The 137,568-nt window shown below is 52.0% G+C and overlaps 7 protein-coding genes and 4 long non-coding RNA genes across 31 annotated transcripts; 4 read left to right on the forward strand and 7 right to left on the reverse strand.

Annotated features, from left to right (window-relative positions):
- Positions 1-612: 612 nt before the first annotated feature.
- Positions 613-28,424, reverse strand: DCAKD (dephospho-CoA kinase domain containing). Of its 8 annotated transcripts, none has more exons than XM_082706443.1 (6): positions 21,074-21,147; positions 8,832-9,059; positions 8,251-8,454; positions 4,805-4,892; positions 1,594-1,823; positions 613-835 (listed from the first exon to the last, which is right to left on the reverse strand). In XM_082706443.1, the coding sequence occupies exons 2-6, from the start codon at positions 8,941-8,943 to the stop codon at positions 828-830; spliced, it is 642 nt and encodes a 213-aa protein (XP_082562569.1). In that variant the 5' UTR covers positions 8,944-9,059; positions 21,074-21,147; the 3' UTR covers positions 613-827. The 8 variants fall into 8 exon arrangements, with proteins under 8 accessions (XP_082562569.1, XP_082562565.1, XP_082562563.1 ...); XM_082706439.1 differs by lacking the exon at positions 21,074-21,147 and adding exons at positions 14,627-14,848; positions 19,833-19,949 and having other exon boundaries at positions 613-1,823; XM_082706437.1 differs by lacking the exon at positions 21,074-21,147 and adding an exon at positions 28,204-28,424 and having other exon boundaries at positions 613-1,823.
- A 177-nt stretch (positions 28,425-28,601) lies between these two features.
- NMT1 (N-myristoyltransferase 1) lies at positions 28,602-59,956 on the forward strand. Its single transcript, XM_082706376.1, has 12 exons — positions 28,602-28,779; positions 40,807-40,915; positions 42,211-42,355; positions 47,166-47,284; positions 48,283-48,374; positions 49,341-49,457; positions 50,175-50,345; positions 51,323-51,431; positions 53,876-54,046; positions 54,616-54,783; positions 55,808-55,945; positions 56,566-59,956. The coding sequence occupies exons 1-12, from the start codon at positions 28,649-28,651 to the stop codon at positions 56,584-56,586; spliced, it is 1,491 nt and encodes a 496-aa protein (XP_082562502.1). The 5' UTR covers positions 28,602-28,648; the 3' UTR covers positions 56,587-59,956.
- LOC309851321 lies at positions 37,760-40,798 on the reverse strand. Its single transcript, XR_014304720.1, has 2 exons — positions 40,600-40,798; positions 37,760-40,520 (listed from the first exon to the last, which is right to left on the reverse strand). It is a non-coding gene; the product is annotated as an uncharacterized lncRNA (long non-coding RNA).
- Positions 59,957-62,053: 2,097 nt separating the features above from the next.
- On the reverse strand, positions 62,054-80,910 carry PLCD3 (phospholipase C delta 3). Of its 5 annotated transcripts, none has more exons than XM_082706348.1 (15): positions 80,249-80,910; positions 70,520-70,681; positions 70,190-70,418; positions 69,792-69,921; positions 68,633-68,861; positions 67,972-68,173; positions 67,678-67,822; positions 66,716-66,868; positions 65,509-65,646; positions 65,230-65,380; positions 64,265-64,381; positions 63,465-63,631; positions 63,100-63,235; positions 62,871-63,020; positions 62,054-62,688 (listed from the first exon to the last, which is right to left on the reverse strand). In XM_082706348.1, exons 1-15 carry the CDS (start codon positions 80,385-80,387, stop codon positions 62,600-62,602), a joined length of 2,337 nt encoding a protein of 778 aa, XP_082562474.1. In that variant the 5' UTR covers positions 80,388-80,910; the 3' UTR covers positions 62,054-62,599. The 5 variants fall into 5 exon arrangements, 4 of the variants coding, with proteins under 4 accessions (XP_082562474.1, XP_082562473.1, XP_082562472.1 ...); XM_082706347.1 differs by having other exon boundaries at positions 65,230-65,371; positions 65,536-65,646; positions 80,249-80,536; XM_082706346.1 differs by having other exon boundaries at positions 65,536-65,646; positions 80,249-80,536.
- On the reverse strand, positions 71,846-78,351 carry LOC309851320. The gene is made up of 3 exons (XR_014304719.1): positions 77,164-78,351; positions 76,516-76,582; positions 71,846-74,027 (listed from the first exon to the last, which is right to left on the reverse strand). It is a non-coding gene; the product is annotated as an uncharacterized lncRNA (long non-coding RNA).
- Positions 80,911-82,130: 1,220 nt separating the features above from the next.
- ACBD4 (acyl-CoA binding domain containing 4) lies at positions 82,131-90,716 on the forward strand. 9 transcript variants are annotated; one of them, XM_082706401.1, is made up of 10 exons: positions 82,131-82,207; positions 82,590-82,719; positions 82,986-83,106; positions 83,177-83,261; positions 83,552-83,672; positions 83,923-84,009; positions 84,326-84,396; positions 84,486-84,564; positions 85,141-85,271; positions 90,565-90,716. In XM_082706401.1, exons 2-10 carry the CDS (start codon positions 82,632-82,634, stop codon positions 90,610-90,612), a joined length of 831 nt encoding a protein of 276 aa, XP_082562527.1. In that variant the 5' UTR covers positions 82,131-82,207; positions 82,590-82,631; the 3' UTR covers positions 90,613-90,716. The 9 variants fall into 9 exon arrangements, with proteins under 9 accessions (XP_082562527.1, XP_082562529.1, XP_082562522.1 ...); XM_082706403.1 differs by having other exon boundaries at positions 84,489-84,564; XM_082706396.1 differs by lacking the exon at positions 90,565-90,716 and adding an exon at positions 87,895-88,627.
- Positions 85,878-90,476, reverse strand: LOC309852199 (uncharacterized protein; the record flags this gene model as incomplete). The annotated part of the gene is made up of 3 exons (XM_082708496.1): positions 85,878-88,093; positions 88,588-89,541; positions 90,465-90,476. The coding sequence occupies 2 exons, from the start codon at positions 90,474-90,476 to the stop codon at positions 88,627-88,629; spliced, it is 927 nt and encodes a 308-aa protein (XP_082564622.1). The 3' UTR covers positions 85,878-88,093; positions 88,588-88,626.
- An 834-nt stretch (positions 90,717-91,550) lies between the features above and the next one.
- HEXIM1 (HEXIM P-TEFb complex subunit 1) lies at positions 91,551-94,772 on the forward strand. The gene has a single exon (XM_082706414.1). It carries the CDS (start codon positions 93,309-93,311, stop codon positions 94,386-94,388), a length of 1,080 nt encoding a protein of 359 aa, XP_082562540.1. The 5' UTR covers positions 91,551-93,308; the 3' UTR covers positions 94,389-94,772.
- Positions 94,773-95,807: 1,035 nt separating this feature from the next.
- Positions 95,808-103,937, reverse strand: LOC309851317. Its single transcript, XR_014304716.1, has 3 exons — positions 103,451-103,937; positions 98,540-98,671; positions 95,808-96,962 (listed from the first exon to the last, which is right to left on the reverse strand). It is a non-coding gene; the product is annotated as an uncharacterized lncRNA (long non-coding RNA).
- Positions 103,938-104,144: 207 nt separating this feature from the next.
- Positions 104,145-108,550, forward strand: HEXIM2 (HEXIM P-TEFb complex subunit 2). Of its 2 annotated transcripts, none has more exons than XM_082706428.1 (4): positions 104,145-104,278; positions 104,997-105,110; positions 106,700-106,785; positions 107,526-108,550. In XM_082706428.1, the coding sequence occupies exons 3-4, from the start codon at positions 106,783-106,785 to the stop codon at positions 108,318-108,320; spliced, it is 798 nt and encodes a 265-aa protein (XP_082562554.1). In that variant the 5' UTR covers positions 104,145-104,278; positions 104,997-105,110; positions 106,700-106,782; the 3' UTR covers positions 108,321-108,550. The 2 variants fall into 2 exon arrangements, with proteins under 2 accessions (XP_082562554.1, XP_082562555.1); XM_082706429.1 differs by having other exon boundaries at positions 106,700-106,778.
- LOC309851324 lies at positions 108,131-109,679 on the reverse strand. The gene is made up of 2 exons (XR_014304723.1): positions 108,920-109,679; positions 108,131-108,711 (listed from the first exon to the last, which is right to left on the reverse strand). It is a non-coding gene; the product is annotated as an uncharacterized lncRNA (long non-coding RNA).
- Positions 109,680-137,568: the final 27,889 nt, after the last annotated feature.

A 137,568-nucleotide genomic window follows, 5' to 3' on the forward strand; every position in this document is an offset into this window, starting at 1 on the left:
GTGAAGAGTCATTTTCTCACCGACCGGGGGTGGCAGAGCACTGTAAGGGGTTGTACCTTTCCTCCTTTTCCTCCTCTAGCCAGGTCCCAGACACCTGGGGAGGCAGCTGCCTTCTGCTTTCCCCTCCTGCCCCAGACCCCACCCTGCAGCCAGACACCTCCTAGCTGAGCCTTTCTCTGCCCCTGGGGGGTGTGCAATGCATTCACGAGCTGGTCTCTGAGGCCTGAGCAGCTCTCGGAAAGGGAGCACTGAATATGGCCACCAGAGCCTTGTTGCACCTGTCACGTTCAGTTCTGACCTTAATAGGCTGCTGGGATCAGCACCTCAGCAGGTCTGCCAACGGTGGCAAGAGAGAGCTGAAGCCTACGCTGGTCCAATTGCTTGGGGGAAGGAAGATGGAGTGAGCAAACCTCTACCCACCTCCCACACGGTACCCCTGGGCCTAGCTGGAATCCTCCTAGGGCCTCAGACGTCGGAGGGCTGCTGAATCTTCTGGGGCAGTAGGGACCCACGCCTCATGTGGGAGGAGGCCAAGTATAACAATGGCATCAGCCAAGTCTGGGAACCTTCTTCAGTCCACGGTGCTAGGGGAAAATCGGCAGTACGGGGCAGTTCAGATCAACACGCTCTATTTTATTAAGCACCAATGGCGAGTCAGGATCTGTACCAGGAGCACGGAGATGAACAAGACACAGACGTGGCCCTCAAACAGCTGACAGTCTAGTAGGAGGGACCAATAAAGTAAAACACAGTGGGCGGCCGGGGGGGTGGGCTATCCCACAGCACCTGACACAGCCTGGGGCTCCAGATGGTGCTTGAGCTGGGAGTTATCCAGCTATAGAAAAACAAAAGGTATTCTAGGTGAGGGCACAGCACAGCGAAGGCACAGAGGCAGGAAACAGCCTCGTGCGTGTGGACTACTGAGAGTTTAGCGCAAGGAGAACAAGGCGTGGGAGGCCAACAGGTGGCAGCTGGGGAGCTGGAGAAATGCCAAGGTGGGCCGGGGGGGTCATCCCCCAAGAGGCTCTGCCACAGCATTACCAGCAAAGGAGCCCTCACTGCATCCGGGCCAAGGGCTCCACACTAGGGGAGAATCCTGTTGGACCACAGTTATGTCCCAGGTCCAGGACTCAGGTTTTGGTCATGACAGGGCATGTGCCTGGAGAGGGGTGCTCATGGCCACAGAGACAGTGTTCCTTGCCTGCGCCCCCAAGAATTTCACAACAGCTTCCCACCGTTGCTTTCATGCCCCATGGCAGACACTATTCCGTGGGGGGCTCCAGAGGGAGGGGCCCTTAGGAAGGTGGGAAGGGGTATCCCCCGACAGGGCTGTTTCTCTGCCTCAGGTCGGATGTACTCCAAAGAACGGGGGCCCTGTGCCAGGCTCTGCCCAGATTCAGAGTGTGTGTGTGTGTGTGTGTGTGTGTGTGTGTGTGTGTTGACGGGCTTGAGAGGAAACAAGATGCATTTGCCACCTGCTCCGGACTCTGAGAGATCAAAGCTTGGGGCTTCCGACATCAGGAGGGCCTGGCTAGGGGGAAGGCAGGAGGTAGTGGGTGAGCAGGTAGAGGAGGCTGGCAAGGCCCACGAGACCTGTCAGGACTCCGAGCCTCAGTGGCAGGTACTCCAAGGAGCGCTCCAGCTCCGCGTGCAGGAGGACGACCTGGCGTTTGGTGACGCTCCACTCCCCCGAGTTGTCTAGGACATGGCGGGCCATGCGGACCTTATCCTTCAGGGGCAGCTGGGCCTCGATCCGGGCCTCCGCGTCCTCCCGGCTCAGGCTATTCCGATGCATCAGCCGCGCCAGCTGCGTGTCCCGGTCACTGAGGGCAGGGGTGGGAGGGCTGCTCAGGCACTGTAGGCCCCAGCCTCCCTCCCACTGGCAAGCCATGGTGGGCGGGGGTGGGGTGGGGGGTGGGGGGTGGGCAGCCCCTCCCCTGCAATCTCTTTCAGGGGCCTCATCGCATTTGCAGCAGCGCTGATGGGCTCTGATGGGCTCCGGGTGGATGGGTGTCAACAGGAGGGGGAAGGGCTGCAGCGGCTCTCTCCCCCATCTGGGGGCTCTCTGCCTTGCCACTAGGCCTGCGATTTCCCAGTTATAAGCTGGGAAGATCTGGTCGTCTGGCGACAGCTACATCCTGAGTCCCTGGATGGCTGACCTTTACTGGCAGGCCTGTGCCTGCCAGCCGGTCGCTTCCTGTAGTTCCCCTGGGGCTTGGGCCTGCTGCATCCAACACAGCTTCCTGAGCTACCACAGGGACCCCTCTCCTTGCCTCCTCACCCCCTCCCCTGGACACCGAGAGCCAAGAGAGTGCCTGCCAGGCTTGATGCCACTGACCCAGGGAGACCAGCCAGCCCCAAAGTGCTTCCCCGTGTAGCAAGGACTTGAGAGCTGGATCTGATCCTTGGGACAGGAAGAAGCATCACAGACAAAGCTAAACACCGCCCAGTCCCCCGACTCCAAAGGAAATTCGGAGAGTATGTCTTTTGCCCACTCTGACATTACCAGCTAGGCCCTTCCTCAGGAAACTTCCTGTCTTGCCTGTGGCTACACAGGACCTGCCAGACTGTCCTTTGAAAGGGAGTCATCTCTAAGCTCCCTCTAGCTCCATGGCTACCTGAGCCCTCAGGGGTAACAAGAGAGAGCAGGCTCCGCTGTCTGGGGGCTGTCTGCTGAGCCGCTAGGCCTGAGCTCTCCCCGAGGTAAGATGAGAGAATCTGACCACTACTGTTTGGTCTCCTTTTAGGTGTGGCCTAGACCAGAGGGCCTCCAGGGATGTGAAGACACACCTTCCAAGGACAGACACAACCTGACACTGGTCAATTCTAATGCCGTTCAGACCAGAATGCTCCAGAAAATCATTTCTGGCTGGCCGATCCGTGAAGACTTTGAAGGAGAATGGTATCTATACTAGCCTTAAAAAGTAAATTGGACTTCTGATTTCCTTTGTTACAGGGACAGTGTCCTGTCAAGATCATGGGGCCGGTTCCTGCCTGGCTAAAAACAAGGGCTGCCTCTTAGGGACGCTGTGAGCCTGCGGCTGGGGAAATCTGGGTGAACAGAGGTGGCTTAGAGCCACCTGGAAGGACACAGCCTTCAGAACGTGTGGCCTAGACTGGAGGGCTTTCTGGAACGTGAAGGCAGAGGTCCCTCACAGCCCTTCCTGAGGCTCAGAGAGAGGCCCATATGCCCAGTTCAAGGACTGAAACTATTTGTGGGAAGAGGATTTTTACCCAAACCCTTACTCTGCGACTGGCCAGTTTCTCAAAAATGTGAACAATCCCATTTGGGTACAATCCCATTTTAGTATTACATAGACTTGGTAAATGCCCCCTATTATTTCAGACGCGCCGGGGATACTTGGATAGTTGAAGGAATCCATGAGGGGTCTTTGGTTTTGTACCATGTAGATCCCCGTAATGAAAAGCAAATAATCACTCATTCCCAGGTCTCTGGCTTCTCTCTCGAGCCTGAAAGTGGGGCGTGAATAGCACCTGGGATTCCAGCAAAGGCGCCTCCGGCTGGTGAGTGGCCCCGGCAGGATCTCCGGCCCTATCCAGGGAACACAACGCATCCACCGGGAGCCACAGCTCCCTCTGCTCTTAGTGAACAGACCGAACCAGAAGGAAAGTGCGGCAAGGCAGGTGGGCGTGGGGTCATCTGGCGACTGCGGATAGAACCAGTGTTCTCACCTCTGCTGGAAGATTCCCCGGCCCCCCTCCCTTTTTTTAATCCTCTGATGCAAAGTTCCAGTTGTATTAAGACTCCAAGGCAAATTCTTCATGGAGTGTGCTTGGCCTTCGCTGACAGCCTCTCACAGACAGGGAATAAAGAAGCCGGAGAGGCTGTGGGTTTCCACGGGAGACACGGGCTGGGGGCTGAGGGTGGGGAGGGGCCGTGAGGATGCCTGAGACCGGGCCCTCTGTGGCAGCCCGCGGTGGGCAGCTGTGGGGGCGGGCAGGGCGAAGCTCAGGGCGTGAGCACTCCGGGCCTTGCTCCGGAGGCGCTGGGAGCCTCCCACGCACCCGTCTCTGGAGAGCCGCCCTGGGCCCAAAATACCCACAGAGCCGAGTGCCCACCTCTGTGTGTGCGGTACTCGTGGGTGGCATCCAGGAAGTTTCTGGGAGGCGGACACATCCTACAGCCTCATCTACACTCACCCCCACTGGGACTGTGACTCATTTTCGCTGGCGGTTTGATCTGGCTCTGTTTGCCAAACCCGGATTCTGGTTTGCGTCGTGTCCTGAGGGATTCTGAGAACAAAGCCCCCTCCTTAGTGGGACTCTGGACAGTTCGCCCCTGGCACACGTCTGTTCATAGGGGCTGCCGGGGGCGGGAGGGGCGGGACCCTGGACACCCCCCGCCCAAGTAACTCCCCCCTCGAGTTTCTCTTCTGTAATTCAGAAGGATCAGCTCCTGCCCTAAATACCTCATGCTGAAAGGTAAACTGAGTGAAGGAGTAAATGTAGGAGCTGTCCGGAAAGGTGAGGAGGGAAAAGGGCTCCAGGGATTAAGAACATGGCAGCTCAGGGCACCTGGGCTGAAGTGCCCCCGAGAGCCAGCAGGGGGAGCCCCTCCCAAGCAACTAGAGACGCCTGGGGGCCTTCGCTTGGCACTTACTTGGGGAAATAGCTAGGTCAGATACAGAAGTCGTTCCTATAGGTTCTGGGCACAGCCACCCAAATCCCCAGGGCCTCCTGGCGGCCCTGTGGGGTAAGGGCAAAGGGATGGTAGGTAGATGCTTTACTCCAGGGGCCCACCTCTCCAGCCTTGGTCAGGCCAGGCCATGTGACACACACTCACCAGTACACCACCACGGTGTGCTTCATGTACTTGAGCAGCTTCTTGGTCTCAAACAGCAGGGGGATGTCCAGAATCACATAGCGGTATCCTGGGGAGAAGCCAGGAAGCCCACAGTTCAATTCTGCAAGCAAACACTAAGGATGGTGTGTCAGGCTAGGGGATGGAGTAGAAGCCACTGGCCCCTACCATCGAGAGCTCCCTAGCAAAGGGGGAGACCCTACAAGGGTAGGCATAACCTGAACGCTTGCCAGTGCCAATGCCAAGCAGAACAGAATGCTGCAGAGGTCGATCCTGCCTAAGAGGATCAGGAAAGACCTTGCAGGAGGGATGGCATTGTTACTGGCCTTGAAATGCAGGTAGGGCTTCTGATACTTGAACTTGAGTGTTTGGAGGTGAGGGTTCCAGGAATGGGGGACAGCAAAGCATCAGGGGCAGCGATGTTCTACTGCTCTGGCCGTGGACGCCTTGCACCATGGGAGGCAAAGCTGGTGAAGAGAGCAGGGCAGGCACTAAGGGTTGAGTTCACCTTGATTTTGAACCTAAAGGGTTGTTACTTATGAGCAAAGAAATAACACAGAATTGGAGGAGACCGGAGAATTTCCGGGAGGAACTGGGCCCTTTCTGCCCCTCCTTCACTCATCTTTGCTTAAAAAAAACAAACAAACAAAAAAACACCCACAAAAAAACAGAAGTGTGACTCCCTGTTGAAGAAGAGTCCTGCATGGCTATCTCTACCAACACTTCATGAGAGATTCATACCAGGGGCAACGGCAGCAGCCCCAGGAAGGAAGAGGTGACTTCTCCACGTTGGAGGCGGGCCTCCAGCCAAGGACTGCACGGATTGGTCTTGTTGTGGTGGGTGATTATGCCTGGCCCTCCGGATACAAGCCAAGGCCAGTCAAGGGCGGTACCCTCACCCATGGTGACAGGACATGTACCTGGGCTGCCCATCCCCCAAACACCACGGTCTCCACACCCCTCATTCTCTTTGGGCCAGTGTGTGTGTAAAAAGCTGGCAGGGGTCCAGGAGCCGTGAGGGAAAGGGCTGGGCACTGCCTCTGCCCAGAGATGCCTGCCTGGCTTGGATGGTATCCCCCCACCCCCCACAAACACTTCCAACCACAGAGCCAGACACACACACGAGACAGGGTGGACGACCCAATCCAATGGGGCTCCTGGTCCCCAGGATCTGCTGCTTGGGAAGCCCAAGAAAAACCTTGAGTTGAACAAGGCGGTTAGGAGAATGGGCTCTGATGACACACCTGGGTTTGCAGCACGCCCCCCCCCCCGCCCTTTCCCACCATATGATTTTGGGCCCCTGAACAAACCTCATCTGTGTGAAGGTTACCTCCCTCCCAGGAAGGCGGTAAGGATCAAATGAGCGAAGGCTTGGAAACCACTCAGCACCTCACCCAAGTGCTCCATAAATGATGATTATTATTACTTCCATTCCCTGGAAGAAGGGGGGGCCCACAGTTCCCGCTCCCCCACTCCCCTCCCAGCTCAGAGCAGAAGCCAAGACCAGACCCTCTCTAGGCCTCTTATCTCCCGTTCCTGCTCTGCCCCCACCCGTCCCTGTCCCCACACTGTCCTTTCTCCTCGGCCCCTCTCGGGAGCTTGTGGCCAGCTCTTTGGTTCACCGGCAAAGGGCTATTCAGCTGTCGCATCCCTCCTGCTTGATAAGCTCTGCAAACTATCCTGACTCTATGAAGACATCCGTCTGCCTACACAGAGACCTCCCCAGCAGCTGGTGATCTTATCTGACGTTTGATTATACCAACTTTGACAGTTGTATTTGTTATACTCATCAGGGAAAAACTGGGACTGTGGAAGCCACAGCTGTCGTCCCCATTTTTCACCTTATCGAGCTGAAAAGAGCTTTCTGGCTTTTATTTGAGTGGTGGTGGTTGGGGAGAGGGGAGGCGGGGTGGATGACACAGCAGGAGAACTCTGGAGCGGGTGACATTATCCGCTGCTTGATTTCAGAAGGGGAGAGCCGCCGCGCCGCCTCCAAACCCTACAGATGTACTTGCAACTGGCCGGGGAGCGAACGTGGAAAGGGCATCGTGGAGAGACAGAAGGCTTTGCTCCTGGGTAGGGGCCGGGAGGGGTCCTCGTGCAGACACAAGACGCGGGACAAAGGCAAAAAGAGTCCAGAGACTCTCCTTGAGGAAGGAGAGAGGGAGGGAGGTGTGCAGCAAGGTTCTGAGATGCAAAGCAAGCCAGTTCAGCAGGGAGGATGCCTTGAGCCCTCTCTGGCCTCGGCCAGAGCAGGGGAAAGGGGATGGGGCTGGGGGAGGTTGACACCGTGGACGTCTGTCAAGTCCTCTCTTTCCTTCTGAAGGGAGGTGCAGGCCAGAGGAAGATGGGGTGGGGAGAGGTTCCCCACTCCACATGAGAACTCTGAGAATAAGGTCAGGATCACAGCCATGAGAAAACCTAGAAGGCTCCCCCATACCCTCCAGGAACAAAGTCTCAGCACTGTGACTGGTGATGGGGAGAGAAGCAGCCAGGCTTTCCATTCCGACACCCGGGCTGGTGGCCATTTATGCCAGAGACTGGCAGGTGGATCTGCAGGGACCCCAGGCCAGCCTCCCACCTGATCTGAAGCCACTGTCCTCTGCTCCTTCTCCACTGCTGGTGACTGACCCCACCCTGTACCTGATCAGGTCACCCTGGCCCAAAACCCTCCTAAGAACAGGGCTGGCACTGGAGCTAGAGCTTAGGAAAGGCTGCCAAGCTCCCGAAGATTCTTGCCAGCTGAGCACAGACCCTGGCTTTTCACTGTCCCTTCTTTCAGCCCCAGCACACGCCAAGCTAACTCTCTCCACTGAGCCCTCATCCCAAAGGACTAGCCTCTGTGTAGGACCCTCCCACCCCCCATCACCCTGTATCTGCCCTGGCCATTTGGGGCCCTCTCCAGGGTCCAGTCTGCAAGCTTACTTTCCCAGGCAGCCTGACAAGCACCAAATCTGACTCCGACCACGGTTCATACCATGTGGCGATCGATGGTTACTGATGTGGACCCAGTCCCCCCGAATAGCTTCTCGAGGTTGGCATTATTAACCTCACTGTGCAGGGGAGGGGCTGGTTCATTTGACAAAGTCACGCAGCTAGAAGCTATGAGGCCAGGATTGAAACTCAGGTCTCCAGACTCCAACATTTGTCAGCTGTTATTACTCCCAACCCTGCTAGAAAAATCAACTTAACTTCCTGGGGATCGCAGCTCAAAAGCCTCAAGTGTCTCTTCTCACTCAATTGTCAACCTCTTTAAATGCTGAGGAACATGTGTGCCTTTCCTCGGGGGCTGCGTGGGGCTCTGCGTGGAGGGTGCAAAGACCAGCCAGCTCCCGTTCTCCCTGGCCAACCTCTCCACAGAGGACGAGGGCCCTGGCCCCAGAAGAAGAGGGCTCTGCCTCACCCCTGTCCCACACCCTGGGTCTTACCTCGGAGGAAATACTTGAAGGTCTCCTTCATCATTTCCTTGCGGATCTCGGGGTGCGTGATGGTGTTGAGCAGATGCCGCCGGTCGGGCTGGTTAAAGATCAGGTCCCCCAGGACTTTGCGATTGATGTCACCGTTCTCCAGCAAGACCTCGGTGCCAAAGGCTTCCATGATGCGCCGGTGGGCTGGGTATCCTGGCTGGACCACTGTGCGTGAGGTGGGGGCTGGGTCACTCTCTAGAGCCTCCAGGCCAGCCAGAGGTTCCCAAATGACTAGAGGCCAAAGGATGGGGGAACCCACGGGTGCTTCTTATATTCGGAGCAAAAACCAAAAGAGAGGAGGGAAAGGAGTTGCAAAGGAGAGCAGAGTGCATGGAACCCCTCGAGTGGGTCACAGGGTGAGGTGATGGAGAGGGACGAGGACATGGGGGGGCAGGGAATAGGACATCAGACCACGGCCGACGGGAAAGCTTTGCCATCCTCCAAGGCCTTGAAAGGACTTAGAAAAAAGGGAGACACGATGGCAGAAAGGGGTATAGGGGAGCTGCTGTGCAGGGTCCTGCTGACTGCCCCTCTCAACTCACCATGGCGGGCGATGACATCAACATCAATCACCGCACAACCCAGCTGCTGGAACACCTGGATCACAGAGCTCTTGCCCGAGGCAATGCCTCCCGTGAGGCCCACCAGGAACATCTTCCCAGGAGACAGGAGGCCCGTGAGAATGCCGAACCAGGAGTCAAGGAATCACCGGAGTAGGGCACGCTTGGCTGGTTGGGATGCCCCGTCCCAGGAATGCCAGAATGACCTGCCTGGGGACAACAGTGGGCCTGATGAGTGTTGAGCCTGAAGACCCAGCCCGGGGGATTGATGGGGCGGGTAGGCAAAGGAGTGGAAGGGAGATGTGGCCTGCCCAGGCAGAGTGTTGTTCTGAGCTTGGGCAACTCTGGATCCATCCTAAGAGAGAAAACTCTTTCAGGACAGGCCTACAGTAGTCTTTAGAAAGCATTCATAAACAAGACAAACCAACATGGTGCAAATTTAGCAACCAAAATGCTGAGTAAGCAGAAGAATGTCAGGTGCTGTTAAGCAGAGTGCTTTCTGGAAGCAGCAGTACCCTGCTGCAGGCAAATTTTGCTTCGGAAGGGGACACCTGTCCCTCTGTGGGGAATCCAAGGCACTTTCCAGATGCCCACAGAGCGCCCCTTCTGGCCTTCACTTTATAGTCTGGGACCCTGAGGCTCCCGGGGAAGATGGTCCTGCCTGCCCGCCCCCCAGCACCAGCACTCTCTGGGTGTCCGAGAAGAAATCTCCCTCCTCAACCGGAAGTGGTTCAGATGGGGAGCTTGGAGGAAGTGATGGCTCGGGGGCCGGGAGGCCTGAGGGTCAGAGGAGTGCGGAACTTGCCCAGGAGGACTGCGAGGGAAGGATGACAGCCTGCGGGAGGGAACCCTGAGCTAGCTCGGGGGCCTCTTCGGAGCCCATTTCTCCATGTACTTAGGATGCCGTGAGACCCTGGACAAGTCACCTGTCTCTTGGAACCTCAGTGTTCTCATCCATAAAACGGGGGTGATAGAACCTATCTCCTAAGGCTGTTTGCAGACCAAATGAGAAAATGCACTGGAAGCCCTGGGGACACTGTCATTTCCACGGGGAATGTCCAGGGGAGGAAGTGAGGACAGAGACGTAGGGATAGAAGGCGGACGCCCAAGTCACCGCGAGGCACAGAGACTAAAACAGACATTCGTGAAGTGACGTCCCCGTTCTTATAGCCTCAGACTATCTCACAAAAGACTTTTTAAAAGTAACGTTGTATTTTCTGGAGTAAACAGGGTTCAGGGTTACCATGTCTCGGACTTTGCTCCCAGGCTGGAAGAAATAAAATTGAAGGCCAGTCTCCCCTATCCCTCCGTCAGCATCAAATCACTTTTCCAGGACCTTGAAATCTGTCATGGGACTTTATTTTTTTTATTATTAATTTTTTTTTAACGGCAGATTTACTGTCCTAATTACACTTTGCTTGAGCTTATACCGAAATGAGTTTGCCTCCCCTGAGGACGCACCAAGTGACAAGGGGGAGGCGTCAGCTCGGGTGTGGGTGGTGAAGAAAAAACACCAACCCAGAAGTTTGCCCAGGCTCGCTCTCCCAGGGCAGCCAGCAGAGGAGAGACGAGAATGCCCACGAGAGTTGTCATCCAAATGGAGAGGCCTAACTCAGTCATTGAACCATTTGCGAAGCATTTCTCCTTAACCTCTGTGACCAGGAGCGGCCCCCAGGTGGTCTCCCCCAAGCTGTCACAGAGAGGACTTACGGATAGGGTTCTGTTGTCAAAAAATTTTTTTTCTTTTGTTCACTCAGCTGAAGCTTTGAAATAGAAAAATCCAGCAACTGCTTTGTAATCCCAGCTCTGTCCTGTTGTCCCTAAAGCTGTCAGCTTGCCTCTCCTCTGCAGAAGACCAGTCTGGAAGAATGCGAGCGGAACTTGAGAAGACACAGCGGCAGAGGGAAGAGGCAAGGGCCAATTCGCCACTGGGCCCTGGCCCCTCCCTGCTGAAAGCAAGCCACTGTCACCTGGACACCCAACTTGGCCAGACTTGGCTGAGGGGGCCCAGCAGAGCCTGTGACCTCAGCTCCTGTCCCTTCACAGGACCAGGACCCCTCCCGAGACATGCTGAATCGGAAAGTCTAGTGATGAGACAGCTCTGCTGTGTCCCAGGCTTGCAATCGACTCTGTCTCTTTGTTTACAGTGAGATGACGGACCAGAGAGAGGAAGGCACTTATCCAGGGCCACAGCTCTGATCGGAGCCTGAGATGAATTCAGGGCTCCCACCTCTGAGTCTAAACTCCTGCCTTAACAGATTCAGGAAATGAAAAATTAATTTATCTTTAAGAGAAAATAAGGACGATGACTATGGCTATAGGCAAATAAATTCAGAGCCCAAGAAAAATGATTTCTAGATGATCATACTGGTGTTTTCCCTCTGCAGAACAGGGGGTGAGGTCTTACAGCAGCCACTGGAGCATGGATGTCAACTCCAGGCTCCGCTCTGTCCCAGCCTCTTGGGGTAACTTAATGAGTAGCTTCCCTTCTCTGCGCTTTCTACGACCATCTGTGGAAACAGACCAACAGCTGCTTGGCCTCTGTCAGGAAGGCCAAGGGGATGGAGGAGCACATGCCCTGGGAGGCCGTGGGCCCCCCGGCTGAGAGGGGCTGGACAAAAACCAGCTGTTCCCATCCAACAAGCCTTGCCCAACTCATTCCTCCGCTCACCGTGGGCAGAGCGCCTCTGTGCCTCGCAGTTCTGCATCGGGGACCTCTTGGGTAGCCAGAGGAAAACTTTTAGGTCTTGCCCCCCGGGAAAACTGGAGGAAGAGACAGTAACAAATGAAAGCAGCCAAGAAGAGAGCAGCAACAGGGGAGCCAGAGTAATCACATAGTACTCACCCGGGGCCTGGGTGTGTGTGTGTGTGTGTGTGTGTGTTTGTGCATGTGCAGACCCACTCACAGGCCTGCTCACAGACCTGCCCAGGGAGGGAGCTGCAGTGAGCGAGAGAAGAGCCCACGGACCCTCACGGCTTAGCAAGAAGGAAAAGAAGGCTGAGGAACCCGTCCCCAGTTCCTCCCCAGGGAGACCCACGGAGAAGCGCCCCCCTCTGGTAACCTGTCCCCGACCCCACTCCTGCTCTGGCACAGAAGTCCTTGTTCAGAATCTCCTCATTTCCCCTCATTCCACCGCCACGTACACGCAAGCAATGGGAACGACACGGCAACTCCACAGCCTGGCCCTGATCTGAATTCCCTACAAAACTTCAGAGAAGTTCCACCCTATAGTCCCAGCCAGCACAGTATGAGAACCACTGTTACAATGGAAGGTTAGGGGCACCTGGGTGGGTGGCTCAGTCGTCTGCCTCCGGCTCAGGTCGTGATCCCAGGGTCCTGGGATCGAGCCCCTCATCAGGCTCCCTGCTTGGCGGGAAGCCTGCTTCTCGCTCTCCCTCTGCCTGCTGCTCCCCCTACTTGTGCTCGCTCTGTGTCAAATAAATACAAGCTTTTTAAAAATAATAAAAAAATAAAATGGAAGGTTATAGACCGTAAGTCAGGAAGCCTGGGTCCCAGTCTCTCTGCATTCTGTGTGACAGTGGGAGCCTCCTCATCAGCCTGGCCCAGGATGGAGAGCACTCCATAAATGACAAAAAGCTGATCCCCCAAATGCCTGCCCCTTCCCCTCATCTGGCCCTCAGTCTCCACACCTGTGAGCAAGGGCCTGATGCTAACTGGGGCTTTCTTCCTCCCTTTTGTGGTGTGGCACTTCCCAGAGCTGTCAGGAGATGTTCGTCTGGGGGACCAATGAGTGATGAGGCCGCTGGTGGCCCGGGAATCCTCCTCCCCAATACCAGAGCTGTTCCCAGAGCCACTTGGCCGGAGGAGGAAGGAGACACCAAGTCCCATGGTAACAGAGAAAGCAAGTGCCCCGCACAAGAGAAATGGGAGCTGGATTCCAGGAAAGGATCCCAGGCCTGGCTGCATCGGCCAAGGCGGACCTCCAAGCCCAGGGGAGCCACATCCAAGTCCTTTCTTCCTCATTCTCCCTGTCTGGGGGAAAGACAGCAGGGTGTAAAGAAAAGGCTTGGTTGGGGCACCTGGGTCGCTCAGTGGGTTAAAGCCTCTGCCTTTGGCTCAGGTCATGATCTCAGGGTCCTGGGATTGAGCCCTGCATTGGGCTCTCTGCTCAGCAGGGAACCTGCTTCCTCCTCTCTCTGCCTGCTTCTCTGCCTATTTGTGATCTCTGTCAAATAAATAAATAAAATCTTAAAAAAAAAAAAATAGGGGGTCGGGACTTGAGTCACAGAGGTGGGGTCTGTAGTCTGTGAATTGAGGAGCGAATTTCGCTGTGTTCTGTAAATGGCGCGGGGTGGGGGGGTCCCATCTTGGGAGTTGCCCTAAACCGCCTTTCATTTTTCACCTCTTGGGCCCCAACAGCCCAGAGAAGACAAAGAAAAAGCATTCAAGGAAGACTAGTCTTGGGACGCCTGGCTGGATCGGTCAGTGGAATGTGCGACTCGGTCTCGGGGTTGTGAGTCTGAGCCCCATGGTGGGTGTAGAGATTACATAAATAAAATCTTTCAGGGCGCCTGGGTGGCTCAGAGGGTTAAGCCTCTGCCTTTGGCTCAGGTCATGATCTCAGGGTTCTGGGATCAAGCCCTGCGTCGCTCTCTGCTCAGCAGGGAGCTTGCTTCCCCCTCCCTCTCTGCCTGTCTCTTTGCCTACTTGTGATTTCTCTCTGTCAAATAAATTCTTCTTAAAAAAAAGTCTCTCTTGAAATCTTCTCTGCTGGTGTCTCACACGGAAAAATGAGAGTAGGCTGCTTCATGGGTCTCCAGACACAAAACCCTGTGGCACCTTGCTGTCTGTCCTAGTCCCGACTCCACTAGGCCCACCCTCCAAACCTAAGTCCCATCCCCTGCACCTGGACCTCTGCAGTGACCCCCTCCAACTCCTGTCTGGCTTCTCTCAAGATGCCCAAGGTCATGGCTTCAAGTGGACCTCCGACCCCGTCACTGTCCTGCTTAAAACCTTGCCTTCTTCCCTCTCCTCCTATCCTCCTAGACTCTCACAGAAGCCTCTGGGCCCCCATGTAACCTGCCCACCTTCGACCTCTCTGCCCACCCCCCCCAACCCCTCAGTCAAGGAACCTGATCCATGCCTTGCACTCCTGCTTTCTGTCCCTGAATATTCAGTCTCTGTTCCCCTGCCACCCCGGCTCAGGCTCACTTCCCGGCTAACTCCCCTGGGTTTATTCTGCATTCATTTCTTCGGCCAATCAGGAACCAGGCCCTGCTCAAGACAAGAGGGCCTGCCCCCTCTAAGCAAAGCCTCCTAGTCTACTGTGGGAGGTTGGTGGGACGGTAGGGGGGGTGGCCAAGGGCAGAAACAATATACTTAAAATATGTATGATGTTGGTGGGGAGCATATCAAGAGCAACGAGGGTCATTTTTTTTTTTTTTTTTTTTTTTTAGATTTCATTTAATTATTAGAGAGAGAGAGAGAGCATGCACACCAGTGGGTGGGAAGGGGCAGTGGGAGAGGCAGAGAATGTCCAGCAGGCTCCGTGCTAAGCACAGAGCCCAACTCGGGGCTTGATCTCAGGACCCTGAGATCATGACCTGAGCTGAAACCAAGAGTCAGACATTTAACCGACTGGGCCACTGAGGCGCCCTGGGGCCGGTCATCGTCTTAAATCAGGACCCAGGAGGTCTAAGTGAGGACCTGAAAGCAGCAAGAAGGCACATCACATCACAGCTCCACTCAGAGCAGCCTTGTCCATCCCCTCACTCAAATCAGGCCCCTGACCTCTCTGTGCCATTCTTTTCCTTACCTGTACCCATCATGGTTGTGTGATTGTTTTCATCATGTTAAATACGATAAGCTCCACTAGGGCCATGAGCCATGCCCTTTCCAACGCTTTGTCTCCGGCATCTAACATAGCATCCAGTATCCGTCACGTACCAGGTGAGTGATACAGGTCAAGTTACTTAGACTTCCGTTGACTCAGTTTCTTCATCCGTGAAATGGAGCTAATGGCACCTACCCTGAGTCGCTGTGAAGAGTAGAAGACTTCATACATATCGAGTGTTTCATTCTAAGTGCCTGGCATACACTTCTGCCTAGCACTCACCAATGTTCCCTATTAGTTCTGAGAAAGTATTTGAAAGCTTTTTGTAGGATGAACTGAATAAGCCCATACAAAAGAAGGGGACAGAAAAACCTTGGGGTCACATCTCCTGTCAGTGGCAAGGGGGAGGCTGGAACCAACTTCCCAGCCTGCTCCCCTTTCCATGGGAACATGTTACCTGAGGACAGTATATCCCTCTGGGTTGGGGGCGGGGAGGAAACAAACAAAACACCCCCTGGGTTAAACAGAATAAGAAATTGATACCTGAATGGACACTCTTTCCTCCCTGGGGAGAGCTCTCAGGACTTACCATGGAAGCAGGTTCTGTTGCTTTGCATCTCCCAATCCACAGCCCCTACCTGCCTGTGCCAGGGGCCAGGACCTGGCTCCCTCATTAGCTTGCAGCCTCCTTTCCTCCTCCTCCTGCAGCCTCCCAGGATTTCTCACTGGACATGCCTGATCTGCCAGACGCTTCTCCTTCGAACTGCTTTCCAGAGGGGATGTATCCATTTTGCTCCAATGATCAATATAATCATTCATGAAAACGAGTCATTCCCTGCCTTGGGACCCAATTATTTTCTCGTGGAACCAGTGGCTGCAAAAATATACTGTTTTCCAGTTAACTAATAAGTGCTATTTTTATCTATGGTTTCCCCCCTCCTAATCTTTCATTACTGGGGAGAGGCTGCGGTTTAAACCTCAGTCCAAGTTCTCGTCTGCTAGGCCTATTAAGTCACTACCTCCTCCAAGCTGCCAATTACCTGGAGGGAGCCACAAGAGAAGGTATTGGCCGTCTCCCTTCTCCTCTGCCAACAGCAAGGGAAGGGGAGGGAACAAGTCACTCTTCTCAAGCACTCTCCAAGCATAACCCATCAGTTCGGGAGTGTTTACGGGTCGCCAGGGAGGCTGTTTGCACTGGACTACTATGCCGGTGCTCAGGCTAGAAGGATCACAGGGATTGCTAGCTCTCAGAGGCTTCAGAGTTACAGAGGGCTCAGCTGGGACCTCAGCTCTGTCCTTAACCAGCTGTGTGGCCTTGCGCGACTTTAGCATTGTGGCTTCGTTCCTTGCATACAAAATGTGATTAATAATGACAACTTATGGGTTTTGTCAGGATTGAATGAGGTGACACGAATCACAGTCACCTCCTCTTCCCCCACGCAGTGTTTGACACGTCACAGTCATTGCAAGCTACTTCACTTGCCCAAAGGGCATCTTCACCCTCTCAGTTGCTCAAGCCAAAAACTTTGGTGTCCTCCTGGCTGCTCGCTCACAATCTTCATCCCACCCACTAGCGCCCCCTGCTGGCTGTGCTCCCAGCTACCTTCACAGCCCAGGGAGATCCGGCTCAGTCCTTCCACCACCAGTCTTGCTCCTGGATTTGCAGTAGCATCTGAGCTTTCTTGCTGTCACTCTTGATCCCCAACTGTCTGCTCGTGATATAGCAGCCAGTGCGAGCCTTTAAAAATGCAAATCAGGGCGCCTGGGTGGCTCAGTGGGTTAAGCCGCTGCCTTCGGCTCGGGTCATGATCTCAGGGTCCTGGGATCAAGTCCCACATCAGGCTCTCTGCTCAGCAGGGAGCCTGCTTCCTCCTCTGTCTGCCTGCCTCTCTGCCTACTTGTGATCTCTGTCAAATAAATAAATAAAATCTTTTAAAAAAATGCAAGTCCAATCATTTCACGCCTCTGCTCAAAACCCTCCAATGGTTCCTCTCTCATGTAGAGCACAAGCCAAGTCCTTACAGGGTCCTACAGGGGCTCCACAATGGGATGCAGGCAACTCTGCTCCCAGCACCTCCTACCACTCTCCCCCTTAATCTCAGCCCTCCAGGCACACTGGTCGCCTTGCTGCTCCTTGACTATGTCAAGTGTACTCCTACCTTGGGTCTGTGGGTATGCTGGTCCTTCCACACGGAAAGCTCTTCCCCCATAGGGCTGCATGGCTTACACCCTCCTCCGTCCGACCATCACCCTATTAGAGGCTGTCCCGAATGTATAAGATAGCACCCTCATTTCACTCTCTAGTCTCCTCATGGTTCCACTTTTCTTCATAGCACTTACCAACTTATCACTACATGACACATTACGTATCCACGTGTCCATCTACTGTAATATGCCTCGCCCCAGAATCTGGGCACTACTGTATCCAAGGGACTGAAAACAGGGCCTGACAAGTAGAAGGCCCTCAAAAACATCCGTTGAATGAATACACAAAGTATGCAGAAAAATGTCCAGCTCATAGGTAAGCAGGAACTTCATATTAACTATTTTAGTTTTTATTATTTTTAAAGATTTTATTTAAGAGAGAGAGGGAATGTGCAAAAGGGGATGGGAGGGAGTAGACTTCCTGCTGAGCACAGAGCTTGATGAAGGGCTTAACAGCAGGGAGCTCAACAGGGGCTCAATCCCAGGACCCTGAGATCACGACCTGAAGTCAGACGTTCAGCCAACTGAGCCACCCAGGCGACCCTCAAAATTAACTATTTTAAAATAACAGCATATCTGCTTCAGAAAACCTACCATGAGAACCACAAAACCTTTTCCATGTCACTTCCCCCTCCTACCTTTCTGGGATGACAGTATCTTGGACTCACAGATGAGGAAACTGAGAGGCAGAGAGTGGCTAGGAAAGCGAGGTTTCCAGGACGGGGGACACTAGAGTATAAGAAATAGCTGCTGGGGTGGCTCGGCCGGTTAAGTGGCCAGCTGACTCTGGGTTTTGGCTGGGGTCATGGGCGCAGGGTTGAAGGATGGAGCCGTGTGTGTGTGTGTGTGTGTGTGTGTGTGTGTGTGTGTGTGTGCATGCGCGCACGCGCATGTTGGGGGGGGTTGTGCTTGCAGCTCAGTGCACTCTACAGAGTCGGCTTGGGGCTCTTTCCTTCTTCCCCTCCATCCCCCACTGCACCCCCCCCCTCACACAAGCACTTGCACACTCTCTCTCTCTAAAATAAATAAAATCTTAAAAAAAAAAAAAAGAGTGGGGGTGCCTGGGTGGCTCAGTGGGTTAATTAATTAAGTGTCTGTCTTCAGCTCAGTTTGTGATCCCAGGTGGGATCGAGTTCCACATTGGGCTTCTTGCTCCACGGGGAGCCTGCTTCTCCCTCAGCCTCTGGTTCTCATGAATAAATAAATAAAATCTTTAAAAAAAAAAAAAAAAAGAGTAGTCACCCACGATCTGAGCATCGTCCATGTGCCAGGGATGTCCCTCATCCCATCTGATCAGTAAAACTACCCAGTGAAGTCAGTTCTTTGGTTTATGCCCATTCAAAAGGTGAGGAAATTAAAGCTAAAAGAAGTCAGATATTCGTAGGGCGCCTGGGTGGCTCAGTCGTTAAGTGCCTGCATTCGGCTCAGGTTGTGATCCTGGGGTCCTGGGATGGAGCCCTCCATCGGGCTCCCTGCTCACCGGGAAACCTGCTTCTTCTTCTCCCACTCACCCTGCTTGTGTTCCCTCTCTCGCTGTCTCTCTGGCAAATAAATAAATAAAATCTCAAAAAGAAAAAAAAAGAAGATATTTGTGCATGGTAGATCCAGGACGCCTGGGAAATGCTTAAAGATCTTCCAAGGGGCACAGAGGCACAGTGTAGGAGGAATACATTTCCCACTCAATGCCCACAGCCTCTACCAATGGGAACAGGCCAGCTTTGGAACATGCCTCCATCCTCTCCTTTCCCAGGTCTCCCTTTACCCTGCCCCATCTCCCAGGTTTCAAAGAAAGGCACAACTACCCACCCAGGCCAAACTCTTACTAAGGTGTACTGTCCCTAGTGCAAAATTCCCCTGGCACCACCAAGGGGCACTTGGAACCATCAGTGTTCATGCTGACGATGTGCCTGCCTACAGTGACTGCGTAACCAATGCTTCTGCTGAGTCAGGTGGCGTCCAAATCTTTGAATAAGGTTCAAGTGGGACCTGAAAGAACTGTGTACTAGAAGGTCCATTAATAATTGATTTCAGGGACGCCTGGGTTGGCTCAGTCATTAGGCATCTGCCTTGGGCTCAGGTCATGATCCCAGGATCCAGGGATCAAGCCCCACATCGGGCTCCTTCCTCAGCGGGGAGCCTGCTTCTCCTTCTCCCACTCCCCCTGCTTCTGTTCCCTCTCTTGCTGTGTCTCTGTCAAAAAAAATAAATAAATAGGGTCTTTAAAAATAAATAAATAATTGATTTTAATGACAGATTACTGTGGAGTTTTTGGGCCCATAACTCAGAGGATGTTCAAGGAACCGAGTAATGTTACCACAACAAAATGCCTTCAAGTCCTACGTACTTATATGAACCAACTTTTTCAGCGCTACTCGTCACAAATTAAAGCTCTGCTCATTCTAGCAAACATACATGAACTTTAAATTCACACATGCACTGTTAAAAGTTCCACTTAACTTATTAGGAAAAGCATTTCAAATTAAACTTACGTTTAACAATTGATCAAAAACAGGTGTTTTGATCAACTATATATTTTACAATGATAAAAACTCAATCCAGGAGAAATTATTTAATATTATGACCACAAGACAATTTTCACAATGTTTTAGTTTTAATTTTTTTGTTGTTTGTTGCAGATAAGTAGGACAACAAATGAAAGGCTTTCGAGCATAAAATGTATTACTAGAAAAAAATTCTGGGGAGGAAATTAGGTAGAAATAGAAGTTGGAGGAACAATAGCAATGCAAAATTTCAAAGGTTAAACTGGTTTGTAATTTTTTTAAAGGATAAGAGAAATCAAATCACTATGGTATTGAAATTCCATTGCAGATTTACATGCCTGATATAAGAGTTTCATTTTTAAAGTGTCTAATATTTACAATTACCTGAAATCATAACCTTTGCAAATATCAGAGAAAATTTTTAACTATCTAAAAACATGCCCGTGGATAGTTTTGAAAACAAACCAAAGTTCACTGCTTACCTGCCTTCAGTTACCAGCCCTAAGGCAAGGCACCAAGAAAGGATCTGAACTCTTTAAATGTATTACTCAGAAGGACAGATTCAGACCTTGCACAAGACCGAAGAGGATCCGGTGGGAATTTATGGCCCTTCAAAGACAAAACCACCCCAACCGGCCTGTCTACTTTCTATTCATCAGTCAAGAGCTCTAGTATTGCCCAAGACCTAGGTCCTCATCCAGCCAAATCCATCTGATTTATTCTGGTAAATATTAGCCACCACTCTCCCCGCTCCCCGCCCCCGCCAACACTCCCCATCCCCGAAAGCCTATATTCAAAGCCTTCAATTTCCCCATCTTTAAAATTAGGACTTAATGTCAATGTTCACTCAGGTGATAATTTTCCCATAATTAAGGGAGAAATAAAACTTCATAGGCAAACTCAATGACAGAGGTGTCAATGTCTCCATTTGGGAACCTGGGGAAGGAAGAAAAGTTGGGGCCAGGACGCCTCTTTACTAGAGAGTGAGTGGGAATCTCAATGCTGTCACCCAGGCCTGGTGGGAGGTGGGAGGGGGGGCGGTCTTCCCTAAAACGCGATAACCAGTCCAGCCTCCTGGGAAAAAGGAAAGTGGAGGCCAAGCCCTGTCTGAAAGACGGAGATGATCACTCAGCCAAACAGCAGTACCCTTTTAATCTACCCTACGAGATGGGTAACAAATGAGCAAACTGGGAGCTGGAAAGGTACGCAGCTTCATAAAACTGGGAAGGGCAGACGCTGCATACAAAAATAAAACAGACCTGACCACAAAATTCTGAAGCATAGCGGCTTTGGACTGAACCTGCGTTTGAACCCACAATTTCTGCCGCAATTCTAGCCGTAAACTTTGTCCATTTCCACAGCTGTAAAACAGGGGAAACAACACCTTGCGTAGCAGGGCTGCTGTCAAGGCAATGAGCCAGGGACGCCAAAGCGTTCGACGCAGGGGCTGCTACATAGTATCTGCTCAACAGACTGTAGCTGAGCTTTGTAAAACAAGGCGCGCACTGCCCGTACCACTGCGCAGAGCCACCGGTGCGCCTCGGACGGGCTTCGGAGCGCCCCAGAGCCAGGCCCAACGCCGCGACGCGGGGCCCCGGGGGTGGACCCAGCCCTCTGAGACCGAGCAGTCTCGGGGCGCCAACCTCCCGGGCGCCACCGTCCGTTCCACTCCCCCCACCGTGCGCCGGGCCGTTTCCACGCGCCCGCGCGGCGCGCTACGTACCCGACGCCTCTGACCCTGTCTGGGCCGCCGCCGCTCGCCCAATCTCTGCGGCGCTTACTGGGTGGCTCCCGGCGGGCGGGCGGGGCCTCGGGAGCGCGCGCACGTGGACCGGACGTCCGGCCGGCGGGAAGCGTGGGCGGGAAGCCGCGCGGTCCCCTGCGCTGGGCGAGGTGGTCATCGCGGGTGGTTCACCCTTCCGAGCCAGAGCCCTCCCCGCCGAGGGAAAAAAGACAAACAAACAAAAAACCCCGGAAAGTCCTAGCTTCAAACCTCAGGCTTCGGCCACCTCCAGCTGTGCGGCCCCTGGCAATGGCAGGTAACGCCAGCCTCCAGCCCAACAGGTCCTAAGAGCACTGTGTAGGCATCAGCTCCTTTAATTTTCACAGCTGGATACTGACACCGTCCGCGTTTCACACGAGAGGCAACTGATTCTCGGAAATTAATCCGTTTGCTCTCTTACAGTGTCAGTTGGCTGTAGAGCTCATTCTGTCTGGGCAAGCCCAGCAAGTCACTTAGCCTCTCACCCCGTCTCCGCTATTAAAAGTGGGGATAAATGGCCACTAGGCTGTTTGTTGAAAGCATGAGAAATACATAACACCTAACAGTGCCACATATATAGCAGGTGGTCCTTACCCTGCTTCCTTGCCCTCTCCCTAAATACCTCTGCTTTCTGCTTCCTTTTTATTTTTTTTTTTTTTAAGATTTTATTTATTTGACGGAGATCACAAGTAGAGGCTGGCAGAGAGAGAGAGAGAAGGAAGCAGGCTCCCTGCTGAGCAGAGAGCCCCATGGGCTCCATCCCAGAACCCTGAGATCGTGACCTGAGCCGAAAGCAGAGGCTTAACCCACTGAGCCACCCAGGTGCCATTAAGGTAGGAATCTTGTCTGTCTTCACCAGGAATATCCCCAGTGCCTGGAACAGTGCCTAGCACAGTAGGAATCAGATACATTGAAGAAGTAATTCAACATCTTTCTCTGACCACTCCAGTCCCTGAAACCTTTCCTCTTCATGTCAACACCACTGGCTGCCATCACCCAATAAATAGGCTTGCATTTCATCATCAAAGGGCCCATTTGATCCAAACACCAATCCAGCATTTGAATCTCCTCTACATCTGGCATCTAAGCTTGGCCATGCCCAGTGTCAGGGAACAGTTTTACTTTACTATTTTTTAAAAAATATTTTATTTATTTATTTGACAGAGAAACACAGTGAGAGAGGGAACATAAGCAGGGGGAGTGGGAGAGGGAGAAGCAGGCTTCCCCCAGAGCAGAGAGCCTGATGCAGGGCTCAGTCCCAGGACCCTGGGATCATGACCTGAGCCAAAGGCAGAGGCTTAACCACTGAACCACCCAAGTGCCCTGGGAACTGTTTTTCAAGAGAGCTTCATGCTGTCCAAATTTGAAGTCCAGTCCTGACAGTAAGAAAGTTTTTCCTTAGATAATACAATATCTCCCCTACTTCTAACCTGTGGGATCATGCAGACCAATTCCAATTCTCATTCCATAAGGCCAGATCTAACAGTCCTGTTTCCTTTTTGCATCAAACAATTTACAGATAACCTAGCTTTGTGGTTCTGAACCTTGTCCCTACTCCTGTCCACATCAGAGGGATATACAACTCCCAACCGTGGCTGCCATGGCAATGACAGGGATAGGAATACATCTTCCCCTCTCTCAAATTAGCAACCTCTTCTTGGGGCATATTGTTAGGAAACCCCTGTAGATGATCCTGCTTTTCCCAGACACCATCTTACGGTATTGGGAGCACTAGTGTACAGGCCGGGGCCTTGTCTTTTTTTTTTTTTTTCCTGGGGCCTTGTCTTTTAAGTAGGCATCCTTGTGGTCCAATGGCCCTATAGGAGCTGCAACTCTGCTCTGCATCTCTGCTGGGATGATCCCAGAGGAAAGGCTGAAGGATGCCACAGGGCCCTCAATCCAAGTACATCCTTGGAACTGAAGTTCTGCCTTGGTGGTTTGGAGCTGATGCCATTAAGGGCTTTCTCGATTCCAACACATATTCTTTTATTCAGGATAGCAATAATAAACTGGCTCTAGCTGCTTACATGGTCTCACTTCATCCTGACAGTGACCTGCATCTCAGTCACCTCTGTGTCCTCGTCATTAAGCACGATACATGGAATATGGTGCGGCTTCAAGTTGTTTAATGAACCACCCTCTGAGTCCGAGAGGGATGACTCTTTTGACTCCTTGGTCTTTGACTCTTGGTTCTTAAAATTAAACTAACTTTCCGTATGTTTATTTTAAATAAATATTAATATGCAATTAAATTTATACCGTACCTTACAAATACCATTAATATTTATCCTTTATTAAACAGCTTCAGAGGAAAAAAAAAAACAACCTCCCATAGGTTGTCACCAGGTGAAAGATAAAGTCCAAACTTTTTACCCTGAAACTTAAGGCCTTCTGTGACCTGGCCCCGATCACCCCTCTAGACATATGTCTCACCATATGTCTCACCATATGTTCTCCCTTGGGGAAGGCCAAGAAAAAAAGTGATATAGTTATTTGCACCAGACTTAGTGTTAAAACACCAGGTTCAAGTCTAAATTCAGACTAAGTAGCACTGAAACTTCAGACTCATCACTGAACTTCTTGTTTTCTCATGGTAAAATGGGAGTAACACCTGCCCTGTTCATTGCACAGTGTCATGCGAGACAGTTGATGGTGGGGATCAAAGAAACAGTATGCTAGCACATTCTGTGAGCAATAAACACTATACAAACACAATGGGTCACCATACTGCCTGTTCCTGCCTCTGCCCTTTCCCTGTAATGTTTCCACACCTGAAGCCTTTAACCCTTCCTTCTCACCATTCATTCACACATTAAGTAATCCAACAAATATTGAGGGCCCACTCTGTGCTGGCCCAAAGGATACAGGAAAATCCAACAAATTCCCTGCCTTCATGGAACACAGGAGAAAATGGTTGCAAACTGTACAACCGCACAAACAAAAAAGTAAAACCACACCTGTGAGCCAGCTCAGGGGTAGGTCCACATGGCCCCCAGAAATTATAACCGAGGATCTGGCAATTAAGTTGCCTCCAAGGCCAAGTTCAAAGTCTGCTTTTCTCCTTTCTAACAATGGTGACCCAAAGATCTGCACCCCCCCCGCCCCACCCCAAACTTCAGTTAACTTATCTCTCCAGATCATTTAATCATACCCAATCAGGCCTTGTTATTTTTTCAAATTGCACCTGGCTTTCCCAACTTCACTGAGCAGGGAATGGCTGGCACACTTTAAATCCCACAGATTTAAGCCACAGAAGGCTGGACCCACTGCATTCCAGACCCATGTGTCAGGAACTATCATAGGAAGGAAGGGTACCCTTCCTGAAAGTGAGTTCCAGGGGAGACAGGAAGCTGCCCAAGATCACCCCTTATTCACAACTGAGCACACTAGCCCTGTTCCTCAGAGAAAAACTCTCTTCCTTAGGACAGCTAGGCTGCTGCCCTAGTATGATCTTTTAATGACAAAATTTCATCCTCATTTCAGAGGCAACGTGGGGGGGTTGGGGGGTAGGGAAGGAAAAAAATGATCGGGAGGGAGACAAACCATAAGAGACTCTTAATCTCACAAAACAAACTGAGGGTTGCTGGGTGGAGGCGGGGAGGGAGAGGGTGGTTGGGTTATGGACATTGGGGAGGGTATGTGCTATGGTGAGTGCTGTGAAGTGTGTAAGCCTGATGATTCACAGATCTGTACCTCTGGGGCAAATAATACGTTATATGTTAATTAAAAATTAAAAAAATTAAAAAATTTCATCCTCTCTCTCTCCAGCTAAAAATCTTTCAGCAGCTTTCAAGAGTCCTCAGGATAAAGTCCGACCCCCTCAGCATGGCCTCCACATCCCTTCCTGGTCTGACTCCTGACTGCCTCTCGTCTCGGTCTCCAAAATGCTCCTATAATTCTTGCTGTGGGACCTCAAGAGCACCCACTCTCAGGCAGCTGGACTCACCTCTACCCCCTGCCCCATTTGTCTGGCTCCCCTTTGAAAACTCAGCTCAGCCATCTTTTCTTCCAGAACCTCTTTCCCCAGGCTAAGGGTGCCCCCAGGCTGAGCTGCATTTGATGTTCCCACTCTTTCACACACTGTACCGTAACAGTTGGTCTCTGTAGCTACCAACGTGTGGAGTGAACGACTGTGTTGTTCTATCCCTCATTCTCTAGTTCCTGCTGTGGAGCCTGGCGTATGGTGAGTGCCCCCAAGGTGTTGGAAAAATGAACCACAACCTGGTTCATGCTTTCCTAGGCCCATTAGAAAAAATAGATCTCTGATAAGTTGGGAATACAGCAAGGGCCTTGATCTGTGATGGACATCGTGAGGAAGTTTTCCTTTGATCATCACAGGGAATGCTGACTTCCTTGGAAGAGATATAATGATTTAGTAGATACTGACTGTCTCAGACACTTCACTAAGTGTTTTGCCTGCATCGTCTCATAAGTGAGGACATTGAGGCTCAGAGAGGTAAAGTGACTTGCCTAAGGTCACTCATCAGACAGCAGTAGAGTCACAGACCTGTACCCCTGGGGCTAATAATACATTTTATGTTAATAAAAAATAATTTTTTTTTTTTTTTTTAGAACTTAGAACCCAGAGAGTTAGACTCTGAAGTATGTTCTCTTATCACTATAGTCTTCTGTCTCCAGTAACAACTGTGAAGGGATAGCAGAGGTATCCACAGTAGGAGTAAACTCTAGAATCTGCAGGGTTTCACAGGCCCATGCCTCAGCCACCCTTTGGGCTCTGCTGTACCTCCCTGCCTTTGTAGAGTGTTTCTGCCAGAATGGGTAGGGTAGAAAGAGCCAGCAGGGCTAGGTGGGAAAATCCTGCTATTTTAATGTGATGAGGCACTCAGGAAGCTGAGAAAGTTTACCTTGGAAAAAAGAATTTCAGGGAACCAGATATTAATGGAAGAATATGTAATAATTATGTAGAGAGACACAGGATCATAAGCTTCCATTTAACTCCAGAAGGCTGAACTTGGCCAACTTCTATCAATAAAAACTATCTGAAAGTAGAAGGCTCTCTGTTAAAGAGGGCGGAGGGGGTAACAGGGAGGAACAAATATGAGAACTCTGGAATTCCAAGACACTATCCACAAACCCAATTTAGGAAACTGTCCCAACGTGATAATAAACTCAAAAGTAAACTTACATTCCAAAATCACACGTGGCAATATTCAAGTTTTCAGTAGTCATTTTAAAAAAAGGAACACATACACTCAATTTCTTTTAAAAATATAACACATTTTATTACAGAGAAATAACAGATTCTACAAAATCTAAGTGAGCATTCTAATTTGAAAGATCCTAGCAGAGGGGGAATAACTGCCTTTCAGGTACCTTTGAACTCTGAAATTCTCAGAGGTGCTGGATTCTAGAACTTTGGACTGGGACTTACATTCTGAGCTTGGACATGACAGTCACATTGCCCGTCTACCTCCCAGAAAGGCTCTCCACTGAGCAAAAACTGCTCAGTTTGGAGTAAAATACAAGGCAGTGTCTTTCTTAAGCTCTGAACCCCAGGACGGCAGGTTTTCACAATGGACCCTGTAATGACTCTGCCCTGGGCATGTTTCATTAGCTTTTATTCAACCTCTGCTTATCTGTGAGAAAAGAAAATACAGGGTTGGGAATTAGAATACCAGATGCGGGGTTCTGGTTCTGCTACTAAGTATCATTGTGAGATGGTGGTGATTGTTTTGTGGCAAGCTCAATTTTCTCAAGTCCCCTTCCCTACCTACTTTATAAGGTCACATGACCTACAAGCCAAACATTTAGAAATCAAATCCATCTAACACATACATATACGGCTTTATCATCATCATCTCTGGCGTCTTCCTCTGGCCTGCAGCTGCATAGAATAAATCATACGGACAGCAGTCTTGGTCCTAGAGAGATGAGTGTGGCTGACAGCACTCAGTCTGAGTGGATGTCCTTCCCTTTTAAAGTCCGATATAAATGAGTGGGGATTATCTGCTGTTTGGGATCACATTTTTTTTTTTTTAAAGATTTTATTTATTTATTTGACAGAGATCACAAGTAGGCAGAGAAACAGGCAGAGAGAGAGCCCGATGTGGGCTCGATCCCAGGACCCTGAGATCACTACCTGAGCGGAAGGCAGAGGCTTTAACCCACTGAGCCGCCCAGGGGCCCCTGGGATCACATTTACTTCTGTGCCTGCCACTGAGAAAAACGAAGAACTAACAATATTTAGCTCTATTTTGTTTTGTCTCCCTGAGTCATATGAGTGTTTCTTCCCACTTTCTCCCTCTTTCCACGTTGAGAGTTTCCCAATGGCAAAGATCATTCCTTTTTCTGGCCATGGAGCTCTCTGAGGATAAGAACATGTCCTTCCCGTACAACCCACAATCCAACCTGAATGGGAAATCCCTAGAAATGGGAACCATGTCTTCAGGGGTTGGCCTCAAGCCTCAGATGCAATTATTCAAAAACACTGGGGTGAGACCCAAGGGACTGAAGCATTGAGTCAATGCTAAAACTAGATTGAGAGGTCACCATTACTTTCTAATAACTTATTTTCAAGCAGACAATGGAACTTTTGTAGTGATAGAGAATTCAGAGGGCCGAACGGCCGACAGATCCAAATTTGTACACTGATTTTGGCACTTACTTGCTTTGTGACTGAGCGGTTTACCAAGCAATCTGGGCCAAATTTCTTCGTCTGTGCCGAAGGGGGATAATACAACAACACATCTTCTCGGTTTGTTGAGAGGATTAAATGAGATATACGAAAAGCCTTACCCCAGACTCTGGCATATAAGTGCTCATTAAAAAGTGCATGTGGAGAATCCTAGGAACGGTATGAGCTTCGTGGAGAGCAGTTGCTGGAGGCCAAGAAGCGGCAAAGCCGAACTAAGCAGTCAGGTCTCCTAGCTCAGGATCAGTGCTCCACACACCGCATCCCCCGTCTCTCAAAAGGCCTCGAACTCCCGACGACCGGGGCCGCCTGGAGTCCCGAGGGAGGAAAGGGGGCCAGGAACCAATCTGGCTTCTTACAACCAAGGCTCTGCAAGAAGGCCCGACGCATTCGGGCTCCCGATGGGAAGCACCCGCAGGCCTCAGGCCTCATTACTTACCCGGTGATGGTAACGGTCCTTAACGGCAGCCAATAACGGCTCACCCATGGCCCAGGCACTGGCAAGGGCAGGCTGAGGTCAAACCTTGGATTTTGGCGCCTCATCCCAAAACCCTAAGCAAGCATCGAACTACAATTCCCAGTATGCCACGCGCCGCCCGGTCGCGGAGCTTCGGTCCCACCAACTTTGGGTCCCTTCTTCCCTCGAAACGCGGCTGAACGCCCAGGACTTCCGGGTAGTGCCGGTCTCCCGCCCAGGACAGCCTCCCTTTATGATTTCTGGGTATTGTAGTCCACTTTGTTCCGGTTTCGCGAGAATGAGCTGTTCCTAGTTACGGCTCCCTTCGACACAAAAACTACAAAACCCAGAATATATCGCAAGTCCCTCACGTCCAATAGGAACCCCCTATGTAGCGAGGCGCGGAGGCCGGTTCTCGCAACTCAAGATGGCGGACGAGAGTGAGACAGCAGTGAAGCCGCCGGCACCTCCGCTGCCGCAAATGATGGAAGGGAACGGAAACGGCCATGAGCATTGCAGCGATTGCGAGAACGAGGAGGACAACAGCTACAGCCGGGGGTAACGATATCCTCGGAGTCCAATTCCCGTCCAGTCTCCCACAACCTGGGTCTCTGGGGTGCGGGGAAGTCACCGGGAGCTTAGGGTAACCCCACCCCCATATTCTAATTGGCTGAGACATTGGTATCCTGCCTGGCGATTGGTTGTTGTCTTTGTCATTTACCAGGGTGGGTGCTCAGTATATTAAGGGCCGGAGACATTGAATACTTTTATTATATAAAAGTTCTTCTGTGTAATGTTCCACTCGTGTGCTTCACCCGCCTTCAGGGAAAAGAGCAGATTGGACGATGGTTTTCGATGGCACAACACGGGTCAATCTAACAGTACAGTTCAAAGGGAACGTTACTTATAGATGTGTGTGAACAACGTGATTAGCAATAAACGAATAATAAAATATTTCGCTGCAGCTCACCTTCAATGAGGAAATATATCAGGTTGTACAAACCATAATTATGTTGTAAAGTGTCACTAACAGGAGAATCTCAAAATACAAACTTACCTTATAAACCCTAGAGTGTAATTACTGTATGACAATGGTTTGGTGTATATGGTGCCCATTGTTCCAGATAATCTATAAGTTTCCTGAACAGTATGTAATTAGGTTTTCCAGGATCTTTGTTCTGTTAACTTTGTGAAATAACCTCAAAGCTTCAAGAAATTGACTGCTGGTGCAGCTTGGACAGGGATTAGAAGTGGGTTTAATATTGCAGTTCCTGTACTTCAAGAGTCTTGCCTACTAGTAACTGTTGCTTGGACAGAAGAAATTCATCAGGCATTTCAGAGTTGAGTTCTGTTTCCAGATCAGTGTTCATTCTTGTAAGCCACACCCTATCATTCTTCTTTCTTCATATTGTTACAGTGGCCGGTGCTGAAGCTTGTCCCTATGTTTTTTAACGGAAAGTTATGAAAGACTTTTTGGACATATAACTTTGGGTGAACCTGTGGTAGTCTGATTTTGTGCCTCTGTGTGCGTGTGTGTGTGTGATAGTCCTATTTTCATAGTCATGAAGTCATTTGGAATATTAGCGGTAGGCCTGTAGGTAAAGGTAAAAGGTTGAAATCTTTGGATAAACTTTAAAAAATTCCACCATCTTGTAGAGATGGAAGAACAAAGGATTAATTGTTTATAATCTGTTTGTGATGAATCCTTAGGTTAAAAGATGAAGCTTTTATGTTCTTTGAGCAGCTTAAAAAAATTACAAGAAAAATGTAGAGGAAAAGGAAGTTTGTCAGATCTGGTTTTATAAGAGTTTTTTTTTTTTTTTTTTTTTTTTTTGCTATAACTGACAACAGATCTCATGTAACAAAAGCCTTGAAGTTTGAGATTCCTAAAAAAGGAAGAGCTTTTAAAGAGGAAGTAGGAACAGGAAGAGGGGAAAGTGCAGCCCTCCTGAGTAGAAATCCTAATAATAGATGAGAGCTGTTGAATTCAGAAGTCCTTTCAGAAGTGAAAGTAAAGCTTTTTCTTTGCTCTGTGTGTAGTTGCTTTTATTTTTCTCTACTAAACTGTTACCTTGACCAGCATCTATAGCTCTTTAATTGGTTTTATTCCCTATGATCTGTGAATCAGTTTGCAAAACTATTTGGCAGAAAGTTCTGTTTTATTTATAGTACAACAAAGTGGTAACCTTAAAAAAAACTTTGACGGTGTTTTGTTGTTGTTGTACATGGTTATATATGGTCTGAGTGAACAAATTTATCAGCATACCAAATCTAGAGGTTTGTGTGTGCTCACTTCGGCAGCACATATACCAAATCTAGAGGTCTGTGTAAATTAGTTTGGAGGTGACAGGTGAAAACAGAAGACCTAGCTTGGAGGACAGGCTAATTCTGGCACTCAGAATCTGAAGTAGAGTTAATATTTTCTCATTAATTGTTGGAGGAAATGATTTTGGGAAGCAGTGTGGAGCCTAAAGAGCATGGATTTGGGGTTCATTCATACCTGGGTTCAAAGCTTGATTCTGACACATAATTGTCCTGTAACCTTGGGAAAGTTACTTAACCTCCAGTTGTAGGGATTAAATAAGATAACATGGGAAATACAGCCTGTCCTCTCCCTCCTGTTTTTCCTTCAAATCTTCCTGTCCTTTCCCCAGCTTGTGCTTTTATCACATATCTCGTTTGTTGTAGCTTTTATCAAATAACGTGTGTCCATTCCCTGCCTCACCTGATTGTAAGGTGCCTGAGTAGAGGGACCATGGCTTTGAGATGCCTGGCATTTAATGGGCGTTTGTGAGTATTTGATGGATGAACAAATGGCAAATGTTAAAATTCAGAGTTCAGTGTTGGCGGAGTTTCTCCTTGCTGAGGCAAAGAGTGTTAGATTTTTCTTACACACACACTTTCTTACACCAACTCAGTCTCATTGTGAGCCTTACTACAGTTTCTTGTGAAATACCTCCAAAAACTGGGGATCCTCCAGGTTTCACAAGGCCTTTCACTGAGGCCTTCCTTTCAGGATGGGCTCACAGTACTTTACACTAATGAAACAACCATAATTAAATAAACTTTGAAGAGTATAGATTTCACGTATACATTGAAACACACATGCACATGCATACGTGCAATGTAGGTGTATGTTTTATTTTGGGTGTTCGTATTTTTTAATGTATGCATCTCTACAGTTTTTCTATATACTATTTTTTTAATCTACTCAACAAAGGCAGGTCGCATCAGTTTTTCCCCCAGTTACTTGCCTGACATATAAGTTACAGTTAATAAATTAGGTTTAATTTATTTGAGAGGGAGAGTGAGTGGGCATGGTTGTGCAGAAGAATTAGGGGAGAAGCAGAGAGAGAATCCCAAGACTCCCTGGTGAGCGCAGAGCCTCATGTGGAGCTGTGTTCCAGGACCCATGAGATCATGACCTGAGCAGAAACCTACTGAGCCACCCAGATGCCCCCAGACTAAGATCATCTTAATGCTGAATTTCCCTGCAGTTCACCATCCATCCGTATCCTTTAATTTGCTTCTTTGTTTTTAGTGAAAGGCTTTCCAAGAATCATTACTAAAGAATAAATTATTTACTAGCTGCCAGTAGATTTTAGTTTTGGGTTAACAGACAAGGTTTATTTGGATGATTGGAACAGGAAAGGGCTTTTATATTATTTGGTTCCTAGGATTCTTTTAGAATTTATTTTTCAATGTCATTGATACCACTGAGATGCTGGTAAGCCATCCCTTTGATAAGGATGTCTCTTTCCCATCCGGATTTCTTACTTCATGGGGACAGGTTAAGACGAGTTCTTATAAGTTTTCCTCGCCAGTCCTGAGCTGTTATCTCTCATGAAAAAAACTTAAGAGAAAACAGCGATCTCTTTGAAAGGAAGTGCCATAAAGCCAGTCTTACTTGCTTTTTGTTTTATCCATCAGATTCTCCGAGAGTGGTTTTTTCCATATTTATATTCGGTGGCTTATAGCTGCATCTAGCTCTTGGAAAGAAGAAATCTTTTTTGCCCCTTTTTCTTAATTTCTCCCTTCAGCTTTTGGTTTTTCAAAACTAGATCAAAGCAGAAATGAAAAGAGAAACCTCATCACTGATATCAAATAAGTATTCTAATTTTATTTCCCAATTAAGTGGCAATTAAAAAAGAAACTAATCAAGAGCCACTTCAAAGAGAAGAGACTGGAAAGCAGAAGAAATGAAAAGCAAATGAGAGCCTATTTCAGGGAGATGCTGCTCCTGGCACACCAGTTTTGCTGATTTTTCACATTGTTTAAACTGATGTGCTCACTCTCAAATCTCCCAGCTTCACTAAGTCTGCACTTAACCCTTGGTCTGCGGAGGCCATAGAGTTGGGGACCACAGATTGAATGACTTTATTTATTTATTTTTTAAAAGATTTTATTTATTTATTTGACAGATCACAGGTAGGCAGAGAGAGAGGGGAAGGCAGGCTCCCCGCTGAGCAGAGAGCCTGATGCGGGGCTCAATTCCAGGACCCCGGGATCATGACCTTAGCCGAAGGCAGAGGCTCAACCCACTGAGCCACCCAGGCGCCCCTTGAATGACTTCAGGAAGAGCTTCTTCAGCTCTTCTCTGTAACCTTGTTTGAAATCTGTACCCTGCACGCCTCTCCTCTGACTCCTCAAGGATGGTGCTCTTGGGACTATTGCTCTATTAGGAGCACCAAAACAACCAACCAAACAAACCAGACTTAAACTGAAATTCTTGGACAGGGTCGGTACTTGCTTAGAAAGTTTTTTCTACTGCTTCTCCTGCTGCGACTTTGAGAGGCAGCTGAGGAGGTCACACTCTTGTCAGGCATTTGATAAATGTTGTCTGTTGTTACTATCACTATGCGCTGGCCACTGTGCTAAGCCCTTTCCGTGGATTATCTCCTAGACCTCACTGATGAAGACTGATTGAGCTTTGGTAGTGAAGTTTGGGATTTGCGTCTCCACCTCTTCCTTGGGGCACCCTGGAGGATCCATTCCAAATTTACTGCATGTTTTTTCCCTACTGCCTTGATTTCTTGCTTCCCAACCCTGCAGCAGTGTGAGTCCTGCCTTTGGATCCATTCAGTAACCCATGAACTTTCCCAGACTAGGGAGCCAGTTGGTGATGGAGATGGCTGGCCCCTTTAAACTCTTCTCAGTGGACAGATATCTTTTGCAGAGGTTCTGGTGTGTGAAATTTCTGCTAGCAGTGAGTCATTCATTGCTCAGAAAATTACTGAAAATGGTCTCTGAACAGCATCCGATTTGACCTTGGAGTTGCCAGGTTGCAGTGTGACTCGCCAAAGCAACCCAGAGGATGTGGAATTTACATTTCTGTCTCAGTCCCATTCTAAACGGTTTAGTGTATCAGAGCCTTTGTGATCTCCCCCCTTTTTAAAAAAAAAAAAAACCCAGTTATTCTCCATGGCAGGAACTGGCTTGTTCACCCTCAGAATTCTGGCCAACTGTCCCAGGAAGGGCAGAGGATGGCAGTAAAACAATTTTTGTAATCGCTTCCCACAACTTGCTGTTCTTTTCAGTCTTACATGCCTATCCTCTGTATGGCTGTGGCTGCAGGGTCACTTACAGCAATGCCCCAAACTCTGCACTCCCACTCATCAGTGAGACTGAGTCAGACCATGTGGTTTCCACCCCGGCACCCTCATATGCCTCTCATTCACCTCTTTGGGCCTTCTGAGTACCAGGAGGATTGTTGGTGAACTTCTCACACCTCATAAGTAAATGGATTTGCAGAAGGATTTCCTGATATGCTAAAGCAGAATCAAAAGGATGTTAGAGCCTAGGATTTGTTTAATTGGTTTCTCTGGAAATTTTGAGTTTTAGCCAAAAGAATTAATTTCCAGTTTTTGGGGGCGGGAAATAAGTGACCAAAAGTTGTGAGTTTTATTTTCGGAACTCTCTTTTTTTTTTTTTTTTAATTTCTTTCCTTCGGTCTCATAATCAAAACTAAACCCACGGTCTGCGTTTAAGACTTTGGAACAATTTAAAATAGTTTCAGTGGAGCTTTTTTGTTTTCACTTTTTTCTTTTTAAAAGATTTTATTTATTTACTTATTTGTTTGTTTGTCAGAGAGATAGAGAGAGCAAGAGAGGGAACACAAGCATGGGGAGTGGGAGAGGGAGAATCAGGCTTCCTGCTGAGCGGGGAGCGGGATGTGAGACTATCCCAGGACCCTGGGATCATGACCTGAGCCGAAGGCAGACGCTTCACGACTGAGCCACCCATGCGCCCCTCCACACTTTTCATAGACAATTAACACAGCTGTCATGTGGAAATGTAACTGGAGATGTTTTGCTGACCCTCTTTGGGGCTGTAGCTTGTCAGGGTCTTATTTTAGTCTTTACGCTGGGAAAGCGTCAGTCAAGCACGTTATTTGTTGAACTCTTAACTGTGCACTGGGCGCAGCTGGGGGTGCTGTAGGAAACATCTGTATCAGATGTCCTTATGCTCAGGAAATTTTTTATCTTACTGGGAAGGTAGGAAGCAAACCATTATTCTATGTAAAATATTCAGTCGTTTGGGAGATCATAATCTTAGCCAGATACCAGGGAGAGCTAGTGTAGCCAGAGGCAGCTTCCTGGATAAAGTGTGGCTCAGGTGCTCCTGGCCTTTCATACGTGCTCCTCTGAGACACAGCAGTTTGTTTTAGGGCCTTGTATGATGAAACTGTCTTTGGGCTTTGGAGGAGACTCGGAAAATTCCCACAGAAACAAGACCGTGATGTTCAGGAAGGAACGGTCCACGTTGTTAGAGATTAGTGGCTTGTCCCTGGTCACCAGTTGGTTAGTTGGTGACCAGTTTACCTCACGTGTCTGGGCCTTGGTTTCTGCTTCTGTGAACAGCAAGATAAGCTGGGTGGCCCTGACAGGCGTTCCAGGCCTGGTGGCTGAGCTCGTACTCCCCCACAGTACAGCCTTCTGTTCTCCAGTCATGTCCCTTTGAGTGGATTTTGTTACTTGGTGGGGTGGAGGGGAGGCCTGTGTTATGGACCCTTACTGCTTGTCGTGTTTTCTGGAAGTTCTGTGCTGGTGCTGCTCGTCTGTCAGCATGCCCTTCCCTCCCGCCCACTCACACATCCTGGTACTGCATTCTGTTTCTAGAAATCAGCACTGAGGCTCATTTTCTATCTCCTCCCCAGAGCCCTGACTTTATAGCAGAGCACCCATGGGATTTTTGTGTTTGAACTTAGAATATCTTGGCCTTCATTAAAAAAATGACATTTCAGGCACCGGGGTGCCTCAGTTGGTTAAGCAACTGCCTTCAGCTCAGGTCATGATCTTGGAGTCCCAGGATTGAGTCCCACATTGGGCTCCCTGCTCAGCAGGGGGTCTGCTTCTCTCTCTGACCTTCTCCCTTCTCATGCTCTCTTTCTCTCTTTTTTTTTTTTTTGAAGAAATTTTAAGATTTTATTTTTTTATTTGAGAGAGAGAGATCACAAGTAGGTAGAGAGGCAGGCAGAGAGAGAGGTGGAAGCAGGCTCCCTGCTGAGCAGAGAGCCTGATGCAGGACTCCATCCCAGAACCCTGAGATCATGACCTGAGCCGAAGGCAGAGGCTTTAACCCACTGAGCCACCCAGGTGCCCCTCTCTCTCTTTCTCTTTCTCTCACATAAATAAATAAATTTTTTTTAAATGACATTTCTTGGCACTCCTGGCTGGTTCAGTCAGTAGAGCATAAGACTCTGGATCTTCGGATCATGAGTTCCAGCCCCCATTGAGCATAGAGCCTACTTAAATAAAAAAAAATTTTTTTTAATGACATTTGTTATTTCTTGTCTTCCCTGTTCCTGACTCTGTCTTTCTGCTAATTTGTTCCATATTCGCCAGGTTAGTCATTAATGACTTGAGTTGATTAGCTTCAGAGTGTAGACTTCAAAATTCTTATGTGAACTCCTATGTCCATTTCCATTGTAGGGACCCCTTTTTCCCCAGGAAGGCAAATTCCGCTAATTCTTCGCTCATATTTTGGAAGCAAATGAGTCAAAGTCACACTTCGATTTTCTGTATTCCATGGTTGTGGCCCATCTCTTTGGCGTGTGTTAAGGTGACTGGCAGGCTTAGAGTGCTCTCTAAGAGATGGCTATTTGAGTTCGCAGAATCCCTGCGCACACTGGGATACCCACCTGCTGGGTGTGGACTTCAGGTCCCTTTAAAATGATGTGAATTCTTAGAGAAGGACTAGCCTGCTTCAGTGGGGTCCTCTGGTGTGGTTCTCCCCAAATCCAAGTTGAAACTCTTCTTTGAAATTGCTTCCTGGGAGGCTTTTTTTTTTTTTTTTAATTTGACAGACAGAGATCACAAGTAGGCAGAGAGAGAGGGGAGGAAGCAGGCTCCCCACTGAGCAGGGAGCCTGATGCGGGGCTCGATCCCAGGACCCTGAGATCAGAACCCAAGCCAAAGGCATAGGCTTTAACCCACTGAGCCACCCAGGCACCCCTCTGGGAGGCTTCTTGAAGACTTACTCTCAAGGCTTGGTTTCTTTTGAATAATTAAAATTACCATAATCACCTTGAAAACTAAACCCTGGTGAGCTCTTCGGAAATCTCTTCTTGGGGCACCTGGGTGGCTCCATCCGTTAAGCATCCACCTTCGGCTCAGGTCAGGATCTCAGATTATGATCCCAAGGACCCAGGAGACCTGGAGTCATTCCTGCATCTGGCTCCCTGCTCAGCAGGGAGTCTGCTTCTCCCTCTGTTCTTTACTCCAATTGCGTGTGCTCACTCGCTCTCTCTCACTCAAATAAATAAAATTTTTGGAAAAAAAGAAATCTCTTCTGCGTCCATCGTCCCCCTGTCTGGGTTGCTGCCTGTGAGACCAGGGTGAGCTCATACTGCGTTCTGTGGGTGTAGCTCTGTACTGGCAGCTCGGTGAGAACCGCTCCTCTTTAACTTCCCTTTGTTCTTCATCTGTCCCTGTGCTTGATGTACAAGTCGAAACAGGACTGTTGCTCAGTAGCTGCGTGTGCAAATTCAAGGCAGTACAAGGAAAGTGAAATTCGCTCTCTGGGTTTAGTGTGGGTCTTGCAGTTTGTCAGGCATGTATATTGATGATGCATAAAAGAGAACAAGAAATTCAGTCGAAGATCCTTCCACACAAGGGGTGTCCATGAGGCGATGGCTGCTTTTAAGTGTCTCCACTGAGTAGCAGTGCAAAAGCAGGAAGGTCGTTTCTTAGCGATTTACTTGGAAAGATTTCTGAAGTTGGGAAAAGTAATTTCTTCTATTTCCCTTATGTGAAAATGTGTTTAGTAAGCATCTGAAAGGTTGATACGCAGCAACTCTGCCTTGAACTTGTTTAACTGTAGAGCTATTTAAAAATATATTTTTATGGTACTTCATAGACAAGGTCGAGGTAACTCATTCAGTAAGCTGAAATGGACTTCTAACATTATATCAACAGTGGGACACTGCTTTGTTTCCTAACATCAACCAGTTTTTAAATTTTATAAGCTCCATATACTCTTGAGACTGAAATGAGACTGTGCCTGGAATTTAAAAAACACATAGAGTTGTTTTTCAGGGTTTTTTTTTAAGATTTTATTTATTTATTTGACACAGAGAGAGAGATCACAAGTAGGCAGAGAGGCAGGCAGAGAGAGAGGAGGAAGCAGGCTCCCCACTGAGCACAGAGCCCAATGCGGGGCTCAATCCCAGGACCCTGAGATCATGACCTGAGCCAAAGGCAGAGGCTTAGCCCACAAAGCCACCCTGGTGACCCCCCACATAGAGTTTTTATAGGCTATAAATAGGCCTGTAGGTGATAACAACATTGAATTACTTAAGTGGAAAAGTTTTCTTTAGGCCATAAAAGACTTCCTGGTTCCTATACTTTGCCATGGCCTTGGGGGTTTTGCAGAGCATCTGGTTTTAAGGGGTTCACCTTATTCCCTCTCTGAATGCTACTGGTTTTCCTTCCATGGTATGCCTTCTGTGTCCCATTAGGATAATACCTATGAGGTATACTTAGACTAAAGTAACCTCCAGCCTTTACCAGCTTCTCCGACTTCATAGTCTCCCTGTGTCAGGGAGGCCTGGCAGACGGGTGCAGGCAGTTACGCCATAGCGGGGCGAGAGAAGAGTCAGTGAACTAGCTGGGGACTGAGGATTATGGGCCTAGGGAAGAGTTGGGCTCAATACCCTCTTGGTTAAGAGGCAGCTGTCACTGTGGGCTTTCTTGCATGGGAGGGACATGCTTTCTAGTATGGAAAGCTTATCCACAGAGCTGAGTCCTACAGCCAACTAGAGTTTACAGTGATGCAGAAAGGTGACCACATCAGGGAAATCCAGTACAGGCTGGAGGTAACTTTTTTTTTTTTTAAAGGTTTTATTTATTTATTTGACAGGCAGAGATCACAAGCAGGCAGAGAGGCAGGCAGAGAGAGAGGAGGAAGCAGGCCCCCTGCTGAGCAGAGAGCCTGGATGCTTCGATTTATCCCAGGACCCCAGGATTATGGCCTGAGCCGAAGGCAGAGGCTTTAACCCACTGAGCCACCCAAGCGCCCCTGGAGGTAACTTTTTAGTCCAAGTGTAAGGTCATGATGTCTGGACGCCAGCGCTCCTCCCAGGCCTGGGAATAGGTACATCTCCCACAGGAGGTGGCTGCTCATGGCTGCAGATTGTTTTCTCCCTATACAGTACCGCTTGTTATGAGAGGATAATTAATATTCATAATCACCCCAAGATATTTTAAGACCAGGTACACTTTCTGAATTAGAAAATAAAGCTTAAATGGAATTTATCATAATGGTGCAGAAAATTTATTTCCTACTATTTTAACACTTTGGAAATTGGCTATCTAGAATATATAGCCAAAGCCCTGCACTTAGCTCATCCTGCAGATGAGCATTCCCTGGATTCTCGGGCGGGACTACTGACTTTCCCTTTTCAGTGGAAGATTTCCAGGGAGGGTGGCAGAGTAACATTAGACATTAGTCTCAGCTGACAATGCCAAAATCAGTGCAGACATGGCAGAAACCAACTGCAGTCGACCCTTAAACAGCAGGGGTTTGAACTGCATGGGTCTACTTAAATGTGAGCTTTTTTTTTTTTTTTTTTTTTAAGATTTTATTTACTCATTTGACAGAGAGACATCACAAGTGGGCAGAGAGGTGAGGCAGGCAGAGAGATGGGGGGAACCAGGCTCCCTGCTGATCAGAGAGCCTGATGTGGGGCTCGATCCCAGGAACCTGAGAATCATGTGCTGAGCCAAAGGCAGAGGCTTAACCCACTGAGCCACCCAGGCGCCCCTACATGTGAACTTTGAACAGTACAGCACTATAAAATGTATTTTGCTTCGGCTTTCCTTGATAATATTTTCTTGTCTCTAACTTACTTTATTTGAAGAATACAGTGTATAATATACACTACTAGAAAATCTGTGCTAATTGGCTTAGGTTATTGGTAAGGCCTCATCAACAGTAGGGTATTAATAGCTAATTTGGGGAGAGTCAGAAGTTGTGTACAGATTTTCAACTGTCGGGAGTTGGTGCCCCTAACCCCTGTGTTGTTCAAGGGTCAGCTGTCCAACCATAGTTAAGAAAGCTGAGCTGCAAGGTGAGCTTAAAGCTCATCAGTAAAATAAAACCCAATACAAAGGTAAAATAAAAGGAAGGAAACCCAGAAATCAGTAAGCATTGGGAGAAGATATTAGGGAGCAAATGAATGGAAAATGGGAAAGAAACACAGTATAATGTGATTTGTGTCTCCGTAAAGATGAGAGGCCTCAGAAAACAATAATGAAACGCTGTAGGAGATGTTTAAATGCGGCTACGAGACTGTTGACTATTGCATTCATGGGCTGTGTCATGGACAGAGGGGTGTCCCCTTGACTGGCTCACAGACAGGCAGGCTTCAGGTAGTCGCTTTGTGGCAGGACTGGCTGGGTGCCTCACTGCTCTTTTCCCCAGATCCCAGGTGCCAGGCTTTGCCCATGGTCATCCCCCAGTCTGCACCGACTGATAGTTACCCCAGGCCCTGCGGGCCTGATTCAGGCAGTGCTCACGACGGTTGCGCCAGCCTGGACACGGACCTTGGCAACGTGGAACTGCCTTTTTCCTCCTCCTTTCCTCCCTTTGCAGTGCTGCCTTGAGCTTTCGATCCAGCTGGAGAAATCTCACTCAGCCTGATGCACCGGGTGGGTGGGAGTGGGGGTGAGGAAGGGTTTCCAAAAAGACTGCTTTGGACTGTCATCGTTTTCAGATCCAGTGCTCCCAGGACGCGTTGGTGGTATGAATTGCCACCGTTAACAATTACCATTTGCCTTTGGGGCCGGCACTCTAGCAATCTGAAGAAAAGAGACATAAAATAAAAACCAGAATGGAAAAGGTCCATCCAGACATTTCTCGCACAGCCCTCCCCCTAACCCTATTCCCACCCCCCAGAGCTGGTGGGCGTGCGGCGAGCTGCTGGTGTCCTCCAAATGCCCCTCTGGGACTGGATTCTCTGGTCAGCTCCTGAAGCGAGCAGGCCTGATGAAGGAAGGTCTGGCTCCACAGAAAGCTCTTTGTCGGTGTAGCTCAAAACAGATGATTTTTTAAAAACCCTGCATCAGTATTTACTTTGTCTTACAGTGGTTTGAGTCCAGCCAATGACACTGGAGCCAAAAAGAAGAAAAAGAAACAGAAGAAGAAGAAAGAGAAAGGCAGTGAGACAGACTCAGCCCAGGATCAGCCCGTGAAGGTAACAAGGAGGCTCTGTTTCCGTGTGACCGAGAGTCGCTTTTTCAGAGGAGGGAGTTGCGGGTCAGTGCAGAGAGCAATTCAGGCTGATCATCTCCACTGGTATTGCTTCAAGACGGAGGGGGTGGAGCCCTCTGCCGTCCTCTGCTGCCTCTGACCGAGGGGATGAAACTGCTCTGGGTCCCTTAGGAGCCACAGCAGGTTCTACACTGTCTGCAGAGCATGTTTCCCCATTGGTGCATGTAGGCGAGGGGCTGTGTTAGGTGCCCGGCAGCCACCCCGCAGGGACAGGCTCTCCACCTGGAGCGGCGGTTCTCAGCCCTTTCTGTCCTGAGTCCCCACCACTCCTGGGAAGAGAAGAGGCCTGCTTTTTTTTTTCTTTTTATGATTTTATTCATCCATATGACAGACAGAGATCACAAGTAGGCAGAGAGGCAGGCAGAGAGAGAAAGAGAGGAGGAAGCAGGCTCCCCGCCGAGCAGAGAGCCCGACGCGGGGCTCGATCCCGGGACCCTGAGACCGTGACCCCAGCTGAAGGCAGATGCTTAACCCACTGAGCCACCCAGGCATCCCTAAGACAGATTTTGTTTCTTTCTTTTTTTTTTTTTTTTAATTCATTTATTTACTTATTTGACAGAGAGAGAGAGATCACAAGTAGGCAGAGAGGCAGGCAGAGAAGGAGGAGGAAGCAGGCTCTCCACTGAGCAGAGAGCCCGATGAGGGGCTTGATCCTGGGACCCTGGGATCATGACCTGAGCCGAAGGCAGAGGCTTTAACCCACTGAGCCACCCAGGCGCCCCCGCCAAGACATAGTTTTTAAGGAAGAACGAACAGCATATAGAATAATAACATCTGACCCAATTCTGTTTTTTTGACAATTGTGTGTGTATGCTTGGAGCTTGTATGGAAAAAAGCCTGAAATTATATTTATCTCTTTTCACCCTACCCCCTAAATTAAGACTGTTGATGATAAGGATTATATTTAAGAGGTGGGATTGTTGGCTGTTTACTTTCTATATATAGTATATATTTCTGCATTGTTTGAAATTTTACACTGAACTTGTATTCCTTTGGCCACCAAACAAAGAGGCTAAGAAGGATAAGCACCCACCGTCCGGAGAGCGCATCACCAACCACTCTCTCCCTGGTTGTCATATGACATCTGACCTCTGGGATTGGGATGGAGGAACCACACCCCTTCCTTGAGTTATACCCCTTAACTCTTGCACTTGTGATTAATCAAAAGTACTTGTTAACATAATGAGCCTTTTCTCTCCCCAACTTGGTCTCATCCAGATGAACTCTTTGCCAGCCGAGAGGATCCAGGAAATACAGAAGGCCATTGAACTCTTCTCAGTGGGTCAGGGGCCTGCCAAAACCATGGAGGAGGCTAGCAAGCGAAGCTACCAGTTCTGGGACACGCAGCCCGTCCCCAAACTGGGTATGTATGTGGTTTCTTCCCCAGGCGATGGGGAGGGATGTGTCTTACCCCTGTGTTGGGTGCCACACTGAGTTTGTGGGGGGAGGATGGAAGAGTCTTGGAGTTCCTTGGTGGTTATTTTTAGAGGGTAGTCTTTAAAATGCAGTGTAGGAAACACTAATGCTCAGAGACCTTACTGTTTCACAGGAGTACGTATCGAGAACAAGTACGGATTCCTTTAGTCCATTATCATCTACTATAAATCTACAAAGAAACTGTATTGCCACAGGCTGAGTGGGGTTGTGCGCCCACAGGTCTGTCTTCCCATAGAGATTTTGTAGAGAGACCCTCTTGCTTGTCGGGCAGATATCTGGCCCTGGGGTGGGCCGAGTCCCCAGTCCCTTGCCTTTGTCTCTCAGCCAGTGCATGCTTCCCAACTGTGCGTCACCTGACAGTTTGCTCAACAGTGATGGCTCTACCCCAGGAATGCCCTCTGCAGGTTTGGTTGGCACCCTTTAAAAAAGCTCTACTGAGCTCATAAAGGGGTGGGACAGGCAGAAAAGCTAAAAGGATTCTAGAGAGACCGACACAGTAGAGTTAGAGACACCTTCTGAGACTGAGCCACAGCTAACGTTGATGGCTAACTTCAGACCTAACTGTTGAGAAGTTTCAGGAGCAGTTGCACCACAATTCTGGGCCTATTGATGGCCCAATGCCCATTTTCTCTGTGACTGAGAAAGTAAGTGTGTTGAGAAGACATGCGTTCAGATACCAAATGTAAGTGGCCTTCAGGTTGTGTGTGTGACTGCTCTCTTCCAGAACGTTTGATGGGGAAGAGGGGGTGAGGGCAGGGCAGAGCCAAAGACTGGAGAGGGGAAAGGAGCGGCTGTGCCCACAGAGATGATCTGTTCCAGAGGTGGTCAGTGCTACTCAGTGTGGTCCTCAGACCAGCAGGGTGCGCATTGCCTAAGAGTTGTGGACATGCGGACTCTCAGGCCCCCTGTCAGACCTGTGGCATCGGAATCTGAGGGCATTTGTGTCCACACCGCAGGTTTCAGGCACTGCTATAGAGCAGATGCGGTTCTTGGACAGCTTAGTCACCATCCAGAAGCAAGCTGAGGTGCGCCCCCACGGGGAGTGGAAAGCAGAGCACTGCCTGGGGGGTAAGGGGTGGTGATTTGGCAGCAGGCACTATTCCAGAACCCTGTCCCGACCCATCTGCCTTGTCTGTCAGGCTGCCCAGGTCAGCCAGGTCCCAGGCCCACTGGTGGAGCCTTCCAGCAAGGCTGTGGGTCACAGTTAATGCTGTTAGTAGGGCATTACCAGGAGCGGGTCCCCGTGACCCCTCCCCACCAAGGAGCAGGAAGAACGTCAAGAGCGACACCCCCCCACCTCTGAGTGAAATGCTTGATGGGGCATTTTGTGGTGGCCGCCAGGCATCTTGGCCCAGTTTTCAGATAGGTGTTGGGAGTTTTGGTCCAATTTTATTTTTCATTAAGAATTTGTAAATGGGGGACCCCTGGGTGTCTCAGTTGTTAGCATCTGCCTTCAGCTTGGGTCATAATCCCAGGGTCCTGGGATTGAGCTCCGTATTGGGCTCCCTCTCCCACTCCCCCTGCTTGTGTTCCCTCTCTCACTGCCTCTCTTTGTCATAAATAAATTAAAATCTTAAAAAAAAAAAAAAGGATAAAAAGAAAAAGAATTTGCAAATGGGTAACTTAGCTTCATTCTTCACAGCGATGAATTGGGGTCCATGGGCTTCTTGCTGTTCCTCATCAGTCCAGTTACTCTATGTTACCTGCCTCTGTTTCTCCTCCCATAAATGTAGGGTTTCCAGTTTCACTGTCAGAAAGTTTGTGACAAAGCCACACGGTTGCTACAGGAGCCCTGACGCCCTCAGGAAGGTGGAATGAGCTCAGCTGTTATTTCTTCTGGATGTGCCTCCCGGGCTGTGTGTGACGTGGGGCCCGGGGGAAGAGCTGTTGCTCTTAGCACCTGACCAGTCTGCCTTTCAGGTCCATGGTCAGACCTAAAAGAAGGCTTCCTTTGTTTTCGTGAGGCGACCCGCAGGGAGTACCACATCAGAAGCTTCGGTTGGCCTGCGTGGCTGAGGTGCCAGCCTAGTTTTCCTCGGGGTAGTGTGTCTTACAGCTTCTTCTTGCCGTGATCTTCCCCACCAGTGGTCGAGAAGCCTTTCAAGTGTACTGTTTACTGCTCACCTTGTCGGGAGAGGTGTGATTAGATTGTATACCGCTAACTGGGATTTTGTACTTTACAGTCCTAAATTCGCCATGGAGGAGGCTTTTGAACAGCAGCTGTTTTAGGCTGTGTGACCGTGACGGTTCTGTGTTCCCAAATGCACACGCAGTTCTGTTCTCAAATAAACTTTGAATCCCCTCTGTGGATTGGAATTTCGCCATTCTTAGACTCGTTTGTACAAGTAACTACCCAAGGGAGAACTCAGACTTGTACGTGGTTTGGGCTGTGAGAGAGAAGCCTCCCCACTCTCACCCTCTTCCTTGCCCTGTCCGTTTGGTTTCCAGTCTCCCAAATCTCATGTTCTTTGCTTCCAAGTCGCTCATGGTTGCTGTGGTACGTGGTTTTGGGTCTTTGATGTTGAAAGGCAGAGAGAATTTGGGGGGGAGAATGTACAGAAAGGAACCCTCTGAAAGTACAAAGTTTTCTTTTTAAAGTTCCCAGCATCCTTACTTGGTTACTGGGTGGGGTGGCCTAGTGACCTTTGGCTGTATGTACCCTGACCATTCTCTGGCAGTTTCCCACCCCTGCACAGCAGGGGGCGCTCGAGAGCCCCGAGAAGGTGGAAGACCCGCTTCTCCCCGAAGGTGGCAGCTGCCGGCAGGACTGTGCAGGAGCCTAGGGCTGCTCCCCAGCTCCATTGGCACCCCAGAGTCCTGGAACTCTACCTTGTCAGCTATGGCTTGCAGATACCAAAGAGCCTTGAGATGACCTAGGAAAGCTGGCTTATCATGGTCAGGGACCCTCTTCCTGCTGCAGGGGAGGTGCCTGCTCACCTGTCTGTCAGGGCCTGTGGTGACCAGGGCTTGTGCCATCCCATCACATGAGCTCCTGCCCCAGGACTGCTGTGCCCTGGGATTCCACGAACACGTGGTGAAGGAGTGAATGGAAATGCTCATTGCACAGGCCCTGGTAACCAGCCTAGGGAGAAAGATTTGGCCTTGCGATGATTGTAGTACAGTGGGGAAGACTACGAATATCTTGTCCATGGAAATCATTTTAGGAAAAAATAAGAAAGAGGTTTTGAAGTTAAATGTATTTTGAAAAAAGGTATAAATTCAGTACACGGCAGGGACCAACCAGCACCTCCACAGGACTGGCAGAGAGGTCCTTGGGACCTGCTGAGGAGGTAGACCTCTCGGCTTTGTGAGCACCGAACATTTCACATGGCAGTGGACTGGAAGTAGATTGACTTATGTTAAATTAATTCATTGGGGCTATTTTATGAATAAATCAAAAGGCCAGTTTCTAAATTAGGGAAGAAAAATACAACCTCTTTCCCAAGCAAATCTCCCGGGAAGCCAGATGGTAAATAGGAGGTGGCCGGTTGCTTCCTTGCCTGCACTTTCCAGTTTGTGACCCCTAACACATTGGTAATGACTTACTAAATACTTCCCCAGAAGGTGGTCCATCTTGTGGGGACCGGGACCTTGTCTTTTCCCTGCTGTGCACTTGTGCTCAATGTCTGACGTGGGTCGGTGCTCGGTACATGTGCTGAGTGAGGGAGAATGAGACGGTCAGTCCTAATGGCCTTGTCCTCACCTCACAGCCTGAGGTGGTCTCTCCTACTACACCTGCTCCACGGGTCCATTACCGCTGCCTTCAGCACGTTGGAATGACATATTTGGGCCAGGGCTCTGCAAGTCAGTGAAGGCCTGAATTGAGTGCCGAGTGTGTACAGAGCCGGATGCTGGGAGCAAGCAGTGTCCTGAGTTGGTCCCTTTTGAAGATTCCGTTTTCAGAATGTACTAAACATTGCATTCTTCCAAGTGTGAATATGAATGAGTTCTGAATGTGGAAACCAAATCATTCCAAGGGCCAAAAATAAGTGGTCAAGTTTGTTCAGGTGTATCTCATGCGTGGGCATCAGAGCCGAATCATCTGAGCCCACCCCTCCCTGCCCCCAGCACTGTCCCCACACTGCACAGAGGAAGGGCGGCATCCAGGGCGGGGGCGTGGCAGAGGGTAACTTCCCGGCAGCATTGTGTAGATTCATTGATTCAGCCTAAAGACACTTGTAGGGCTCTGTAAACACTGAGGGCCCAAGCTGGCAGCAGCAGTTAACTGGCCCACATTGCTGAAGGCCAAGGCTGGCAGGGCCGAGATTGAGCCTGGCGCCTCTCTGCCATCGTCTGGTTCAGCAGTGGGCCCCGTACATTGTTGTTGCTGTTGACACAAAAGCAGCCTTGTTGCAACTCCTTATAAATCCATCCAGGTTGATGGGCCTGGGCCAGGACCATGATGGTCCTTTTTATACCAGCCGGAAGGCAGGAAGCCAAATGAGTCAAGATAAATGTTTGCCATTTAGTAACCAAAGGGAGATGTAAAAGAATTTCCAAAAAAACCAACCACCTTGGATCTCAGTGATTGTTCTGAGGCTTTGCTATGAGTTGGCTCTCCGTTGGGGACTAAGGGTAGCTGGAGAGACGGTCTGCAATTGCCAAGCACAAAGTGTTCTTCTAGATGGAGGGCTCCTAGGGACAGGAGGAATTTGCTGGGGTCGATGTTTGAGCTGAGTTCCCCACCCCCCACCCCAAGACAGAGGGTGAGGCTCACAGCTGTGCTCTTCTTCCAGGAGAAGTGGTGAACACCCATGGGCCTGTGGAGCCTGACAAAGACAACATCCGCCAGGAGCCCTACACCCTGCCCCAGGGCTTCACCTGGGATGCCCTGGACCTGGGGGACCGTGGTGTGGTGAGTAGGCCTGGGCAGGCTGCTCTGTGGATTGGGCGCCATTTTCCGTGAGCCCTGCTGTCATGTGGAGACAGCTGCTCCTCAGGCCTTCCTCAGGGACTTTCTTAAGAGCCGATCCAAGTAGGTTGGAGAGGACATGCGCGTGTGTACCTGCATGTGTGTGTGCACATATGCACATACACGCACACACACCCACCCCACCTTGGCCCCCATCTTGCCTCTGAGGCCTGTCCAAGACGTCATATTTTTTTTTAGTATTTTATTTTTTAAGTAATCTCTACGCCCAGTGTGGGGCTCAGACTCGCAAACCCAAGCCCAAGAGTCACCTACTTCACCAGCTGGGCACTCACCCCCAAGATGCCGCATTAAATAGTCTCTGGCTTCTCAGGTGGTTGGAGCGTTAAGCTGTGTAGCTCCCCAAGGCGCTACCTTTCTGGCGGGCAGTTGTTTTCCGGTTCATCTGTGTATTCATTCTCCATCTTACAACGGAGTGGCTGGGTAGCGGGATGCCATTCTTACTCTGTCGCTGTATGTACTAAAGTCTGCCGCTCTGGCTCTCGGGGGCTCGGTTCCCTAGTTCAGCCAGGGTGCTTGTTCCAAAAGAGTCCCTGCCATGCCAGGAGCAAAACAGATTTATGAGGGGCGCCTGGGTGGCTCAGTGGGTTAAACCTCTGCCTTCGGCTCAGGTCATGATCCCACCGTCCTGGGATCGAGCCCAGCATCGGGCTCTCTGCTCAGCGGGAAGCCTGCTTCCCCCTCTCTGCCTGCTGTTCTGCCTACTTGTGATCTCTCTCTGTGTGTCAAATAAATAAATAAAATCCTTTAAAAAAAAGTCCTTAAAAAAACAAACAGATGTATGAGATGAAACTTGGTTTTTTGTAGTTTGCCTTGTCCTTCTGGAAAGCTTAGAGCCCCAGGGAGTTAGGGTTGCCTCCCCCCACTCCACAGCCCCCCACAATGGCAGGGTGGCTCTGAGGTGGCCACTTGTCTCTCCACAGCTGAAAGAGCTCTATGGCCTCCTGAATGAGAACTACGTGGAAGACGACGACAATATGTTCCGATTCGACTACTCCCCGGACTTTCTGCTGTGGTGAGCCATGAGGCCTTCTTGGCAGCTCGGGCGGGGCGCGTGGCAGGACCCCATGGCGGGCCTACTTTCCCTGTTAAGAACCAGCCTCTGAATGGCAAATGAGGGTGTCCATTTTGAGTTCCCACATCTGAAGGAAAGTTGTTTCTAGTGGAGCTAGGTATCGAAACCTTATTTAAGGCAGAATGACTGGATGAAGGAGGATTTAGTGGCATTTTTTTTCCCAGAAGAAGAGTATTACATGGTGACTTGGTATAAGAAGGGAAGGAGGAATGAGATTTCAAAAGAAAAAAGAGGGAGTGCCTGGGTGGCTCAGTGGGTTAAAGCCTCTGCCTTTAGCTCAGGTCGTGATCCCAGGGTTCTGGGATCGAGCCCTGCATCAGGCTCTTTGCTCCACAGGGAGCCTGCTTCCTCCTCTCTCTCTGCCTGCCTCTCTGCCTACTTGTGATCTCTTTGTCAAATAAATAAATAGATAAAGTCTTTAAAAAAAAAAAAAGTCATTTTCTCTCCAGTTCCTGAGCATGCTTGATTATCTGAAAATGGCCCTGCTGGACTGGAGAGGGACTGCCTGAAAGGGAAGACTGGGCAGGCAGAAAGAGGGGCTGATGGTGCCTGGAGGGAAGGTGGAAACCAGAGCTCAGGGGCCTCCATGATCGACTCACAACCATGGGACTCTCCAACTCTGAGCCGGTCATCTGGCTTAAGCGAGCAAAGTGAGCGAGCACAAAGAAATTCGATCGGGTGCAAAGTCCTCAGTATGACAGCCTTGGATTGGGTGGGTGAGTGGGCCAGGTGGGCTGAGCCGCAGGAAGGGGCCCATGTGTGTCCAGGAGGGCTTGGCCCTAGAGAGAATTAGCTGTTAACCCCAGAGAGGTAGAGTAGGAGGTGAGAACAGACTCCTCTGTGGAGCGCAAACCATCTGGCCAGCACACTGGTCTCCTGCAGCCACAGCCTCTGTCTCTCTTCTAGGGCTCTCCGGCCGCCTGGCTGGCTCCCCCAGTGGCACTGCGGGGTTCGAGTGGTCTCAAGTCGGAAACTGGTTGGGTTCATCAGTGCCATTCCAGCAAACATCCACATCTATGACACGTAAGCACCAGCGCCAACTGCCTACCACGTTGCCGCCATCCTGCTTGGTCTGGGAGCGGGGTAGAAAAGATATGCATACCTTCCACGGAAGAAAGGGTGAAGGGAAGGAACTCAGGTCCTGGGAATAGAAATTCATAACAGGAACTGTCTGTCTGTTGCACTGAGTTGCTGCTGGTTCTCTTGTTGGTGATCTGGGCTGGATGGGGTCCACGGTGAGGTCCGGGGAGCTATCTGCACGGGGCCTGTTGGCGCTTATAACGCCTGTCACACATTGGCGCACTTTAGCGACTTCAGAAGTGGGCCCCAGCCAGTGTGACTCAACATCCAATTGTGGGGGCTCTGAGCTCTGCTCTCCATTTTCCCTGGAAACATCAGAACCAACCACCACAGTCCTCTGGGCTTCAAGATCGAGATTCCTGTGGGTGTCAGAACCCTTGACATTCCAAGCTAGCCCTTGACTTAACTCTGAGGTGCCCTGCCAGCTATAGGGGGGACTTCCGCATCCTGCTCGTGGGGTTTCACCAAGCAGGTCCTGGTGGTGCCTCCAAATAAAGAAGTTGGCTTGAGTCCCACCTCCCTCTGACAGTGGGGTCTGGCTGAAAGGAGTGGCTTCCTTGCTTGGTGTTGCAGAGCAGGGGGGCAGCGGGCTCCCGGATCTTGAAGGGATTACCTTCCTCATTAAAAGCCGATCCCTGGGGGGTTTTCCTTTCTCTCCAGAGAGAAGAAGATGGTGGAGATCAATTTCCTGTGTGTCCACAAGAAGCTGCGCTCCAAGAGGGTGGCTCCAGTCCTGATCCGGGAGATAACCCGGCGGGTTCACCTCGAGGGCATTTTCCAAGCTGTTTACACTGCCGGGGTGGTATTACCAAAGCCTGTCGGCACGTGCAGGTAAAAGTCTCCCGCCAGGCACTCCCTGGTCTTGGCTTTGCCCGCTCTCGCTGAGGAGCTTGCATCTCTGGCCCGGGAGCATCCTGCTTCTCTCCTGTCTGATAAGGGGGTTGGTGTCTGCCCACGGGAGCCAGGTGCAGGGCACAGAAGAGTGAAGGGGGAGTTTGTAGGAACAGACTGGAGAGTGGGTGCCCTGACCAGAGGGGTTCACCATTCTCCAGTCCTGCTGATTCCTGCCTTTTGGAAGAGGGGGTCATTCTGTTGGGGTTTTGAAGTTTTTACGGACCAGCCCAAAGCTGAGTTTTGATAGTAAATGTCCAGGAGTTTTAAGTGGTTGGCTTCATTTTGTTTTGAATATTCTGTGGGCCAAAGAGAGCATGTCTGATCCCAGCAGGACCCAAGGACAGCCTCTGCCCCAGAAAGTTGTTTTAAGCAATTGAACAGTCTCTGCTTCAAGAACTTCAGAATTGAGGGCGCCTGGGTGGCTCAGTGGGTTAAGCCGCTGCATTCGGCTCAGGTCAAGATCTCAGGATCCTGGGATCGAGTCCCACATTGGGCTCTCTGCTCAGCAGGGAGCCTGCTTTCTCCTCTCTCTCTGCCTGCCTCTCTGCCTACTTGTGATCTCTCTCTGTCAAATAAATAAATAAAATCTTAAAAAAAAAAGAAGAAGAACTTCAGAATTGAAACACCAGGCAAATGCAGTAGAGGAGGGAGGAGGAGGATGCACATTCTGAGAACTGAGATGGACTTGGCTTTTGGAATTGGGGCAAGAAAAGTAGACAGAAAATTCAGGGAGAGCTGTGGCAGCTGTGAATTTACTGGGGGCTTGTTGGAGAGCCCAGTGCTGGCCCGGGGCGCTCTTGGGGCCTGGTGTGTCTCTCACGCCACCTGCTGGCCATCTGGAGAGTACCATGCCATCGCTCTCCGTGGGACTTGCCAGAATTCTCTTGAGGATAGGATATTGGTGTCCCCCACAGGTACTGGCATCGGTCCCTAAACCCACGGAAGCTGATTGAAGTGAAGTTCTCCCACCTGAGCAGAAATATGACCATGCAGCGTACCATGAAGCTCTACCGACTGCCAGAGGCCAGTGGTGCTCCGGGATGGTGGTTGGGGGTGGGGGAGTGGGAGAGGCTGAGGGCCCGGCCCCTCAGCAGGAACGCAGCAAGGCTTTGGTGGGGCCGTGGGAATGGGGGAGCATCAGAGAAGTGACCCAACTCAGAGTTTCCTAATTCCTCAGCTTTCTGTCCCTGTTGTCTCTGCTGTCTATAGCAAAGATTTTATTTTAGTTTGGCTTTCTCAGTTCTCCTGTGTCTGCACCTGGGCTAGCTACCATGTCAGCTGTTGATGAGCTCAGAGAACACCTATTCTTTGTGACTGGAGCCCGAGCGAGGCATAAATAGAAAGAAAAACCTGTTCACCGAACCGCAGCGCCGCCCAGGGCCTGTGTAAATAAGCTAGAGTATCTTTCCAGCCTCTGTCACTGAGGGGAAGAATGGGTGACCCAAGCCTGGGAGGGTTGCCCAGATTTCTAATCCCAGTCCCCCTAGTCCAGGTCTGGCCAGTTGAAGGAGTGGGCAGCTGGTTTTCTGTTCTGGGTCTCAGTTTACCTAATTTTCCAATGGAAGAAATGCCACTGCTCATTCTCTGCTTGTGCCTGGTTTTGGGAGCCTGATGACCTCAAAGTCGCTTGTCCTCCTGCAGAGCTTCCAGGGTCAGCATGGTTATTGGGTGCCCACCGATCAGGGGGCTCCCTGCCTGCCTTTGTTGGCTATCAGGCTGGCTTAATCACCCTGGGATCAGGCTGGTCCACCACCGAGTCCGGGTCAGTCGTGTCCTGTTTTGAGAGACTGTGACAGTTAGATGCCGCCCCAGAAAACAGATTCGGGGGGCTATGATGGGTGTCTTCTCCTCCTATTGTGAGGACAGATTTATCCTGAGTTCCAGGCAGGCAGAGGGCATTCTTAAAGTAGTGTCGTAGCCAGAAGACTGTCTCTGGATCTCCCCGCCCGTGGGTGAGAGCCCCTTTCAGTGCAGAATTTGAGGTGTCCTTGTGGGAGCTGCCATGTAGAAATGAGGTCAGTAAGTGTTCCCCGGAGATACCAGGATTAGTGGGGAATTTGGGTGGCTGAGGTCCTGGAACAGCTCTTTGAAAGTAGTTTCTAGGGGTGCCTGGGTGGCTCAGTGGATTAAAGCCTCTGCCTTTCGGGGCTCAGGTCACGATCTGAGGGTCCTGGGATCAAGCCCCACATCAGGCTCTCTGTTCCGCAGGGAGCCTGCTTCCATCTCTCTCTCTGTCTGCCTCTCTGCCCACTTGTGATCTCTGTCAGTAAAATAAACAAATGAAATATTTTTTTAAAAAAAGGCAGTTTCTACAGAGAAGCAGTTGAATCACACGGTAACCAAGCTGTATAAACTGTTACCCCACCCTGCTTCCAGATTTGGCTGACCCTGTCTTGTGTCCTGAATCTTTGGGGATGTTCTGTGAGACCCAGTATTTACTCCAGAACATCACATGGGTTCATTCCACGGAAGCCTGCCTTAAGAAAAAGCAGCTGTGGGGTGGGATCCTGATTTAAGATGAAGTCCCAGGAGTTTGGTGCTTTTCTTCAGAATTTAACTTGCAGCAGGCCCAGCTGGAAGCAGACTGGTGTGGCAGGGTCCAAGCAGACAGACAAAGTGGGCCCGGGGTGTCAACTCTGCCGGGCCCAGGGGTTCCAGCATGCCTAGGCAAGGAGCTGGTCTGTGAAGTGCTCCTCCTAGTCCAGTGGAGAGACACCAGCATAGACAGATCAGCTGCAGCGCAGTGGGACAAGGGGGCGAGGGTTTGGAGAAAAGGAGCCAAGAAGGGCTTTGCTAGGTGGATGGGTAGCCCGGGCCTGTGCCCACCCCAGCACGTCCATGAGGGTTTTGTTCCCTCATGGCACCATTGACATTTGGGCCTGGGTAATTGTGTTGTGGGGACCATCCTGTACGTTATAAGGTGTTTGGTAGTTTCCCTGGCTTCTCTCCGCTAGATGTCGGTAGCACCCCTTCTAGTTGTGACAACCGAAGATATCTCAGAATATTGTCCTATATTCAGAATCAGCCCCTTTGAGACCCACTGGGCTAGAGGGACAGGAAGGACAGTCAGAGCTGCCAGCTGGTCCAGAGGGTGGAAGGTCTCCTGCTCTGTATTAGGGAGTTGAGAGCAAGGGAGGGGTGGGATGGGTTGTGTTTTCTTCGGAAAGTGGCCTGGGCTATGTGGATGAGAGATGGAAGCAATAGACTCAGCCAGAGAGGGTGGCCTTCACTAGGAGGGAGAGGCCTGAAGATCCTGACAAGGCAGGACTCGCTCCTGAGCGTGTGGGGGCCATGAGAGGCCCCTGCCAGGGGTTACTGAGGGTTCTCTCTTGATGGCCTGGGTGGATGCCTCCAGGGTTGGGGTGGGAAGGACAGTCTGAAGGTTCCAGTGCCTTCAGAACTTGACGGGGAGTCCAGAGGCTCACGTTCAAGCATACCTGATACTGTCCCGTCTGTCTGCCTTCCAGACGCCCAAGACAGCTGGACTGCGACCAATGGAAAAAAAGGACATTCCAGTAGTACACCAGCTCCTCACCAGGTACCTGAAGCAGTTTCACCTCACACCAGTCATGAGCCAGGAGGAGGTGGAGCACTGGTTCTACCCCCAGGAGAACATCATCGACACTTTCGTGGTGGAGGTGAGTGGGGAGGGCAGTCCTGGGCCCCTGAGAGGCATTCTCCTCCAGCGGCTCGGGGACCGGAGGCCCGACTGATGGATGCCAGCGTTGGCCTCCTAGACTTCCTTGAGCCTCCGGGCTCGGTCCTCTCTGCAGAGAGGAAGCCGTAGCTTGTACTTGCTAACAGTATCCCCTCTGGACTTGGCGTGAGCTCTTCTTGCCCCTGCCCCACCCCCAGTCCCTGCGCAGGTGACGGGGTAGAGAGAACTAGGCCCCTCTTCCTCGGTAAGCCTTGGAGACCCGCCTGCTGTGCTTATGGTGGCGCCCGCCAGGGTCAGCGGGGATGTGGGCCACAGGGAGCGCTCTGCAGGGGCAGCCCGCAGTCCGGCCTGGATTCTCGTCCTGCCTCTGTCCCCAGGTGCCCTTGACCAGTGTGTTCCCTCCTGCCTGCGCCCCCTGTTTCGGTGTGCACCCAGTCATCTCGGGGGGCAGAGCTGCTGAGGGTGGTGTGAGAGCCGTAGGAAGCTCTTCCCAGCGGCAGCGTCCCCAGGCCTGTGTGACATTGCCTCCTTACGTTGTTTTCCCTTCAGAACGCAAATGGTGAGGTGACAGACTTCCTCAGCTTTTATACGCTTCCCTCCACCATCATGAACCATCCAACCCACAAGAGTCTAAAGGCTGCTTATTCTTTCTACAACGTCCACACCCAGACCCCTCTTCTAGACCTCATGAGCGACGCTCTTGTTCTCGCCAAAATGGTGAGGAGACCGGAGGGCCCGGAGAGGCGTGGGGACGGGGCAGTGGGAGCCGTGGTGGGCACAGCTGCCTGTAGGCCGGGGCTTCCGGCCCTGCTCGGCCTCCTGCTCCTCGTAGGAAGGGGCCCAGCACTTCTCAGCCAGCAGCTCCACGCTAGGAGGGAGCGAGGAATGTCAACGGGAAGCGAAGGCATTGAACTACTGATTTATTTCAGTGAGTTTCGTTCTCATGGGAGGCGCTGCCAAGGAGCCTGAGTAGCCAGGCCTGCTCCGGGAGGAGAGGGGTTCTCACAACTTCCCCAGCCTGGGAGGGGGAGCTGGGTCTCTGTCATGGTGAGTCACCGGAGCGGCTGACAGTAGCACGTGGCGGGGGTGGGGCCCGGGCTGCTTTGACCCCCGAAGAGGTCAGCGTCAGTCAGCCCTTCTTCGTGGGTCCTACCTGAACTGAGGCCAGTCCACATGGGCCGGCCGGATGGTGGCCCGTCCAGCCTGTGCCCTGCAAGACCTTCTGGTCAACTGGGTGAGATTTAGGAAGTGTCTTTGTCACGGTCTCGGAGCAGCGTGGCAGCTGCCATAAGCCCAGGGGACACAGTGAAGGCCTAGTAGTTGGGGTGTCAGGGAGTTAAGGGGCAGCACAGATGCTGAGCCACTGATAGCAGCCAGCTTTTCAGAGGACGTGCTTTGGGGCTTGGTCTCCGGAGAAGACTGTGCCGGTGCCCAGTGTTTTGGGGAGGCCTAACACAGAACCACAGGAGCAGTGACCGGGGTGCCGAGGACACAAGGATGCACTTGGTGGCCACTAGGGGCCCGGTGGTGTGGTGCTCTGAGAGTCACGAGAACCAGCCTGGAGAGCAGGCGCTGGCAGAGTTCGGCTCGAACACAGATGCAGCCGGGGCTTCCGAAGGGAGATGGTTCTCCCGGGCGCGTCGCCGCACAGCTGGGATGTACGTGGTAGAAATGGACAGGAAGGCAAGGCAGCTTCTCTCTCTCTCTTCACCCGTTCCTGTTTCTTCCTGCTGCCCTGCAGAAAGGGTTCGACGTGTTCAATGCACTGGATCTCATGGAGAACAAAACCTTCCTGGAGAAGCTCAAGTTCGGCATAGGGGACGGCAACCTGCAGTATTACCTTTACAATTGGAAATGCCCCAGCATGGGAGCGGAGAAGGTAACGTCTGGGCCCAGCAGTGCAGCTGGGCTCAGGGGGTTCATGTCGCCAGCAGAGACGGGGCCACGGGTCTGAGCCCCAGCATCGGCAGGGCCCACATTCCCCTTCAGCAGCTGGTGTGAGGGGGGCGAAGGAGACAGGCCCCAGAGCCACACAAAACCAAGAAGCTTGTCTCCAGCTTCTCTCCCCCATGAGGTGAGCCGCCTCAGCCGCGCACTGGGGACCACCTCAGGGGACTGCCGCCCGCACTTAGCCAGGAAGGTTCTAGTCTAAGGATCTGAGGGGTTTCCTCTTCTGGGCTTCTGGCCTCATCCCAGCATCACCCTCAGCAGTCCCCTGTGGAGTCATCAGCATTTACAAAATCAGTGACCGATGAGCTGGACACAGAGGCCTTGGGACTGGCGGTTGCTTTCCTCAAAGGATCTGAGGGATGTAGGAAGCCCCTCATAGGGGTTGAGCGAAAGGTCCAGGCTCCCCGTGAGCCTGCTCACACAGCTCAGTGGCACCGAGGGTACTCTGTCCTTTGGGACTTCTGAAGTGGGGTGTGGAGGGAGAAGGGAAGGGGACAGACTTGGGACAACTGTCAGCTCAACTCTGCCTCTCCCCATTGGCTCTCCTAGGTTGGGCTGGTGTTACAGTAATCGGTTGCCAGTGAGATTCTGGATAAAGCCACTGAGAAGTCAAACCAGGAAATGGAACCCCACCACTTGTTGGTCCTTTTCACAAACGTGAGAATCCCTGGCACAGGGGACAGAACTGAACCGGCTTTACCAAACCGCCGCTGAACTTGACAATTGTATTGCAATGGCGTAGGCTGCGCGATGTCACCTCTGGCCGTGACTCTGGTCTCCCTGTTTTCCAATTAATCACATCCTTCTGCAGCCGTGATCAAGGGAATGTAACTGCTGAAAACTAGCTCGTGATTGGCATATTATGGAGTTAACGGGTGAATAATAAAAGTATATATATATATATTATATATATATAAATATTTTAAATATCTTTCACGTTCCAAATGTACAAGGATGTTCGGTCTCTAATGAAAACTGAATCCAGATCATTCATCAGATTTAGAATCCAAGGACAGTGGCAGACAAACACATATTGGTACAGTGAATTGTTTTGTTCTGAAAGCAGGCATTGGCTTTTCTTGGGGGAGAAAGAGGATGTGGGGAATCTTCTCCAGTCCCCCTTCTGGATGGGCCGAAATGATTCACTTTGAGAAGGCAGGGAAAGGTGGAGGGACGGTGCAGAGCCTGGGGCGGGCTCGGAGCTCGCAGAACCGCAGGTGACGTCCTGGGTGGGACCCGACTCCGGCCGTTCCATAGAGACCGGGCCTTTTCCACATCCTGTCACTGGGCAGCAGGGACTGTCTGCGGAAGCAGAGTTCATTTATGAACTCCCATCCTAGCCCTGCTCCTTGTGGGAAGTCATCCTGCCAGCTGATTTTAAGCGGCTCTTTAGCCCACTGTTGTTGCCAACCTTACAGGGATGAGTCCCTCGCAACATTGTTTTTTCCACTGCCTGGTGTGACTGGTAGTTTGAAGGAGACCTTTGACCTCCTTGTAGCATCTGGGACCTTGTGGAGAACCGGACCAGTGCAATCCCTGCTGAGCTCATCCTAGAGAGGGCAAAGAGCTGGCACCCAGATAGCCCTGGGGTGGCTGGCCAAGGATGGCGTGGGGACGACATCCAGACCCCTTCAGCCGCCAGCCCCTGGCCTGTGCCTTCCGATCCATTGGCTATCTCTTGTGCTTCTTTCCAAGATGCGCAGCCTGCGAGTGGTAGCAGGGAGCGGTGGCCAGACACTGGTCTGGATTTGACGACAGAAATGATGGCGTGTTGCTGTGGTTTGAATCTGATTTTCGCTAATGAGGTTTTGTGGATTTTTGTGGTGATGGTGATGGTTATTGATGCTGCCAGTCTCCCCAGAAGTGACGGAGCCTCAGATCACGTGGCTGTCCGTGTAGGCCTTGGGAGGATCAGGTCTTGGAATTGCCAGAAAGCCCCATGCAGGCTTGTATGGATCTTTGCTTGAGGAGAAGGTAAACGGGAGGAGAGTGGGGCGTGCGCGTGAGCCGGTTTCCTGGCTGCCTTCACCTACGTGCAGGGGGGAGGAAGCTTTGGCCAGGCGGCCAGGTTTAGCCAGTTCCCACTAACTGAAGCCCTGCTCTGCAGGCTGACAGAGCGGAGTTTCGGGCTTCGGGTTGGCCAGAGGCTAACTTGTGCAGAGTCCCCAGAGCTGGAGCAAAGTGCTTGGGCCGGACTCTATGTAGAGACTGCTGCTGGAGCCTGCGGCCCCATTGTCCTGCATTATCACCGGCGGCCGCTAGGGGTGTCCCTTCTCCCCCATGCTGCAGACTGCATGCACCAGCGATCCCTGCTGACTTTTGACTCCTTGACTCCAAGATACCCAGACCAAAGAAGCTGCTGTTCTTAGCAAGATGTGCACTGCATTCCACAGACGGGAGGAGCTGGAGAGACAGGGCTTGCCTTTAGAGCCTTGGCTGACATCGGACACCCCGCGCCCCAAATTCCCAGAGCAGCTTACCCTGTGCATACATCTGAGGATATCAAAGAACGAAGTGCCGGACTCTCTCCTTCCCTGGGCGAGACCTGGAACTTGGAAAGGCTTCCTGTTGTAGGCTCGGTCAGCTCTGGCCCTGGGCCCAGCTGCCGCTGAGATTGGGGCTGCACCGGAGTGAGCTTTGCCTCGGTTGACAGATGGAGTCTGAGCCTGCTCTAGAAGAAGCATCTCCTAGAAAGGCCCCCGTGACTCCCTCCAAGACCATGTGGCCTGCTCCCCGGACTCTGCTGTCATGTCACAGTAGGGACCTCGTCCAGCCCTCGGCACTGTCGCCCCGGCCCACAGGAGTCAGCTTGATGCCTGCTTAGTCTCCTTTTTGTCCAAACAGTTCCCAGGTTCTTCACTCCACCCTTGCCAGGACTTCAGGTCAGGGAGTGCAGAGAGAACCATTGCTTGGGGTTCAGGGCCTCCCCACAAGGAGCCCCACAGGATGGTGGAGCCGTGGCTGGCGTGGACCAGACAAGGGACTGACTCCGAGGCCTCCAAGCTCTTCACCTGGGACCTGACTCCGGCAACTGTGGTTGGAGGGCCTCCCGGGCATGGCCCCCACCCCCCCGCCCCCGGTACTCCTTGTTGGCACCGCTGGGCTGTTGGACTCCATGTTTCCACATGTGTACCTCCTGCCTTTGGATTGACTACATTTGACCCCTTGGCACATTCCCACGGCCTCTGATCTCCCGTGTGGGGAGAGAGCTGGGTAGAAAGGAGGCCTCAGCTCTGGGTGGAGATATGTGTAGGGCTCACCCCCCCCACCCAGTGCCTACTCTCAAAGACGCTGACGTCCGTTTTGAAGGCTGGCCCACACCAAGCCCCCTCAGCACCCAGTTTATGGGAAATTCAGGCCTTGCCTGCGGCTCTCATCTAACTGCCGTTAACCCCCTTCCTTGCCGGCTCAATGAAGCCCAGGTGTGGGGGTCCCTGTGGTCTGAATTCTTTGCCCAAAGATGACCAGCATTTAACCAACCGAAAGGATAGCCCAAAAGCCTGGGTAGCTTCTCGAAGCTGCCATCTGGGAGAGGGTAAGGACCCAACTGTCAGGCCAGGGGTGGGGGACGAACACATCCCTGACCAGTGCCTACCCAGCCAGGGGAGCAGCCTTCCTGTGGCCTGACCAACCCGCCCCAGAACCAGAGGAGACGCAAGTCAGCTTCGGTTTTGCCCTGCTGCCGAGTGAAGGCAGGCCCGCCAACAGGCTGTCGCCTGGGAGGTTGTGTGGGACAGTCTTTCAATTCAAAGATACTGACTCCAGGCAAGGTGGGCCAAACGTGGGAACGGAGAAGGGGGAAGCTTCACTTTTGTCTGGGCTTGTCCCTGGGCTGTGGGAGGGGCATCCATTTCCAGGGTGGGGGAGGAAGTACCAAATGCATTGTAGTTCCACTGGTTACATCTCACTTGTTTCTAATAAAGGAAGCAGCTGAACCAAACCTCTCTGCCCTCGAATTCCTCGGGTCAGCAGGTGGCAGTGGAACCAGCCGGGGACCTGGCTTGGCTGGAGCACCCTCTCAGAGGGCCCCTCAAGGAAAGCTGCTGGGGAGCATCCCCCGGAGGCAGCTTGGAGTACTTTCCTTGGGCGAGGGTCTCCTTTCAGGGCGGAATTGGCTCTTTTCCCCTAACTTCTCCCATCCTGGGGTGAGGAGTCAGGACTGACCCAGGTTCACAGAGGAGCCACTGGGCCCTGGGCCAACCACAGGGACCCTTGGCAGTGGCGCCAGTCCCCGGCTTCCACAGCTGGGAGCAGAGCACCCCAATAGTGCAGGGCAAAGTGGCCCCTCTGGGGTGGGGGGAGTCAGCCACTGCCCTATGCCCCCATCCAGATGCCCTATCTCCCCTTCTAGGCCCTGGGGGTGCTTTTTAACACTGCCGGCCACCAGTGTTATGCTCGGTAGGTGTGCACCTACTGCACACCTACCGAATGGTTCTCTGAGGAAGGGTCCCAGTGACTGCAGTTAGAATTTGCGTCTCCCCACCACACACACACACACCCCATTCTCTTCCTCTGGAGCTTTTCATCCATTCCCTGACCCTGTGCTGCTTTTAGGCCACCTAAAAAGGCTGGTGCCTCCGAGGGAGCCCCTTTCCAGGGAACGGGGGCTGCAGCCTGAAGACACAGGACCAACCCCCAGGGTCATCAGTGTGCTCCCACCCGTCACTCTAGCCCCTCAAAGCTCAGGCCTTGCCCCCCCCCCTTCGATTTGGGCTGAGAACACAGTCCGGTGGGCGGGACCTCTGGAGTTAAAAGTGACTTCCTTGCCTCCACCCTCCATCATCATTCCCACCCATCTTCCTGCACCGAAGACTTGCCCTTCCAAGGCCGACTTCCCAGCTTTGGGGTCTCACCCCAGCAGGAAATCCTTCCTCATGCTTTACCAAACCAGAGAAGAGAAGCAGGATGGTGAGGGGTGGGGGCTTCAGCTCAGGGTCTAGTGTTCTCCCAACACAGGACCCTCCCCCAAGCCCTGACCTGAGCGGGCCCTGTGGGGACAGAACAACCCGAACTGCTCTGTGTGCACCGTAACTGGACTCCGCCTCGTGGCACCTTGCTCCTCCGGGCCTCCCTCCTCAGGCCTGCAGGCCAGCCACCTGGCCTCCTGGCGGCCCTGAGAACCATGTGTCTGGGCTGCCTGGCCCAGGCCTTTGTGGTTCCTTCGTAGGGAGGCTTCTGGCTCCTTCAGAGTGGGAGCACCCTCTATGAGACACACGGATCATCAGAACCAAACGCTGCTCTCAGCGTGCAGAGGGCAGGCGGAGGCTCTCACTTCCTGCCTTGGGTCACAGGTTGCAGGAAGGAGAGCCAGCCCTGCCCTGGGGTCCGTGAGGCCCATTCAAGCCCCAGCCCAGCGCCAGCCCCAAGCCAGAAACTGTCCTCAAGCTCTGTCCCGAGTCCGTGTTGGTGCTTATATGCCTGATGGAACCCAAAATGCCAGGGCTCCACCTGAAGCTCAGAAAGTCCCCTTTCTGGAAGGTTCTGTCTGGATTCTGCCCTCCAGTGTCTCGGCACCCTCTCCCAGCTGCTCCAGGCAGTCCAGAGCAGCAGGCTGGTTTCTGGGCCTTTGTCATGGAAGGAGAGCCCTGAGTCTTGGATTCATCTACTGAACAGACAGGGGCCTCGGATGCATCTGAACCCAGAAAGCAGGGGTCTATTGAGGTCCCTCAGAGTCCTGTCCCCATCCCCTTTTAGGGCCATAACAGTTCTTCCCTGGCAGAAGCCCCCCACTCTTGCCAAATCCCCCTTTTCCATTCAAGCCCTTCATGGTGACCGGGCAGGGGGAGCTTGTGAGTTGGTGTCCCCACAGTCTCGTGATGCTGGAAGCAGCACTAAACCAAGAGGAGGGGTCAGGTTATTTTGAGCTGGGGCTCTTCTCCGCCCCTCCCACCCCACCAGCTCCCTGGCTGGCTTAGACAAATTCAAGCCCTGCTGGGGGAGGGGGCCCACGGGACTCTGCCCTCATCCCTCCTCGGGGGCCTGTGGGTCTGAGCCCCGAGGTGCTCCGCGTACAGCAGCAGTAAAATAAACTGGCTTCTTTATTATTATTATTTTTTAATCAATAGTCTTGTTCTACTGTCCTCTCCCGCACCCTTCTATGACACAAGTTAAAACCTGCTTCCAGGCTTCCTAGAAAAGGGAGCTCAAGTTCAAGAGCTCGAGGGAGGAACCCAGGAAAGCCTGGTGAGGGGAGGGGCTCAGGGGATGGCTAATGCCTGGGGTGGGATGGGGGCAAGAAGAGGGCTGGACTAGGCCCCCTGGGGGGCAGAGAAGAGCTGAAGGCTCCGGTGTCCACCCCAAATCTGGCAGCAACAGCTCTGGCTCTTCATGAGCCACGATGAGGGAGGGAGTGGGCCAAGAATCGGAGGAACTGGGGCCGTCTCAAGGCTCCAGGGTCATGGCCTGTTCTCTGGGGGACCAAAGCAGTCCCCAGCACCCCGCTGAGACCAGAGTGGAGTGGGCAAAGTGAGCAGGCTGGAGGGGCTGGGCCTCCCTCTACCCCTCTGCTCCACAGGGGGAGAGAGCCTCTGCCAAGGGACGCAGCCTGGCGCCCGCGGAGCCCCAGCATAGGTCAGTCCCACCCTCAGAAGCGCTGGACGCGGATGTGGACGAAGAGCGTGGCTGGCGACAGTGAGGCCCCATCCTTGGAAAGCAGGTGGATGTGGCGGTACCCTGTGGAGAGCGTAACCACGTGTCAGGTTCTCTGCACCCCCCACTCAGCAGGGCCAGGACCGCGGGGGCACAAACCGCATCCCACCCCTAGGCTCAGGGCACACTCTCGGAGGACATCCCAGCCCAGGTGAACAGGGTCTCAGAGGCCCCAACGCCCCCCTCCCGCTCCATCCCCCGCCAACCTTGCTTCAGGCTGTCGAGAGGCAGCGTAAACTGGCCCACAAAGTCATTAGGGGAGGTGGCGTCGTAATCTTCCACCACGAAGCGGACCAGTGCCAGCTCCGGAGCCCGCAACTGGAACTGCAGGGTCTGCCCCCAGCGGGGGTTGAAGCCTAGGGCGCAGGCATGGCAGTCAGGAGCCAGCTGCCCCCTCCCCCACCCACCCCCACTGCCCCCAGTATGCCCACCCACCATTGTTGAGCACGTAGTTGGTCTCCTTTCGAGCACAGTCTGCGGGCACACCGTGGACCTCAACACGCACCAGGGGGTCCACGATGGAGTTCGGCTTCTCCGTGTTCAGCTTGGGCAGCTGCTGCGCTGTCAGCACCTGCCAGGGATGAAGGGGAGCTTCGGTCTGGCCCCTTGGTTGGGGCAGGGAGCCCCTTGCCCTCAGCACTCGCCCGGACCCCCCTGCACGGGGCTGACACTCAGCCTGCCCTCACCCCAAGCCATCCCCAGGCCTCCACTCTCTGGTAGTACAGGCTGGCACCCAGCAGACTAGGACCCCTCCAGAACTGGCCGTGACCCTGGGGTTGGGCCCAGTGCAGGCTGCTGACCTGGATAGTGAGAGTGGTCCTGGGGGGCCCAGGGCACTCAGGGTCAAAGGTTGTGTCTGGCTGCCGCAGGCAGGCGGGTTTCAGGACGTAGCCGCACTGCCCGTTGATGAGGAAGCGCCCGGCATTGAGGTCCATCTCATAGCCTGGCGTCTGGAAGTTCAAGGCCACTGTGGACATAGCGGTGTCAGGGCAGGGGCTCTTAGGGACCCTCCTTTCACCACTCTGATTCAGGGTCTCACTGCCCACCCCTACCAGCGTTTTGTGGGGGGCATCATGGCATCGTGGCAGCCAAGGGACCCAGACCTTGTCACCTGCACCTGATCGCTGGTATCCCCCAGGCCAGAGGGGGATGCTGCTGGGCATAGGCCCGGGCCAGAGTCGCACCCAAGGAAGCCTGCGGTTTCCATATCTGTGCTCAAGGAGACCATATTCCCCTCCTTTGCTCCTTTGCTGGGGCTTAGCATCCCTCCAGAGCCCACTCCTGTCAGTGGTGACTCAGGGGAGCTTGTGTGTGTGTGTGTGTGTGTGTGTGTGTGTGAGGGGTTACATGGGAGTAGATGTTTTGAACTTCCATATTAAAAAAAAAAAAATGTGAGACTTTCACAGTGTCCGGAAGAAATGACTCAGATTTGTTTCCCCACTTATCTTTCTGACAATTGTTTTAATCATTGTTATTACCAAGAGAACCCAGTTTTCCACCTTCTGGAAAGCTGTGTGGCCCGACCCCTGCCCAGGCCTCTCACGGTTTCCTGGAGGCCACCCCCCTGCCTGTCCCTGGTCCTGCTGCTGTCCCCGCTCACCCAGCTGACAGCCTGAGTTCCACATCTCCTGGGGGCTGTAGTTGGCTGAGTTCATCCGCAGCCCCAGTGGGTAGACACGGGTCAGTTGGTGGGCATTGTGCCTGACGAAGCTGTTCCCTGGGGGAGAGTTGGGGCAAGACAACGATGAGTCCTGGGTGATGAGGGATAATGAGGGACGACTGGGTGTCCCTCAACTAATGCCAGGGACTGGAACTTCCTCTGCCTCAACTCTAGGAACAAGCTGGGAACTGACGCTAAACTCCCCTGTCCCCAGACCCCCCTGCCGCAGGGCTGAGAGGACCTCCCGGAGGAGGCTACTGAAGCCCAGAGAGGGCCAAGGACCCCCTTCCATTTCCTGACACTGCATCCCAGCCCCAAATCCCCGCATCCTTCCCCCCTCTCAGTGCCTGGAACGGGGCCCCAGGCTGACTCCTGCCCGCCCCCATGCACTCCTCCAGCAGCGCTGCGGGTCCCCAGAACCCTTCCTGCAAGTCATGCCTCCAGGCCTTCACCCGACCTGCTCCTCCAGCCTCGAAACCCCTCCCCCTTCTTCACCTGGCTGCTTCCACCCCAACTCTTGGTCTGGGGTCTTCACAGGTATCCCCTGCTCCAGTCCTTCCCTGATCTCACGCCCTCTGCGGGGCTCCCTCAGCCCCCACCACGGCCCACCGATCACCCTGCACCACCACTCCCGACTATGTCTGGCCCTGCCACTAGGCTCGAGTCCAGCAAAGACGGACAGCAGCTCCCTCCTCCCTGGACTCTCCTCCCTCCAGGGCGGCCCGGAGCTGGGCATGTGCCAGGAGCTCATTCCCTGAGCCCCAAACTGGGGACCTCCTGACCCCTTCACTGGCCCTGAAGTCCTCTTAGTCTCCTTTCCTGACCAACTCCAGGATGCCCCCACCAGGAGCCTGCAGGCCTCCACGGCGCCTCTGGTCCCCAGATGCCCAATGTCCGGCTCCTACCTGCCTCTCGGATGAGCTTCTTGGCCTTGCGCTCGCTGAGGGAGCTGACCTGGCAGGGCTGGGGTGGCACCGGGTTGGGGCGCAGGGTCCGCAGGCGGGTGGCACAGCAGTACACGACCAGGGCCGACAGCTCTGGGGAGATCTGCTTGGCCTGGGAGATAAGCCTCAGAGGCGGCGCCCACCGGCTCCAGTCCCTCTGTCTTCCTAGCTCCCTTCCCCTCCCCAGGCAGCTCCTCCCTGCCCCAGCCATCTTGGTCCCCCTCACAGGTCCCCCCTCACCCGCCGCCTCTGTTCTGCAGCCTCCACCTCTTCTTCTTCCTCTTCCTCTTCCTCCTCCTGGTCGGATAGAATTCGACCATCCTCGCTCCGAGCAGCTGGCAGCTTCTTCCCCTTCACCAGGACCCGGCCCTTCAGCTGCTGTAGGGACCCCATATGGAAGGATTATTTCCTTTTGCCCCATCAGTCACACAAACACCTCTATGTGAGTGGGGGCTGACAGGGGGGCGCAGGAAAGGCCACGCAAAGAGGAGGGATGCTTCTAACAGGAAAAACCATGGGAAACAATGTTTAGAGCCATCAACAGGGGACTGGCTGGGGAGGTCCCTCCAAAAAGAGTATGACACAGCAGCCTTTCCAATGAATGACGCAGCTCAGAGCCGAAAGAGAAGGAGCCCTCTTCCAAAAAGATCTCCCAGGAAAAAAGTGACGCTAGAACATGTAATCACATAAGCTTCGTTGTGTAACGTTTGAAAGAGAAGATAGTTCCGCACGTAAGTCTATACACACAGGAAAATTCTGGAAAGACGCACAAGAGACTTAAAGATGGTTACTTCCCATGAAGTAGGACAAGGGCAAACAAAAACCCATTTTCCGTTGTATACAATTTTGTACAACTTGATTTTTTTTTAACCATGTTTGTTTCGTGCTAATAAAAAAAAAATAAAATCAGACATGCACATGCGCGCACGCACACACACACACACACACACACAGATGAGTCAATGTTCTGGGCATATTTGGATTGAGAGTAGGAGGAGAGTTTTCTCAAGGAGACAGAAAAACACAAATGTTCTGAGGAGGCAGATAAAACGTTCTGGGGTTGGGGAGGGAGAACCACCCAGGCCGGAGAGCTAAGGAGGTTCCTCAGACCACAGGAGGGGGTGGTCCACCCTGAGCTAGAATTCTAAGCCAGTTGCGCTTGGCAAGGGCAGACTGCTGGGAAGAGAGTTTCTGGAGAAGACGCATCAACAAAGGCCTTGGAGGTGGGAACTGCGGAGATTGCGGGGACCCTGTAGGCAGGGTGGCAGAGTGGGGTGGGGGAGTGAGGGGGAGGGCATGGAGAGCCCTGAGTGGGGCGAGCTGGGCAGAGAGATGTATGGGGTCCCGACCCGCGGAGGTGGCCCACGGAGGTGGCCTGGCAGGGGCGGATGACGGACTGCCGCCCGCTCCTCCCCCACCCAGGCTCAGAGTCGGGGACATTCATTACCTCTGGGGATGGCAACTCTTCAGGGTTCTGCGTGTCCAGCCCCTGTGTCACCAGCGCGTCTCCCAGGATGGTGCGCAGGTGGTGAGCCATGACGGCCTGCTGCTCCAGCCCACAGTGGTTCTCCAGGGATAGGATGACAGGGTACGGGGACAGCTGGGGGGTGGGGAGACAGGCAGCAACTCAGAGCCACTTCCCCCTCCCGCTCCCAGCACCCCTACTACACCTGGCCCCAACCCCCTTCAGGACAGACAGGCAAAGGCACTCCCGGGGGCTGAGTAGGTGGGACGTGGGGCAGACTTGGGGACCAGTGTGTCCCTGGGGGGACAGGGGCCAGATCTGGGGTCTCCGGGGAAGGGGAGAATGTCTGGGAAGCTGAGGGCAGGGGCAGGGATGGTTTTGTTGTTTAAATGCCCTTTATGTGTCAATGACATTGGCCATGTTGTTTATGCTACACACTCCCCACCCCCCACAGCCCGTAATTTTTAAGTGCATTTATTTATTTTTTTTTTAGTAATCTCTGCACCCAACTCTGGGCTCGAACTCCTGACCCTGAGATCAACAGTCGCACACTCTTCCGACTGAGCCCACCAGGCGCCCCACGCCCATCGTGTTTTGAGGGTAAGATTCGTGCATAGCTTGCCAGGAGTTGCAACTATGCAGACTTCAGGGCTGAACTTCTCTTTCGTGCCCTTCTCTTTGGGAGTCATGATTCAAACGTCCTTCCCTACCCGCAAGGTTTTCTTCCAGACATTCTGTGATTTGGGGGCATTTACTAAACATGGGGGTGGAGGAATGGAGCCTCTCACTCAGCTTTCTTCTACCCCACTGGCCAGCTGTCCCAGTGGCACTGGGTGAGTGAGTGATTCTCTGGGCAGGGGGGGGGGGTTCTTCTGGAAGGACAGAGGACGCTGGGGTCACTGTGGGAGGCTCTGGGGCTGGGCATGGGGGTCCTGGGAGCTCACAGTGAAGGCGTGGTCACGCACAGTCTGGACCACATCTCGGAAGAGGATCTTGGAGGTGAGGGTGTGGCCGTGATAGATGATGGGCTCCCCTCCTGGTCCCTCCCAGCAGTCCAGCTCCACACAGCGGCAGCCCTGTGCAAAGGCCCTGTGGACAGGCAGACAGAACAGCGGGTGAGGTGTCATGTGGAAGCCACGGAGCAGAGCTATGGACGGACTGAGCCAGGTTTGAGCCCCATAGCGCCCCCAAGCTGGGCTCCCAGATGCGTTCACCCCAACCATCCCCTGCTACAGTACCTAACATAGGCCTCCGTGCTGCTGAGCCCCCCGATCTGAGAGTCTGTCAGGTATGTATTGTGTGAGGAGGAGATGAAGTAGTGGGAGAGGGGCTGGCCCATGTCCTGGAACACGCATGTGTGGGCCGGGTCCAGGGCAGCCCCTTCAGGTGACAACAGGTACATCATGAAGCCATCCAGCGTCATCAGTTCGTGCTGCTTGGCTGCGAAGACGGGTCGAAGAGAGCGTCAGGTCACTGGGAGGACTCCCGTGTCTGGCCCCACAGGGCCCCAAAGCTCACTCGGCTTAGTAACGAGTACCTACCTACTGACTGGACCCTGCATGAGTTACGCCATTTATTTATTTAAAGTAATCTCTATACCCAACGTGGGGTTCGAACTCACAACCCCAAAATTAAGGGTCACACACTCTATCAACCGAGATGGCCAGGAGCCCCCACAAGTCATGCCATTTAATCTTCAGCCAAACCCCGTGAGGCAGGTATGCTGCTATGCCATGTCACCAGCGTGGTAGCTGCGTCTCCTAGAGCCAAAGGTGACTCGCCAAAGATGGCACCCACAGCCAGTAATTGTAGCTGGAAGCCCCTGGACCTGTCAGATGCTGAGACAGGACCGTGCTGACCCTGACCCCGTCTGTCAGCCCCCCACCTGCAGGCCCCCACCTGTCTCGTTGAGCTCATAGGTGTGGATGAGCTTCTGGGCGTGGGCCAGCGTGGCGCCGTCCTCCCTTTGGTCCTCCAGGAACTCCAGCAACTCCGGGGCGCTCAGCACGCGGTCCTCGCCTGAGTACCGATGGAAGATCTCCTCCAACTCAGGGCGTTTCAGCAACCGCCGCAGAAACTCCTCAATCTCAGCCCCCTCCAGCCGTTCGTTGTTGGAGTGGTCGCACTCCTGGAAGGCAGCGCGGAGCGGCTCAGAGGAGGAGGACACCTGGGGAAAGCGGGCCTGCACCGACCGACACACCCGTCGTCAACCACGCTGGGCAGGCGGGGACCCCCTGGTCCATAGGTAGAGAAACTGGGAGCTAGCGCACCAGCTCACACAGCTGCTCCGCTGCGGGGCTGGGATTCTAAGGAGGGTCTCTTGGCTTCAGTGCCTGTCCCTCCGCACCATGACCTACCCCCCAAAATCAAGATGTGGGAGGAAAAGCAGTGACCCAGGGGCAGGACAGACCATAATTCCTCCTCCCACGTGTTTGTGTGTGCAGGGCCATCCTTCCGTCCCCAGACCCACGCCCGTGGTCAGTGAGCCACAGATAACTGACTTCACAGGGAGGAGTCCCCGTGTTGCTATGGGTTCAGGTGGACAGGTGCCATGGCTCCTGTGTCTTTCTGTGTCTCAGGTGGCTCAGACAGTCACCACCCACACAGGCGTCTGTCATGAGCTCCGACCCGGCCTCTGATGCCCAGAGCACCCCCATGTACCCCTGTCAGTGCTCCCACATGTGGGGTGTATCCGGCCACGTGGAGAGGTGTCCCATATGTCACAGTGGAGGAGGGTGAGCACGTGAGTCTGTGAGCAGACTCCTGCCTGCACGCCCATGTGCAAGCCGTGCATGGCCATGAGTGCAAAGGGTGCCTGCAGACGTGGAAAAATGAAAAGCACAGCTTTGCTGCTCTCTCTGGGGGAGCGGAGGGTCCCTCCCAACCTTGGGCTCTCTGCCTGAGGAAGAAGTTCTGGGCCGCCCTGCCCATCCTGGCCCAGCACCCTCAGAGGAGTGCAAAAGGCTAAGTAGGCCCAGATTTGGCCTTTCTGCAGGGCGAGGGCCCAGGGGTGAGTGAGGTGGGTGCCTCAGATGTCAGCGTGGGGGCAGGACCCCACCTTGAAGAGGCGGTAGGCATACATGTCATTCATGTCCACGTTCACCATTCTGAGCAGGCTCTTGATCTCCTTGAAGCTCATCTTACTGTCCTGGTCGGAGTCTGCACGGTGCAGATAGGCGTGGATCCAGGTGTGGGCGCTCAGGAAATACCCGCAAAAGCCTGGGCACCACCGCCTGCCCCACCAGGTGCCTGCCGGGACCACGGGGTGGGGCTCCCGGGTCCAGGGGCTGTACTTCCCCTCTGCCCGCAGCCTCCACGGGCCGGGGCTGGGCTCCCCAGAGACGGGAGGCCGCGGCGCCACCCTCTATTCTGAAGACCAGGGGCTGGGGCTCGCCCTCGGGTCCCCAAGCACCCGGCCCCCTCAGCTCCCCGGACCCCGGCAGCTGGGCAGGATATTGGTCGAGACGTTCGCGCTGGCTCATGGCGTCGAGGCGCGCTCGCAGCTTGGCCAGGCCACGCACCCAGCGCTGAGCCTCTTCCGCAGTGGCCGCCGCCAAGTCCAAGTTCTTGCGGCGGCCCTTGAAGGCGATGGTGAGGCAGCGCGCCGGCGGGAAGGCGCCCCCGAAGCGCCGCAGGCCCTCGGACTGGTGGCCCTCACGGACCGCCTCGATGTGCTGCACGAAGACTGAGGGGGGGAGGGTACAGGGCACGCACGGCAGGGTCAGGGCCGCTGTCCCCCGACCGCTGTCCCGGCAGCCCGCCCTGAGCCCGCGCGACCCAGCTCACAGATGTGCTGCGACGGCGCGCGCGGGATGCGCCGCTGGAACCACACGCTCAGGCCGTCCTCCTGCAGCCGGTACAGCCGCTCCTTGTGCCACGTCCGCGAGCGGATCTTGCAGAGCCGGGAGCCCTGCAGCATGGCGCGCACGTCCTCGTCCTCCGTCAGGCCTGCGGGGGGGCGGGAGGCCTGACCACGATGTCGGGGCCTCCCTGGCCCCTGGCTCCCTCCACCCTCTTCCCAGCCCGCAGCCGCCAGCGGCCTTGCCCTGCAAGCCCTCACCAACCACTCTTCCTCTGCTTAGCTTAATGTGTCCCCAGGACTGGATTTGGCTTTTCAGCTCCTCCGCCCCAAGGTCTCACCTGGTGTGTCCCACCCAAGCCCCGGGGTGGTGGGGAGGACACCAGTACCTTCTGTCTTGGTTAAGCCGCTGCCTCCAGAGGCCCTTAGAGCAGAGCAGTCCCTCAGGCAGCACCTGGCCCTTCTGCCTCCCTCAAGGTCACCCTGTGCCACTCCCTTCCATCCTGGTCTTTAGACTTCAAGACCAGAATCTGCCACCCACAGCCTTTTCCTTTGATGTGAAACCCTGACCTCAAGAAGGTAGTCTCACTATCTAACCTAAATCTCTCTTGCTGCAATCCAAGCTCCTCACCTCCGCACTCCCCAAGGCAAGGGAGGATAGCAGAGGCCACCCTGGCTCCAGGGTCACAGGCCAACGACTCCAGGACCAGCCCTGCCAAGGCCAGCCTGGGGCTGATATCCAGGTGTCCTCTTTGTGTCCAGCTGAAAGCATGGTCTGCTGTGACACACGGCACTCCCTGGGGCCCAGCCACCATTACAATCCCACCTCACCCCACATGGGTTCTCCCTTTCCTTAGCAGGAAGAAATGCTTACAAAACATCTACCACACACGAGCCCCCAATCACGAATGAACACACGAGAAAACAAGGACAGAGATGCTTAAGGAACTTGCCAGAATTCCATGGCCACAAAGGGGAGGATGCAGGCTTCAAACCCCGGAGGTCAGGCCCCAGCTCCTGTCCCCGTGGCCACTGCATTGAACCCCTCTGCTCCTCCGTCCTTGCTTGCTCACACGGTTGGGGGCGTGTTGCAGAATTTAAATTCAGGGGCCCAGGGAGGCAAATCCCAACTCTGTCACTTCTGAGTTACACAGCCTTGGTGGCAGGAACCGTGACCGCTCAGGGCCCTGTGTTCTCCACGCACGCAGTGAAGACCACAACAGCCCCCGACCTTGAGCTGCAAAATCTGAACTTCAGCTAAGATGCCACCCGTCCTGGTGTTACTACAGCCTGCTCTCCTGCGTTACAGGTCGATACCGAAGGTTTACCAGCCAGAGGACAACAGAAAAAGCGCGAACGCGGCAAACTGGAGGGTCTATGCCCTTTGGAAGGAGGAGGGCGGCAATGAGGGCCCAGAGTTTCCAGAGAACAGGAAGCTGGGTTTGTATGTGAAGCCTCTGGATTTTTCAACGTTGGCAACTAAATCAAAGTGAAACAAAACCCTCTAAATTACCACTGTGTGAGCCAAATGAAACAGGACAGTGGCATTAGGCTTTGTGGCTCCCAGGCCCCTGTGTGTTGGGAACTCTGACCCATGCAACTAAAGTCTAAATCCCTGAGCCTTCTTTCATTCTCTCTGGGAGCCTTTGTAGGATCCTTCTTGTTTCTCTGACTCTCAGAGGACTCCTTCAAGGACGGGCTCAGACACCATCTCCTCCAGGAAGCCTTCCTTGATTTGTCCTCAAATGGGCATTCTCCCTCCCCAATCACCCACAGCATTTTTTATTTTAATTAAAGCACCCCACCTAAATTGTAATTTCAGGGAACTTTAATAAACCCAAGGACAGGGACAAAGTCTTATATCCACATCTCGGTGCTCATCCCAGAGCCAGATTCACAGCCACGGTTTTCTGAAAGGGGAGGACAAGCCATGTCCACCGACAACTGGGGAACTAAGCACGTTCTACCCCTAAACCTACCCTATCTAGCCTTTCCTTGTGGGCCAGGATGGTTTCTGAACCCTGGCAGTGATCGGACTCGCCTGGAGAAGGTGGCAAACCCCACATCCCAGAGATTCTTGTCCGGCAGGTGTGCGCTGGGACTTGGGTATCAATGTTTAAAAATTGCCCTGTGAGGGCACCTGGGTGGCTCAGTGGGTTAAAGCCACTGCCTTCGGCTCAGGTCATGATCCCAGGGTTCTGGGATCAAGCCCCACATCGGGCTTTCTGCTCAGCAGGGAACCTGCTTCCTCCTCTCTCTCTCTGCCTGCCTCTCTGCCTTGTGATCTCTATCTGTCAAATAAATAAATAAAATCTTAAAAAAAAAAAATTCCCCTGTGACCCCGAGGGTGACTGTGATTGACAATCAGGGTCTCAGGGCCAGGAGGAGAAGCCTGCCATCCGGAGGAGCCCATGGTCCCCCTTGGGGCTAGCCTGTGGCTCTGAGGGCTCCAAAGAGTCTCTCAGAATTCAGACCGGGCTAGGAAGGGGAGGCGGAAACCTTGTCATTCCAGACAAAGAGCTACAAGGTGGCCCACAGCAGGCCAAGAGACTCACTAGACCCTCAGCCCTCTGCACCCACATCTGGGCAACTTCTGAATTCCCTCAGCCTGAGAAGCAATGGCTTGGGTGGCAGGACACTCAGAGAACCTGTAGGGCCACCACAACTGAGCCCCCCGCCCCCAACTCCCCAGCTATGGGAAAGGAACCCCTCATTCCCATGACAACCAGGCTCTGCAGCTGGGGCTACCTCCCCTGACCCAGCCAGTCCTCTGAGGCCAAGCCCATAGTTGAGGAGGGTGGGGGAGAAGGGGGGCTGGCGAATGACTAAGGCCGGAAATGGAGGTGAGTCACCGAGGTCCTGCTTTGTCCAGAGCATTCTGCAAACAGGACATCAAGACAGGGAGCCAGAACTTCTGATCAGCTCTCCACTGGGACAGGTTCCCATGTCGAGGGGGCCCTTGCCCCTGGCCCTCATCCCCAGCTGCCCAGGAGCCTGCTGGGGGAAAGGGTGACACTCTAGTCTGCCCGCCCAGCGGGGACTGGGACTGGTCTCTGGCTCACGATGCTCCCAAACACGCATCCATTGGAAAAGCCAAATAGAATGAGAGTTCAATGCCGGGCTGAGCCTGGTGCTGAGTTCCCAGAGCAGGTGACGCTCCTTCCCTGTTGCTTCAGCTTCTGAGCCCTGGGGTAGGGAAGGGATTAGGGCTCCAGACAGGAAGGGTGGGACCCAGAGAGGTCAGGGAGAGAGGTCAGGAGGAGGGCCCAGGCCCTGGGCAGAGGCACTGGAAGTCACCTGGCTCTCTGCCCAGGCACCCAGTCAACATTTATAGGCCCTGCCAGGGCTCCAAACCCACAGATGCTTCCTCCACCTCATTCCTACCCGCTTGGAGCAGGTATACCAGCTGCCTGCTCCTAGTGCTTCCCGTGGGTTCTCTAATCTAAACATCTCTGCCTTGAACGTGGAGCTGGGCAGGGACAGTGTCATGGCCACCTTGACCAAACAGAGGGGGAACAATCATTAAATAACAGTAGAATAATGGGGATGAACAAAGGCAAAAAAGATAGAAACAACCCAAATGTCCATCAACAGATGAACGGAGAAGCAAAGGTGGGTACAGACACATAGGGGGACATGAGTCAGCCGTAAAGAGGAGGGACATCTGATCTAGGCTGCACGGATGACCCTGGATGACATTACACTAAGTGAAATAACCAGTCGTAAAAGGACAGATTATCGTATGATCCCACTTATAGGCAGTGTCTAAAATAGTCAAATTCATCTGGACCGATTATATGGCCCATACGCCTCAATAAAAAAATTTCAGAGACGGAGTGTAATTAGAGGTTACCAGGGCCTTCGGGAAGGGAGGAAGGGGGAAATGACAGGTTAATGGCTACAGAGGGGTTTTTGTTTGCTTGTTTAGGATAATGGAAAAGTTTTGGAGCGAGCACCACATTGTGAATGCCTCACATTGTGCATGTAATTAATGCCATTGAAATAGCCACTTAATGCATTTTTTACCACAGCTTTAAAAATTAGTAACGTAGGGCGCCTGGGTGGCGCAGTGGGTTAAAGCCTCTGCCTTCAGCTCAGGTTATGATGCCAGAGTCCTGGGATCGAGTCCCGCATCGGGCTCTCTGCTCAGCGGGGAGCCTGCTTCTCTGTCTCTCTCTGCCTGCCTCTCTGCCTACTTGTGATCTCTGTCTGTCAAATAAATAAATAAAATCTTTAAAACAAAAATTAGTAATGTAATAGTCCAGTAACCACTGGATGCTTAAATGGGTGACCTGTTTGATATGTGAGTTAACATCTCGATAAAGCTGTTCAAAAGGCACAGAGTGGGGGCGCCTGGGTGGCTCAGTGGGTTAAAGCCTCTGCCTTCAGCTCAGGTCATGATCCCAGGGTCCTGGGATCGAGCCCCGCATCGGGCTCTCTGCTCCGTGGAGAGCCTGCTTCCTCCTGTCTCTCTGCCTGCCTCTCTGCCTACTTGTCATCTCTGTCTATCAAATAAATAAATAAAACCTTTAAATAAAAAAAAAAGAAAAAAAAAAGGCACAGAGTGGCTAACGCATTCAGGGTCCTGGGTCTGTAAGGCTGTGGACCCAGAACGTATTGAGAGTTGGGGTCTGCTTAACCCCCCAAAGGGCCGTGTGTGGCTTGAATGAGCTAATGTGCAGGTGCCCTCCATGGAGGGCCTGGCCCACAGCGAGAACTTGCTAAATTAGGATAAAGTGAGGCAGTGGCCCGGGAGGGGAGAGGGACCTAGGTATTCCCACCCATCTGTCCTCATTAGGCTCGTGGTTCCCCACGGCGCTCTTCTCCAGCCCAGTTCAGTGCTGTCAGCTGGGGCTCAGACACCTTCTCTAGGCCAACCGCTTATCTCAGCCCCCAGAGATGGGTCAAGGGGAGGCTAGGAATGGACAGCCCCGTTTCCCAACTATCACCTTCGGCCTGGACGGTTTGGTGTGTGTGTGGTTTGAGCCCTGAGCCGTTCTATGTCGGTGGCCAAGGCCAAGGGGGAGGAGGCGATTTCAGCAACTGAGCTGGAAGGACCGTGGGGAAGCCACGTCCATCTCTGATCCTCAAACCGCCCTCCCCTGTTTGCACAGACGGGCCACTGGTACTATGAGAGGGCAAGCTGCGTGTGCCGACAACAGCTTAGGTCTCCCAAGCCCAGGAAGGACACAGGGGCCGTGTGGTGGATGGCCAGAGGCCAGAGCTGGCCAGCGGTGGGGGTGAGGGTGGGTGTGTGTGTGCTGTGGGGCTACAGCGAGTGTAGACAAGAGGGTAATGCATAGGCAGCTGGGCATGAAAGTGGTAGGTCTCGAGCAAGGGGGTGTGTGTGTGGGGGGTGTGCATTTAGGGTGTGTGTGCACGTGTGTGCTTTGCACTAGGGCACACTCAGGAAGGGCACCGGGGCTCCAGCAGGAATGTGAGCCATGCAGGGAACAGCAACTGACAGCTTCATGCCAAGTGGGGGAGGAGAGGAAGAGAAGATTTTCCTGACGGTTCTGGGAGGGAACACACGATGGTGAGGGTCCCAGTACCTTCTCATCCTTTCCCTCTGGCCAGCAGGCAGCCCCAGCCCTGCAGGTAGGAAGCACGTCCCCCTCGCTGGGGCCGGCCGCCACACCCAGGGTGAAGGCCCGGCCAAGCTCAGCGCCAGAGTCCATAACATTCTTTGGAAAGTCAACACAGTCAGGAAAGGCAGGCAGTGCTGGCCAGACACACAGCGACCGAAGGTGGCAGCACCCTTCCGGGCAGGGCCAGAACACGCATGAAGCCGATCTGGAAGCAAAGGTTGTAGGAGGGGGGGCCTCCCCAGAGCCAAAGGAGGAGGAGAGGTGAGGGACAGCCCCCTTGTCCTGCCTGGCAGGCCCCGGCTTAGCCAGGAAGGCCACCCAGTTCTCCCTCCCACCAGGCCAGACACCTGCCAGGACTCGCATCTTCCAAGTGCACGCACGGCAGTCCCACTCACCCTGCAGGAGAAGTCCTGGGCAGGCCATAGTGAGAGCCCTCTGGCCGCTGGGGCACTTGGTGGAGGCCTGCAGGCCGGGGTCGAAAGGGAACAGGATTCTGCCCACTCAGGCCTCCGCGCTCCCGGGGAGGATTAGGGGCCGGGGCGGGGCCTGACGGGTGCGGGCACAGACTGGGGCTCTGGGGAGATAGGGCTGGCTAGGGCTGGTGGGTGACATCCAGGATGCCCATTTAAATGCACATTTCAGGGGCACCTGGGTGGCTCAGTGGGTTAAGCCTCTGCCTTCGGCTCAGGTCATTATCTCAGGGTCCTGGGATCGAGCCTCGCATCTGGCTGTCTGCTCAGTGGGGAGCCTGCTTCTCCCTCTCCCTCTGCCTGCCTCTCTGCCTACTTGTGATCTCTCTCTCGTTCTCTCTGTCAAATAAATAAATAAATAAATCTTTTTTTTTTAAAAAATGCACATTTCAGATAAATAACAAGTGATGTTTTCGTGTAAGTTTGTTCCAAATGATCTGCTGTTGATTTGAAACTCACGTTTAACTGGCCGTCCTGGGTTTTATGTAACGCCTATGAGGATACCTCTAGGGGCTGGCAGAGCCTCTGCAGGGGAGAAGAGAAGCGGGCCATGCCCAGACACAAATCACTCACTCCCTCATTGTGACAGGAGCTTGGACCCCGGGGCCAGACGCCTGGGTTCGAATCCTCGCTCAGCGGCTTCACAGCATTCAGCATCTCGGAATCTCAGTTTCTCATCTGTAAGATGAGGCTCATGGTACCACACACCTCATACAATTGTGAGCATTAAATGAGCTGATATGTGAAAAGCCCTCGCTCAGTGTTATAAAGGTGTTAATTCGTATCATTAACTCTGGCAATAAAGAGCCATCATTGAAACCTAGGCCTTAGCGGTTGTCTCTTAGCCATGTGGGCCCCAGGCTGGTGACGTCATCCCCTACCCCCAGCTGATCTGCCCTGCGAGGACATCAGCAACATCTTCTCCCCGGGATGCCAAGCGTTAAGGAGGCTCCCGCCAGACACGAGCTCAGCATTGTGCCTGGGTTGGCAGGTGCTCTAACTCTCCCCAGCTATTCCCTGGCTTTCTGGGGACAGGCTAAGCCTGCAGCCACCCCCGCTGAGGAGGAAGGGACAGGAGAAGAGCCCCAGGCTCCACAAATGGCTCCCGGTCTGTGTGCGATGGCCATCGCCATTGTCCCAGCTCCCCCATTCGCCTGAGAACCTGAGAAGACCTTTCTTTCCTGTGGGCCCCTCTGAGCCTTTGATCTCCAAGCCGCTCCCGCCCTTGTCTCTTGACAGGACCTGAAATAAAGTCTGTTGTCTGCTAGCCTGGGGGGTTTGGCCCTGACCCAGATGGGGACAGCCCTGAGAGCCACCTGGGGAGGAGCTGCGGCTGGCTGCCATGGTGGGAGCTCCCTGGGTGGTGGGCCTGGCCTTGGTGGCCTCAAAGTGGGCCCCAGGACACCTGGGTTTTGTCTCCACCCTGTTCCTGGAATCAGTGATGCCTAGGGAAGGGGCATTCCCCAGAAACTGGACATTCCTCTCTCGGCAGTCACTAGGCAGGACAGGGCAGCAGTGGGAGGGGAGGGTGGCCCAGGTGACATTCTGACACCCACACGTGCCCTGACAGTGTCCCTAGGATGGGATGCCTTGAGCTCCCTTGCGGCTTTACTCATGCCAAGAGGCTGAGTCCTGGGTTTGGAGGTATGAACTGTCTGTGAGTGTCTCCGGCTATTAAACTATGCGCCCCCCAAGGGCAAAGTGCTGTGGTATTCACCTACGCAGCCCCAGGCCTTGGCACAGTGCCATCACATGCTGATAGCGCTGAGCAGAAGCATAGGAATGAAGAAGCAGCACCCCAGCCCTCCCCCAGCATCCGCCAGCCCTGCTTTTCTGGCACAACGCCAGCCCCGGATGTCTCTGTGGTCCCCTCAGCTCCCCACAGCCCTCCCCTCCCCAAGGCACCAGCGCTCCTTAGCCCAGAGAATGACACTGTCACCCAGCAGACACCTTTCAGATCCCACCAGCCGCAGAGTCCAGCCCAGCCCGCCTCCTAGGTGGTTCTTTTAGAACCCAACTCGGCTGTGCTGGTCCAAGTCTGAGCATCCCCATGGCTTGACCAATGGATTCCTCAACCTCCATCTTACGGTTCTCCCTGATTCATCCCTGCCTTCGTCCGAAGTGCCCCCCACTCTCCAGGAGCCCTGCCTCCCTCCTCCTGCTTGAGACCCTCTGGGGCTCCTGCTGCCACCAGGGCAAGTCCATAACTCTATAAGGAGAGGCCTTGAGCATCTGGCCCCCACCTTCCTCTCCCCCACACCTAGCTCCACTCTCCCTCTGGTTCTGGGGTCCAGCTAGGGCCCTCGCTGGCTCCCCAGCACCTGATTTGCTCTCTCCCTTCCTAAAATTGTTTCTTTGCCTCATTGTCTGACCTCCTTGCTGATGCCTCCCCTCTCTAAAGGGCCAGAACTGTGTCTGTCCTATTTGTTGCTGAATCGCAGGACAGAGCCTACTATACGCACTAAGTAAATGTCCGCCTAGTGCATGAATGATTGGAGGGTAGGGCAGAGATCATGTGTCTTACGTCTCCTCAGGGAGAGTGCCAGGTTCCGAGCTCAGAACATAGAGCTCAGTCCATTCAGATCTGAGTGAGTGACAGGAGGTAGAAATAAGAACAAGGTGGGGGGCAGTGACAAAGAGAAGGCAAGTCTGGCAATCGGCACCCCGAATTCTGCCTGGAGATTCACGCTGGTCTCCTGGGAAGCCCTGCCTATTCCCCCACACCCACCTCTCCATCATGAATTATTTATCAATAGCAGTTGCAACATACCATTTCAGGTTCACGGTCATGGATGTTTTCTAAAACACTCGCACATCTCTCATTCAAGCCACCTAATCAGCCAGTCAGTCACACTCTGCCCAGGCTCTGAGATGGTCTCTGCCGCAGTGTGGCTGCCCACAGCCTCCCATGCCATCCTCCGCCCTTAACTGGCTGTGTGGCCACTGACAAATTCTTCAACTTCTCTGCCTCAGTTTCCTCATCTGTGAAGTGGGAATTATACTAGGTGCCTCTCAGGAGAATGAAGAAGACTGAGTGATGGCACCTAGATACCCAGTGCCCCCCCCCCCCCCCGACTCTGGGAGTTAACATTCCTTCCCTGTAGTCACTTCTCCTGAACCTGGGAGGGGCATCTGTCCTTCTCACTCCAAGGACAGTATTCTCACCAGTTCGACCAGTCCTACCTGGTCGCTGCAGGGGCTGCTGCAAACCCTGGGGGGCTGCAGGGCTGGAGGACCAGTTTGAGAGACTGGCCTCTTCCACAGCTCCCCTGTCTCCCTAACGGCGGCCAAGAATCCAGGAAGCACGGGGACGCCCGTGAACCCTGGAAGGCACAGGGTTCTGGGGAGCTGGGTGAGGGACACCCCCAGCGTGTCTCTCCCACTCGATTTCACCGGGTTCTCCGGGACCCCAATCCGCGCCCCGCGCCCCGACGCCCACTCCAGCACGCCCCGCGGGCGCCTCCTGGTGGGAAGCAAAGGCCACCGGCGCGCCTCGCCCGGCTGGGGAACGTCGGATGACCACAGGTGCGACCCCCAACCTTCCGACCCTCGCTGCCTGGGAAGCCCACGACAGCTCGCCCGCACACCCTCGCCGTCCCAGGCGGCCCCCCCCCGGGCAGTCCCCGCCCGCCCCGAACCGCCCCCGTCGGTTACTGACCCATCTTCTTCAGCGCCCGCAGCCCGGGCCTCCTGCTGCCGCCGTCCGGGGGCGCGAGGGCGACGGACGTCGCGACCTGGGCCGGCACCGAGGGCTCCTCGGGCCGGCGGCGGCAGCTCCTCCAGCGGCCGCACAGCATGGCTCGGTGGGGTCGGGGCCGGGCCGGGCTCTGCGCGCGGGGACAAGGCAGCGGGGACGCCGCTCCGGCCCGGCCCCGGCTCTGCGCGCGGTCCCGAGCGGAGAAACTTAGCGGCGTCCGGAGGGAGTCGGGGAGAGGAGGTGCCGGGAGCAGGGAGAGAGGGAGGGACGAGGTCGGGAGAAGGAGGGACCCGGAGGGAGGGGGCGGGGCCGAGGACGGCTCCAGGGGAGGTGCGAGGCGGGGAGCTGGGCGGGGACCCCAGCCCGGGAGGTGTGTCCTCCGCGAGGTGTGGGAAAGGAAGGGGGCCGGCTAGAGTCACCCCGAATCTCCGTGTCCGTCCCCCGCTTTTGAGTCCTCCTCCCCATTCTCCCAGCGATCCTCGGCTCCCGGCCCCACCGATGACCCAAGACCCTATTTGGGGGTTGAGGGGCCAGCGGAGGGGCGAGGGTAGTCGTCTGGCACAGACACTCTCTCCGTTTTCTGGATCCTGACTCGAGGAGGACTCGGGACCCCTTTCCACCTTTTCCTTCCCTGCCCCTCCGGGAGCTCAGAAGGAAGCCAGACAGGGGAGCGAGGCTGCGGCGCAGCTCATCTTGGGCCGAGGGTCCTCGGGCCAGCCGGGAAAGCCGAGAGAACCCCGAGAGCTGAGCCAGGCGGGAGGGCAACCCAAACCGGAGGGGTGGGGGAGTGAGAAGGGATGGGTGGGTGTAGCAAGGCTCTGGCTATGACGTCATAGGATTAACCCTCTCCGCGCCAGACCAGGTGTTGGCCCCTCCGTTTCAGAAGTCTCGAAGTGGAGAAGATGGGGAAGCACTAAGTCTAGAATCCCCGGCTGAACTCCGATTCTGGGTTAGAAGCTTGGATGGGTTGGCGCCGCAGCGGGCTTTCGATTGCCCCGGGGAAGGCCGCCGTGCCCTGTGTAGGTGTCCTTGACATCAACCTGTGGGTGAACGTCGGGTGTGAGTCCCAGTGGCCGTCTCATGTGACACCATCAGAATATTTGTGCTCGAAGGGTGGGATGGCAGAAGACCAACAGTGTTAGTGTTGTCTGCCGCAGCTGACCCAGGTTGGGTGCGGAGAGCCGGGCGCACACCGCCCCTCGGCGGCGGCCAAGAGCATGGCATCTCAAAAAGAAAGCTTAATTCCTCAGGACCTAGATTTGCCACCTACTTGCTCTAGACCACTTTCAGATATCCTCAACCGAGAGATCCAGCATCCTGGTTTCGGTCCTCACCCCTCCCGGGATATTCTTTCTGCATTTTTGGTCCTGCAATTCCTTCCTCCAGGAATGACCTTCCTCATTCCTCTCTTGGATTACACTTACGCATTCCAAAACTCAGCTTTCAATGCCCCTCATGCAGAACCCCTCCAGGACCCCCTCTTCTTCCAGGGCATGACTCCCTTATTTTTATCCCAAACGCCTAGAAGGGCCTGAGGAACTCAGTTGGGTGGGTCGGTTCTGCAGGTCCTGGGTTCAGCTGAACGACGCAGGCTTCCACCAGGGGGCGCGAGGACTCTGCGTCGTTTTACTATGTCCACCAGGTGGCGCCTCCTCCCGCCTATGGTCCCCACAAGGTTGGGGAGCCGGCCCGCGGATACGCCTCGGCTGATTGGGAAACGCACAGCTAAACTATTTGCATAATCTTGAAAGGACAACGCTGAGTGGTTGGGGTATAGTAAAAGAAGCTGAAACGGGCTTTCTCATTGGTTTAAATTTCCCCCCTGCGTCCACATCCCGGTCAGATTGGGCCGGGAGGTCAGTCGGAAGCCTCCGACTAGTGGCGACAAAGGACCTAAGTCCGGGTAGTGGGCGCTGCAGGGTGAGTGCCTGACAGCCGAGCGGCTGGGGTAGGGGACCCCAGGGCAGAGCGGGTGGGGGACCAGAGAGGGAGACTGTTGACCCCGCCCTGACTTCTCTTGGCTTGCCCATTCTCCTGTTTAGGAGTTGGAGAAGTGCATCTACGGAGGGAGGGACAGAGACCCGTGGCACCTGCCTCCACCCACCCACCAGGGTCCTCTCCGCCCACTCTGGCCCCACCCACGCTCCCCTGGGGTTGGGAAAGTAGCCTTCTCAGACCTCCCGGGGTGTCTCACTCAGGTCTAGAGCTTAACTCGCCCCGTTGGAAAGTGATCAGTGGCGTCCGGAGGTGTGTGCCAGAGTGGACCGTGGAGGTCTGCTCACACGGAGGCTTGTTCTTGCAGAATCACTCAAAAGTGGGTCCCCTGAGCTCGGAGCCACTGGGTATGGGTACCGAGAATGAAAGCCCAGAACCGGACTACCAGAAACAGTTTCAGGCCGCTGTCCGTGTCATTCAGAACCTGCCTAAGAATGGTGAGGGTACGGGGACTTGCCTTTGGGGGTCTACAAGATTGGGGTCCCTGCAGTTGATGCAGATAAGTACGTGACTGGGCTACTCTGGGGATCTCATCTCGCCATCTCTGCCCATTACAAGGGTGGTTCTCCCCCAACCTCCAAAAGTGTTGGAGCTGGGAGTGGCCCCAGGTCTGTCTCCACTCTCTTGGAGTTAGGGGTGCTGTCTCTACTCTCTTAGAGTTAGGGGTGATGCTCTGCCTTCTACTTCCCACCCTCCTGCCTAGGCTCTTACCGCCCGTCCTACGAAGAGATGCTGAGATTCTACAGCTACTACAAGCAAGCTACCATGGGACCCTGCCTGGTCCCCCGGCCCGGGTTCTGGGACCCAATTGGACGCTATAAGTGGTGAGCTCCCTACCGGCAGGGCAAACAAGCCTCAGCTGCCAACCAGCCTCTCACAGCTCTCTGCCCTCAGGGATGCCTGGAACAGCCTGGGCAAGATGAGCAGGGAGGAGGCCATGTCTGCCTACATCACTGAGATGAAGCTGGTGGCACAGAAGGTAGGGAAAGGCCTCGGGCTTCTTTCTGTCCCCGAGGTCCCAGCTAGGTGGCCTGTCTTCTGCCCTTCTGGGGCTGACCCCCATTATGTTTCCTGTACATTGACACACCTGTAGGAATTCCCACGTTCGTGCTCTGTCCCCAGTCCTGCCTGTCTCTGGTCCCTGACTGGGCACAGGGTGGAGGGGCATGACAGGGCAGGAGCAGGGCAGAGGAGATCCAGCTCAAGGGGGGATAGGAGGACAGTGGTAGGAGGGACCAGCCCCTACCCAACAGACCTCCTCCCCCACAGGTGATCGACACAGTGCCCCTGGGCGAGGTGGCAGAGGACATGTTTGCTTACTTCGAGCCCTTGTACCAGGTGATCCCTGATATGCCGAGGCCCCCGGAAACCTTCCTGAGAAGGGTCACAGGTCAGGCCTCCAGGCTGTGAGCACCACAAGTGCTGAGTGAACTTCCCCAGGTCCAGGCGGAGGGGGCTGCTGCTCAGTTGGAGGGGGATTTGAGGGCAGAGGGCCCCAGGTGATGTCCCTGTAGGGAGTCCAACCAGTGCCTCTGATAGAGTGGGTCTCAGAGCTCATGACGGATGGGGAGCAGGGGCCAGTCTCAGTGGGAGGCACCAGACTCTTCCCACCCCCACCTCTGGGTGCTGTGTCTCAGCAGGCTGGAGAGAGCAGGCCCTGAATGGAGATGTTGGGGCTGCCCCTGAGCCTCCCTGCCTCCCCAGGGAACCAGCACCCCCAAGTCCAGGTCAGTGCTTGGGCAGGAGGTGCAGAGAGCCAAACCAAGAACAGAGGTGGGTGGGGGGCTTTCAATGGGGTGGGTAAGGGGAGGAGGCTGGGTGCCACACCCCATGCCCACAGATACTGAGACCTGCTGTCCGTGCAAAGGCCCAGGGGCAGGTTCTGGGATTCCACTTCCGGGACCTCGCTCCTGGGACCCATCTCTGCGTCTTGTGGCAGTGTCTCTAGTGTGCCCTGGACATGTGCCTCTGTCCCATCGCACACCCCTCTCCTTCTTCCATGGCCTCCCTTTTGTCATTAATTTTACCTCTCTCCCTTCCCAGAGTCCCAGTCACCTAGGGACCTGGACTCTGAGGTTTTCTGTGATTCCTTGGAGCAGCTGGAGCCTGAGCTGGTGAGATGACCCCTGGTTCCCTGCCTTCCCCACCCCACTGTCCCCCCGGCTGCTCGACCCCCACCCTGGCATCTTGTGCCTCATCTCAGCAGGTGTGGACAGAGCAGAAGGAAGCCCCTGAAGGACAGACTGACACCCGGAACAGCTCCAGGATCTGTGCAGAGAGAGGTGAGCCCTTGCCAACCCTTCACCCCCTTCTGCCTCTCCCTCTGGTTCTGGCTTTCCCCTGACTGCCCTCTTGGGGCAGAGGTCAAAGTCTGGCACTGGGCATTTGCCAAACAGCCAGACACCAGCCTGGATGGGCAAAGTCCCTGCCCGGCCCCCTCTCTGTGTCCTCTTCCCATGTGAGACTGTCAAAGGACAGTGATTTTTGTTTTATCTCCTTCTAGAACTTCCAGTGTGGCATGCCTCTTAAGGGGCACTTTCATAAATATTATCTTCTTTATTCCTCTGAGTAAGCCGCCCTGTGAAGGCAATGTCCTCTTCCCCTAATTTTCAGATGACAGAATGAGGTTCAGAGAAGTTTCTGGCTTACCCAAAGTCACACAGCTAAGTGGCAGTGCTGGGATTTAAACCCGTGGGAACCTGTTACTCAGCCACTCGGATGGACTTTATAAGAGGGGCACTTTCCAAGGGATTGCTCTCTAGTATTACTTTGCCCCAGACCTGCCCTGCCCTGCCACCATCCTGTACCTAGCTGAGTTGCTTCCTGAGTCCCCTTCCTTGTGTGTCTGTGCTGGGCAGAGGGCAGCATGCTGGGGCCCCAGGAACTGGACACGTGGCTGGTGGGGACAGTTCGGGCACTGCAAGAAAGCATGCAGGACGTCCAGGCGAGACTGCAGAGCCTGGAGAGCATGTCTGGCCTCCCGAAGCAGGTGAGCTTCCCCCAAGGCCCAGGGCATGATTGAGGCAGAATGCCGTGGGTCTCTACTCCAGGGCCCTCTTGGAGCCACTTCCGTCTTTTTGTCCTAACTCCCCAGCTGCCCACATCTCTGACTTCTGCAGAGAGTGGTGTGGCTTGTGTGTTATCACAGGCAGCACAGTCCAGGGGACTGGAAAGGAGAGTGGGAAGGGCCCTACTTTCCTGCTCTTACCTCCCTCTGCCGGAAGAGCAACTGACCAGGAGGTCTAATTGCAACAGTCTGGAAAGCCAGGATGTGCCTGCTGTTTGCACGGGGGCTAGAGGTCCCTGTTATCCCTTTGTCAGGACCCAGATTTAGGGTTTGCTCCCAAACAATTCAGCCCGTGCACCCCTCCCTTTCTCCCCTCTACTTCTAGATCTGCTTGCCCCTTACACCTGGGCTCCGGGGCACCTGCACCATCAGCTCCCTGAGCCCTTACTGAGTGCCAAACACAGGACTTAACATTATCTCATTTAACCCACACAACCCGATGAACTAGGTTTGCTTTTCATCTCCCTTTTACAGGAGAGAAAACGGAATCTAATAATAATCCAGCCTAGAGGAACCTCACAGAGCTGCTGTGAGGGTTAAATGAGATAATGCCCCCCCACCACCACTCCTCCCCAGGAAGGTCGTCTCCAATGGGCTCCACTGTATACTATTACCATTATTATTAACACCAAGTGATGGAGCTGGGAGTCGCCCCAGGTCTGTCTCCCTCGGAAGCCGGGACTCACCGTGGACTCCGAGTGGGCCTGTTCTTGAGACGCCTGGGGTCATGGGGGCAGGAGACTGATGAATTGCTGGAAGTGCGGGTTCACCTGAGTGACCCCTGACCCCCTTGACACCGTGGGTGGCAGCCAGGGGGTAGGGATTTTGCCTCAGATTCACCTTTCAAGGCCCACCCCTTCGAGGCCTTCTCATTAATATGACCTTTATTTAGCTAATTTTACATGCCGAAGATTTTAAAGACTTCCACCCCAAAAGAGCTGGTTTTCCAGCTCTAAAAATAAGAACATTCTACTACCTAGCCCAAACGACAACGATTTAGCACACCCAAGCCCTTCATACCATCAAATCCTTGCTCCAAACTGAAATCTCCCCAGTAGTCCCGAAATGGCCTTTGCCAGCTGCTCTGTCCGTCCAGTCCCCGGGGGGCACGTGCTGCAATGGGCTCCTCTGTCCTTTAAGATTCCTTTCATCTACACCTGCCCTGCTTCCTTGCTACTGACTTATCAGGTCTGGGCCAGTGCTGTGGTCCTGGAGAATGTTCCTTTTTGGGTCTTTCCGATGACATCCTCATGGCTGGCTAAGTTTACGTGACCAGATTATGTCAGATGTGATGTTCTTCACATCAGGGGGACACAGGTGTGGATGTCCTGCCATGAATGATTCTCACATGGACCACTCGCATGGATGAAGGGGTGAGAGTTGGGTCCCATCACTGTTGGAGCCAAGGAAATGTCCAGCTCCCCCATTCACTCCACTGGCCCTGCGATCTTTGACAATTGATGGATAATCCTTGCCTGGATCAATAATTTATTCGGGCAAAAACATACTGACTTTTAAATTCTATTCTTCTTTTTTTTTTTTTTTAAGATTTTATTTATTTATTTGAGAAAGAGAGAGTGGGAGAGAGCATGAGAGGGGAGAAGGTCAGGGGGAGAAGCTGACTCCGTGTGGAGCTGGGAGCCCAATGTGGGAGTCGATCCCGGGAGTCCGGGATCATGACCTGAGCCAAAGGCAGTTGCTTAACCAACTGAGCCACCCAGGCGTCCTTATTATTCCTTTATCGTATCTTAGGTGTCACTTTTCTATAGTGTGTCATCCAGGATTTCCCTGAAGCTCAGTGCCTTATGGAAAGGCAGAATAAAGGCTTAATTCTTCCTTTTTAATTACCTATTTTAAAGTGAGGAGTTGATTTAACGGCTACCTCAATAGTGACAAATTTCCAACTTTCTCTTTGCATATCATTACGGACTAATGGATTTTAAAGATTCAGTATTTCAATCAACAGAAATTAATTCTTTGAGATGCTTACATTGTCACAATTTTGGTCAATGGAGACCCTTTCAAGCTGGATCCTACGTTCTCATAACGTGACCTCATTAATCTTTAAAAGCTTCCTTGCTTTCTGGTACAAGATGTCCCACATTCACCTCGACCTTCCCTGCTCCAGACCTGGAATTAGCCACTTCTCCAAGGAGTCCTGGCTCTTTTTAGCAGAGAATTATATTGAGAAACGAAAATCTGAGCACCGTTTGAAATATGTGGTACATCCTTTATCATATTGGGCATTCAAGCCATACGAACAGTGGCCCGGAAGAGACAACCTAGAAGCCAGTCTCTCCGGCACCTGGGATTGTCCTGGGAGGAGGATGTGGGAGGGAACTGGAGGTCGGCTGTCAGGGACCCACTAGGAACTGCAGGATTTCTGCAGATTTGGGTGTAGTGCCTGCTTTGCTCCAGTTCTTACAATCTTAGGGAGGCAGGTCCCCCAGACGAAGCTCCCACTTAGTTCTGGAAGCAGGTTCCTCAAGAGGCCCCAGTCGGTGCTGAAGCCTGGGCTGGCCCCTGACTCCCTCCCTCTTGGCAGCAGAGGACCCCGCCCAGTGCCCGGCCATGGCCCTTCAGGCTCTCGGGTCCCACGCTGCTCTTCTTCCTCCTGTGGCCCTTCATCGTCCAGTGGCTCTTCCGACAGTTTCGGACCCAGAAGAGGTGACTCTCAGTGGAAGGGTCTCTGCAGCCAACTGAGGTGGCTATGAGCCCCCTGTCCTGCTGTGCCCTGAGCCTTCCTAGGGTTTAGGAGAGGAACAGCATTAACTCTGTCCCCCCAACCAGTGTTTGCCTACGCACCGCTCCCGTATTGGGCGGGGAGCGGGGGGCATTTAAGAGCCCATCCTCCCCCGCAACTTCACACAGACGCGTTTCCCCTCCCACCCAAACACCCGGGTTCCCGGGGGAGGGTGTGGGAGTGGTGCACGTCCCCGCTTCAGGGTTGGCCGTGACTCGGGGGCGGGGCTGCCCGGTCTCAGCCTCTGCCCTCCCCTCCCTCTGGGTCACCTGACTCTTCTCCCACCCCAGTTTCTCCCGGTGGAGGGCCAGCTCTTGGGCGAGTTGGGACTTGGGCTGGGACCTGTGAGAATGATTGGCTGAGAGGCTGAGGGAGGGAGGCCAGGAGGCCCGGCCGAGTTGGGGGGGGAGGGGAGGGAAGTGAGCTCCGTTTTGCCGGCCTCCCTCCCCCTGCGCGCACACACACTCAGGACATCTTCATGGAAGATTCACTTACAAATGAATGTTTCACTAAATAAAATAAGACCTTAATCTTCTACTGTCTGGGTCCCCATGGAGTGAGGCCGGAAGCCGGGTCCGGGCGCGTAAGGCACAAGCCTCTTCCCTGCCTTTCCCCTAGTGCCCCCAGGACAGTCCCGAGAGTCCTGCTCGGGAGCCGGGAACACAGGGGCCCGGGGCCGAGGGGGGCAGGGGTGGAGAGCGGGCGGAGCGGCCGAGGGAGGGGCGCGCGGCCCTCCGCTGTCACCGGGGGTGGGGCCAAGGCACGGCTCCGCCCCGCGCCCAGCAGAGCAGGGTAGTGCGGAGGAGAGGGAGGCCATCCCCGCCCGGAGAGAAGGGCGGCTGCTCGTTGTCCCGAGCGCGGGCCGCCGGCATGGGGCCCCGGGCCCCCCGCCCCGGAAGTGCCCACCGCCCGCTTCCCCTTCCACAGCTGCTCGCTCCCGGTGCCCCCGCCCGTGACCTCCGCGCTCAGGCTTTCCCAGGGAACTTTCTGGAAGGCCAAGACCCAGCGGGGGCCTAGTCCCCGCCCCGCCCTGGGGAGTGGGGGCGGGGCTGGGCGCGGGAGCCCCCGTCGAGATGGGCAGAGCGCCCGCGTGGGCACAGACTGTGGGTGCCGCCGGCTGCTCGGGTTCCGCTTATTTTTCTCACCGCCTTGCGGGCCTTGGTCTCCCTGTGGTCTGCGACAGCCCTGTCGCTCCCTTTCCCCTTTCGCCCTGCTACCCTCCCACCCCCCAGCAGTGGCCCGTATTCGGTTAATCCGCCACTCTGAGCGCCTTCTAGTTTCAGCGCGGGAGAGGCCTCTGGCCAAGGGCCCCAACAGCAGAGGGCCACAGCAGCGCCTTGGGCCCCTGCAGCTGCCACCGCCAGGGCCCCAGGACCTCCCTCCCCCTGATGAGGAAGAAACAGTTCTGAAAGCCCCTTCTTGGAGACCCTTAAACTCCTGAGTTCCCGTCTATCTGCCCCTAGCCCCTGGCCTTGACCGCTACCAAGGCTGGCTATCATTTGATCCACTGGAAGCCTCAGTCACTCTGTCAGTGCTCCTCTCAAGGTGGGGAGGGCGTCCCCACCTTGACACCAGCCCAGGTGCTCTATGGTCCGGTCCAGGGGCAGAGAGACTGAATAAACCCTTGTGTTACAGATGGAGCAAGAGAGGGGCCAAAGTGATGCTGGGGATGCAGGAATGGGTACACTAGCTGTGGGACTTGGGGCAAGATCCTTAACTGTTCTGAACCTGGGTTGCCTTGTTTGTGAAATAAGGATGAAGATTATCATTAAGGCAGTCCTGGGTTTTTTGTTTTAATATTTTATTTGTCAGAGAGAGCACAAGCAGGGAGAGCAGCAGGCAAACGGAAAAACAGGCTCCCCAAGCAGGGAGCCCCATGCAGGACTCAGTCCCAGGATCCTTGGGATCATGACCTGACTGGAAGGCAGACACAACTGACTGAGCCACCCAGGCGTGCCCATATCATGTAAAATGCTTGGCAATGGGTTAAAACTCAGCTATTATCAAGGTGCCTGGCCTCTTGTTTGACGGAATTCTAGAATTCCACAACCTATCACTCTGCCCACCATTCCCCACATGTGACAGATGAGCCCTCTCCAGTAAACTGAGGGTGGCTGGGCTCAGCTGTACCTCTCAATCCCCCTGAATGAGGGTACCCAGGAGTCCTCTAGGAGTTAAAGAGATCTCTGACTCCCATTCAAGTTCTCTGCAAAACCTCTTTTCCTCAGGGAGCTCTCAGTGTGAGGGGCAGCTCTTGCTCACAGGACTGACTGATGAAGGAGGACAAAGAACAGCAGCGTTTTCCAGATGCAGGGAGTTCTTGGAAGCCCAGAAACTGGAGTGGTCAATTTCAAAACAGTTGGCATTCTTGCTTGCTTCTCCATTGGGGCATACGCATCACCACTTCCCCATGAAACCACTCCTGAGTTCTGGATGAGTCCTTTCTTTGGACACCGTGTTTGTTCTTTACAGAATGCCCTTCTTCATGCTACTGGGCCTGAAAACCCTTCATCCTTCTGAGGAAGCCAAGAAGACATGTCCCCCACGAATCCTGTCCACAATTCCCAACTCCTGAGCAGCTTGGTTCACAAGGTCTTTGCCAGGATTTTCTTCATTTGTCATTTTGGCTCAGAGTAGTTTAATGGCCTGTCCATGAGCAGCAAGGATGGCATTTTATTCATCATTGTTTATTCCTAACAAATGTTTACTAAATGAAGAAATGAGGGCTTTAACTAAGCTAAAGCTGTTGGAAATGGAAAGGAACTAATTCCTAAGTTCTTGAGAAAAATAATTTTTTTGTGAAAGAAAAATAACTCAAGGGTCACAAAGGCCTTCATTCTAGCAAGAATGGCCACTTAGTTGTCATGTGACCTTGGACAAGTCACTTCATTTCTCATAGTCTCAGAGATTTCTTATCTCTAAAATGGAGACAATCATTCCTACCCTCACTCACTGGGCTGTGGTGGGGTCAAGTGATCCTGCGTAAAGAATTGTTGTACGTTAGAAAGAGGTCTGAATGTAAGATGTTGCTATTAAGAAATATGAATGGGTCACGGGTGTGTGGCAAGAGGGAGAGTCTGTTACTACACTGAGATTTTAGGCCTAAATGAGTAGAGCAGAGTTTGGGCTGCTACTCCAGGACCCTGTTCTCCAGGTTGGAGCTTGGAATCTGGAGAATTTTCTCAAGGAGACTATGTCACCTTCCCTATCCCATGAGTCTACCCCCAAAGTCCTGGGCCAGCATTCCCCTGCCCTCATTTCTAGGCAAGACCTCCTCTTTGGGGAAGCGTCTGGTTCCGTTCCCTCCCAGTGCTGCCCAGCGCCAATTGATGAAGAGCCCTTCTCTCTTGGCTAGCCATGGCTGATTATTTAAACTCAGGATTAATTTTGAACCTTCTCCCCCGCCTCCCCCCAAAGAGGTCCATCAGCGGGCCCAGACTGTCTTGTCCGAGCTCAGGAAATGTTCCCAGTCAGCTCGGAAGTGAAGAGACCAAGTAAGCCCCAGGAGGCCATTTTCTTAGAGGGAAGCTGAAGCCCTGGGGGCGAGGCTTCCCACCCCAGGTCTTCTGAGAGCCCCAGGTGCACCCTGCGCTTCCTGAATCCCCACCCAGGCAAGAGGCTCGGTCACGGCCCACCGGCCCACCGTTTTGCACTGGTCCTCGGGCGGCCGCGGCCCTGAAAAAGAAGGCCTGGGCTGGGGCTCGGCCACTTTGTCCAGCGGTCCCAAGGCCAGAGGATGTAAGTCACCCGGGACTCGAACCTGCCTTCTCATCCTCCGAGGCCTAGTCCGAGGTTGCTGCGCTAATGCAGTCACGCTGTCCCTTTAAGGCGGCACTTTTTATTCTTCATTTGTTTACTTCTTCATACGCATACAAAATGCGTTCACAATATCCTTCCGCAAATGTCAGCCCCAGGCATTAACTACACACATCTTGCAGCCCATTCCTGTAATCTTAAGAATCGAGAGTTATTAGCCAAAGGCCAACATCTCTCTTTATAGGATTTAATCTTCTTTTACACTGTAGGGACTACTTTTTAGGGATAAACCATTTTTGCTTTAGCTAACAAATGTTTATAACCTTCGGAACACTTCCGCTGAGGAAAGAATACGATAATACCCTTTAAAACGCACCTTTTCATAAAAATATTCTGTGTAGGCCCCCAGAGGCCATCGAATCTTCTCGTATTCCTGAAGCAGAATGGTATGGCCCAAAGCCCGCCCCATCTTCTCTGCGATTGGCTTTCCTTCTTCGGCGAGACGTGCGACTCCTGGCCAATGGTCACCCACGTTTCTCTAGCGAGGGCTATGAGATAGAAGGAGGCGGCCTGGAAGTCGCCCCCTGCGCGTTCTGGGATTGGCTACGTTGCACGGCGCGCTAGGACGGCGGGCCTGAGGGATGGGAACTACGACTCCCAGCTTCCTGACCTGGGGACTCCGTTACGCATGCGCATGGGCGGGGCGGACAGGCTTCTATATAAAAGGGGCGCAGAGGGCTTGGAGACAGCAGTTGGAAGTTGGCAGGTGGAGAGGCAGGTTGGGAGGGGAAGTTGGGGGGAGGAGGCGGAAGAGTTGCTGTCGGAGGGGGGAGGAGGGAGGGAGGAAAAGAGGAGGAGGCGGTGGAGATCTGAGCAGAGCCGAGCATCGAGCCAAGGGGGAGATGAGTTTGTCTGTCCTCAGCTGAGGCTCCGGCCGGGCCTAGGGAACTGGGAGCTCGGGTTGGAGCGACACCCGTGGAAGTGGGAGGAGGTGGCTCTGGGACTTTAACCCCTTGTGGGCTCTGCGGCAGGGGATTTAACCCTTTGTGGATTCGGCCCTCGGAGGCAGCGTCATCGGGTAGTTTTAACCCTTTCGGGGCTGGGTTTAACCCGTTGGACTTAACCTCATCTCCTCGCCCACCAACTCCTCGATTGTGGGGGCGCTCTGCGGAGAGGCTTGAGGTCCACCCCCTTTGCACATTACGTACTGTTACTGCTGCTGCACCCCTTTGGACCCGCTAGCTGGCCGCGCTGTGGGCACTTAACCCTTTACTGACTTGAACTCTCCCAAGTTGCAATTGGAGTTTGTTTACAGAAGGACTGGCTAAAGGCGTCATTGCAGGAATTACAGACCGAAGAGGACTCTGCTGGACATTTTTAAAAGGAAAGGAAACCTTCTCTTCTCCTTAAGGACTTACAGCCAAAATTTTTCAAACTTCGAGAAGAGGACTCTATTAGCCATGGCCGAGCCACTCTTGTCAGAATACCAGCACCAGCCTCAAACTAGCAACTGTACAGGTGCTGTTGCTCTTCATGATGAGCGGAACCCCGATCGCCCCCCAGGAGCGGAGGAGCGGGTGCCCGAGGAGGACAGTAGGTGGCAATCGAGAGCGTCCCCCCAGTTGGGTGGCCGTCCGGGGCAGGAGGGGGAAGGGAGCTTGGAGCCGCAGCCGCCTCCCCTGCAGACCCTGGTCCGTCCAGAACCTAGCTGTCCGCAAGCAGGCAAGAAGGGCCAGAATGGGGACGACTTGTCCGCTAGCGGAGCCCCCCCGCCGGAGGCTGCGGGGGAACCGAGGCCCGAGGCCGAGTCTCTCGCCCAGCCTTGTCATGATTCCGAGGCCAACAAGTTGGGGGCTCCTGCTGCAGGGGGCGAGGAGGCGTGGGGACAGCAGCAGAGACAGCTGGGCAAGAAAAAGCATAGGAGACGCCCCTCCAAGAAGAAGCGGCATTGGAAACCGTACTACAAGCTGACCTGGGAAGAGAAGAAAAAGTTCGACGAGAAACAGAGCTTGCGAGCTTCAAGGATTCGAGCTGAGATGTTCGCCAAGGGTCAGCCTGTCGCACCCTATAACACAACGCAGTTCCTCATGGATGATCACGACCAGGAGGAGCCGGATCTCAAAACCGGTCTCTACCCTAAGCGGGCCGCTGCCAAATCCGACGACACCAGCGACGAGGACTTCATGGAAGAAGCGGGCGAGGAGGATGGGGGCAGCGACGGGATGGGAGGAGACGGCAGCGAGTTTCTGCAGCGGGACTTCTCGGAGACCTACGAGCGGTACCACGCGGAGAGTCTGCAGAACATGAGCAAGCAGGAGCTCATCAAGGAGTACTTGGAGCTGGAGAAGTGCCTCTCGCGCATGGAGGACGAGAATAACCGGCTGCGGTTGGAAAGCAAGCGGCTGGGCGGCGACGACGCGCGTGTTCGGGAGCTGGAGCTAGAGCTGGACCGGCTGCGCGCCGAGAACCTCCAGCTGCTGACGGAGAACGAACTGCACCGGCAGCAGGAGCGAGCGCCGCTGTCCAAGTTTGGGGACTAGACTGAAACTTTTTTGGGGGAGGGGGCAAAGGGGACTTTTTACAGTGATGGAATGTAACATTATACACATGTGTATATAAGACAGTGGACCTTTTTATGACAATAATCAGAAGAGAAAATCCCCCCCGGCTTTGGTTGGTTTGGTAAATTTAGCTATGATGTAGCTTGCGTGCTTTTCTCCTGTTCTTTAATTATGTGAAACTGAAGGGTTGCTTTTCTGTTTTCCTTTTTAGAAGTTTTTTTTTTTTAAATGTGTAAGTAACTTGACCAAGTTATAATGCATTTTTCTGTTAAAAATCCCCTCCTTAAACGGAGCTATGGTGGCCAAAATTGAGAACAATTAAATTCGTTCTAGCTATAATAAATTTAATATTTGTAAATGTAACATAGTTTCAGTGTGATTTCTAGAGCTAATTCAAAATTGTGCTGACTTATTTTAAGTGATTGCATTGGGGGGTAAAGAAATCATTAAATTTGTTAGTTTGCAAAAAATCTTTAATGGGACAATTTTCAATTTGCTGATTTTCCTCTTCAGTGGGTTTTAGTATGTTAAATATACAGTTCAGGCAAAATATAAAGATTAATTATCTTCAAAACTTAAGTGTGCTCACTTTCTAGTGCCTTGGTTTTCTTTTTTGATGCTAGAGAAACCAGTGTTGGGTGTTTGGGGAGCAAAGTGGCTAAAATCAGAAGCTTAAAATTTAATTCTGCTTCTCAACAGCCATTTGAAAGTCTATTAACAAAACTGTAAACCTAATTTGGCAGTCTGTTAGGTTAGACAACTGACAGTCTCATTTCATTCCTACAAATAGGTTTTTAGTGATTCCTTCACTTTCCCAACAAAGCTGGAACAAGTTTCTGTATGTCTGAAAAAGGCTCTTGGTAACCCCCTTGCATTTCTATGCAAGCAATGGTTGGATAAAATTGTGTGGCAGTTCTTTATTAAGACATTCAGAGGTAGGGAGTATTGGGTTTACAGGGGAAATGGTTGTTTGGGGCATTCCAAGGACTTACCCTAATTATCTAATACTTAAGTGCCCCCTACACTTAAAAAACAAACAAACAAACAAACAAACAATGTTTGGGGCATTCCAAGGACTTACCCTAATTATCTAATACTTAAGTGCCCCCTACACTTAAAAAACAAACAAACAAACAAACAAAACAAAACAAAACAAAACAAAAAACCCAAACCAGAACAGAAGCTGTCTACCTTTTCATGAGGGTCAAACCAAAATTAGAAATTCCGCCCCCCCACTCACTGCAAATCAAATGTGAAGCTTCTGGTTGAGGAGCTAAATTAAGTCCTTATGGGACAAGTGGGAACCCTGTACATTCATTCATTCTCTGTGCAGCCACTAGTCCCACTCTCCTAATAGCTGCTTAGGGTCTGGAATACTTCCATTTTTGAAAATGCAGGGAGACCCTGGGAATTAATTTCTGCCCCCAAATCAAAATAATAAGAAATCAAGGTTGTTGGCAGACAATCTCTCCTTTGCAGTCCTGCCTGTCATTCCCTTGTGGTATATTTAATAAACTATCTCCTTTAAAAAAAGTAGGATTACTCCTTCCTCATTATGGCTAATCTAGCCCATCTCCACCCACCCTGTGTCAGTGTTTCCCTAGGGCAAATGCATTGCTCGTGTCCTTAGTACAGGGGTTCCTTAACTTGGGGCCTTAGAATCTAGAGGGGACCTTGGGATTTATGAACCCAAGTCTGTGTAGACTGGGTCATATGTACATTTTTCTGGGGGTGAGGGTTCATGAGAATCCTGAGACTTTGTCAAACTCCTTTAGGTTAAGAACATCTGCAGGGAAGAGGTGGGGGGGGGGCTGTGGAGGATGGGGCACAAAACTCCCACTGGAAAGCTTGCTTTTGTATCTAAATGGAATAGTGGAGGTGGCAGGAACTTCAGGAGTGAAATGCACCTTATGATTCATAAGCATTCACAAATCAATGAATCAAGGGGAATTATGCCGGCTAAGAACTGACTCAGGGCCTTCAGAGCTGAACTAAACTGGTCCTATTCTGGCAGATGGTCCACTGAAGACAATGTATGATCGATTTTTCTTTCGGCCTAAAAATTACATTAAATGTCTATTTTGAAATAGTTTTCTTCGTGTTTTTAATTTTCCTTCTGCTATGACATCATGCAGTAATCCCAGAAACACGGCTGCTTGGTGGAACAGCAGCAACACTGCCCTCTGGCTTTATATGCAGAGAAGCCTCATTTTGACTGCACTACAGGATGCGGCAGTGATCACCTCTGACTGCAGAACTTATTAGTAAGATGGACTTAAGTTTCCCCCACTGTCAGTCTTAAAAACACTCTATACGTACATTTGTCATCAGGAAAAAAAGTATGTTTTACTCTCAGGAGACAAATTCGGTCTAGTCTTTAAAAATATAGAAATAGTGGGGCGCCCGGGTGGCTCAGTGGGTTAAAGCCTCCGCCTTCGCCTCAGGTCATGATCTTGGTGTCCTGGGATCGAGCACAGCATCGGGCTCTCTGCTTGGCGGGGAGCCTGCTTCTTCCTCTCTCTCTGCCTGCCTCTCTGCCTACTTGGGATATCTCTGTCAAATAAATAAATAAAATCTTAAAAAATATATATTTATAGTTTCAAGTAACTCACAAATGACTTTGATTTACCTTGAGATAGGCAAATTTTTGAACTTTGCTTCCAAAGGCACTTTATACTTATGTTCTTAGAATGATAAGGTTTGTATGAAATTTCAGTTTTCTATTAACACTTTCTACATTGAAACACCTGAGTAGCATACTGCTCTCAGGATAGAGAAGACTCTGCATTACTTATATTAACAGTGTGTGTGGGGGGGCAGGCTGTGATGACGATGATCCTCAAATCACTTGAGGATCTCTAACCTTTCACTAAAGTCCTTTCCACCAAACATTTTAACTGGGCTGCTCAAAAGACCATGCTTACACATTAGCAATTTCATTTTGTTCCCCTTCTCATCCTAGAGAGCCTGGGTATCCAGTCAGGGCAAAGTGCTTCCTAACCTTTGAGACGGACGGCTGAAAAGCTTAATCCTTTGAGCAAGGAAAACTTTTGGGGGGCTAGCCTAGAAGATAAAGTGCCCTTGGGAATCCTCCTATCCTGTTGGTGGGAATGCAAGCTGGTGTAACCACTCTGGAAACCAGTACGGAGGTTCCTCAAATGTTGAAAACAGAGCTACCCTATGACCCAGCAATCCCACTACCGGGTATTTACCCCAAAGATACAAATGTAGTGACCCAAAGGGGCACATGCACCTGAATGTTTATAGCAGCAATGTCCACAATAGCCAACTATGGAAAGAACCTAGATGTCCATCAACAGATGAATGGATAAGAAAGATGTGTGGATGTGTGTGTGTGTGCGTGTACACACACACACACACACACACACACACACACACACACACACACACAGAAGTACTATGCAGCCATCAAAAGAAATGAAATCTTGCCATTTGCAATGATGTGGATGGAACTAGTGGGTATTATGCTGAGTGAAATGAATCAATCAGAGAAAGAATTATCATATGATTTCCCTGATATGAGGAATTTGAGAGGCAGGATGGAGGGGGTTGTTGGGGGGTAGGGAAGGAGAAAACGAAACAAGATGGGATCAGGAGGGAGACAAACCATAAGAGACTCTTATCTCATGAAACAAACTGAGGGTTGCTGGGGGGAGCAGGGGAGGGAGAGGGTGGATGGGTTATGGACACTGAGGAGGAGGCTATGTGCTACGATGAGTGCTGTGCAATGTGTAAGCCTGATGATTCACACACCTGTACCCCTGGGGCAAATAATACATTATATGTTAATTAAAAAAAAAAAAAAAGAAATAAAGTGGTCCTTGGGAGACAGGGACCTTCAGATCTGTTTTTGGGAAAGCCAGGGAGGCCCGGATTGGTTTAATTCAGAAAAAATAGACTGGCAGAAGGGAGAGGGGCTGTGCAGGGAGGGTGGGGGTGTCCTGGGTGGCTCAGTCAGTTAAGCATCTGTCTCAGGTCATGATCCCAGGGTTCTGGGATCAAACCCTACATCAGACTCCCTGCTCTCCCCCAACTCCCCCTGCTTGTGTGCTCTGTCAAATAAAATCTTTTTAAAAAATAGACAAGGTAGGGGTGCCTGGGTGACTCACTGGGTTAAGTCTCTGCCTTCGGCTCAGGTCATGATGTCAGGGTCCTGGGACTGGGGCCCGCACTGGGCTCTCTGCTCAGCGGGGAGACTGCTTCCCCTGCCCCCTGCCTGTTTCTCTGCCTACTTGTGATCTCTGTCAAATAAAATGTTTTAAAAAAATAGACATGGTATTTCTAAAGACAGAAAACCTAAAAATTAGGCTGGTTTAGGAGTAAAAAAAAAACAGGGTCCTAGTCGTATCTTTGACACATACTAGCAGTGGAACCCTGGAAACAACCGAGCCTCATTCTTCATCACCAAAATGTCGCTGTGGTTACTTTACAAAATGGCTATCAGCATTAAACAAGACACCATGAAAGTGTGTCATGCAAAAGTAAGCTACCATTGACATAATTATTATTTTCTTTTTTTTTAGTAATCTCTACACCCAATATGGGGCTCAAACCCATAACCCCAAGAGTCACCTGCTCCACTAACTCAGCTAGCCCCTATTGTTTAAGACCAGAGCAGTTGCCCATTTGATTGTTTTTTTTTTTTAAATATTTTATTTATTTATTTAACAGAGAGAGATCACAAGTAGACAGAGAGGCAGGCAGAGAGAGAGAGAGAGGGAAGCAGGCTCCCTGCTGAGCAGAAAGCCCGATGAGGGACTCGATCCCAGGACCCTGAGATCATGACTTGAGCCAAAGGCAGCAGCCTAACCCACTGAGCCACCCAGGCACCCTGACTGGTGTTTTAAATTTCCCTTCATCCAGAGTAAAATTAAAATCCTTCACTTGGGAAAATGTAAATAAATATGCTTTACCCTAGTTACTTCAAAAGTTATAGAAAAAAAAGAGTAACAAAAGAGGGAATCCATAGAAAAGTAAAAAACAAAACAAATCAAAACCAAAAACACACCCAAAAAACAAAACCACAACCAAAGAGTTCACCTTCGGGAAATCAAGCGCTAGCTGTATTTAGTGAAACATCAGGTAACGCACCACAGGATTCCCCCCGGCTACTCACATCCAGAACAGGTAGCAACAAATATTCATGACATTGTGATGGCAAAATTGGCTTGAGCTGAGATAGTACTTGTACCCAAGTACACTTGCGTTTATGAGGTCGGTTTTTTGAAATTATTTTTCAAATTTTACAAGAACACTGGAATAAAATTCTACTTTACTATTCTTTCTCACATAAGGTGTAGATGGTTGATGCTAAAAATGAAGAATTTTTAAATTAAAGAAAATGTCAAATTCAGGCCCTGAACACAGTGAATCTGCTGACCAGAAGGGTAAAAATTATAATTTGCAAGAGTGACAGAATATATAGTCTAGGAGGCAAAGATTCGATCTTGAGCCAGTTGTCTTTGAATACTGGAAAGCTTACCACCTCATTCCACTTCTTGTTGAAAAAAACAAAGGAGTTTAGACAGATCAATACTTAAGCTCTCACAAATCCTCCTGAATAAACTTCTTGAGTTTTCTTTAGAGGTGGTTCAATTACGACAAATGATGTATCAACAAGGTCAAGGGCAGAAATAATCCTACTAGTTTACTGATAACAACCTCTGGCACACTCACACAATTCTTTCAAATGGTTGAGCTGCTGGTAAGTTTTTTGAAACTGCTGGTGTGATCTCTTAATCTTAACACTGCACCAGGAGCAGTTACATTTGGCCTAAAAGTTTTTTTAAGAGGAAAATTCAGAAAGAAATTGTACTTTCATTCTTCATATTCTATTTCACACATCCACTGACTTTGTTTGAAGTGTTAAAAAGCCCTGGGTTTCCAGTGAGCAAAAAGGTTATTCCTGAAGGAAAATGTAGGAACTCCAGTGGCCCATGCACAAGTGTATCTGAGAAAAGGACAGCATCACTACTCTTGTGACATATTCAGTAGAACTTGTGCTAGCCTCCAGAGAGAGGAGGACATCAATCTTAAGTCTGAAGCCTGTTTAAACACAGCATTCTGTAGACCTGGGTAACTCCAGTACAACTGGTAGGCAAAGGCAGGAAACCAAACTGGAGGATGGAAAGGAACATCTAAGAAGTTAGTTAGTTCTACTGTCCTCTCTAGTTATTTCTAAAAGTGTTCTTAACAAAATGGCAAATGTGAGTAATTTAAAAGAAAATTCAAAGAGAAAGATGGTGAGAGCTAAACACAATAAAAAAAAAAAAAACTGGTTAACTATGGAAATCAAATCAAGAAGCAAGATCTTCATCCTGAAGAGGACTGCTGCAAAGAATCAATCCTACCAGTCAATGAATCCTGTTCTCACAGAGGCCCCAGGCCCCAGGAGTTGGCCATCAGGGTCAAACATCCAGGACTTCGTAGCAACAACTGCTTGGTACCCTAAGAAACTGTCCAGTTGGATGGCCACCCTTTGTGCTGCCAAGGGCAACCAAAGCCATCTTTCAGTAAGGCAGGCCTCTCAAATGCCCCCAAAATAATCTCTGAAGCAGAAGTTCTAGCTTCCCAAATAATGAAGTTTTGTTAACTAAATGTTTACACAGCTACTGAAAAGCAGTTACCTCTCAAGGTGTTTATGTGGAGGGTAGCATTGATATTATTTTCAAATCAGGGAACTAAGGCATAGTTTGCAGACTGTCATAAACCCCAAAGGAACTCATCTGAAAGGAGATAGCTCAGAAGAAAGTTGAAGGTCTGGTTGAACATTAGATAAACAACAGACTCAGCAACAAAATGACCAGTTTGGACTCATCTTCAGGATTTGGCCCCTGGCCAAGCCAATCAAGTCAGTGGTAGCACACAAAGAAACAGAACTTGGGAGTTCCTAACTTCCAGGCCTGTGTTTTGCTCAGAAGAGAACCAAGGGAGCATTCATAACCTGGGTTTATTCCCAGCTTTCCTTATCAAGGACTGGAAAAGGCTGCGGCTCAACCTTTCATCTTTATAAATGAGCAACACATTTCTGCATCTGGCATGGTATTCACCTAGTAGCATCCAAAGGTTTAACTACATTACTTCACAAGAGTCTGGGATCCTCCTCCATTAAACAGAAGAACCACAAGGATAAATCTTTAAAACGCCTTTCAGCTCCTAATACTGTTTAACTTAACTCCCACCAAGCTAATGTCAGCTTCTCCTAACTCATCTTCTCTTGATCTGAATAAGTGTAAAATTAACATGACATAAGCCAAAAGTCAACCTACAGTATGAATCAAGTGTACTGCATCTTGTGGTTCAAGTTTTGGATTAAGAAATCAAGTCAAGGGGCACCTGGGTGGCTCAGTGGGTTAAAGCCTCTGCCTTCCGCTCAGGTCATGATCCCAGGGTCCTGGGATATAGCCCCGTGTCTGGCTATCTGCTCAGCAGGGAGCCTGCTTCCCTTCCTCTCTCTGCCTACTTGTGATCTCTGTCAAATAAATAAATAAAATCTCAAAAAAAAAAAAAAAAAAGAAAAAGAAAAAAAGAAAGAAAGAAAGAAAGAAACCAAGTCAATGGTGACCATATTTTCACAATCCAGTTGCAAGACTTTTTCTGAGACCATCTGAAGTAGGGGGAGACTATACATAAGGTTATGGAATTGTCATTTACAACTTGAAAAAAATTATTAATAGGAGGAGGGCAGCTTCGGTTCTCAAAAACCTTTCAAGGTTCTTGCTAATAAAGCCAAAGGCTCAGGAATGTGACCATGTGTGACTGGCAATGAGATTCATCACGAGGTACCCTCAAAGGTAAAGTTCACTACTCAGTCCACTCTGCCTACCTGAGCGTAATTTTACTGACATTTTAGCAATGAAATAATTAAGATATCCCTAAACTGTATGTAAAGCTCTCTGAAGTTAGATTTTGAGCAGAAAACAAGATGGTTTAATCTGTAATTCAAGAAAATAATTTCACATCAAACTTCAATCCTTAAGCTGCTACAGCTGTTAATATAAGGTTGAGTGTTTATTTTTTTTCAAAGCATGTCTCCCTCACCTCCGAAACACTATAAATATGAAGTAGCTCAAAACTGCAATTTCCATCTTGGTAACATCTGGGATCCACAGAAGTGATTTTTCAATTACTTGGAAATTCAAAATAGAGGTTCCCTAGTAACAATGCACCGGTGACCAAGTCTCCCCATTTTGTTTAGTTTGTGGGAGAAAAGTTCTTTAAACTGGAAAGAATTTGTAGTCTTATAAAGATTACGTTAAAATTAGTTCGTTTTTTCCTCTAGGGAGAGCAGCCATTTCTCCAAAAGTTTTGGTAAAAGTCATGGCTCAGATTTCAAAACGCACACAGATGTTCCTGAAGCATCCGAAATGGGCCACTCCATTTTTATTCCCAGCCCACGACCCCTCGGTTATTTTATGGCCACCCCACCCCACACCCTGTAAAGGGCAAAAACTCAACCCCTCTTTGGTGGAAACTTTCAAGAGAAGTGTCAACAGCACATTTTTGGAGTTTCCCAAATGGGCTGGGGACGTGCCAGGTCAGGTCGTTCGGAGAATCAGGGCTGGAAAGAAATCTTGAGGGCAAGAGCCCTCAGAGATTTCCAAGCTTTGGGCTTCTGAAGGTTTCCACGAGCCTCTTATCTACCTAGTTCCAGGGGGAATTAGTGGTTGCTACTGTAGGAAGGAGGCTGTTCCTTCTCGAAGCCCGGGCCGCGGGACGGCCCTGGTGTATACGGGAGGATATGGGAAAGGGGGGGAGCGCACCCGGCTCTCTGCCCTCGGGGCCTCCTGCTGTTTGCCACGCCAGAAGGACGCGGGGCCGGAGCTGGGCCCTCCGCCCTCCCCCGCGGCGACACTCTTTGGAATCTGGCGTCGCCCCCACCTCGCCCGTCGAAGCGGAGACCCCGCAACGCTGGGCCCCGCCGCCATACCCAGGCCGCATGGGGGTGGGGAAAGAAGTTGGCAAAGCTCGGCCTCAGGATCTGCGCCCCCCGCGTAAAGAGCAGAGGGGAGTCGTTTCACCTGGTCTCTCCCCAACTGGGGTCTCGGGGAACACGCGGTAATTGCCCAAAACCCCGCCGTCTGTGCGAGGAGAGGCTGCGGGGCTGCCGGGACGGTTTGAGGGCAGGGCCCGGCCGGGAAGACTCCAACCTTCACCCACCCCCGGTCCCCGGTCCCACTCCCCGCCGTCACCCGGCGCCACCACTTCAAGCAGCGCACTTGGCCCGGCCTCTCCCCGCGCCCGGACCACCCCCCACGGGGTGCTCTCACTGCGCAGCGAGTCCCTCCGCTGCCTCCTCCCAGCCCAAAATGGCGGCGGCGGCCACCGATCCTTCTCGTCGCCTTCCTCTAGGCCGAGGATCCCTCCGCACCCACAGCCCCGCCCCTCTCAGCCGGATCTATTTTCTGCCCCGTAAAGATTAACGCCATCAATGAACTCTTTAATTGATCTCGGAAGGCGGGTTTTGTTGTGCTTCCGCACAGCTAATCATTGATGAAAGTGAAAATATTGGCAGGCGATTTGACCAATCAAAGAAGGCATCGGTGAGCGCGGGACGCTGCTCGCGCAAGAGCAGATGGGTTTTGTAGTTCTCGGTCTGACTGTGGTCGTGACAGGCTCTTCATCCGGCTTCCCAAACTAGAAGAACTACAATCCCCAGCAGGCGCCGCGCTGCCAGGCTGTCTCCCCCTCCTCTCCCCGCCTTCTTCCCCGAGCGGCTTGACCAGAGCTGCTGCAACTGCAGCAAGAAGTAGGGCTGAGGCATTGGGAGCTGCACCGACAGGCCGTCGGTCGCACAGAAAGACACACAGATATAGATAGTCGTGTGCATAGTCCTTGGCAGCAAATAGGTCAGTTCCGCCTTTGCAAAATCTCCTTTCTCGGACCACTTTCCCTCATCCAAGGAGTCCATCCTTATTCCAGTTGGGCTTCCCTTCCAGCCGCATGTAGTGTGAAGACTTCTTCCCCTTTCCTCTGTTTCCCGTCCTGAGAGGAAGGAGGGGGAGACAGGCCAGGCCCAGGAGATGATAAGGCTTCAGCCCCCGGCCCGGCCCAGACCACGTCTGTGTTTCTCGAGGTGCTGGCTTGGAGAGCCCCAGCCTAAGGGGGGTGGGCGGGGTGCTGTCAGGATTGCGACCTCTGGAGGCAGTGAGGAAAGAACCCCTTGTAAAGCCTGCTACATATTTTCTTGTTCCAGCCACTGACCGCCCTCCACTACCAGCCTCTGCAGGTCATTGCTGTATCTTTGCCTCCCCTTACCCCTTTGGTTGCTGGGGGAGCAAAGCTCAGGACTAGCGTCCTAACTGCCAGCCAGAGTCTCAGTGACTTCCTGAAGAACAGCCTAGGATGTAAGCCCTGGCCTGGGGCCTGAGGGACAGGACTGGGAGGATGGCCCCTTGCTGGCTAGAGGTGTGAAAATCCCTGGAGTGGAGGCCTGAGGGCCTGCATTTCATAATGAAGTTGTGCGGGTCTGGTGCTACAAAATGGCCGCTTCTGCCTTGGTGAAAAATTCCTGAGCAGCCAGCCTTCCTGAAAATTCTCCTTTAAGACAGCTTTCTGTTATTTAAGGCTGGTGTCATTAGTTAGAAGCATCTGCTGAAAGATTGGGAGCAGAAGAAGGTGTCTACTCCGAGCCAGACCAACTGTAACACAGAGTCAACAGCCGCCCTGGAGGAGGCCAAGGTAAGCCCCACCTTCCCAACCGCCTGAGTGCCCCGACGTGGATCCTGCCCACTGGGATCCTGGTCGCTTGTCTCAGATGTGTTGGCCAATCTGGAAAACCAGTATTTCTAACTGAGTTCCTACTGTGTGCTGGCAGTATGCCAGGATGCCAAATCTGTGCGGTCTCATGAAATCCTTAGCAGCCCTTCAAGATAGGAATTACTGTATCCATTTCAAAGAAGCTAAGGTTAACAGAGCTGAAATACCTTTTTCTAGATTCATGCAGCCAACGAACAAAAGATCCACGGTTTAAACTTAGGGCCTTCTGACACGGGAACCCTGCCTTGTATTTTGTTAAGGCAGAGAACCAAGTCTGATGCAGGGAAAAGAGTTTGAGTGGTTGGTTCATAATTTAGGGTGGGGGTTGGGATTCACAGAGCATTCAGGAGACAGTGACAGACGGGTTGTATCGGGAATGGTCACCCTCTGATCTGGCAACAGCAACCCAGACCTTCTCTGCCCATGCTCTCTTCCTGCTCCCCACTCTGCCTCTTCTCCCAGAGTTTACAAGTCCCCGTATGTGAGGAGGGGACTCAGCTCCTCTAACCCACCTTATGTAGCCCCTTCCAGTGTTTTCTGGAATTGTTTAACTTGGAGTTCATGACATGTTGGGGTTAGAGGTTCAGAGAGGGCAGGTGACTCACCCAGATCACATAGTTTATCTGCAGTAGTGGGAATGGCGATGAAGGGACAAACCTTCAGGAGGGAGGTGGCACTTGGGGCTGAGGGGCAGGGGCGGTTTGGGTAAGGGGAAGGATCATTAGGTGACACGTGCTGAGGGCTGGGGGTAGGTGAATGATTGTGCACACACAAGCCACCTTGTCTTGGCACTGCCAGGGGCCTTGCCCCTTCTGGTGTGGGCCAAAAGCTCTGTCTCGCTTGGCTCAAGACACTGGTGGAGCCAAGGACTGTTCCCAATTGACGATCTCCCTTCCCTGTAGGTGAAGTAATAGTACAATACAGACAACATACACACCAACGCCTCACACACTCTGACATACCCCATCCCAGAGGAAGACGAGAACCTCAGGGCCTCCCAAACACACACAACACCCCTCCAGCTCCTACAGGGCTGCACCCTCCCCCCCCACAGTGTCTGGACCTGTGCTCGGGTGTGTCTGACCTGTGGTGTGCATCGTAAATCAGCATGCCAATGGTAGCGGTTATTATTAGAATTCCCAAACCACAGAGAGCAATTCATTCCCCATCCCCCACCCCGAGTGCTCCCCCCCTTACCACGACGGAGATAAACAGATGCTTTGCACACACACTGTCTTGAGAGAATCCTTTCCACCTCCTAGATAAGTTCTAGAATGCTCTCTGCTGCAAACTGGAGGTTCACCCTTCCTCTCCCTATCGAGGGCCTCTTTCCTGCTGCCTATTTCAAGAACTGATACCAGCTTCTGCTTGGAAAAAATACATTCCATCTTCTTGACCCTAGACCAACGGAAAGGAGTGTCTGGTGTCCCAGTGTCTTTTTTTTTTTTCTGTCCGGTGTCTTTTGAATCTCCCTCTCTTATGAGCTTTATGTCCTTAACCTGTTCATCGAGCTCTCACCTTGGGCCATGCAGAGGGACACAGTGGTGGACTGGACAGACAAGACACATTCTTATAGGAAGAAGACAGATGGTAAATGGTATTGTGGTAGATGCTATGTGGGATGTTAACTGGGTCACACGGCAGTGTCCCTGGGAAGGGGAGATGGGATCTTTAGATAGGGTGGTTGGGGGGGGGGCGTGGCCCTCTGAAGAGGTGACATTGGCACCAAGCCCTGAAGAGTCAGCCATGCACATAGCTCGAAGCAAGATCGGTGACGTAATTTGTCGGGCTCAGTGTAAAGTGTTCTTTACTCAAAAACTGTTAAGAAGTTCAAGACAAGAACTTAAAGCAGAGCATAAAGCAAAGCACAGGGCCTTTCCAAGCGGAATGGGGGGTGAGGAGCCCTGAGGTTGCTTACCCACAAAACCAAGTCCGTTGGAAAGACAGTCTTTCTAGAAAGAGGGCTCATCAAGCAAGTGCAGCAGGAGCCGCTGCCCATCCTGTCTCCTCCTTCTCTGTCTTCATCCCCACCGTATTTATGGTAGGCCTCCTCTGTGAGGCCCGGTACGGCTGCTGTTAGAGGCACTGCCATTCCGGAGTGAGGCACACAGGCAGAATGCCCGCTCTTTTCATGAGTTCCCTTGAGGAGGGTTGGGTGAGGGGCGGGGAGGCAGACAGGAGCCCATAAACCAACAAAGAGTTGCAGAGGGCAAGAGGCTAGAGAGGGACCCCACTTCAACTGTGGGAAGGTCAGTTTCAGGCCGGGTGGTTGCAGAAGGCTTCCGGCGCCAGGGACAGGTTGTCTGTGATTCGCTCTTCCTTGTCCTCTCTGTTTAGACCCCTGGTGCTCCTGGGAGCCCCCCAACACCCCCTGAGCCTCATGACCCTGGTAGTGCCCTGCCCCTGACGCCCCGGATAGAGAGCCACTCAGAGGAGGAAGATCCCACCGGGGCTGGCAGTGGCCTGGGCTGGATCAGCAGGGGCTCCCGGACCCAGAACCCCGGGGGCAGCTCGGTGGAAGCCGTGCTGGGCCGGAAGAAGCACCGCCGGAGGCCTTCCAAGCGCAAACGCCACTGGCGGCCCTACCTGGAGTTGAGCTGGGCCGAGAAGCAGCAGCGGGATGAGAGGCAGAGCCAGAGGGCCTCCCGGGTGCGCGAGGAGATGTTTGCCAAAGGCCAGCCCGTGGCGCCCTACAACACCACCCAGTTTCTGATGAACGACCGCGACCCTGAGGAGCCAGACCTGGAGGTGCCCCACGGGGCCTCCCACCCAGGCTCCAGCGGGGAGAGCGAGGCTGGGGAAGGCGACGGCCGGGGCCGGGCTCACGGCGAGTTCCAGCAGAGGGATTTCTCCGAGGCCTATGAGCGCTACCACACGGAGAGCCTTCAGGGTCGCAGTAAGCAGGAGCTGGTTCGAGACTACCTTGATCTGGAGAGGCGGCTGTCTCAGGCCGAGGAGGAGACCCGGAGGCTGCAGCAGCTGCAGGGGTGCTCCGGCCGGCAGCCCTGCCGCCAGGTGGAGGAGCTGGCTGCCGAGGTCCAGAGGCTCCGGACAGAGAACCAGCGGCTGCGGCAGGAGAACGCCAGGTGGAACCGAGAGGGCGGCGGCCCCGGTGGGGAGCCAGGCACCTAGTAGGGGGACATCCCCCCCACCCCCGCGCCAGGATCAGGTCCCGTTTCAGTACACGCTGGGGCCAGCTGGGGCTCCGGGAGGCAGGTGACAGATGAAAACCACTTCCGGCCCCTCTGTGGCCCCTGAGAACAGCGAAAGTATGTTCAGCCTTCCACCTGGTCATTTCTGTAATTTGGTCTTTGATGTCTTCTTATTTTTCAAAAAGAAATTAAAGGATTTTCAGGAGCCCAGATAGGAGTGGCTAGGATTGATTTCACTGGGGCTGCTCTGAGAATTAGAGCATACTGTGTCCTAGAGAGGTTTGGGCCTGTGGTCCCAATCCCTGCCTTTCCCCAAGCCTGGGAGGCCAGCACACCTCTGTACTTGGGAACCACCGAGACCTCCAGGATGCCTGAATTCTTATTTATTTATTTATTTATTTATTTATTTGACAGAGAGAAATCACAAGTAGGTAGAGAGGCAGGCAGAGAGAGAGAGGAGGAAGCAAGCTTCCTGCCGAGCAGAGAGCCCGATGCGGGACTCTATCCCAGGACCCTGAGATCATGACCTGAGCCGAAGGCAGCGGCTTAACCACTGAGCCACCCAGGCGCCCCGGATGCCTGAATTCTGCTCTGTGTGTCCGGGAACAATCAGGCTGCTCTGAAGGTATTACAGAGGATGAAGGGCGGGGGGGCGCTCAGGAACCACCGAGTTGGGCCAGAACTTGACTTAAGATGCCAGATTGCTGTGAGGAGCTGCGGGTGTCCCTGGAGGGGACAGGGCTGGGACTTAGGAGGGCTTCGGGCAGGCTTTGTTCCCAGGCTCCCTGCATTCTCCCTGTCCTCCCCATAGCGTGGAGGGCCAAGCCGGATAGCTTGCGTCTCCTTGTCCTTGGCAGCCCTCTGGCCCCATACCTCGAAGCCAGTGGCTGGGCAAGATGTTCATCATTACTTTTGCCCCCTTACCTCCTGGAAGGGCACTTACAAGTATGCCCTCAAGGGATGTTTTCTACTTTTTTTTTTTTTTTTAAGATTTTATTGATTTGAGGGGTGCCTGGCTGGCTCAGTGGGTTAAGCCTTTGCCTTAGGCTCAGGTCATGATCTGAGGATCCTGGGATCGAGCCCTGCATCATCACGCTCTCTGAGCCTACTTCCGCTTCTCTCTCTCTGCCTGCTTCTCTGCCTACTTGTGATCTCTGCTTCTCAAATAAATAAATAAAATCTTAAAAAAAAAAGATTTTATTGGGGCGCCTGGGTGGCTCAGTGGGTTAAAGCCTCTGCCTTTGGCTCAGGTCATGATCCCAGGGTCCTGGGATAGAGCCCCACATCGGGCTCTCTGCTCAGTGGGGAGCCTGCTTCCTCCTCTCTCTCTGCCTGCTTCCCTGCCTACTTGTGATCTCTGCTTGTCAAATAAATAAATAAAAATCTTAAAAAAAAAAGATTTTATTGATTTGAGAAAGAGAATGCATACACATGCATAAGTAGGAGGGGCAGAGGGAGAGGACTAAGTACACTCCTCTCTGAGTGGGGACCTAGATGCAGGGTTGGCTCCCACGACCCTGAGACCGTGACCTGAGCCGAAATCAAGGGTGGGACCCTTAGCCAGCTAAGCCACCCAGGTGCCCCAAGGGAGGTTTTCTCCTAATGGAAAAAAAGCCCTGGGTGGGCTGGAGTTAGCAGAGCTGGTGGCCTGGCTTTCCCACTGCTCACTTCCGCTCTGTGCCTCCTGCTTCTCTTAGCTTAGTCACCTGTGTGGTCCCTTCCCTCATTCCCTCGTTCCCTCCGAGGGGAGCCCCTTACCTGTCTGCGAGATCGACAGCTGAGTTAGCTGGGACAATGCAGGTCCCAGCCACATGCCAGGTAGTACTGGGCTCTGAAATGAGCTCATCCAGCACCACCACCACCCCCCACCCATCCCGCCCCCACAGACCACCCTTCCCCAGACACCCATGTCACTTCCATCACTGTGCCTGCGTCCATATTGGTTGCCGAGTTCAGGCTGGGGTGGTGGAGAGGGAAGTTAGCCAACTCACCCATGAGCCTGTGTCCCTCAGCCACACACCCCATGTGCGGGGAGGGGCGGAGACCTGGCCAGCCCAACCTAGCTTCCATTCCAGGAAGGCTCATCTTGACAGGCCACATTGGGCAAGAGAAGGGCTCCGGCCTCTGAGCTGCTGAGATGGAAATGTTGACGAACCTTGTGTGTTGTCTGGACAACTTTCATTTCTGCCCTGCCACACCCAGGCCTTGCCAGCGCCTTCAGCTAGGGAAGCGAGGCAAGAACTGATTCTAGGAAGGGACAGTTTTCAAGAAAAGAGCAGAATCTCCTATTCCTGGTGGGGGTGGGGTGGGGTAGGGATGGGGTTCTGCTGCAGATTTTAGCCCCCCTCTCTTTGATCCCCAAGCAGCTCAGGAAAGCCCAGAGGAACGACTGTCCCCACTCTGCAGATGGGAAATCCAAGGTGCAGAGCAGGTGGGAGAGGCTTTCTGAAGTCCTAGCCTGCCCTCCTCCTTGGGGTGCCAGCTGGGGATCCGAAGGCCGCCCCCCACCCCGCCTCCCAAGGCCCTGGCAGCCCCAGGCAGCCTCCTAGCTGCCGCATTCCTCAGTGAGGAGCCTGGGAGCCCAGAGGCAGAGGTTGAGCCTGGTTGGACAAGGTTGTTTACCCGGTGGTGTGCTGTGATGAGGAGGGGTGAGGAGATTGCAGAGGGGGCTGCAGGAGGGTTGGGGGAGGGGTGTGACGGGAGGGAGAGGTGCTGGGGGTGTGGCCTGGAGGCGGCTTGGGCCAGCGCGTCCCCCTGAGTAGGCAAGAGCTGCTGGGCGGGACAGGTGAGGAGATCCGCCCTTCTTGGCTCAGAAGCCGAGGAGCCTGGAGACGGCAACGCTCCTGCTGGTCCGCCCCACCCCCGAGAGAGAGAGAGAGAGAGAGAGAGAGAGAGAGAGACTGACTGACTCGAACCCTCTCTCTCTCTCTCTCTCTCAAGCTGGGTTAATATTCCCAAGGCTGGGGCAAGAAAAGAAGAAAGAGTGTGAGCAAGGAAAGTGTCTTTACTGAGAGGGGTGGGTGAAGGAGACTCAGTGGCCCCTCCTCCCCAGATCTGGTTCCCTGACCTCAGTGCCCAGGAGCCCCAGGGCTGAGCAGCACCGGGGTTGGGGGTGGCTCTGCCGCAGGTGGTGGCCAAGTGTGGGCCCCTCTTGCTTCTCTCACCTTTTCCCCTCTCTGGCTGCCTGGTCCTGAGGTCTGCGCTTCTCTCTACCCCACAGCAGTGACAGAAGCTCCAACTTTACAGCAACACCCCACCCTCCCCGGCCCACACCCCACCTCTGCCACAACAGACATACCTCCTCAACTGGGGAAATTGGGGCTTAGACACATTCCCATTCCCTCTCCAGGCCTTTCTAGAACAAATGTTCAGTGTCTGCCTCCCTCATGCCCATTTGCTTTCCAGGATCTCCTTGGTCACCTGGGCCAGGAGAGGGAAGCCCACAGAGGCAGATACATTCCACGGGAGCGAAGCTTCCCACCACCTCTGCGTACCCTTGCCCACCTCCTCCTCTCTTCCCCATCAGGGACTCCTTCCAGCTCAGGTGGAAACTCCTGTGTCCAGAGAGGGGGCAGGAGGCGTCTGCAGGAAGTGAAGAGGGGGTTCTGAGGTGAAGTGATCAGGGTGCGGGAAGAGGGGGGCCAGTTCCCACTGCTCCTGCTGGGTGTAAGCAAGGATGGCACTGGCCCTTTAAGTGGGGGTGCCAGCCGATGCCCTCCCCCAGCCAACCCAATTCGTGGGCACACTGAGCATGTGCAGGAGCTGTGCAAGCGCAGGGGAGGGAAGTGGGGGGAGAGATTCCGGAGGGAACTCCTCACCCCCCCCCCACTTCCTGTAGCTGCCCCCACTATCCTTCCTGGGTCTGACAAAGGAGCCCATGGTCCTCACCCAATCCTTTCCCCCACCTCAGGCCCGGGTGGGTGCTGCCCCCTCTGGACTCTGGGCCCTGGGAAGGTGCTGCCCCCTCGGGACTCTGGGCAGGCCCTCTGGGCCCTGGGAAGTTGGGCAGCCCCCCTGCCGCCCTGAGTGACACACACACTCAGCCCAGTGCCATCCCCACTTCTCTGGTGTGGGCGGCAGATAATCTTCCTGGTGCTTAATGTGTTTGATATCATTCCCTTGGCACCAGCGTTTTTAAAAGAACCATCTACCTGTGACGAAACTGCTCTGAACATTAGAAACAGCCAAAATGATGAGGTCCCTGCCCACACCCACCCTGGAACTTGCAGTCCACACTCAGAGGAAGCAAACAGCTTGAGGTCTGTTAGTGCCTGTCTGCCTCCCTCCCTGGTTCTTCCCTTTCCCCTACAGGCAGTTGGCTTCCCAAGTCCAAGGCTCAAACTCTGCCGCTTCAACCGGCTGCATTGTCTAGACCACCTTCCCTCTTACTGTTCCCCACCTCAAGCCACCCTGTTCCTGCAATGCCCCCCCACACCTCAGCCCTTCTTCACCTCCCTGCCCCCCTTTGGCACTTGCTCTCTTCCTCCTTTAATCTCTTAGCTCCAGAGTCCCTTATTTCTTTTTATTTTATTTTTTCAAAGATCTTATTTATTTATTTGAGAGAGAGAGAGGGAGCACAGTGGGAGAGTGTGAGGGAGAAACAGACTCCCTGTTGAGCAGGGAGCCCGATGCTGGCCTCCATCCCAGGACCCTGGGATCATGACCTGAGCCGAAGGCAGAGGCTTTAGCCCACTGAGCCACCCAGGGGCCCCTGGGTACCTTTATTTGTAATTGAGGTAAAAGTCACATAATAGAAAACTAACCGTTTTAAAGTGAACGATTCAGTGGCATTTAGTGCGTTCACAGCGTGTGCACCTGCTGCCTCTCTCTAGTTCCGACTTTATCACCCTAAAAGGAAACCCCTGTCCCCCATGAAGCGGTTAGTTACTCCCTGCTCCCACCTTTCTCTAGCCTGGGCACCACCAATATGCCTTCTCTTTCTCTGGGTTTACTTACTCTGGATATGCTGGTGGTAAAGCCAAGAGGGAAAGACTGGTCTCCTGGGGCTTGGATTTGAAATGACCTGAGAGGACGTGAGGACATATTGTAGAGGGAGCACTGTATCGGGAGGCTCAGACCTGTGATCCAACCCAGTTCTGCTTTTAACTCGGGGGCCTCCTTTCCTTTGTTCAAGGGCATAGTGGGGATGGGTGGCTGCAATGCTTCAGGCCAGTCAAGGATCCTGGCCCTCCAGGGCCTATCCATGGCCAGGGGGCTTGTATCTGGGAGTAGCTGCCTGGCCTGAAAAACGGAACACCTCCATGATCCTCTTGGCTCCTCCCTGCTGGGTCCAGGCAGTGCCGGTGGGTCTGGGGCACAGTGTGATTCATACTGGGTGGTTTGGGGTCAGATGCATGAGATGAGGCATCTTTGGCTCGGAGAGGTTGAGAAGCTCACAGCCAGTCCTGCCTGACCGTGTTCGAGCCATTGACTGCTGTGTTCTCCTGTCTTCCTAAAAGATAAAGCAAGTTAAGGTTTAGCAAAGTACCAGGAGTGTAGGAATGCTCTCAGATAGAAGTGGCCATAAACGTTTACTACTTGCAGGGTATTGTGTAATCAAGAAGGGAATAGCTCCATTCCAAGATGGTTCTTGGGAGTTCCTCTGGCCACCCCCTTATTTTTGGAGATTATTTCCATCTTGCCTTCTCTTCTGGCTTGCTTACCATGACAGCTTTTGTTGGGGGAGCTAAGAGGGGGCTGCCTGGACCTTGAGCCCTTAGGGCAGGTGGGAGTGGGAAGCATGGCTTTCCTCTCCCCAAGATAAGATACCATTGCTGTCTTCACCTGGAACTCAGTTCACTCATGTCTCCACAGCTGACCCAAAACAGAAAGGCCTTTGTGGACCCAGGGAAGGGAGGGGACTGCACAGGCCTTGCCTGGCGGTGGGACAGGGTGAGCAGCTGGTTCCCAGTTGGCCGCAGTGTCCTGGCTGCCTGTGGGTGCGGACATTCCAGAGCCCACCTGCCCCAGAGATCCTCTCTGGACCCCATCCAAGATGGGCTGCCCAGATCAGCCCTCATGATGACTGGCATGGGTGCCCTGTCCTGCTTTGTCCTTACTGCAGGGGCTCCGAGAAGAAGGTTCGAGAAAGACTAAGTCATGAGGGACACATTATGAGCCACGTGGGGCATCCAGAGCGGGCCTCTGCCACAGCCTGTCATTCCAGAGGAAAGGAAGGGAAAGGGGTCTCCATGGGCTCATAATTCCCCTGGATTTTACCCTTCTGCCTTCCTTCCCCATCCCTTGGGCTCACCTTCTGTCCACGCACACCCTATCAGACGCTCAGACTCCTATACCACAGCGTGAGGATCTGGTCACAGGTCTGCACCTTTGTGCCTGAAACCGAGCCCCGTGGCTGCTGGTCTGGCCTGCTCCCTCTCTTCCCACTGGGTCTTCAGGCCCCACTGTCCTGCCTAGATGCCCCCTTCCTTTGCTTCTCAATCCCAGCCTCAGTTGTTCCTCCTTGGGCCTTTGAAAAGGAAGATCCTTTTCCTCTGGGCCCCTAGCCCAACTGTCCTCTCTTGTAATTCCCATCAGCTGTATCTGTAGCCAGAGGCATCTCCCGGGATGTCTCCTGGGACTCATCCCACTCGCAATGCCCCCTGAGCAACTCTAGCTTCCTGACCTCCCTGGGCAGCACTCCTCAGCTGCCTCTCCTCCCCCCTCCCCTAGGCTCCAGGTGCTGGGGGCCTTGCCCCTTCCCCCACAAATGTCTACACAAGTGTGGTCCTAACACCCTCGAAAAATTTTTTTCACCACCATTTGAAATGCCACATTAATCATAAACTACTTTCACATGTCCATTTGTGAGTTTTCCATTCTACTAGTTCTCCAACTCATTTTCTTTTTCTTTTTTTTTTAAATTTTTTATTTTTTATAAACATGAATTTTTATCCCCAGGAGTACAGGTCTGTGAATCAGCACTCACCAAAGCACACACCCTCCCCAATGTCCACAAACCCATCCCCCCTTCCCCCAACCCCCCTCCCCCCAGCAACCCTCAGTTTGTTTTGTAAGATTAAGAGTCACCTATGGTTTGTCTCATTTTCTTTTTTTTAAAGATTTTATTTATTTATTTGACAGACAGAGATCACAAGTAGGCAGAGAGGCAGGCAGAGAGAGAGGAAGGGAAGCAGACTCTTTGCTGAGCAGAGAGCCCAATTCGGGGCTCCATCCCAGGACCCTGGGATCATGACCTGAGACAAAGGCAGAGGCTTTAACCCACTGAGCCACCCAGGTGCCCTTCTAACTCATTTTCTTAAAAAGATTTATTTATTTGTTAGCGAGAGAGAGAGAGCATGAGCATGCATGCATGTGCGGGCCCTGGGAAGGGAGGGACAGCAGGAGAGAGAATCCTGGAGCTGACTCCCTGCTAAACTGGGAGCCCAGTTCACGCTCCATGCAGGACCCTGAGGCTACGAGACCTGATCCAAAATCAGAGGTCCGACTTTGGACCCATTGAGGCACCCATGTGCCCCCCCATCTCATTTAGTGACAAACTAACCACACTTAAAAAAATTATTATGCGGGGCACCTGGGTGGCTCAGTGGGTTAAAGCCTCTGCCTTCAGAGTCCTGGGATCAAGCCCCGCATCAGGCTCTCGGGGAGCTTCTCTGCTCAGCGAGGAGCCTGCTTCTTCCTCTCTCTCTCTCTGCCTGCCTCTTACCAACTTGTGATCTTCTCATTCTGTCAAATAAATAAATAAAATCTTAAAAAAAAATTATTATGCTGCAGGACGCCTAGGTGGCTCAGTTGGTTAAGCATTTGCTCTCAGCTCAGCTCACGATCTCTGGCTGCAGGGATCCAGACCCTTGGGCTCCCTGCTCAGTGGGGAGTCTGCTGCTTTCTCTCCCTCTGCTCCTCTCCACAGCTCGTTCTCTCTCTCAAATAAATAAATAAAATCTTAAAAAAACTTATTATGCTGCATAATATACTTTGATAGCTCTATTCTGTCTCATTACACTTTTGTTTTTTTTTTTTTACTAAAGATCCCTGGATATCCTTAGGTTTTTTTTTTTAAAGTACATTTATTTATTTATTTATTTATTTTAAAGATTTTTATTTATTTATTTGACAGAGAGAAATCACAAGTAGATGGAGAGGCAGGCAGAGAGAGAGAGAGGGAAGCAGGCTCTCCGCTGAGCAGAGAGCCCGATGCGGGACTCGATCCCAGGACTCCGAGATCATGACCCGAGCCGAAGTTAGCGGCTTAACCCACTGAGCCACCCAGGCGCCCTATAAAGTACATTTAAAAGCAGCTTGTTGGGGCTCCTGGGTGGCTCAGTGGGTTAAAGTCTCTGCCTTCGGCTTGGGTCATGATTCCAGGGTCCAGGGATCGAGCCCCACATCGGGCTCTCTGCTCAGCAGGGAGCCTGCTTTCTCCTCTCTCTCCCTGCCTGCCTTTCTGCCTATTTGTCATCTCAATCTGTCAAATAAATAAATAAAATCTTAAAAAAAAAGGCATTTTGTCCAGATCCCCTCCCCAAAGCACATCTTTTTTTACCCCCCAAAGCATGTCTCTTATCTATTTACCGATCATCTATCTATCTACAAAGATACAGATAGATAAGCAGATATCGACATAGATGTAGGTATCTTCAAGAGATTTCTAGACATCTCCTAATTCAACATCAATCTTGAGGCTGGATTTCCTTTCTAAATCCGCAACTCTGTCTCTTGCATTCTGTAACTGTTTGTAAGGGTATAGTTCAGTGGCATTAAGTACACTCACGTTGTTCCGCATCCATCACCACCATCCGTTTCCAGAACTTTTTTCTTTTCATCTGCCCAAACTGAGACTCTGTATCCACTCAACAATAACTCCCTATCCCACCCGCCCCCAGCCCCTGGCAACCACCATTCTTCTTTTCTAGAAGCCTTTTGAGATGATCGCTTCCCCGCTGCTTTCCATCCAGCTGGAGTACAGCTCCCCTCTCCTTGCCCAGCTCCTTTGTCCAACAAGTTATTTCTCTTCAACCTCACTGCCCATTGGAATCACCTGGGAAAACATTTTAAAGCTCTGATGTCTGGGTGCTGCCCTCCCCGGGGAATTCTGATATAATTGGTCTGGTGATGCTGTCCAGGCATTGGGGTTTTTAAGGGAGATTCTCCTGTGCAGCCAGAGCAGAGAACCACAGTTCTAAGCACTCCAAACATTTTCTATGCCCCGCTGTCTGTGGCCACATATCCCGTGTGTGGGGTACCTCTCACTTGCCCACATCCTCAGGAGGACTCCTAGGTCATGATCTCCAGTTTGTATATGCCAGACAAGGAGGCGGGATGTTTGGGGAGCCCTGGAAGACAGAGTTCGGATTAAAGAAGGAGGAGGTATGAGGGCGCCTGGATAGCACAGACTGTTAAACCTCCAGCTCTTCGTTTTGGCTCAGGTCATGATCTCAGGGTCATGATCTCAAGGTCAAGGTCATGAGATGAAGCCCTGCCTCAGGCTCCATGCTCAGCCTGAAGTCTGCTGGAGATTCTCTCTTCCTCTCTTTGTCTGTTTGTGACCTGCTTTCTTTTCTCTCTCTCTCTCTCTCTCTCTCTGTGACCTGTGCTTTCTCTCTGTCAAATAAATAACTATATCTTGGGGGGAGGAAAAAAAGAGGAAGGATATATTTCCATCAATCTCTCCTGAGACTCCTGGCCTTCATGGATGTGCCAGGGCTTATGACGTAAGAGCAGAAAACATGCTGCGGGCCCCTCCAGCAGTCAGATTTTGAAATCTCGCCTGGCAAGGATCGGTTGCCTCACAGCCGGCCGCGGCCACAGCAAAGCCGCCCAAGGGCTTGTGTGCGTGATGATGACTTCTGCCCTATCTGGGCGGGGGGTGGGGGGGCGCTCCAGACTGGGAGTTTACCCAGGCCTCCTGCTATGGGCGTCCAGCGAGAGAGAGAGAGAGAGAGAGAGAGAAACGCACCAGTGTGTGTGTGTGTGTGTGTGTTTGCCAGGACTTTCAGAATCAAATGCTATCCTTGCTTCCATTTTTACTGGGAAACTAAACCCCATTTCTTTGTGCTCACCCAGAGCAGAGGGAGGCAGGAGGAGGCCCCTTGGAAGCTTGGGCCAGGAGGGTTTTCTAAAGCCCCTGGGCTACTCCAGGGTGGAAATGAAGAGCACAGACTCTTCCCCAGGTTTAAATCCTACCTTATTCTGCCCACAGCGGCTCCCTGCCCACACAGAGCAAGGACAGGCCAGACAGCCTGTCTGGGCACCCACACCCTCCTCTGTGGGTGAAGAGATGGCATGTCTCTCTAGACACACCAGGAGCCGTACCGTCCCTCCGACAGATACTCACTGGCTATTTGGTGTTCTAGGGCCTCGGGAACAAGGCACCATGAACTGGGTGGTTTGGAGCGATGGAAATGTGTTTTCACATGGCTCTGGAGTCTAGAAGTCCGGACCCAAGGCGTGGGGAGGGCCGGGCTCCCTCCAAAACCTGCAGGGCAGGAAGCACTCCCTGCCTCTCCTTAGCTTCTGGTGCTTCGCTGGCCTGGCCATCAGTAGTGTCCCTTGGTTTATGGCTGTATCACTTCAATCTCTGCGTGTCTGTCTGTGTCCAAATGTCCCGTTTGTATGAGAACACCCTTGTGCTCGCTCTGGCAGCACATAGAGTAAAATAGAAGGACACCGCAATTACCTCCTTTCAACCTGATTGCCTATGTAAAGGTTGTATTCTAAGGTATTGGGGATCTGGATTTCAACATATCTTTTTTGTGGGTGGGTGGTGGGGGGACTTAAGTCGGTCTGTAACTCCGGGTGTCCATGCGGTGCCCAGCACTGTGCCGGTCACTGGGGATGTTACAGGAGGCCTGATGGACATACTCACTGTCCTCATGGACCTTATCCTCTCTTGTGTTACCTATAGCTTCTTCTTCCTTTTTAAAAGAATTTTTAATTAATTAATTAATTAATTTTAAAAAGTAGGCTCCACACCAAATGTGGGGCTTGAACTCACAACCCAGAGATCAACAGTCCTGTTCAGGGGCACCCGGGTGGTTCAGTCAGTTGTGTCTACCTTCAGCTCATGATCCCAGAGTCCTGGGATTGAGTCCTGCTTTGGGCAGGGAGCCTGCTTCTCCCTCTGCCTCTGCCTGCCACTCACCCTGCTTGTTCTCTCTCTCTCGCTAGCTCTCTCATTGTGTCAAATAAATAAAATCTTTATTTTTTTCATTTTTTGAAATTTTTTTAAGATTTTATTTATTGACAGAGAGAGATCACAAGTAGGCAGAGAGTCAGGCAGAGAGAGAGAAAGGGGTACGCAGACTCCCTGCTGAGCAGAGAGCCCGATTCGGGGCTTGATCCCAGGACCCCGGGATCATGACCCGAGCCGAAAGCAGAAGCTTTAACCCACTGAGGCACTCAGGCGCCCCGAACATTTTTTTTTTTTTAATTTGAGAGAGAGAGAGAGCACAAGTGGGGTGAGGGGCAGAGGGAGAAGCAGGCTCCCTGCTGAGCAGAAAGCCTGATGTGGGACTCAATCCCAGGACTCGAGGATCATGACCTGAGCTGAAGGCAGATGCCCAACTGATTGAGCCACCCAGGTGCTGCAATAAATAAAATCTTTTAAAGGGGCACCTGGGTGGCTCAGTGGTTTAAAGCCTCTGCCTTAGGCTCAGTGTCCCAGGGTCCTGGGATTGAGCCTCCCCTCTTTGCTCAGCAGGGAGCCTGCTTCCTCCTCTCTCTCTGTGTGCCTCTCTGCCTACTTGTAATCTGTCTGTCAAACAAATAAATAAAATTTTAAAAAATCCTTTAAAAAGAAGAAAAAAAGAGTCATGTGCGTTATACCAACTGAGCAAGCTGGGTGATCATTCCAGCTATAGCTCATTATTTAATTCTAACTCTTCAAAAAAAAAAAAAAGTATGTATGTATTTATTTATTTAAGAGAGGGAGAGAGCAGGGTGATGGGCAGAGGGAGAGGGAGAGAGAATGTCCTGCAGACTCCCAGCTAAGCGTGGAGCCCCACACGGGGCTGGCTGGATCCCATGACCCTGAGTTCATGACCAGAGCAGAAATCAAGTTGGACCCTTAACTGACTGAGTCACTCAGGCGCTCCTTAATTATAACTCTTGCTCACAAATACCCTGAGTAGCCTGGAGTGTTCAAGCTGCTTTCTTTCAAGAGTGTATTTGGGCGATATGATAGGATTCCCATTTCACGGACGGAGAGACTGAGTCTTGGAGGACAGAAGTGACCTGTTCATGGTCACATGACTAACAAGTAATAATACAAGTTAACAATCAAATTCAGCTCTTGCTCGATACCAGCCAGTGTGACCTCACACACTTCATCTCATCTGATTGCCACAGACATTTTTTGAGGTGAGGGAATTGAAGTAAGTTGCCCAGTGCCGTGAGGCTAATAGAAGATCGCACTGGGATTTGAACCTAGATGGTCCAATGCCTGCTTCCATGCTCTCTGCCACCACCATATAGTTCTCTACAGTGAGACATGACCTTATATCTTTTTTGCTGCTCTCTGCTCTACACCAGCAAGTCAAGCCTGATTACTCGTGTACCCTCCATGCCTAGCAGAGAGCCACTCTCTGCTCTTCCTTATCAAGTTCTCTGAACTCCTTCTCTCTTCCTCTTCTTCCCTCCCGTTCTTCTCACTCCAGACAAAGTTGCTTTTTCAAATGTCTTATTTATTATACATAATATTTTATTTTAAAAAAAGGATTTCTATTTGTCTATTTGACAGAGAGAGACACAGCATGAGAGGGAACATGAACAGGGGGAGTGGGAGAGGGAGAAGCGAGGTTCCTGCTGAGCAGTGAGCCTGATGCAGGGCTTGATCCTAGGACCCTGGGACCATGACCTGAGCCGAAGGGAGACGATTAATGACCGAGTCATCCAGGCGTCCCTATATACAATATTTTAGACATCAAACAAACACCCATGTATGCACCACCCAGTTTAAGAAATAGCAACATTACTACTACTGTTGAAGTCCTAGCATCTTTTTTTTTTTTTTAAAGATTTTATTTATTTATTTGACAGAGTTCACAAGTAGGCAGACAGGCAGGCAGAGAGAGCAGGGGAAGCAGGCTCCCTGCTGAGTAGAGAGCCTGATTCGGGGCTAGATCCCAGGACCCTGGGATCATGACCTGAGCCGAAGGCAGAGGCTTTAACCCACTGAGCCACCCAGGTGCCCCGAAGCCCTAGCATCTTATCACACCCCACTTGCATTCTGCCCCCTGGGGGGGGGGGTGCACCCAGGATCCTAGATTGGTGACAATCATTTCCATGCATCTGTAGAAACACAGAGTTGCTTTTGACTGACAGTAGGAATTTGTGAGCTTGATTCTTGACAAGAAAACATAGCAGGTGGTGGGGAATCAAGGTGGAGGTGTAGCTTGAACCGGATCTCTTTTGCAAATATATTATGCCAAAATACTTCAGACACAGAAAGGCCTATAGAATGAAAGAAGGAACCTCCCTGCTCAGGAGTCCTTCCTGATGAACCAGCCACCTGAGTTTGGGGCTTATCCTTTGGAGCTGAAACTTGGGGGAGAAGCGAGGGCCTAGAGTCATCTGTGCGTGGGAAAGGACATCACTAGCAGAGAGAAAAGTAGGGCAGAGACTCCGAGGAATGAGTTCAGAAAGCCGCTGTTGGGCAACTTTGGGAGGAGAGGTAGGGAGCTTGGGAAGGTAGATAAACAGCCATCCCTCTCCTCCTTGGGGACTTCCCTTCTGAATTTCCCTCTGTCATTGCCCTAATCACCTGGAATCCTAATTATTTGTTTGCAGGACTCTGAGATCCTAAGGGTAGGGACCCTATTAATCATCTTTGCCATTCTAGAATCTGACACAATGGCGGGCACAGATTAATTTTTAAAAATCAAATATTAAATTGATTAAATGAGTGAATGAAGAGCTGTTCCATTGATTTCAGCCTGCCCTGCGGGGGTGGGGAGCTGCTGCTCGTGGCAAGAGGACAGTCAGAATGGGAAGTCTGAGCGGGAGTGTTTTTGTAGAGAATTATCATTTTCCTACACCAAGTGCAGGACGCCACTGCCTCCATCCATGCCAGAGGCCTTGCTTCTTAACGCAAATCAGTTAAGGGTGAAGATTCGCTGTGTAGACCGATGGTCGGTGATGTGGACAACCGCATGGACGGGCTTCCAGCAGCTTCAGCCACACCGGTGTCATTTGAAACCCTTTAAACTCTTAGCTCTGGTTGGAGGGAAGCAGATAATCAGCCTCCCACAGGATTGGACCTATTTCTTTTCCTTAAAAACAACCCTCCAAGCCTTCGCGTCCCCGCCCTGTGTGTGCTCGCTATGCTGTTAAGTCGGCTTACTGGTACCCCAGCAGCCCATCGTTTGCATTCCTAGAAGCCCCTCTCGGGGCTGGGCATGCTTGGGTGGGTTTTGAGTGGTGAGAAGTGCTGTTCTCAGAGGCTGCATTCCACACAGGGCCTAAGAAACAGATAGAATGCGTCTGCAATTAATGGCATCTCTTTGTGCGCAAAGAATTCACGAGCTGGGGGCTGGCTGTTTGCTCTCGCTTCCCAGCCGGATGTATGCACCACTATCCTATCCTCTTTTAACCAAACCTTGGCTTAGAAAGCCCCCTTTTCTGTCCCACGGAAGGGACGAGTGGGCTAATATGAAAAAGACGAAAGCATCAAGCTGTCATACAGATAAGTCTTAAAAGGTTTCGGATAAAGAGCAGGTTAGAAAAGGACTTGGGCAGTGTGATTCTGAATTTGCAGAATGCGGATTAGTGAAGTTGTTTTGTGCCTTGCTTCTCTGTTTCCTGTAATTCAGTATAGATATGCAGAGCGCTGAGTAGGGCTGGGGGCTCCTTTGTTGCAGCCCCTCCACAGGTGCCCCCAACTTGTGGCAGGGTGGGGGAGGGGTGTGGTGGGGCATGCCCTGGACTTGGGATTTGGCGTGGAAAGACTGGACATGAACCCTGGCTCTGAGGCTTTTACTGGCCCAGTGGTCCTCATTCACCAAATATTTATGGACTACCTAGCACTAGGCTGGCGCTGGAAAGTCAAAAATGAATCAGACACAATTTCTTCCCTCTCCTGTCCCTCCCCCTTTTTGTTTGACACTGAGGAGTACTTTTATGTTTTGTTATTATTTATTCATTTATTTATTTACTTATTTTAAAAGATTTTATTTATGTGACAGAGATCACAAATAGGCAGAGAGGCAGGCAGAGAGAGAGAGGAGGAAGCAGGCTCCCCGCTGAGCAGAGAGCCCGATGCGGGGCTCGATCCCAGGACCCTGGGATCATGACCTGAGCTGAAGGCAGAGGATTTAACCCACTGAGCCACCCAGGCGCCCCCCGAGAAGTATTTTTAACTATGAAATATGTCGGGCAATCAGAAAAGTATAAAGCAATAAGAATAATAAAATGAAGAGCTATGATAAGAACCACCTGGTTTAAGAAAACTAGAAAAACATGTGAAATCTTTCGTGCCTATCTCAGTCCCCTCTCTCCCACTAAAATGGTACCTCTGTTCTGCATTTGGTATTTATCATCTCCCCATGTATGTCTACTATTTGTACTCCCTAGGGATGTATGTGTAAAAAACATGTAATGGTTAAGTAGTTTTGTTTGGTAAGTTCAATAATTTTTTTTTTTTTTTTTTTTAGTAATCTCTACACCCAGTGTGGGGCTCGAACTCACAACCTTGAAATTAAGAGTTGGCATGCTCTACAGACTGAGCCAGCCAGGAGCCCCTGGAGTGGTAGGCACTTTAAAATTCCTGTGGGGGCACCTAGCTGACTCAGCTGGTGGACTGTATGACTCTTGATCTTGGGGTCATGAATTTGAACTCCGCCCACCCCCCCATGTTGGGTATAAAGATTACCTCTTGGCCATGTATCTGGGAGCGAAACTGCCAGGTGCTACCGAATGCATTTATTCAGCTGGAAAGGGAACTGCTAAATTTCTCTACCAGTTGACTGTGAGAATTCCTTTGCTCCACATCCATGGTGGGGATGGGCTTATTTATTTATTTATAAAAGATTTATTTATTATTTGACAGGCAGAGAGAGAGTGCAGTGTGGGGCAGAGGGAGGAGGGGAGAGAATTGCAAGCGGACTCCCTTCTGAGCAGAGAGCCTGATTTGGGGCTTGATTCCATGACCCTGAGATCATGACCTGACCTGAAATCAAGAGCCAGATTCTCTGGGAGCCTGGGTGGCTCAGTGGGTTAAGCCTTTACCTCAGGGTCAAGTCATCATGCTTTCTGATCAGCGGGGAGCCTGCTCCCCCACCCCCCATTGTGATCTCTCTCTCTCTGTTAAATAAATAAATAAAATCTTTAAGGAAGGGGGGGAAAAAAAAGAGCCAGATGCTCAACCCACTGAGCTGCCCTGGCACCCCAGGGCTTCTCTTTTTATTTTTATTATTATTATTTTTTTAAAGATTTTATTTATTTATTTGAGAGAGAGACAGTGAGAGAGAGCATGAGCGAGGAGAAGGTCAGAGAGAGAAGCAGACTCCCCATGGAGCTGGGAGTCCCGATGCGGGACTCGATCCCAGGACTCCAGGATCATGACCTGAGCTGAAGGCAGTCGTCCAACCAACTGAGCCACCCAGGAGTCCCAGGGCTTCTCTCTTTTTTTTTTTTTTTAATATTTTTATTTATTTATTTGACAGAGAGAGATCACAAGTAGACAGAGAGGCAGGCAGAGAGAGAGAGAGGAAAGGAAGGAAGCAGGCTCCCCGCCGAGCAGAGAGCCCGATGCGGGACTCGATCCCAGGACCCTGAGATCATGACCTGAGCCGAAGGCAGCAGCTCAACCCACTGAGCCACCCAGGTGCCCCAAGGGCTTCTCTTTTTAAAGTTAAACTCTACTACGCACTTTAGAGGGCCTCTTCTTTTTTTCCCATCACATCCAACCCATGAGGAGGGTATGGCTGTTATCTCTGTTTTACAGATCAGAAAACTGATCTTGAAGGTCTTAAGAAACTTCCTCAAGGCTGCCCAGTGAGGGCTAGAGCAGGGCCCCCAAGCTTCATGGTCTCCAGCCGCTGTGATCTGGAGCCCTGTCTGGCAGAGGTGGCGGACCCAACAAAATACATCTCTGGGAGGCGGTGAGACACATGCTGGAAGTACCATGTTCGAGGTACGGTGGTGACCCCAAAGCTAAAGGAGGTCGGTCCCACTGGGTGAGTCAGAAGGAGCCACAGCAGAGCCCTGCATTGAACTGGATCCTTGGACAAGTCAGTGCAGCCACACAGCGCCCACCTCCCGGGGTCCTAATGAGGTTTAGGCGCTGGCATCAGGGAAAGCTCCTGGGACCTTGTACAAAGCTGGTGTTCGGTGGAGGGTTGTTGAGGAACTAGTGAACATGGAGCACTGGGAGAGTTTCACAAGGTTATGGTCCTTCCTGGAACCAGGGGGATGGATAAAACGACCGCTGTAGGCCCCTTTCATCCTGAGTCTGGGAAAGCCAGGAGAGAGCGGCAGTAACGAACCCTCCACCATCGCAGGCAGGAAGGACTCCCACAACCCCACCTCCCCAGCCCAGCCCACTCTGCTGTAGGAGGGGCTGTGTGAGAGCAACTCTTTCCTTCAGTCCTTCCTTCTCTCTCCCCCCTCCCTCCTTTCCTTCCTCCCTTCCTTCTTCCCTCCCCCCCTCTCGTCCTTGTTTTTCTTAAATTTATGTTAGTAATCTCTATGCCCCATGTGGGGCTCCAACTCACGACCTGAGATCAAGTGAGCCAGCCAGGCAGTGGGAGAGCAACTCCTTTCTACCCAGGAAGAAGAACCACCACAGGGCCTCTCCCGGCCCGCCTCGGCACCCTGATACCCCCTCCCCAGCTCCATCCGGATTCCCAGACCAGCAGAAGGAACTGGAGTCCAGGAGCAACAACTTCTTGCGAAAGGGCCTGGCGGGCTGGGGACGGGTTAAAGAGGGGTGTGTGTTTGTGTTTGTTTTGAAAGCCTGGTGCTGCTCGAGTCCGGGGAGGAGGAGGGGAAGAGGAGGGAGAGGAGGGAAAAGAGGAGGAGGGAGTGAACGGGGGAGGGGTAGGAGGAAGAAAAGATGGGGCCAAGAAAAGAGAGGATTAATTTGCTACTCAGACTCTAGGGCCAAGGACTGAAGCCTCTTCCTGCTTATCCTCTCCCTTCCTCCACCAGGCGTCATCCTAGGGAGTAGTTTTGGGGCATCCACGGTGGGGGAAGGGGTGCGGGGAAGCTGAGGGCTTGAGAGTGTGAATTTAGACCCCGGCCAGGATGAGCGAGCCGGCTTACAGACCCCTGCGCCGAGATCTGGAAGACACCCGGTGGGCTGACCACCTCCAGGTCCCGGCGGTGCCTCCGCCAGGGTCGGCCAGAGCTGGCTCAACAGCGGCACCTGCTGGCCGGGGCCCTCCCTGCGGGGCGGGGCTCTCCCTCCGCCCAGGGAGCCCCGCGGGTGAGTCACTTGGCTTAAGTCCTCGGCGGCGTCAGCTGTCAGGTCAGAAAATGTCGGGGGCGAGGAATGTCCCCAAGCGGCGGCCTCGGCCCTTCCAGTCACCACCTGTGCCCCTGATTCTGCCGGATAGACTCAGCATCCCGACCGAGGATCTGCCACGGGGCCGATCCAGGGACAGTGCTGGGGAAGAGCGGGATAAAAGTCCCTAACTTCAGAGCCTCCGGTTTGGGTAGAAGGGTTTTGTTTTGTTTTGTTTTTAAAAAAATTTTTTTAAAACTTCTTATCTGGAAAAATTTCAAGCTTACAGGAGAGTTGCAAGAACTAGACAAAAATCCTCCACATACCACTTACCGAGTCGCTAAAATATACCATATACCAAAATACCCGTATGCCATCACCAGTTGTTAAAATTTTGTCCTGTTTGCCTCAGCTCTCACTGTGTGTGTGTGTGTGTGTGTGTGTGTGTGTGTGTGTGTGTGTGTGTGTGTGTGTATTTTTTCCCTCCCAAACTGAGAGTGGCCACCATTACTATCCTTTGCTCAAAAATACTTCAGGGGCTATTTCCTAAGAACGAGGGCATTCCCTTGCATAACTTTGCGGAAATTTTAACCTTGATCCAATGCTTGTAACTAATTGACCGTGCATATTCCAATGTTATCAATCGATGGAGTGAAGGTCCCTTAGAGCATTTTCTGTAGGATCCAGACTAGGATCACACGTTACATTTCTTGAAGCCTCTTCAATTGGGAGAAATTCCTTATCTTTTTCCATCTTTCACAATTTTTCAGAATAGAGCTCTCCCCACCCCTCCCCCGCTTTCTTTTAATTGAGTGCTCCTCAGTTTGGTTTTGTCTGGTCAGGCCCCACACTCTTGTTGGAAATATTGCGTAAGCAATATTATGTTCTTGGGGATGGGGATCTCCACCTTAAGGGGTTTTTGGAACCACTGAATCCTGAATTTCTTTCTTTCTTTCTTTATTTGACACAGAGAGAGAGAGTCCACAAGTAGGTAGAGAGGCAGGCACAGAGAGGGGGACCTGAGCCGAAGGCAGAGGCTTTAACCCACCGAGCCACCCAAGGCGCCCCTGAATCCTGAATTTCTAAGGACTAACCCCCGGAGTTATCTGTAAAAACTCCTATCAGATTTTCAACACAGGTTAAGAATGACACTATTAATTATATGTGTGTTTTCTTTCTGTTGATGATAGGCTTAGGCTCAGGCTCTGCCCCCCTCCATTTTCTCCCCCTTTCTCCCTTCTGCCTCCAAACTGCCTTTGAAATTCAGCAGTTCCTGTTGAAAGCATTATTCTTGTTGAAGGCCATTAGGTACACCCTACTTGTCCAATGTCTTTTTTTTTTTTTTTTAAGATATTTTATTTATCTTAAATAAAGGGAGAGAGGGAACACAACCAGGTGGAGGGAGAGAAGGAGAAGCAGGCCTCCTGCTGAGCAGGGAGCCCATGCTTGGCTCAGTTCCAAGACCCTGGGATCATGACCTGACCGGAAGGAAGGCAGCTTAACCTGCTGAACCACCCAGGCGCCCCTGTCCGGTGTCTTCATAGTCCTTACCCTCTTGACTGCCTCACAGTGCCTGGGACTCACTCTTCTTCCTCCCTGAAACCTCCCAGAGCTGGGCTGCCTCAGCCTCCACCCATCCTCAAATGACCAGCAAATGACAGAATGGTAGCTTGTGGCTGCTGGGTGCTCTGGGAGTTGGTCCTGCACAAGGCGGTTTATCTGGGGAAATCTGCAGGTCCTGCTTTTTCTTGTGGCCTCCTGAAACCTCAGTGGAGGCATCCTCCCAGTTTTAATCCAAAACTGGGTCTCGGGGCTTGTTTACCTCCGTGGGAGAGCTCGGCCGTGCTGCCTTCTTTGTTTTTTTTTTTTTTAAAGTAGACTCCACACCCAGCATGGAGGGGCTTGAACTCACGACCCTGAGATCAAGACCTGAGCTGAAATCGAGAGTCAGACACCTAACCCACGAAACCACTCAGGTGCCCCCGAGCTCAGGCTTCTAGTGGCTTCCACATCCCTTTCTTCTTCACCCACTTAGTAGTGCAGCCCTGAATCTCCACTCCTCTGTCTGGACTGGCCCTGTAGATGCCCTTCAGCTTCTAAGAATCCCACTTCTAAGAAACTGTTTACTTCTCTTCCACTGACTCACTCGCTCTCTGTCACCTGCTCTTCAAGCAGGAGCTTGAAGCTTCAAGCATGAGCTTTCACCCTTACATCAAAGCCATTATCTTTCCTCTAAAAGATATCTCCCTTCCCTCCCCTCTGCTTCTCTCCTGGTCTCTTGTTTTGTTTTTAAGTCTGTAACTGGTCTTCAGTTTTACCATTTCTTTCCGATGTGCCCAGCTGGTCCAGTCCCTCAAGCTACGCCTGATCCCACCAATGATGAGGCTTCAGACTCATCATGTTAGCATGGCTCCCACACCTTGAGAGGTCTGGCAGTGGATCCTTCCAGACTCCCATCCTCCCCCTTCTAGGTCCACGCCCTGCATTCCAGGCATACCTAGTCTGTTGTGTTTCTCCCAGCCTATCATTGCCACTGGACTTTTGCACAGGGTTTTTCTATTTGAGGGGCCGTTCACCACCCTTTTCTACCCCTCCCACTAATTTGGTCAAATGCTCTACTGTCACTCTCTCTGTGAAGACTTTCTGACATCTTCTGGTAGTTCTACACTTGTATCTGGGAAAGAGGGGTCCAGCTCTGGCCTCCTCCAGCTCTATCCCTCCGCAGAAGGGGAGGAGCCCACTGGGAGCACTGTCCAATGGCATTTTCTGTGATGATGCAATTGTTCTCCGTCTGCGCTGTGCAGTATGGTAGCCACTAGCCACATGTGGCTATTGAGCACTTGGAATGTGGCTCACTGTGACTTAGGAAATGACTTTAAATTTATTTTTATTCTTTTAAAGAGTTATTTATTTGTCAGAGAAAAAGGGAGAACACAAGCAGGGGGAGCAGTAGGCAGGGGGAGAAGCAGTTTCCCTGCTGAACAGGAAGCCTGATGTGGGACTCGATCCCTGGACCCTGGGATTATGACCTGAGCCAAAGGCAAACATCCAACTGACTGAGCCACTCAGAGGGCCCGGAACTGACTTTTTTTTTTTTTTTTTTTAAAGATTTTATTTATTTATTTGACAGAGAGAGAGATCACAAGTAGGCAGAGAGGCAGGCAGAGAGAGAAGGAAGTGGGCTCCCCGCTGAGCAGAGAGCCCGATGCGGGACGCGATCCCAGGACCCTGAGACCACGACCTGAGCCGAAGGCAGCGGCTTAACCCACTGAGCCACCCAGGCACCCCAGAACTGACTTTTTATTTATTTATTTATTAAAAAGATTTTACTTATTTGAGAGAGAGAGAGAGAGAGTGATCACAAGTAGGCAGAGAGGCAGGCAGAAGGAGAGGAGAAAGCAGGCCCACTGAGCAGAGAGCCCGATGGGGTGCTCGATCCTAGGACCCTGAGATCATGACGTGAGCCGAAGGCAGAGGCTTAACCCACTGAGCCACCCATGTGCCTCAGAACTGACTTTTTAAATTTTATTTCATTTAAAATAATTTAAGTCAAAATTTAAGTAGTCATATGTGGCTAGAGGCTACTGTTTTGGGAGAGCATAGAACTTGACCATGTCTTAGGTACCTGGGGTCTTGGGGTTCCCTGCCCAGAGGGCCCCTAGCCCTGTTTCCAGGGCTTGCACAGACTATGTCCCAGGTTTATTCTTCCAAGGACAGACTGTAGAGTTGGTGTGTATATGTGGGTAAGGGTGCTGTTTATGGGGGTGTGGGTGGGGCTTGGATATGTGGCCTGGTGTGTGTGTGTGTGTGTGTGTGTGTGATTGTGGCTCCTCTTCATGCAGGACAGCGCCTGGGGTGGGAAGGGAACCATCATGTTCCAGTGAATAGTCCTAGAATGCTTTTAAATTTTTTTTATTAAATTATATTAAATTTTATTATTTTTCTTTTTTAAAGATTTTATTCATTTATTCCTGAGAGACAAAGAGAGAGAGAGAGGGAGAGAGAGAGAGAAGCAGGCTCCCCACTGAGCAGGGAGCCCAATGAGGGACTTAATCCCAGGACCCTAGGATCATGACCCGAGCCGAAGGCAGACGCTTAACCATCTGAGCCACCCAGGCACCACAGAATTTTTTTTTAAGTAGGCCCCATGCCCACCATGGGACTTGAACTCATGATCAGGAGTTCCTGGGAGAACCCCCAGATCAGGAGTCACAGGTTCCACCGATTGAAAGAGCCAGGTGCCCCAGTCCTAGAATTTTTTATTTGAATTTGGGTTTTCAAGTCCTCGGGCATATTCTTACCAGGGTAAGAAGATAAAACTTATTTATTTGTGTTGGCTTGGTTTATAACTTTTAAATATTTAGATGAATTGTAAGTGGGCTCTAGTGGACTTCTGGCCCTTGAACCACAAATTTCAGGAGTGGGTTTTTGTTTTGTTTTGTTTTTTAAAGATTTATTTATTTATTGGAGTGCCTGGGTGGCCCAGTCCATTAAGTATCTACCTTCAGCTCAGGTTATGATCCCAGGGTCCTGTGATAGGACAAGTCTGCTTCTCCCTTTCCCTCTGCTCCTTCCCCGACTTGTGCTCTCTTTCAAATAAATTTTATATATATATACATACATACATATACATATATATGTATATATATATACACATATATATATTTAGATTTTATTTATTTATTTGGCAGACAGAGATCACAAGTAGGCAGAGAGGCAGGCAGAGAGAGAGGGGGGAAGCAGGCTTCCCGCTGAGCAGAGAGCCCATTTCGGGGCTTGATCCCAGGACCCTGGGATCATGACCTGAGCCGAAGGCAGAGGCTTAAACCCACTAAGCTCCCAGGTGCCCCAATAAATCTTTTTTTTTTAAAAATTTATTTATTTTAGAAACGATTTACTTATTTATTTTAGAGAGAGAAAGCATGTGTGTGGGGGTGGATGGGAGGGGCAGAGTGAGAGGGACAAGCAGACTCCCTGCTGAGCCAGAGGGTGGGTGGGTGGGTGGAGGTGGGGAGGGCTCTATTCCATGACCCTGATATCATGACCAGAGCTGAAATCAAAGAGTTGGTGGCTTAACCGACTGAGTCACCCAGATGCCCTTCAGAAGTGCGTTTAAGGTTAGTTTTTCTTTCTTTCTTTCTTTTTTAAGATTTTATTTATTTATTTGACAGAGAGAGAGAGATCACAAGTAGGCAGAGAGAGAGGAGGAAGCAGGCTCCCCACTGAGCAGAGAGCTGGATGTGGGGCTCAATCCCAAGACCCTGAGATCATGACCTGAGCCAAAGGCAGAGGCTAAACCCACTGAGCCACCCACGTGCCCCTAGTTTCTTTTTAAAAAAATATTTTATTTATTTGGTAAAGAGACAGAGAGAGAGGGAGCATAAACAGGGGGAGTGGGAGAGGGAGAAGCAGGCCTCCTGCTGAGCAGGGAGCCTGAAGCAGGGCTCTATCCCTGGACCCTGGGATCATGACCTGAGCTGAAGGCAGATGCTTAACGACTGAGCCACCCAGATGCCCCTCAGAAATGGGTTTAAGCTTAGTTTCTTCACTAACTAGCTCTCTGGCACACAGAACCTCCCCTCATGCACCCTGTTGTAGGCTCTTCCCAGGCAGGCCTGGGTCTAATTCCAATCTAATCGAATTAGAGAATTCTATTCTACTAATTCTGGGGCCTGGTACGCTGTGGGCCCACCATAAATCATCATTGGATAATGAGTATAGAGTCTCAGCTGCTGGCCCAAGGCCTTGGCTTTCATAACAGTGGCCAGGGGGTCAGCTGGCTGGCTGGCGGGTCAGCTGGCTCGTTGGCAGTGGGGGCTGGGGTGGGGGTCTTCCAGAGCTGGCTGTCCCTGCTCCAGCGAAAGCAGCCAGGGGCACTGTGCCCCCAGACCTGTCTTTGTTCTGCCATTTTCTTGACCTTGGACAAGTCACTCTCTGAGTCCCCATCTCCCCTTCCATTGAAAAAAAAAGAATGGGTCTAATAACACCAATTACAGTGTGTTACCAAGAGGATCAAAATAAATGAGACCCTCTCACAGACCCAATGCCTGGTATTTCATTATGTCTCCCATAAATGCGCCCTTAATCAGCAATTATTGTATGCCAAGTACAGGCTCCGTTCCCCATTGTAGGTGCCCCCTAGTCCTGATAGGCCTGGGTGCTCCCACTGGCTCCCTCAGCCCACTAAGCCTCCGTCTTAGCTCAGCAACTCTGAGCACACAGGCACCACCTTTCATGTGGCCGCTGGCTGGCTGGGGCCTCATCTGACCTAGTTTGCGTGACTTCAAAAACGAAATTTCCCTCAAAACATTTTTTACTTTGGGTGGGCTAGCAGAGCTGGCTGGGACAGACAGACAGACAGACAGACCAATGAAGGTGACAGCTGTGGTCTGTGGCCTCTTAGATCAGACACACTCCAAAGCTTGACAGGGGACCAAATACCTTCTTGGTGTTCGCCAAAAAGCTTGTCTCTGCCTTCCTCCCTCAGGGGCCGCAGGAAAAGTGAGCCGGCCAACATGGGTTTGAATCCTGGCTGTGCCATTTTCTAACTGGGTAGCTTGAGTTGTCCCACTGGTAACTGCCTCAGGAGCCTCATTAGGAAAATAGGACCGGAATAATCTTTCGCTGGCAGGGCTGTTGTTTGTAACTCATCCTTTGGGTCCCCTCTTCCCAGACTCATTTGTTACCTCCAGACTCCGTCCTTTGGTTTTCACGCCTCCTTTGACCTTAGAACTAACTACTGTCAAGTTTTTTTTACACACACCTCTCCCTCCACAAACTACAGTCACATCATCCTGCCATTTTTAGGGCCCTGTCTGCCAAGAGCTTTCTACATAATGTTTTTTTTTTTTTTTTTAAGATTTTATTTATTTATTTGACAGGGAGAGAGAGATTACAAGTAGGCAGGGAGGCAGGCAGAGAGAGAGAGGGAAGCAGGTTCCCCGCTGAGCAGAGAGCCCTCTGTGGGGCTCGATCCCAGGACCCTGAGATCGTGACCTGAGCCAGAGGCAGAGGCTTACCACACTGAGCCACTGAGGTGCCCTCTACATAATAATTTCGATATTCTATTCCAAATATTTTCTAATTTCTGTTAGGAGTTCTTCAACTCATGAATTATTTGGAAGTACATTTTGACATTTTGAAATGCATGGGGTTGTCTTCTCTTTTTATGCTGTCTTTTGATTATTGAGTTCTTTTTTTCTTTTTTTTAAGATTTTATTTATTTATTTGACAGAGAGAGATGACAAGTAGGCAGAGAGGCAGGCAGGGAGAGAGAGGAGGAAACAGGCTCCCTGCTGAGCAGAGAGCCCGATTCAGGACTCGATCCCAGGACCCTGAGATCATGACCTGAGCCAAAGGCAGCGGCTTAACCCACTGAGTCACCCAGGTGCCCTGATTATTGAGTTCTTTTTAAGATTTTATTTTTAGGGACACCCGGGTGGCTCAGTCCATTGTCTGCCTTTGGCTCCGGTGATGATCCCAGGGTCCTGGGATGGAGCCCCTCATCAGGCTGCCTGCTCAGCGGGGAGTCTGCCTTTCTCTTTCTCTCTGCCTGCCACTCGCCCTGCTTGTGTTCTCTCTCTCTTGATCACTCTTTCGCAAATAAATAAATAAGATCTTTAAAAATTTTTTTTATTTTTTAAAAGATTTTATTTATTTGGGGTGCCTGGGTGGCTCAGAGGGTTAAAGCCTCTACCTTCGGCTCAGGTCATCGGCCTCTCTGCTCAGTGGGGAGCCTGCTTCCCCCTCTCTCTGCCTGCCTCTCTGCCTACTTGTGATCTTTCTCTCTGCCAAATAAACAAATAAAATCTTAAAAAAAAAAGATTTTATTTATTTGTTTATTTATTTGACAGAGAGGAAGAGAGACCACAAGCAGAGGGAGCAGCAGGCCTCAGGCAGAAGGAGAGGGAGAAGCAGGCTCCCGGCTGATCAGGGAGCCCTTTGTGGGACTCAATTCCAGGACCCTGGGATCATGACCTGAAAGCAGCCGCATAATTGACTGAGCCACTCAGGCATCCCCAATAGATTTTATTTTTAAGTAATCTCTTCACCTGACGTGGGGCTCAAACTCATAGCTCTCAAGATTAAGAGTCACATGCTCCTCTCACTGAGCCAGCCAGGCGCCCCTTGATTATTGATTTCTAATTTAATTATATTGTTGTCAGATAATGAGGTCTGCTGGATTGTTTTGAATTGGTCGGAACTTGCCTTGTGATCTAATATGTGGTCACTTTGGTAAGTGTGTGCCTGAAAGCAGAAGTGTGTTTGCCAGTTGTTGACTGGAGAAATCCAAGTATTCAATCAAATTAAGCCTGTCAGTTATATTGTTCAAATCTTCTACACACTTACTGATTTTTTTTGTTATTGTTGTTTGTTTGTTTGTTTGCCTGCTTAAACTACCGATTCCAGAAAGAAGTGATTTAAATCTTCTTTTATATTGCTGGACTTGTCTGTGTTTCCCATTATTTCTCTTTATGATTTTGAAGCTATGTTATTAGGTGCATATAACTGCAGCATAGTTATACGTTCTTAATAAATTGAGGCAAGCAAGTATCTCATTCTCTCTCTCAGCAAGGTGGGTTTTTCTTTCATGTTTACCCAACGATGTTACCTTTTGGGTCCCTTGACTTTGGAGAGGAGCAGATTTGTGTCTGCTCCTCCTACCTTACCAGGCCCCAGATTTTGTCACGTTCCATTTTGGATTTGTGATTTGGGGGATTTTCTTTTCTTGCAAGCTTGGCCTTGTATTGAAAATATCATGTGCACGCATGTGCATAGACACAGACACACACGCGTGTGCGCACGCCCACACACACGCACACACTTTATTTAGCACTTCTAGTTTGTTTTGTACCAGAAGGGTTTCTCTGGACCTATAGTCAACCTTATTGCTGAAAATAAAAGTCTCTGCTAGCTCTTAACTTGAGATTTTTATTTACTATTTAAATCAGTTCTATGAGGGGTACCTGAGTGGCTCAGTTGGTGAAGTGTTTGCCCTTGGCTCAGGTCATAATCCCAGGGTCCAGGGATCTAGCCTCCAATCAGGCTTCCTGCTCCATGCGGAGCCCATTTCTCCCTCTCCCTCTGCCTCCCGCTCCCCCTGCTTGTGTGATTTCTCTCTCTCTGTCAAATAAATAAATCAAATTTATAAGAAAAATTCTATGCATAAAATCCTATCACCATTTTTTTGTAATGAGAAAACTGAGGCTCAGTGGTTTGTATTGGGTTCAGATCCTAGCTCTGACATTTACCAGCTGGGTGGCCTTGGATATAAATCCGTCATTTCAGAGGACACCGAGCTCAGAGAGTACAGCGGTCGGGCCTGACTGCAAGGTGGCTGTCCAGCTCCAAATGACACGCGGAAAGCCCCCACTATGGCATCGATGCTCAGAAGACATCTGTGACCATTTAACTAGTGATCCCCTGGCTACTTTCCAGTGTCTAGGCCTGGCTGTCCATAGGGCAGGGACAGGTGTCTGGTACTAGGGGCTTGTCCTCTCTTCAGTGGGAGATGTGGACAAGGATAGTTCAGCACCTGCTGGAGAGTTCCCTGGTGGACCAGAGAAAACACATATGTGGAGATTCTGATTCGGATGCACTCCTGGGTGTGGGCACATGTGTCCCATGGGTTATGGCTCACGAGGGCTTGTCCCTCTCCTTCCCCTGGGCTGTTCTCTGGTAGGTCACACAGACAGGACAATGGGCTTACTTCCCTTAGCTGCCACAAGTTGCCAGTAAGAGGGACAGACAGCTCTCCTTGGTTAGCAAGCAACTTGCCTTTATGTTACATTCACTTTCTGAATAGGGAATAAATACATATGGTTCAAAATCTGAACAGTTTAGAAAGAAATGCATGGAGAAGACTTACTCCCACTTCTGCCTTGTCTACCCTGTTTTGTCGCTCCTTATAGGTGACTACTTTTGTTACTTTGCTGACATATATTTATGTATATATATGTTTAAAGATTTTTATTTATTTATTTGACAGAGATCACAAACAGACAGAGAGGAAGGCAGAGGGAGCGGGGAAGCAGGCTCCCTGCTGAGCAGAGAGCCCGATGAGGGGCTCAATCCCAGGATCCTGGGATCATGCCCTGAGCTGAAGGCAGAGGCTTTGACCCACTGAGCCACCCAGGCGCCCTTGCTGACATATATTTAAGCAAATACATTTATTCTTATATCCACCTCCCTTTCTTACACAAAAGATAACATAGCATATATGTTATCTTTTTTTTTTTGCTTCCAAATATATCCTGGAGATCTTTCCATATCAATACCGACAGGTTCATTTTTTTTTTTCAGCTGCCTATTTTTTCATTGTGGAGATGGACTATAGTTTATTTAACCCTTCATTGTCCAGTATAGTAGCCACATGTGGCTATTTACATTAAACTTATTCTCAATTAAATCAAATTTGAAATTCATTTCCTCGGCGACCCTAGCAACATCTCAAGAGCTCAGTACAGCTACCTGTGGCCAGTGGCTGTCATGTTGCACATCACAGACAGAATGGAGCATACCCATCGTTGCAGAAAGTTCTAGTGGATTGCTGCTTTCACGGATCCCCCGTAGCGGGACAGCTGGCTCATTCCCAGTCTTCAGGCGGTTCAGTGGTGTTCAGTGGTGATGCCAGCCATACCTGGGATGCAGGATTGCTGAGTGAGAGCTACTTTGGAAGTGCTGGGCCTTCAACCTCAGATTTCAAAATCTGGGAGGCTCCTGCAAGAGAGGGGCTATGTGTGGGGGGGCACATGGGTGGCTCAGTTGGTTAAGTGTCTGCCTTTGGCTCAGTTCATGATCCCAGGCGCCCCTCTTGTGACACTTTCAA

This window comes from Mustela nivalis (genome assembly GCF_964662115.1).
Source record: "Mustela nivalis genome assembly, chromosome: 17".
Lineage (NCBI taxonomy): Eukaryota > Metazoa > Chordata > Mammalia > Carnivora > Mustelidae > Mustela > Mustela nivalis.

Coding starts and splice junctions, on each gene's coding strand:
- HEXIM1 (XM_082706414.1), top strand. CDS start 93,309: ATGGCCGAGCCACTCTTGTCAGAATACCAGCACCAGCCTCAAACTAGC.
- DCAKD (XM_082706437.1), bottom strand. CDS start 8,943: ATGTTCCTGGTGGGCCTCACGGGAGGCATTGCCTCGGGCAAGAGCTCT. Junction 8,455..8,831: donor TGATGTCATCGCCCGCCATG/GTGAGTTGAGAG, acceptor CCTCACGCACAG/TGGTCCAGCCAGGATACCCA. Junction 4,893..8,250: donor CTTCAAGTATTTCCTCCGAG/GTAAGACCCAGG, acceptor GCTTCTCCCCAG/GATACCGCTATGTGATTCTG.
- PLCD3 (XM_082706348.1), bottom strand. CDS start 80,387: ATGCTGTGCGGCCGCTGGAGGAGCTGCCGCCGCCGGCCCGAGGAGCCC. Junction 67,823..67,971: donor AGCACGGAGGCCTATGTTAG/GTACTGTAGCAG, acceptor GCCTGTCCACAG/GGCCTTTGCACAGGGCTGCC. Junction 63,236..63,464: donor GGACCACTCTCACTATCCAG/GTCAGCAGCCTG, acceptor CATCCCTGGCAG/GTGCTGACAGCGCAGCAGCT.
- ACBD4 (XM_082706396.1), top strand. CDS start 82,632: ATGGGTACCGAGAATGAAAGCCCAGAACCGGACTACCAGAAACAGTTT. Junction 83,673..83,922: donor CTTCCTGAGAAGGGTCACAG/GTCAGGCCTCCA, acceptor GTGTCTCAGCAG/GCTGGAGAGAGCAGGCCCTG. Junction 84,397..84,485: donor AGCAGCTGGAGCCTGAGCTG/GTGAGATGACCC, acceptor GCCTCATCTCAG/CAGGTGTGGACAGAGCAGAA.
- NMT1 (XM_082706376.1), top strand. CDS start 28,649: ATGGCGGACGAGAGTGAGACAGCAGTGAAGCCGCCGGCACCTCCGCTG. Junction 50,346..51,322: donor AAGCCTGTCGGCACGTGCAG/GTAAAAGTCTCC, acceptor TGTCCCCCACAG/GTACTGGCATCGGTCCCTAA. Junction 51,432..53,875: donor AGCTCTACCGACTGCCAGAG/GCCAGTGGTGCT, acceptor TCTGCCTTCCAG/ACGCCCAAGACAGCTGGACT.